This window comes from Hyalella azteca, unplaced genomic scaffold (assembly GCF_000764305.2).
Source record: "Hyalella azteca isolate HAZT.00-mixed unplaced genomic scaffold, Hazt_2.0.2 contig10770, whole genome shotgun sequence".
Taxonomy (NCBI): domain Eukaryota; kingdom Metazoa; phylum Arthropoda; class Malacostraca; order Amphipoda; family Hyalellidae; genus Hyalella; species Hyalella azteca.
This window is the reverse complement of record NW_025940792.1, coordinates 352,187-474,012: the sequence shown is the minus strand read 5'-3', so window position 1 is coordinate 474,012 and position 121,826 is coordinate 352,187. Positions and strand designations below refer to the sequence as shown.

The 121,826-nt window shown below is 38.6% G+C and overlaps 9 protein-coding genes across 11 annotated transcripts; 5 read left to right on the top strand and 4 right to left on the bottom strand.

The window, feature by feature from the left end:
• Positions 1-7,540: 7,540 nt before the first annotated feature.
• On the top strand, positions 7,541-17,196 carry LOC125178552 (collagen alpha-1(XI) chain-like). The gene is made up of 2 exons (XM_047882585.1): positions 7,541-7,790; positions 16,955-17,196. Exons 1-2 carry the CDS (start codon positions 7,709-7,711, stop codon positions 17,194-17,196), a joined length of 324 nt encoding a protein of 107 aa, XP_047738541.1. The 5' UTR covers positions 7,541-7,708.
• Positions 17,197-17,714: 518 nt separating this feature from the next.
• LOC108666477 (collagen alpha-1(V) chain) lies at positions 17,715-33,520 on the top strand. 3 transcript variants are annotated; one of them, XM_018153361.2, is made up of 26 exons: positions 17,715-17,788; positions 18,578-18,740; positions 19,378-19,635; positions 20,255-20,443; positions 20,675-20,860; positions 21,301-21,436; positions 22,003-22,127; positions 22,946-23,143; positions 23,439-23,555; positions 24,024-24,212; positions 24,632-24,838; positions 25,171-25,377; positions 25,598-25,849; positions 26,177-26,338; positions 26,688-26,742; positions 26,997-27,103; positions 27,281-27,658; positions 27,849-28,118; positions 28,509-28,670; positions 29,362-29,577; positions 29,889-30,136; positions 30,699-30,764; positions 30,985-31,172; positions 31,548-31,735; positions 31,862-32,077; positions 32,694-33,520. In XM_018153361.2, exons 1-26 carry the CDS (start codon positions 17,721-17,723, stop codon positions 32,844-32,846), a joined length of 4,704 nt encoding a protein of 1,567 aa, XP_018008850.2. In that variant the 5' UTR covers positions 17,715-17,720; the 3' UTR covers positions 32,847-33,520. The 3 variants fall into 3 exon arrangements, with proteins under 3 accessions (XP_018008850.2, XP_018008849.1, XP_018008851.1); XM_018153360.1 differs by lacking the exon at positions 17,715-17,788 and adding an exon at positions 17,847-17,940; XM_018153362.2 differs by lacking the exons at positions 17,715-17,788; positions 18,578-18,740 and adding an exon at positions 19,028-19,056.
• Positions 33,521-37,829: 4,309 nt separating this feature from the next.
• On the top strand, positions 37,830-62,803 carry LOC108666473. Its single transcript, XM_047882584.1, has 8 exons — positions 37,830-37,956; positions 38,117-38,525; positions 41,790-41,904; positions 43,115-43,822; positions 44,372-44,797; positions 46,145-47,371; positions 48,286-48,439; positions 60,444-62,803. The coding sequence occupies exons 2-8, from the start codon at positions 38,438-38,440 to the stop codon at positions 61,581-61,583; spliced, it is 3,858 nt and encodes a 1,285-aa protein (XP_047738540.1). The 5' UTR covers positions 37,830-37,956; positions 38,117-38,437; the 3' UTR covers positions 61,584-62,803.
• LOC108666481 (microspherule protein 1) lies at positions 49,486-53,013 on the bottom strand. Its single transcript, XM_018153367.2, has 6 exons — positions 52,743-53,013; positions 52,160-52,477; positions 51,627-51,890; positions 51,099-51,301; positions 50,525-50,633; positions 49,486-50,200 (listed from the first exon to the last, which is right to left on the bottom strand). The coding sequence occupies exons 1-6, from the start codon at positions 52,977-52,979 to the stop codon at positions 49,970-49,972; spliced, it is 1,362 nt and encodes a 453-aa protein (XP_018008856.1). The 5' UTR covers positions 52,980-53,013; the 3' UTR covers positions 49,486-49,969.
• Positions 62,804-63,625: 822 nt separating the features above from the next.
• LOC108666482 (cilia- and flagella-associated protein 36) lies at positions 63,626-72,541 on the top strand. The gene is made up of 6 exons (XM_018153368.2): positions 63,626-64,053; positions 66,405-66,586; positions 66,854-67,044; positions 67,414-67,615; positions 69,301-69,456; positions 70,702-72,541. The coding sequence occupies exons 1-6, from the start codon at positions 63,954-63,956 to the stop codon at positions 70,789-70,791; spliced, it is 921 nt and encodes a 306-aa protein (XP_018008857.1). The 5' UTR covers positions 63,626-63,953; the 3' UTR covers positions 70,792-72,541.
• Positions 72,542-73,519: 978 nt separating this feature from the next.
• Positions 73,520-77,345, bottom strand: LOC108666474. Its single transcript, XM_018153357.2, has 3 exons — positions 76,951-77,345; positions 75,818-76,037; positions 73,520-75,643 (listed from the first exon to the last, which is right to left on the bottom strand). The coding sequence occupies exons 1-3, from the start codon at positions 77,109-77,111 to the stop codon at positions 73,568-73,570; spliced, it is 2,457 nt and encodes an 818-aa protein (XP_018008846.1). The 5' UTR covers positions 77,112-77,345; the 3' UTR covers positions 73,520-73,567.
• Positions 77,346-77,949: 604 nt separating this feature from the next.
• On the top strand, positions 77,950-105,091 carry LOC108666472 (serine/threonine-protein phosphatase 4 regulatory subunit 3). The gene is made up of 16 exons (XM_018153354.2): positions 77,950-78,258; positions 81,818-81,978; positions 82,780-82,987; positions 85,092-85,235; positions 86,281-86,589; positions 87,315-87,485; positions 90,906-91,026; positions 91,284-91,288; positions 91,481-91,526; positions 92,171-92,371; positions 92,814-92,983; positions 93,471-93,628; positions 95,403-95,511; positions 97,640-97,796; positions 97,952-98,346; positions 99,926-105,091. The coding sequence occupies exons 2-16, from the start codon at positions 81,884-81,886 to the stop codon at positions 100,841-100,843; spliced, it is 3,207 nt and encodes a 1,068-aa protein (XP_018008843.1). The 5' UTR covers positions 77,950-78,258; positions 81,818-81,883; the 3' UTR covers positions 100,844-105,091.
• A 107-nt stretch (positions 105,092-105,198) lies between these two features.
• On the bottom strand, positions 105,199-112,571 carry LOC108666476. The gene is made up of 6 exons (XM_018153359.2): positions 112,215-112,571; positions 111,289-111,397; positions 110,529-110,651; positions 109,592-109,901; positions 109,079-109,256; positions 105,199-108,913 (listed from the first exon to the last, which is right to left on the bottom strand). Exons 2-6 carry the CDS (start codon positions 111,394-111,396, stop codon positions 106,519-106,521), a joined length of 3,114 nt encoding a protein of 1,037 aa, XP_018008848.1. The 5' UTR covers position 111,397; positions 112,215-112,571; the 3' UTR covers positions 105,199-106,518.
• A 4,087-nt stretch (positions 112,572-116,658) lies between these two features.
• Positions 116,659-121,005, bottom strand: LOC108666475 (protein yippee-like 5). Its single transcript, XM_018153358.2, has 3 exons — positions 120,799-121,005; positions 119,873-119,989; positions 116,659-117,680 (listed from the first exon to the last, which is right to left on the bottom strand). The coding sequence occupies exons 1-3, from the start codon at positions 120,957-120,959 to the stop codon at positions 117,593-117,595; spliced, it is 366 nt and encodes a 121-aa protein (XP_018008847.1). The 5' UTR covers positions 120,960-121,005; the 3' UTR covers positions 116,659-117,592.
• Positions 121,006-121,826: the final 821 nt, after the last annotated feature.

The window sequence follows — 121,826 nt, the reverse complement described above, 5'->3', positions numbered from 1 at the left end:
CAACACAGTGCGGATACACGTTTGTGTGTACGGTCAGTGTGATTACGTAATTTGCATTGCCGCGCGTCCATATTTAAACTATTTTAGCTTTCTAACAGTACGGCGCTGTCAGCGCACGGCGCATTTTTTTTACCGGCATAGTACGGCGCACTGCGCAGGTCGTTAAAATGACAATATAAATTCCCGCGCACCTGGCACATCTTCCTGACCATGGCTTAGGCCTAGTTGTCGAACTTGTCTCCTTGACTCAGACTCTCAGTAGCCTTAGTTGGCTGCTCACTCACTTCACTATTGACAATAGTCAATAAACTAAGGCACTTAGCTACACAACAACTACGACTACGAGCTATAGGTATACTGTATAGGCCTACATAGCCTACTTCCGTAAAAATCGTGCTGTACAGCGTAATGAGCGTATATACGGTATAATCATAGTGCTAATGCATGATTATAGCGGAACTTCGATAGTGGATTTTTAAATGGTAAACGATTCAACTTCATGTAACTTAAACTTTATATCCACAGTTCTTCTGCAAGAGGGACCTCCAAAATACCAGACAATAAGAGATAATTTGCTGGTCTTCAGCTGCGCACCGCAATAACGCTACACACGACCCAATCTCGTAAAAATGAGCTATTCCGGCATAATTCCACTTTCCGCATGATGTTAGTAGAACGGATTTGCGAGACTAGGGTGCAAAATAATGGAATATATGATGACGCTTTCAACACGCTAGTCACTTTTTGCATTTGGGAATGGCAATAAAATATATTTGCTAGTCATTAAGGACAACAGATATATTCTTACACATGTTGGCATCTAAAATGGGAATTACGGAATATCCTACATTCTCAATAATGTCTTTCGAAAAGGCGAATTCCTTGAGCACATGTCATAATATGCAATAATTCGAACCAAAATATAATCAACTGAGAAAATTAATGTAGCAAGTAAAGAACTATCAGTTAAGTATATCGAAGTTTATATTTATGTATAGGACCACCGAAAATATGTTGAAATGTTCCTTTCTAAGATTTTCTTCTAGAATTCCATTAAGGCAAAAAATACGTAGAAAACTGCATTAGTAACTGCATAGAACTTAATTATATATATGCGTCCATAAGACGCATACATCAAAAAAGGCTATTGAAGCACAGCACGCAGCAAGATGTATGCAGACAAACCGCTAAAAATATCTAGCTATATATAAATGTAACTTCTCTTGAAATTCTGGTTTAAATTCTTAGCTCGGTTTCGTGGTCAAAACTTAAAAATCACCTCAATCAAATAATAATATGCAATGAAATTAATAAATATGGTTGCTTTTATTGTTTTTAGAAATAAAGAAACCGCACCGACACTTTCGGGACGAATTTTACAGCGCTCATGCAGCCCCTCTCGGACAATTCTTCGGCCAGTCTCACGGCGGGTCTCCAAAATTTAGAGAACATGAAATATCTTCCCAACTAATGAACATAGCTCAATTAAACTTTGCACGTGCATTCATTATGCATTCATTATGATTCATTATGATAAAGCTATGGAAAAATATATGTTCAGATTTGAAATGCCTAGCTCCTTATCGAACCCGGTGGAAGTCTAGTAGCTACTTCAAACTATCGTCAGTCATGAAAAGATCCGGTCAAATGACACGAGTTTAGATCTATGAACAAGGCACGAAAAGGAAAAGAATCGGCGACAGGCCACATCAGGCCTACACTTGAGCGCCGACAGCACTATGATATGCTATGTTATTAAGACCTAACGGTGATGTTTAGGTCGTGAGTATATATTTAAATTAGGCCTTCGTTTCCAACTAATACGATCATACGGTCCAATTTCGCAGTGAATACTTGGTTACAAAACTACAGAACAAGTTTGAAAGAGACTCTCAACATACGTTCCTAATCAGTTAACAGTGTTGTTTAGCTCGTGCAAAAATTTTAGAGCTGGACCATGTTTCTTCACAAGCAACTTCGATTTCAATATTCCTAAATGCCAATAGAGTATAAAACATTAAAAAATTACGGCAAGGGAATATAGCGGTGTCAGTTAAGCGGTTTTTTGATCGTGTCACTGCCAAATGATTTGAGTCTTTGCTTGCTTATCATTATTTTCCAAGTAAATTTTTTTGCCATTTTGTTTTCAACATATAATATGTCCCTTTTCTATTGTAAAGGAAGCTCACTGTCATCGTGATATTAGTCCAAGGGCACCCGCCGCCTGGCTGTCTTTTCTACAATTGCTTGCTAACCATGAACTTTTTCGTGAACTAAACCTTCAATAAATAGTACAAACAGAGAAAAAACAATAGAGCAATCAAAATAAAAAACATTAATTTTTAGGTCATCGATACTTCAATTTCAAATTATTTGTTCGCAATGCTGAATATCACTTTATTCATTTACAGATGAAAATGCATCGCTAAATGTTACTATGTAACCTTCCAACAGTCGTTACATGCGCTACCAAACCAATGAGACTCAACTTTTGCATTCTTGACCAATATTGCATCTTGTATACTATTATTATTATGTCATATTAATGCATGCTTATATCTCTCTCTCTCTTAGTTCAAAGCTTTCCTGCCATGCAATGAGTAACACGGTAACTCGTGGACTCTCATTAACAATATTTCTATTGTTCGGAATATTATTAGTAAGCGAGGAAATATCTAACATATTTTCCCCTTTAGTTTTTTTATTAAATAACATTAATTGCTTTTCATATACCACGCACACATAGATCCAATAATTAACTTCAAGACGAACAGGAAACCAATTATAAAAAAATAAAAATAAGTGAATCAGAGATTGAAATAGCTGTCAGCATTCAAATTGTAGGATTTCATTCATCATCCTGAATATTACACTTTCATTAATCTCAATCTACACGCGAGAACTCGATTAAACATTATAGCACGTAATATTTCATATTAATGATCGCTGAAAAGATGATCCGCATTCCTGACTTTAGAGGCGGCAGCGAAGTGGTGGGGTAAGCGTGATCAGGAGATCTCATCAAGTGTGTCTGGGGTAGCCGCAGCGGTAGCCCACAATCTCTGCTGCCATCAACTCTGTCGCCTCCACTAAACCGGCGCTGGGTATGTCGTGTCAAGCTCTTCACGTCTGCTAGATCGCTCACAAGGGCCCGGCTTGTGCAGGGTGTATGTCCTCAATCTCAGCGCATTAAAAATATTTGTTCTTGGCTAAGTAATATAGTTATGTCCTTAGGCTATGCTTCAGTTTCACTGTGTGTGTTGTGGTTGTGTTGTTTCTGAAAGTAAATATTATTCTGTAAATTTTAATTGGCAAGCTAGTCGTTAATTAATATGCTGCTCCACTTTGTATGAAATAAATTGACAAGAAAAATTTATTTGTATCACATTGTTCAATATTTTAAGGCATGCAATTTGGCTTTACTATAAGATAAATATTCCGTAAAGATACCTCCAGTTAGGCATGAATAAGCTCGCTAATGTTCAGACGGAAGTAAGCCATTATTAGAAGCATTTTGAAAATATCGAATTATTAATCATCATTCAAATACATTATGAATAATGAAACAGAGCAGTTTTCTAATTTAAAACTTTATTTTGCATTTCCACCGACAAGTAACATCGATTATAAATAGTATAAAATGAACATCATTATATATTAAATAGATAAATAATACATTTTAATATTATAAATCGTTTTTGTATTACATACTCGTATATTAATAAATATCATAGTTAAGAGCATAGCTTAACGGAGGTATAAAGAACGTCGGTTTAACCGTCTAATACCAAATCCTAGACAATATTTAACAATAATTTTATGAAAACCTCTATTTAAATAGTTATACACAATAACAGATTTACGAATAATTCAAAACTGCTATTTGTTAATTTGATCTTGCTTAGCCCTCACCCTCCTAAATCCTCATGAAATTACCGGAGGCCATGCAATTGAACAGCATCTTCAAATTTGAGGCATTGGATGCTGTCAAGAATTCAATCGAAATTTACATTAAAATAACAAACTCAATTTTTAATAAAATTTTCCTTTAATTTTTTTCCTTGTACGAAATCCGGTCATCCCGAACCCCACTATCCCGAATCTAGTTAATAATAATTTTGAAACCATAGTATCGCAATTTATTTAAAGAGACCTGTTCAATTGCACATCCAACGTACACTGTTCTGAAACTCAAGAGCAACTCGAAATTTTGATTCATGAATATACACTCCAATTTTAATCTCGATTCTCTTGTAAATTACATTTCTCTTTAACTTTGCTTCTTGTTGTTTGTTTGTTAGTTTGGTTGTTTGTCTGCTTCAAATCTTCTAATCGATACTTAACACACTTCTGCCTCTCCAATCGTTCTGAAATTTTGCACATTGCGTAAAGTCGGAGACAATGCTTGAATCAATTGACAGAACAAATAATTTTGATAAGTAAATTTTGTATAAATATATTTAAAAAAATTGAAATAATTTCCTTACACATATAAAAATAAAAAATAAATTCATTGTACATCAGCAACATCGGAGACACTGACCTCTTTAGAAGTGTTTTCTTTAAAAAGTAATTTTTTTAGACAACACTAGAGCTGTGCAATATGCGTTCAAAAAAAGTAATTTTTAAACGCATATTACTTTTAAAAATCACAAGATTTACCATTTAGAAATAAAATGTTCACGCAATATCCCGATGCTATCGATCGATATCGTGGATGCTGGATGCAGCGGATCCAGCCCGAACATGTGCGTTTCCTGAAATGTCGATCCAATCCTCAAATGCATTCGTGAAAGTTTGTTTGTGTGATTGGAGCCTATCGTCACAAATATATAGGAACTGTCGGGGCGCGTCGTTTAGCATAGGAGTCAGCATGATTATCGACACGTTATTTTACAAGTGATTAATCCGATATAATTTCATTCGATTAGGAATATAGTGCAGACGTCTTTTTGTTAAATATAGGTGAATATATTTTGTTACATATAGGTTTTTGTTAAATATAGGTGAATTCCATTCATCTTCTGACGAAGATGAATGGAATTACGTGATTATATATTTGAAAATAGCTATACCTGATTGCAAAAAATGTACATAGGTGCATATTTCTTCCCATGGAAATAACTGTTAGAAATAAGGTTCCCGGTGAAAATATTATAAGGGGAACCTTATTTCTAACAGTTATTTCCAGGGGAACCTAGGGGAACCATATTTTATTGAGACATGATACAAGCGAAGAACAAGTTGAGGTCTTTGCCAAGTAGCAGACTTCCTGAGACTCATAAATGTTTTATACCGTAGCCACGTCTGGCGGCACAGGGCCGTCTTTCAATGAAGGCTTCGTCGACATGCTTGTCTTATCAGCTCACCAGGTCTGCCTTCGATCAGGGCTTCATAATGGCAGAGATGTTAAGACAAGATGGGAACATTGCTGTCACACAATAAAGTTATTGTGACTGTAAAGCGGGAGAAATAATTCGGGATTTACAATACGAATTTCATAACATAACTTAACATAGCGATGTCGGCGAGGAGGAGTAGGCCTGATGTGCCTGTCGCCGATTCTTGTACATTTCGTGACTGCACAGAAGATCCATGCACAGAATTATGCACAGAAGATCCAAAAGCATGTCCTTAGACCGGATTTTTTTCATGACAGACGATGTTATGAAATAGAAATAGCTACTAGACTTCCACCGGGTTCGATTTGGTGCTAGGCATTTCATGTCTGAACATATATTTTTCCATAGCTTTATCTAGTCTGTTCTTGAAGGCGTTCATACTCGGAGCGTCAACGATGTCATCGGGGAGGCTGTTCCACATGTCGGTGACTCGAAGCGAGAAGAAATGTTGTCGCGTGGAGAAGTTGCAGCGCAGTTTTTTTAGTTTATAGCTGTGGCCCCTGGTGTTGGTTCTTGTTTCAAATTCTAGTAATCCTTCTGGGACCTTGTATAAGCCATGAGTATACTTGTATGCTTCAATGAGTTCCCCACGCAGACGTCAATAACTGAGGCTTGGAAGCTTCATGCTCTTTAATCTTTCTTCATAAGACTTGCCCTTCAAGCCTGGAATTATCATTGTTGCACGTCTTTGAACCCTTTGAACACTCTCTACTAAATTTTTGTTCTTTTCAAGTCTCGGTGACCACACAACGTTTCCAAACACTAGGTTCGGGCGCACGACAGCAACAAACAACTGCTTCATCGCTTCAGCATCTAGTAACTCGAAAGGGCGTCTGATCAGCACAAGAAGTTTGTTGGATTTATTAGCTTGCGTTTCAACATGCTTAGAAAATTTTAGCTCTTTGTCGACATAAACTCTTAAAGGTGACATAACATAAGGTCTCGACAACAACTCATGCAAAAGGTGAAATATTATGTGCATGCAGAGTTGAAAAAAATGTGCATCCAAAGATTTGTATTATAAATAAACAATATTTGTATTTCAATGTGGTTGATTTAGGTTAGATGGATAATGGAGTTAAGGAATTTGTAGGAAATGTCATGAAACTCATTTCAAATTGTTTTCTGCTACATTTTTCGTAATTATATAGATATAGTCTTCAGATTTTATTGATCATCTAGCATATAATCTGATACTGTGAACTACAATAGCTCTCCGTAAATTAATTACCAAATGTAAATTAACAGTACATTAATTACCAAAAGTAACTAATTATTGTTGGACTTAGTGGTAAATTTTTTATTACAACGTTAAATCATTGATGAAAATTCGTACAATGATATTGGTTGCGGAATTCAGGTATTAATTTTAGTCTACATTACAATCAGCATTATTTTAAGACCGCAATTATAATTAATCGAAGATTTTCCCCTACCTCCACATTAATTAGTGCAGAACTCGAGCCTGCACTTTACTCACCGAACACACTCGCTGCGTAGCCATATTTAAGATTAGCGCATGCAATGCATCCTAACCTGACGCGAAGGCATTCAATATCATTCACGTGCGCTGCTCGACGATAATAGTGGCACAGTTGCGCGTGTACAATGGATCATCACTGGTAGGAAAAAGTGCGATATTCGGCTATATTGAGTGCCCATATCTCGGAATTTAGTGTCGATTGGTTGGTATTATTGTAACGTAGAGGGAAGCTTAAATATGACGAGCGCTTTCCATTAACGTAAAGTTATCATCGCATTGGTGGTCTGTGGTTGGTAACCTTTAGTTACCAACCTTCTTTGGTTTTGGGTAAATACCTTTATTTACCATGGAGTCGGGGTCTGTGGTTATCTGTTATAGATACCATCGAATTGGGGTCTGGACTGGGTGGCTTTAGTAGTAATCGGATTGGGTTCTGTGGTTATGTGGGTAATGTTATTGACAATTTGAGGTCTGGTCTGGGCGGCTTTTGTAGCAATCGGATTGGGTTCTGTGGGTAATGTTGTTATAAAATTGGGGTCTGGGTGGCTTTAGTAGCCATCGACTTGAGGAGTGGGTTGGGTGTCGGCAGACAATGAAGCGTGGGCGCGGTGGGCGTGGGGCGTTGTGTCGTGAGCAACCGCAAGGGCAGCTCGGGGCGGCAGACGGCCAGTGTAGGGAGCGGCGAGTGCGCGGTGAGGTGACCGGCCACTCGGTGTTCTATTATGGTTAGGACAGCACGCGGCGGTGGCAGCAGAAGCAGCGGCAGAGTCTCACTATGAGGCAGGAGCCAGGCTAGTGCAGCCTAGGGGACACGAGCGCTGCCATGTTGCGCTGCCGCGCCCTGCGGCTCAGGTTAATACTACACGGACTTATTTGGACTTGGATTTATCGGATCGCACACGCAGGTGAGAAATTCGAAAAGGGGCTTAAATAGAATATGGTTAATGATTTCATGTTGCTATATAAACATTTTTGGTCTGGCTCATCTTGTTCCGGAGGTTCAAGTTTGCAACTCAATTCAATTTAATTAAACTTTTTGTCTTGGTTTACCAGTTCTCAATAATTAATTTACGGGTGCAAAGCTAGTTAGGTAAACAAATTGAATTAAGCTGATGCTTGATTTTTGGAACTTACTCGATAAATAGTTACCTCTAATACAAAACTCTTGCAGTGACTATTTTCATTAAAAAATTTGAATGAGTTAGAAGAATATTGCCTAATTCCATTCAATTTCGGCGACTGCTTCTGACTCAGATGACTTCTCAAGAAGTGGACAGTTCAAATAAAAGAAGAGGATAACTTTTATCGACTGCAAAGCATAATGATAAAAATCGAAAAGAATATCGAAATAGTTTGATGCATAAAAAATAATAAATCAAACTTTGTGGACTAATATGGTTAACAATGACTCGCGGAATTAAGTATGAGATTGAAAAGTATTGAATGACATAGAATATTATTCGTACATGAAAAGGTGGGATAATTTCTCAGCCTTTTTCATTATAAAATCAACTTTCTTCTATGGTTATACTTGCGCAACACTTGCAATGAGCAGTATATTTTCGGTGTGATTGAAGACTGGAAGCCGAATAATGGTGCAATTCATGTCCGAGATTACTGATCATTAAATACAAACACACATACGTTTGTTGAAATACACATAATGACACACAAAATATTTTAAAAAATCATTTGTATATAACTTTATAATTTATCGTACGCTGAACGAAAAATATAACTCAGAACTCATTGCAGTGAGTGACAGAAAGCGCATTTTCTCGTCGACGAAAACGTGGTCACGGACAGACAGACGGACGGAAATGTTGCATGCACGGATATACAAAGATCGTTAAAAGGCTTGCTGGAGAAACTCAGAGCAGACATTTTAGTTGTCATGCATAAATATTACGGAAGTAACTACGAAACATTCAGTACTCTTCGTAGGAGCTTGGAAAATGAAAATTAGGAGCTCGAATATCCGAAAAATATATACGAGCTCGTAGCTCCGTCAGCCAATCATTGACGACTATCCAAGCTAAACCCACCAACCACAGACGTTAAATCTGCCGATAGGTGTACCTAGGCAGCTACGGGTGGTTAATGGCCAGAGAATTCGTCAATTTAAATTTTCAGGGTCGAACAATATTCTTCAGATGACATTAGTTGATCAAAATGCAGGTTCAAGGGAGTAAAATCACTTTATTAACGACGTTTCGAATGCAACAACATTCATTTTCAAGTTACAGGAAGCATTGAATACAGAAATTTTGATGGAAATAAGTACATGATACAAGTAAATAGGATACAACACGAAAATTTGGAACCACGAAAATAATTCCAAAACAATCTCAAAGCTTAAAAAATCAGGTAGTTATGAGATGGATAGATGGAGTCCAATCCGCAGAAAAGGGCTTCAGCTATCGTCGGTCGGATTATGTCGGGCCATTGTTGCCCTTGGTGTCACGGAGCCAGATGAATTCATCGTGAATCTTGAGATGAATTTGCTCGATTGAAATGCCTTGAGACAGTTCGAAATAGATTTCCCTGTTTTCAAATTTCATTTTCTTGAATTCACTTTTGGTTACTGCGACATAATCCGACCGACGATAGCTGAAGCCCTTTTCTGCGGATTGGACTCCATCTATCCATCTCATAACTACCTGATTTTTTAAGCTTTGAGATTGTTTTGGAATTATTTTCGTGGTTCAAAATTTTCGTGTTGTATCCTATTTACTTGTATCATGTACTTATTTCCATCAAAATTTCTGTATTCAATGCTTCCTGTAACTTGAAAATGAATGTTGTTGCATTCGAAACGTCGTTAATAAAGTGATTTTACTCCCTTGAACCTGCATTTTGATCAACTAATGTCATCTGAAGAATATTGTTCGACCCTGAAAATTTAAATTGACGAATTCTCTGGCCATTAACCACCCGTGTTGAAACAAGCTTATTCTGCCTTCTGATACTAACTTCTAGGCAGCTTCGTGTACCTAGGCAGCTACGTGTACCTATAGGCAGTATACGTGTACCTAGGCAGCTTCGCGTACCTAGGCAGCTACGTGTACCTAGGCAGCTACGTGTACCTAGGCAGCTACGTGTAACGGTGTACCTAGGCAGTATACGTGTACCTAGGCAGCTACGTGTACCTATCGCAGCTACGTGTACCCATAAGCTACGTGTATTTAAACGAATTTTGGTAGCATAACCTGTATAACAATTTAGTTTCTAATAATCTTCAGTCTTTCCTACCGTCCAGCCTAGCAGCCATTGTTATGTAGCAAATTTCCAGAGGAAAGCAATGCTGTTATGTAAAGATTGGTATTCGATGACCAAGCAGGTTAACAAACGATACATTTTTGGTGAAATGGATGTAGTATCGTTGCTATTGGGAATTGTCAAAGGTTTATAAATTTGAGATCTATTTCATTCATTCATGTGTTCATAGAAACGTTTGCAATTTCATGATGAAATTTCTCTGTTCGTAAGCTAAATTTATTGCTCTAATTTTTAGAAGTTCACGAACACCGCACTATTGTCGGTTGCAATGCTCCCACTTTCGTGGGCATTCGATGTACCAGTTTTTGTAATTTTAATTTTTTATTAATTCACAATCGTTTGGAAATTATCTATGCGTACCGTAATTAGTGGAGAGCTTAATTAAAAATTAAGCAACGTCCCGAGGCTTATACGTAGGTAATGCCCGCCGTATTTCGGATTGGCTCTCAATAGTGCGGCTCTTGTATCATGAGTGTGAGTCATGAACAGCAGAAAATTTAAACTTTTTCGCATTTTTGCAATTATGTTTGATTTATAAATGGAAAGGAATTACGCAGAACTTATCAATAGAAATTCCGAGATAGATACGTAATAAATATAATCAGCCGGTCATCGAGGATATCATTTTTTGTTATGAATAAGCACATTGATGAAAACCAAGCCTCCGACGCCTTAGACACATCTGACCATGCAGTGATCGTTTGGCAAACCTATATAAAATTACAATGAGTTAATTATTATTAGACTTAAATAAATAATTGCAACTATACTGTAAAATAAAACAAACTTCAGGTGCAAAATATACAAAATTATTATTTGAATCAACTCTTACAATGTCCATTGGATTTTTATTTCTTTGTAGCATAAATCCTCTTTTCAGATTGTTCTATTAAATTTTTATTTTCGTATACTTCCTGAAAAACACTAATAACCCACTTTCACAAAAGTTTTTTAACGAAAAACCAACAAACCAGGATATAACTCGTAATACTGTACTTCATATAAATGAAAAGCATTTATCGATTTGTGCGGTCGCTAAAAGCACCGCTGAATTGATATGGACAGTCTTAATACTAATTTAAAAAAGGTTTCATAAGTTGGTATCGCTGCGGTTGATCCCACATATCAAAATTCAAAAATACCTTGACGCTTATGAGAGGTCACGCCCAAGGTAACATGAAATCTGGATAAGACATGACAAATACTTGGATCTTACAGTGAAAAAGTCATATAGAGCAGCTTGTTTTCTTCAAATGTTGTTGATATTATGCATTTGAATTTTTTTCCTATTATTAAATTTTAAACCATCGTCAAATATAATCAAAGAAAGGCTGAAAATGATTGTCGAGCGTGAATAATAGCTAAAATTTAGATAATGAATGATAAACGTAAATATATTAATTCTCAGCCAGCGATTTAACACATTCATACAATCACCTTATAAACGTGAATCAAATTATTAAAATTACATGGTGATAAACCCCTAATGTAGAGAACAACATTCGACGTATCAGGCAGCGAGCTGGAGGCATTCCTGCAACTTGAGCACTGAGATTGCTGGGACGTTTTGCGATGTAGCAAGAATTCCACGTAGAATATCTCAACAATATTCAAATATTACTGATATATTAAAGGCAAGGAAAAACGCAGTGAAAATATCAGTGATTTGAGAGAGAGGTCGTAAGGATCCCATATTATTTACTTATTTGATGCAGAGAAGCCAGCGGCAATCGTGAAACAAGGAAATTTACATGAATGTGAATTTCACGAAGTTATAATATAAAGGGACCTGAATAGTACCATTTGAGGTAAACAAAATTGGATGCGAATAAAAGTGTTTTGTTATTGTTTCAAAAATACGTTTATTTATACTGCTCATATATACGCGTGGTTGTAACAAATTTTTTTTTTTTTGTTACAAATGACTAAGCTTGTGAATCCGGTGAATGAGTCATTTCTCATTCACCTGATTACACAAATAAGACCGTTAAGGGAGATGGGATAAGGGATAAAAAATCCCTTAATGGATATAATAATAGTATCCCAAATAATAATATCCCAAATATGGGTGAGTCACTTTTCATCCGACCGTTACACAAATAAGAGATATGAAAGGCAGCATGTAACTAAGTCGTAACTAGATGACCAGCGTGTTGATCTCAGAGTATCGGGCAGCATGACCTCGTTGCTCGAAAGCCAACAACTGTTGCTCTGTTCTCGGCATCGGCCAGAGGGAGAGAAGGATGCTTGTGCGATGTCAGTTCTACGTATATATGCGGTGCATGAGAACTTTTGCAGTGGGTATAAAAAAGAACACCACTGCTACTCTCTGAGTCTTACGCATCTTAGCTGTTTACTGCATTAAACAAGGCGGCAACTTGTGTTGGTGTAGTAAATATAAATGGTGAATTTTATTCGAATAGTTTATCTGAATCAGACGAGACTGTAAATTATATCTAGATTACAGGGTCAAATGTATTCGAGATGGTAATCAATTTAAGAGACTGCGTTCCGAACTAAGGAAGGCATTGAATTCTTCTTGGCCTCGTTTATGAACTTTGATAGCATGTTTAATTATAATTAAGGGACTGACACGAGATTGCTGGGACAAGACTATATTAATTAGTTAGCATGCAGTGTATACCACATGTGTATTAGGCCGAATTTGTGCCAAGTGTGTTTAATATATAACTTAAATTTTACATAATATGAAAGTATATATTTTTTATAAGGGGCATACAGTAAATAGAATTTGACAGTAATCATTGTTTAGTGAACATAGGAATATTAGACGATTAAAAGTGTGACACGAAAACGAGCAGTGAAATAAGGTAATTCATAGAGACCAGAAAATTGTGTTTTTCTTGCTTGTGGTAAACAATGGGAATAGAAGTAACCATCTCTTATTGTAAGTTATTTATTAAATAGTGAGGATTTTTTCTCTGTGGTGGATGAAAAATAGTTGAAAAGAATTCAGATTATTATTTGCCTACGTTATTAATACTTTTTGAGCTAATTACCAAAAGCGGGAGTTTGTGACGCATAATGCGAGTAATTTTTTATAATTTACGATTGAAATTACGCAAGAAATCGGCATATTTATTAAATATCCCGATGACAACTTAGTTACTCTAAATGCAAATTTTTCGAAAACCATGGCCTGATATTCAATGGAAAAGATAATTAGGAAGGAGGCAGAGAAGAAAGCTGAATTAATTTTTTTACAGAATTAGTTAAAATATTTCTGAAGACAAAAAAGAGAAAAACATAATTATTTCCGACCAAAAATAAATAATTTTTCAATACTCCATCATCGGAGTTCTCCAGAGCGTAGATTTCTTGGTAAAATTGTCAGTTACATCAAGTCAAGTTGTCATCATATCAAATTGTCTATTTACATAAATTAATGAACACGCAATGTGAGCAAACAAACAATATTTGCAGCTCCGATATTACCGAACCTTGTGATGCTCAAGCTGAGATATTTTGTCGCTTGTGAAGTTTAAGCAGAAACGTGATGTTCATATCGAGACATGATGCTCCTAGAGATGCTCATGTCTGGTCGTGATGCTCATGTCTGGTCGTGATGCTCATGTCTGGTCGCGATGCTCATGTCTGGTCGCGATGCTCATGTCTGGTCGTTCGTGATGCTCATGTCTGGTCGTGATGCTCATGTCTGGTCGTGATGCTCATGTCTTGTCGTGATGCTCATGTCTGGTCGTGATGCTCATGTCTGGTCGTGATGCTCATGTCTGGTCGTGATGCTCATGTCTGGTCGTGATGCTCATGTCTGGTCGTGATGCTAGTTCGCATCAAATACGCCATTGGAAAGCAGCGAAATGTGCCACCAGTCAGTAATAAGCGTTTATCAACGATCGTGCCTCCTTAAATAGCCAAAATAAGGTTGATATAATGTATCATTTCATGCACTATAGCTTATCATTCATTACACTTACTTTTCGGGCTTAGTACCTGAAAGCAGTTCATAAGAATTTTTTGTTGTCAGTCTGATATGTTTGAATGAAGAGAAACCATTACAAGATAAAACAACGCGCTCTCTAGTGGCATCTTGACAAGGAAGTAAGAAACTTGATAACTATTAAAGTAGTACATTCATAAATAGTGTATTCATTAATAACATAACTTTCAATCCATTCTCACTTAATTCATATAGTAATAGTAAATCATATAGTAATATATGCTTTACCCCTGTTAATTTAGTGCTGTATATACCGCTAGCCCGTCGCATCTGTTTGCTTCACAGAATGCGATTTTGATAACTTTCCTAATCTTTCGCAAAAATATAAACCATAGACGCAATAAAGATGATATGATAAATAAGATGATTGATAGATAAGATGATATGATAGGTTCCTATATATTTGTTTAAGAAGAGCTCCAAAAACGGTTTAATATTTGCACAGTTCCGTCATCATAATACTCGTATGTTAAGAGAAATCAACACTAGAATAATGACGACAGTGAAAAACATTGAACATTTTTAACATATTAGTACACATAGCAGCCTAAGTGCACTTCGAAGCTAGTTAGTCGTCTATGGTTGCTGCATTCAGCTGGAAAATTCGTTAGTGATTGCATGACGCTATAATGAACTCGCAACTATTCTTGATATTACATTCCTTTAACAACTCAATATAAGTATCACATAAAAATAAAATAAGATAACAAATATTGTATAATATTTATATCGCCGTGTATAAAAAGTAAACAATTAAAAGCCATGAGTGATTAGCGGACCTTATTATGAACTCCGTTTTGTTTTGAATGTTACGGTCCCTGAACAACTTAAAATATATATTAACATAACATAAAATAGTGACCTCGGCGCTGAAGTGTAGGCCTGATGTGGCTTGTCGCCGATTCTTTTCCTTTTCGTGCCTTGTTCACAGAAGATCTAAAATCGTGTCATTTGACCGGTTCTTTTCATGACTGACGATAGTTTGAAATAGCTACTAGACTTCCACCGGGTTAAATATAACATTACTTAACCCCTACGTGCAGCGGAACCCCTATATAACCCCTACTTAACCCCTACGTGCAGCAGAAACCCTATATAACCCCTACTTAACATCTACGTGCAGCAGAACCCTATATAACCCCTACTTAACCCACACGTGCAGCAGAACCCCTATATAACCCCTACTTAATCCCTACGTGCAGCAGAACCCCTATATAACCCCTACGTGCAGCAGAACCCCTATATAACCCCTACGTGCAGCAGAACCCCTATATAACCCCTACGTGCAGCAGAACCCCTATATAACCCCTACGTGCAGCAGAACCCCTATATAACCCCTACGTGCAGCAGAACCCCTATATAACCCCTACGTGCAGCAGAACCCCTATATAACCCCTACGTGCAGCAGAACCCCTATATAACCCCTACGTGCAGCAGAACCCCTATATAACCCCTACGTGCAGCAGAACCCCTATATAACCCCTACGTGCAGCAGAACCCCTATATAACCCCTACGTGCAGCAGAACCCCTATATAACCCCTACGTGCAGCAGAACCCCTATATAACCCCTACGTGCAGCAGAACCCCTATATAACCCCTACGTGCAGCAGAACCCCTATATAACCCCTACGTGCAGCAGAACCCCTATATAACCCCTACGTGCAGCAGAACCCCTATATAACCCCTACGTGCAGCAGAACCCCTATATAACCCCTACGTGCAGCAGAACCCCTATATAACCCCTACGTGCAGCAGAACCCCTATATAACCCCTACGTGCAGCAGAACCCCTATATAACCCNCATTTATCTGTGTTCTAGATTTATCGAACTGACGATGGAGCTGGTCTCCGAAACGTTTTCAAAAGAGATATGCTAAATTTTTGTGGTGTTTTCTTCGCTTTTAAATTTCTAGTGAATCTGCGATTAAAGCAATCTAGTGACTTTTTTACTTATAATTAACGTTATCTTACGTACTAACAGCTTTACGCAAACTTTATGCTTAGCTCGTGAATGTTTCTTTTTGTATTGATCAAGCATATGTTGGCAAATATTTTAGCGGTTCATTTTCCCACTATAATCTAATTAATTGATAAATTAAGTAAAATAAATCATAAGAAAACAAATAACCAACCACGTACAAAAAATATACCTAATGGCATCTAGTGACCTGGATTATAAGATTTAAATTTTTCAGATAGTGGACCTCACCAACTCTTACATACCAATTTTCCCGCTCATTGCCACACAAATTTCCTGAAGACTTTAGTATCCTGACCAACTTGAGTTAGAAATTTTTTAGACAGAGGAGCAAGCCAACGTTTACTTACAAATTTTCCCGCTCATTACCAGACAAATTTCCTGAAGACTTCAGTATCCTGACCACCCTGAGACCTGAGCAAGGTTCCTCGTCGGTGTTGTTCGGCATTTACTCCAGCGAGGGCGACGACCAGCTGCTCCTGGAGGTGGGAGACTCGATCACTCTTTTCTACATGGACCAGGACGGAAGACCTTACGAGGGAAACTCGATGATGTTTAACGTCAGCATCAACGACGGCAAGTGAGTACACGCTGACTTTTACAAAGATTTTTTTGTTATTTAATAATTTGTATGGAGGTGGGAGACTCGATCACTCTTTTCTACATGGACCAGGACGGCAGGCCTTACGAGGGAAACTCGTCCCCTACGTGCAGCAGAACCCCTATATAACCCCCTACGTGCAGCAGAACCCCTATATAACCCCCTACGTGCAGCAGAACCCCTTTATAACCCCTACGCGCAACATAACCCCTACTTAACCCCTACGTGCAGCAGAAGGAGGAGGGGCGGCAGGAGCAGGTGGGCAGCTGCTGCAGGCGGTTCGTCTGGAGGAGGTACCGGCGGGGGTGGTGGTCACCAGGGGCATGTGTGATGAACGCCCTGTGGGGGACCCGACCACCCCCACCGCCCTCACCGCCCCGGACGTCGCCTACAGGATAACCAAGCAAGCTGTGCTCACCTTCCCTACAGCCCAACTCTTCCCTGGTGGGTTCTTGATAATGACTTGTAAATAATAATAATAATAGTAATAATAATAATAATAATAATAATAATAATTCAATAATGCCTTCCAAACTGATCATCTTGTTCCTGATTGGTAATTGATGAGTGTTAAGTTATTTACAAGTAACTTATTTATTTGTACAACCATCACCAATGCGAATGTCAGAGATCTAATCACCAAACGAAAGTGCACTAGATTTGCTTAATTTGTTGAGAAATTAAAATTTAATTTAATCACTGTTTATTCAGATCTTCGCATACTCACTGTCCAATATCCGACCCTGAAATTTTATTCACATAGGAGAAAAATTATAATTTTTGTTAACATTCCGATATCAATTATATATTTCTAGAGATAATTAACGTTAGAAATTTAAAAGCGAAGAAAACACCACAAAAATTTAGCATATCTCTTTTGAAAACGTTTCGGAGACCAGCTCCATCGTCAGTTCGATAAATCTAGAACACAGATAAATGATTTTTTTGTTATTTAATAATTTGTATGGAGGTGGGAGACTCGATCACTCTTTTCTACATGGACCAGGACGGCAGGCCTTACGAGGGAAACTCGATGATGTTTAACGTCAGCATCAACGACGGCAAGTAAGTACACGCTGACTTTTACAACGATTTTTTTGTTATTTAATAATTTGTATGGAGGTGGGAGACTCGATCACTCTTTTCTACATGGACCAGGACGGAAGGCCTTACGAGGGAAACTCGATGATGTTTAACGTCAGCATCAACGACGGCAAGTGAGTATATGCTAACTCTTCCAACGAACTATTTTTTTCAATTTAGTAATTTGTGTTCTGAAAAGTTTAAGAATGAAAACAGCACAACTACAACGTTGTTCGGAAGGCGGCTAAATTACCCAATAGCTGAATACAAAACTAGTTGAATTCGTAACATGAGAAAGCCACTCCAAATATTCGTTGCTAGTGAATTTTCAATTAACATGAAAGAGCCAACCTTGAATATTTGTCGTTAGTTAAAATTCGCAACTAGAGAGAGACACCTTCAATTATTCATCACTAATGAAAATTCCGTAATAGAAAAATTCACCGCTAAATTTTCACTACTCGAGAAAATTCGTAACTAGAGAGAGCCGCTCTCTCGTAGCTAGAAAGACACACCATCAAATATTCGTCTCTCGAGGAAATCCAAGACGCGCATTCACAATTGCGTAGGAATTATTTCCAGGGGGAACCTAGGGGAACCCATTTCCAAGGGGAACCGTAGAATTAGTTGCCAGAAAAAAAGTCTCCCAGTAGAAATACGTGCAATGAAATAGATTCCCCTAGGTTCTCCTGGAAATAACTGGATGTCTGATCGTATCTCCTCACGAGACACGACCAGGAATTATTGAACTGAACACAATTTATTTCTCAGATGGCATCGCGTGAGCATCAGCGTGAAGGGTGACAGCGCTACGCTGCTGGTGGACTGCCTCACCATTCAGACGGTGCCGCTGCCTCGCAGTTCTCCCTCGCATATATCCCAGGCCGGCATAGGGCTGCTCGGTCAACAGCTGCTCGAAGACGAATTCTTTGCCGTGAGAAACATACATTAAATATAGGGCTTCCTGTAATGAATAATGACATATAGAATGAAAGAATGATACACGTAGTATTTGAAACGGATGAAGAGAATACGAAGCGATGAATGAATAATTGGAGCGGACAACAGCTGCTTGAAGACGAATTCTTTGCCGTGAGAAACATACATTAAATATAGGGCTTCCTGTAATGATTAATGGTATATAGAATTAAAGCATGATATACGTAGTATTTGAAACAGATGAAGAGAATACGAAGCGATGAATGAATAATTGGATCGGACAACAGCTGCTTGAAGACGAATTCTTTGCCGTGAGAAACATACATTAAATATAGGGCTTCCTGTAATGGTTAATGGTATATAGAATGAAAGAATGATATACGTGGCATTCGAAAGAGATGAAGGGAATAGGAAATGATGGATGAATAATTGGAGCGGACAACAGCTGCTCGAATAAGAGCTCTTTGCCGTGAGAAACATACATTATATCTAGGGCATCCTGTAATGAATAATGGGAATGAAAGAATGATATACGTAGCATTTAAAAGAGATAAAGATAAGGGAATACGAACTGAACTAAACTAACTTTTTTTCTAACTAACTAAACTAATGAAGCCTTTTTCTTTGTGTAGGGAGATATTCAACAAATGGATTTGATAGCCGGTCCTGAGGCGGCGTACGAACACTGCCGTCTCTACATGCCCAATTGTGACACCCCGATCCCGAGGTCGACCCTAGCGCCGGCGTCGTGGGGTGAGAGCGAGGTGGAGACCGCTGCTAGTGTCACCAGTAGCTATGCTACCAAGAATGCTGACGAGATCATCACCATCGAGGGAGGAGACGATGACCCTCAGTACAGCGGCTATGAACCCTACGACAACTCTTCATACGTGAGACATTCGTGCAATTGCTACTCTTATTACTTGACTTATTCATGCAATTCACCTCTTACATAAAATGCATGGATTATTATATCTAGGGATTTCGGTTTAACTGTTTTTAATTCATTCAGCAATAGATGGATAGTCAAGCATTTATTTCCTCATTTAGAACTGTAATTTTACTATAGAAATAGAATGCATTGCATTCACAATGACCAGCATATTACAAACCCTCCATTTCAAAACTAATGTAAAGCTTTAAGTTATACGCATGATTCAAGTATGCCTGATATTCGACGTACATGATGAATGCTGGGAGTCCTAACCTAACGAATGTCCTAACGGGACATTTGTTAGTAGTTCGTAACGAATGTCCTATAGACAGTATTAATCATTCTAACAGGAAGCTGTACAGTGTCATGTTTGTTGATAAAATGTTCTCATAACGCGATATTCAAATAGAAAATTGCTTCTACGATTTAAATACATATAGTGAAAAGACTTTAGGTATTGAAATCATTTTAATTAACTAAATACAGCAAAAATACTCACGAAGGGTTTAATTAGTCGCAGAAAATTCTAATTTGTGAAGAGTTAATACAATATCCCTGAACTTATCCGTACAAAGAACTCGGGAGGTTTCGACTCGAGCTCATACGACGTGGACTTACCAACCGGCGTTGAGCGCGTCATCCGGGGCTACCCGGGCCCAACCGGCCCACCCGGACCTGTGGGGCCCAAAGGGGAACGGGGTCGGGACGGTCTGGACGGGACAGACGGAGGGGAAGGAGCTCCCGGTCACGTATTCATGATACCGGTGAGTAAAATACGAGTATGGTATTGAATGTTAATTACTGGCATGAGCATTTTTTTAAATTAAATATACGGCATTTCACTGTTTTGAAAGGAAATAAGTTTTAATTAAAAATATCATGAACATATCATGTCCCTAAAGTTTCTTATTTGTTAAAGCAACGTAGTATAATAAACTTTAATTTCAGTTCATTTTTAGTAAATATGAATAATTAATTACGCAATAAATCGACAGCTAAACCTACAAGGGAACCAGAAGGGTCCAGACGGCATGCTGGAGCAGTTCCAGCAGATGTTGTCCCAGCACATGATGGCCATGAGGGGCGTGGCGGGGCCCATGGGCCTCACGGGCCTCCCTGGCCCCGAGGGCCCTCAAGGGGAACCTGGTATCAAGGGAGAGCCTGGCGACGTTGGCCTACCGGTGAGTGACGTGGTCACTTTCTTCTGAAGAATATTATATGTTGGCTAGCGCATTTTTTCAAATCATCAACATAAGATATATGTTCATATACTTATATTTTAAGAAGACCAAGATTACTTTTCCAATTATTATTTTTTTACGTGAACTCATGGCGGCGTTCACCCTAAAAAATTGGAGGGATATTATTGCATACCATTTTTTGTCCTGTTATACATCCAATGATAATTAATTGCGGCATGAATAAATGCAATTTCAATTATATAGTTGAATCAATAAATGTTGACAATATGAAAATGAAGAATGGCACTGTAGTAATTATTTCAATTTTATGCTCTTTTCAAGACTGAATTTAAAGCATGCGTGAAAGTTATCACAATTTAGGGGTTTATAAAAGTGAATCATATTCAAAATTTATTTAAACTTAAAATTTGATAATTTAGGGACCCCGTGGGATGCGCGGGATGTCAGGTCCGCCGGGCAAGAACGGGCGACGGGGTCGGCCGGGTCGGGACGGCGAGCGCGGGCTGTCGGGCCCGCCTGGGGAAAAAGGCCTCATCGGCCAACCCGGTCTACCTGGTGCGTTTGAAATATTTAATTAAAAAATGAAATAATGAAATATTAATTTTAATTAAAATTATTTAATTGAAAATAGTTTAATTAATTTTTTATATAACTAATAATTAATTAATTATTTAATTTAAAATGATTAGGTGCGAGTATATTTAAACAATTAGAAATAAATACATGTATCATATGAATCAATATGAATTCAGCTAGCATTTACTGACGATTTTTAATGAGTACACGCATCTTATGACTCGAATCTAGGTGTGTAAAGATATAAATAAATACCCGCAATGCATGACTCGAAACGCAATAAATGGATACAGACATTCTGTAATAAATACACATCCAAATAAGTTATATTGCATTTACTTGTCATTTTTTTGCTTATAAATACTTGGTGAACTCTTGCTTTTATCAAACTAATGTTATAAATTTCCATGCCAAGCAGGACTGTCGCTGAAAAATCCGAGAACGGCAATTAAAATGTAACAATAATATTTTTAAATCGAGCATGACTATCTACGAATAATTTGAAAAATACAATTGAAAGGAAACAACATTTTCATGTCGAGCAGGACTGCCTGGGGAGAAAGGAGACAGAGGCTCTAAAGGCACTTCAGGCACTCCTGGACTGCCTGGACACGAAGGCATGCCTGGGGAAACAGGCGCCCCTGGATTACCTGGACTGCCTGGTGAAATGGTACGACGTCTATTTTCTTCTCAAAAAGTTCAATAGTGCGTTAATTGCAAATGAAATTAGAACTCAATAAACAATATTGCCTTTGCTGGGCTGTCAATTTAAACGGTTTTCATCACTGACCTCAAAAGTAGGGTAACATGGGGCAGCGAGCCCACTGCGGGTCACGGGCCCATAGCGGATTTCTCGCTAAGTATGGCAGATATTGGTCCGTGTTCTCTACCGCCGGTCGACAGTTTCACTGGGATGAAGTGTACGGATTTACGTTTTGCTAAATGTTTGCGTTATTAAGTTCTTTGCGAATAACTGTTTTAGTCCAGCTAAAAAATTTTTTGCCGCTAAATAAAGTTTTTTTCCATTACTATAGATGAAGATTTTGAAATTACTTTGAATTATTTTTTCAAAGTAATATTTATGGCGTCTAATTCACATCATACATTCCTCATTAATTGCACCTTTAAACAAAACAAAGAACCACCTCGTATCAATTAAAACTTCATCAAAAATTTAGTTTAAAAAAAGTGGGGGGCGCGCTGCCCCACGTTACCCTAATATTATTTAGATGACATAAGTCGATGAAATAAGGCCCCTATTATATTTTTTATGAATGTACTCGTACAGTTTCTAATTTTTATTTCAAAAATTTGCATCTATTGCAGAATACGAGCAAAATTGAATATATTCTCGGTTGCTTGATCGTAATTCATGTGAAACGAATATTCCTTTTGAACTGAATTCCCAGGACGAGTATAGAATTCAATTCATGATTCCCTGCATTAGCCTGTTCTAAAATCTATATTTGTTATTACCAAAAATTTCAGGGCCCCAGAGGCTTCCTTGGGCCCCGAGGTTTTCCTGGACTGCCAGGGCCACCGGGGATCCCAGGGAGCGAAGGAGGCCCGGGCCGTAAAGGCAGCGACGGGGCCCCTGGTCAGCCCGGACCTCCTGGACAGTCGGGGCCCACTGGACCTGTAGGACCTGCCGGGCCACAAGGCCTCGTTGGCCCACCGGGACCCGCTGTGAGATTGCTGAGATGCAGCGCTTTGCTAACAAATGATATCAATTTCTATATTTATTTGTTTTTATTATAGAAAATCTTTGAATTTTACAATATATTTCCCGAAATTGTTTCAATTTTTACATTTTGATAAATAACTGTTCACTGGTTATTAATAATATTATATCGAATAAATAGCCTCATTCCTATGCGAACTGAACAAGAATTTTAACAATAAAATCAAATAGCCTCGCGTTAAATTTCCTCATGATTTATTAATTCTCATACAATGCACATTAAGTCGGGTGTCGTTGCAGGGACCTCAAGGCAAAAATGGAGTGCCTGGACTGCCTGGAGAAGACGGCTTGCCAGGTCTTACAGGAAACCAAGGCATGCCTGGACCTAAAGGAGACAAAGGACCGCTAGGCAGCTCGGTACGGATGCTTTTGTTATTATTACTAATGTCAATATATTATTAACAAATAACTACAAATGCCTTCAAATACCTCCGAAAGGGCAAAATAAAATCGTTTTATGATTATGGGGCCGGAGAAAATATATTCAATAAATTTAAAATTTTACCTGATGAAACAGGAATTATTAGAATTTGAGCTTCATGCTACTCGAAATGTTTCTCATTTGGCAGATGGCAAAATATTTTTCCTATTTTTATAAATTATAAAATTATCACTATACGTTATTCCTATTTTGTATCGATTGGATCATTAAGCCCTGCATTTAACGTAAATTATGCCGATGGATTTTTTCTTATGTTTACCAGATTTATTTCCTTTCCAAATCAGTAATTTAATTTTTCAGATCATTACGAGAATAGTTTTTGATGATTTTCTATCATCAATAAATCTTATCTCTATTATGATAAATACGCTTTTACGTTACAGGGCCCCGCTGGATTCCCTGGCCCCAGGGGGGTCAAAGGCGACCAAGGAAACCGAGGCCTTCAAGGGGAGAAAGGGGACAAAGGGGAGCAGGGTCCCTACGGGGAGAAAGGGGACATCGGCTACAAGGGGGAGCGAGGGGAGCTCGGCCCTGCTGGGGTTGCTGGACTGGAGGGACCCGAGGGACCTAAGGTGCGCAAGGCGAACTGTTTTCTTTACTTTATTGAGCTAAGGATTTTTTTCCCATCCTCCCCAAGAAAAATTAACCGAAAAAATTTGGTCAAACGAGATATTATTGCTTACTAAATATATAAATACGTTTGGTTGGCGAGATCTCGTACATAAAAAAAGGCGGTCCAGAGAGAAGACATTTTTAAGCTTTGTTGAAGCGATATATATAGTCATAAACAAGAGAAATTTGGACGATATCAAATCTGCACGGGTTTCATCAGTTACAGAATTTAACGCTCCATTGATTTCAATAGATACCGATTTCAATTCTGCGTTGATTTCACTAGTTACTGAATTACAGTTCTTAAAATTTTTCCCCAGATTTTTCTCCGATTTGAACATCGCAACGATTTTATTTAAGACCGATCTGAATGTTGCAGGGGCTGGAAGGACCTCGTGGAGAGGCCGGTCCTAGCGGTCCTCCAGGCGAGAAAGGAAAACTTGGTGTCCCTGGATTCCCTGGATATCCTGGTCCTCCTGGATCGAAGGGAGATAAAGGTTCTCCTGGACTAGTGGGAAGGCCTGGCGATAAAGGAGAGCGTGGGAACCTCGGCTTGCAAGGGGAACGTGGCGAACAGGGACCAAGGGTGAGAAAAGTTTAGACATTAATTTAATTTATACGTAAAAATGCTCCAATTCTAAATTTGTTATTTTGTCATCTCAGTAATTTTAGTACGCTGAGAACTCATATGATACCGAGGTCACGTCATTACACTCACATGAAGACAAAACTCCTGATCAGCTGCTTATGCAATGTTCTACGCACAATACCCTGTTCGGATACAGTTGAAATTGCATTACATTTATAATTTAATAAGTTTTAAAAATGGAATTGTGTTCAAACGTAGCGTCTCAATGGCGAGAGAAAACTTTTAACCTAGTTATTAATAATTCGCTTTTGACGTAATGTTGCGTACAGGGCTTCAGAGGAGCTCGAGGTCGTCGCGGAAAGCAAGGAGAAACCGGGCCCAAAGGTGACACTGGACAGCCTGGGTCTGAAGGTCCCCCCGGAGGAACGGGGCCTCAGGGCCCAGAAGGACCCAGAGGCTTCGAAGGCCCCACCGGCAACCCCGGAGTTGACGGCAAGAACGGCATCCAAGGCTCTCCCGGAGAGCGAGGACCTCCCGTGAGTGCAGAGGATATCGCTTTATTTTTCATTACAAATATTTGCATTTCAACGTTCGAAATGCTAAAGTAATTTTGATTAACACACAAATATTTCTTATTCAGGCGGAAATATTAACGGATCAGGCATTCTTTCTGAAAATGAACGGAAGATTTTTCTCAAAAAATTAGTATTTGAAATAATTATTGCATTAAAATAACTGAATGTAACCGGGACGCAGGGAGAGCCAGGTTCGCAAGGTGCAATTGGCCCCCCTGGAGTCATCGGCCCCATTGGCGTGACTGGTGAAGTGGGCGCTGCTGGGGAACCTGGTCCTCCTGGACCTCCTGGGTCTCCAGGAGGCGAAGGACGTCCAGGAGAGGCTGGAAAGGAAGGACCACCTGGACCCATGGGCCCGCCTGGAAAAATTGGTCCCGTTGGGCCTCCAGGTCTGCCTGGGTTCCCCGGGGAACGAGGACTGCCCGGAATTCCGGTTAGTTTATATTTTGTATTCAAATGCAGATAATTTACTCGCACTATAAGCGGCCTATTCATCAACTCATTCTACAGTATTTCATTGCCAACCTTACACCTGCATGAGAACACGTGCAGCTTCAACTCTACCATCCATAAACTAGTGTCTCATCAGATCCATCGGCTCTGCGTATACTATCTGGCAAATTACCAGTAATTGAATGATAGATTCAAATAATATATGTACGAAACAATCAACCAGTTTCTTGCTTTCCAGTAGGTTCATGAATAAGACGTGTCAGAATCACAATACTGATCATTTACAAATAATATTTTCCTTAACCAGGGTGCAAACGGGCTAAAAGGCGAACAAGGGCCCCCTGGCCCGCTTGGGTCACCTGGCGACAAAGGATCAATAGGAATTCCAGGTGCAGCGGGCCCTCAGGGGCTCCAGGGTAAAACTGGTCCACCAGGATCTCAGGGTCCATCTGGAGCCAAAGGAGAAGCGGTAATTCATGAGTTATTGTCATGTCTTGTAGGGCCTCACAAATTAATTTTCCAAGCCCGTAAAAAATACTTCCCTGTTAACAAACTAATTTAACTGTTATAGTTTCCATTCAATTTTATTAAATAAAATATTTTCAATAATTTTTGTGAATGTTTTTCTACCATTCACAATCATCTTCTTAGAAATTACACACGTTTAAGACCAAGTAACATGAATTTTTAAGTTGGCTTTTCAAACAACGCAATAGAGCGCATTCAACTTATTGATCTTAAACCATTTTTGTAGATGTATTCCAGAGTGATATTGAATGAATATATATTGTGCGATCAATTACTCGTTATATCCTCAGGGAGATCCTGGACCAGCTGGACCCACTGGAAGAGATGGCCTGCCTGGAGTCCGAGGTGAGTCAGGGGATCAAATGAACTAGTTATATTAAACTATAAGTATTACTTAACTTTCAGTTTTTAGTTATTTTAGCTTTGTTAAATTCACTGTTTAACTTCATTAATTTTGTAACTTGTCATAATATAAAGAAATTATAAACAATTTCTTGAGCAAATCGACCGCAAATCGATTGATAGACAGAGTTTTATCAATAATGCATTAAAATGTTTATTGGTACATCAACCAGTTAAAATATTGCACTATTCGTCAGGGTTACCCGGTTCACCTGGTCCCGTCGGAGAACCTGGGGAGGATGGTGACAACGGAGAGCCAGGGCCTCCAGGGGAGAAGGGCTACAAAGGAGACAAAGGAGCACAGGTTGGTTGAACAGCTCGCCTCTGCTTAGGATTCATAGTTTATTTTTTTAACAAAATGTTAAGAATTTTGGCTGGTCAGAAGGCTTATTAGCTCACACGTGGGCGTCCTTGATATGATAGCTTTAAGAGAGCTAAAAATAATTCTGGGAAATGAAAATTAATTTACGATTTTTTGCAGGGCACAGTTGGTATACCAGGAACAGCTGGTCTAAGGGGAGCACCCGGAGCCGCTGGAGCACCCGGAGAGCGAGGTCCTCCAGGAGTGATGGGCCACGCAGGGAGGAAGGGCGAGGACGGGCCGGTAGGAGTACCCGGTACTCCAGGCTCCCCTGGACAACAAGGATTGCCAGGACCCCCTGGAGAACTCGGCGAAAAGGGTGACAGAGGACGTCGCGGACTTCCAGGACCGATAGGACCGACAGGAGAGGCTGGATTACCTGGCACCAAAGGAGGTCCCGGACTTCCTGGTCCCGCAGGACCCGATGGGCTGCAAGGCCTGAAGGGAGAGCCAGGGCCTCCGGGTTTGCCCGGGGATCCAGGAAAAGATGGAGAACACGTGAGTCACTCGTGAACGCAGTGCAGGATATTATCTGTTAAAATATTGAAACATCTTATGAGAAATAATTATTCATGAAACAAAAAGGAAATCTTGATTAAATATTTCATGAACTAATGTTTTCGTTCAGCGGAGCATACAAAGATCAGGAGAATGAAATAAGTAAAATGATTATTAATCTGCATAAAAGGGAGGACCAGGACCACATGGACCCAAAGGAGAAGAAGGAAAGCCGGGACTGCAAGGATCACCAGGCATCCGAGGAGTAATAGGACCTCCTGGTCCTAAAGGCAACGCAGGACCGCCAGGCTTCCCGGGCCCCACTGGTGAACCTGGCAAACAAGGTATCAAGGGCGAACCTGGAAAAGATGGCGAGGATGGAAAACTTGGTGACCCAGGACCTATAGGAGCTCCAGGACCGCCGGGACAGATGGGGTTGCATGGAAGCCCTGGAAAGCCTGTGAGTGAATGTGAAATTTTGGTAGAACTTTCTCAGCTAGCGTAGTAATTATATTGAGAACACAAAATTACTAATAGTTATGAACGATAAATTATTCGGAAAGCGAAACGTAATACTGATTACATTATAAATTGCTTACTAACAAAAGATTTATTAATATAAAATCTGTTTTCCTCTATTTATAATTCAAAACATTAAGAAATTCATTGCTGACACCTCTTACTGTAATTTTGGAGCTCATATATGGGTATTTTAGAAAGAAATTATATCAGCACGGTGGGTCATAATGGTTTCGTTTATGATAGTTTTAAAAAAATTTTAATTTGATAAAAAATATTTATTTTTATTTCCCTACTTCGGTCTTCATAATCGTTCTCATTCACAACTCAGGGACCAGAAGGACCTGGTGGGCCTCAAGGGGCACCTGGTCTGCCAGGCGACAAAGGGGACCGCGGCGTGTCGGGCCCAGCTGGCCCCGCTGGCCTAACCGGGCCACAGGGACTGCCGGGGCCTCAAGGCCTGCCAGGCCTACGTGGATCTCCTGGGCCCGCCGTGAGTTTTGCAATCCTGTTAGGAAAACTATTTTTAAAAGAACATTTAATGAAAAAATATACTCAAATACGTCAGGTTCTTGAAATGCTGACACTAGAAATCAGAATAATTTTTCTTTAGTGGATAGAGTCGTGTCGTTCATGCTTTAGCCATGTTTGTAAGAAATGGATGAAAATAAAATGTGTAACTTTTTGCTTTCTAACGAGGGCTAGGGAAGTAAAGGCAAAACTAATCTTATAAACTAAACGTTTATATTAAAAAGAGCAGACATTGAAGAGGATTTTCAGTAATGCCCGAAAGAGTTGGTTACATCAAATTGTTCATTCCATGACTAGAAAGTTAATTATATAAATAAACAATAAAGCGGTAGTTTAGAGGTCAAACGATCTGGCGTATTGCAGCAAAACCTTCACTCAGAGAAATGAGTGTGACTTTGTTCACAAAATGCGTACCTTTTTAGCACTTATGTGGATAATCCTTGCCCAATTTGGCCGGGAAAAAGAATGCATCAGTTCTACGCCTGCTCCCCTCTCATTCTACTTCTAATAAAGTTTGTGTTTACACTATGACCCATTAATTATTCTGAGTGTAGTCTCTTTAATGCGAATTGTGCAGTGTACATTTGAGTGACCCTCCAACTGTGTAGTGTACATTTTAATGACCCCTGAATTCATAAATTCATTCACGCCAGGGCGACGTTGGAGTGCCCGGCAAGGAGGGGCCAGCGGGCCAGCAAGGCCAGCAAGGCCTCAGAGGGGAAAAAGGCATGAAGGGATCGCGAGGACCAGGAGGACAAAAAGGACATCGAGGAAGGATAGGCGTCGCAGGAGCGAAGGGAGATCTTGGCGAGAAGGGAGAGCCTGGCATGAAAGGGCCTCAAGGGCCCCGTGGAGTGAAGGGTGAACCGGTAAGAGCCATGGGAGGAAATTTGACTCATTTGGTCGATTGAGAGAAAGTTTTAAAAAATTCAATTAGTCATCTTATGCTTCATAATTTTAAGCGAGTTTGGATCAAGGTAACTTCGTGCGTTAGCTATGCTACATATGTTGGCTGTAATATATGTATTGTCATGTACAAACTGTAAATTTTCCAAACTAATTTACGAATAGGAGCGTTCTCACACGATAGTTAATTGCTAATGGAGATTCTCCATTTGCAAAAGAATAAATAGATTCTAGGAAAAACATAAACATTCTAATTTCCCGTAATTCATTGCAGGGGCCAGTCGGACTTCCAGGTAACAAAGGCAATGATGGGCCACAAGGCCTGCCTGGTCTGGGTGGGCCTCCAGGACCCAAAGGAGTTCCAGGAGCAACTGGACCCAAAGGAGAAACTGGTCCAGGCGGCCCTCCAGGCTTGCCTGGACCTGCTGGAGAGCTTCCCTTGCTGCCTCCTGAGCTTCTGTTCCAGCGAGACGCCCCATACGACCCGAGCCAGAACCAGCGCTACAAGAGAGAAGCTGCCAGGTACTTAACACGCTGCCTTCTCTCTGATTCTTGATTAAATTTGAATAAAATTTAATAGAATTCATACCGCGTCTTGTGGCAAGCGGTAAGAAAAAAATATATAACTCAGTACTCACAGCAGTGAGTAACAGAGAGCGCATTTTCTCGTCGACGAAAACGTGAAGTCACGGACGGACGGACATGGCGAGCACAATAGTGCATTTTTTCCATAAATGAGAAAATGAGCTAAAAAGAAACGCAACACGTGAAAAAATTCCATTTAGATTTTGAGTTTATCTTCAATTCAACTCCTAAGAAAGTATTTTATTCAAATTACAGTAAAATTTGAAAGCTGTTCAATTATTTGAGAATCTCTTTTTTAACGGGTGCGAATGTTGAAAAGATAATGTTCTCAATTATATTTACAGATTTGTATAAATACTTATCACCCTTAGAAACAATAATGAATTTATTATCGTGAATTTAAAATGTTTTCTCATTTAACTTCACGTGACCAGATTAGAATATTGTACTTACAAGTGTGCTGGGCTCCGAAACATTCATTGAACGTATTGATTTACAGGCCCACCAGAAGAAGAGGCCGTAATTCCAGGCCCAATAACAGAGGCGATGACGACGTGAATACTCCGTGCGTACTTCGTTACATATCTTTCCATACAATAGTAATCAAATATAATATAACGTCATAATGTCATAATATAATATAACGGTGACAGCGTTGAAGATAATGCCCAAACAGTCACATTAAAAGACTATGCTCAATTGAAATTTAACCTACAATATTAACAAAAATATGACTAACGAGATTTTTTTGAAAGATATTCTAACCTTGAATGATGTATGCCCAGATCGGACGAGCCAAATGGAGAACTAGACTCGATCGACACTGATGAACTTGATGGAAAGCTCTTGGACATGTACACAAATATCTACACCATGCGGCAAGACCTCGACCATCTCAAGAAACCCATCGGGACCAAAGACAATCCTTCTAGAACGTGCAAGGATCTTTTCTACGGACATCCCAAATTTAAAGGTCGGTAATAAAGAGTACAAGAAAAGTAATACAGAAACATACTGTAAGGTATGCGCGCAAAAATCAGTAAAACTATTTTTGTGGAAGATACATTCTGCTCAAAAGTGTAACGTATTTCTGTTTAGATGCAACAGAGTTTCGTTGATGAACTTTGAAGTTGAAAAAAGATATTGCAATAGCCAAGCGAAATGAATTATATTTATTTCATCTAATCGCTTTCTACCAAGTATTTTTTTGCAACATCTAAGCGCTATTTTAAATCCAACGATTTCAGTGCACTGAAGATGATTTGATCAATCAAAATTTTTTACAATTAAACTCTTCGAAACGCATGCTATGTGCATTGTTGCCGAATTAAACGAGTTTCCAACGCAGACGGCTGGTACTGGATCGACCCTAACCTGGGCATGCCGGACGACGCAATCTACGTGTTCTGCAACATGACCGTCGACGGGGAGACCTGCGTGTCCCCTGACATACACTCGGCCAGCATCGTCAACATTCCATGGAGGAAGACCGCCAACTCTGATGCCAGGTTCTCGGACCTGCGAGGAGGCTTCCAGGTTAGCAAAAGAAGGGTTTTAGGTAAATATGAGAAGGCATTTAGTTAAATTCGATAACGATTTTAGGTAAATAAATTGGAATTTCCTATTAGTAGCTGCCGTACTAATGTTAAAACTTTGCGGCAGATCACATACGAGACGGTTGGCGTGGTGCAGATGAACTTCTTGCGGTTGCTTTCGTCGTACGCGTACCAGAACTTCACGTACACGTGCGTGCAGAGCAGGGCCTGGTTTGACGAAGACAGTCTCAGTCACGACAAAGCAATCAGACTCATAGGGCAGGACGAGCACATCTTCTCCATTGACGCCAACAAACCTGACGTGCTCTCTGATGGATGTGCGGTAAGTCTGCGAGCTTCCTTTCTTGGGAAGCTTTGTCAAGATATTTTGACAATTAAAATACGATTAAATGTTCAGGGCTTACTATGGTATTGATTAGTGGGTGCGCGGTGAGTTTGCGTGATTTACTTTCTTGGAAAGTTCAGTCAAGATGTTTAGAAAATCCAACTGCAATTACGATTTAATGCTCAAGGCTTATTATGGTATTGATTGGTGGAATAGTATTTTTTGCAGGAGTAGTTTAAACACATTTAAATTGAACTCAGAACAATTTATTGACGCACATAAATTTAATAAATTAGTGAGACTTTGGCCAAATAGCGACATATTTTTGCCCCATGTGTGCCATCCTAACAAAAGAGCTTGTAAATTTTACGCTCGTTTCTTCTCGTGCTGTTTGTTCGAAGGCGTTTCAATATACGAACAATATGCCCATTCATTTTTGGAATGATGGCGGAAGTTTCACTGTATGTCAATTACGAGCTCTTAGGATTAGGAAATACTAATCAATTGAACTATGAAAATATTTTGAGTGTATTTTATCTTCTATATATTCAACTCGAATCAAGTAATTGCGATCTTAATCTTTCATCGATTCAATCTTGCTCCTTCGTTCCAGTCGAAAATTGGTCTCCCTGGGAAAGGCAGCACCATCTTCGAGATCCGCACCACCAAACTTGCCACTCTCCCTCTGGTGGACTTTCAGCCGCGAGACTTCGGCTTACCGAACCAAGCTTTCGGCTTCAAAGCTGGTCCAGTGTGCTTCAAATAATATTCTCATTGCAGGGGGAACAAATAATCCTAAAGTTCAGCTTGCTGATGGAAGAAATAATACTAAAGTTCACCTTCCTGAGGAAAGAAATAATCCTAAAGTTGGCCTTGCAGAGGGAACAAATAATCCTAAAGCTCCCCTGGCTGAAGACTTCTTCAAACATTCATTTAAACCCTTTGTTGACGACCGGATTTTCTCGAGTAATCGACAAAATTCTACTTTCAGATGCCTTATAGATGCTTTTAATTTCTTTGTAGTGTTAAGATGGGCAATAAAAATTATTCCCAACTCAGAAAGCTCGATGCGCCATTCCAAGATTTCTTCAAGTTCAACGATGATACCCAAAAGTTCTGTAGCAGGAACTTTTACGGAGTACGTGTCATTTTCGACACTGAATTGTTGTGTAATTAGTCTCTGTATAAAGTGTACACAGTTTGTTAAGAAGTGTAGAAAGCTGAATAATGTGTGGATGATTGGAGTGTGCATGAACGTATTGATGAGTCACAGTAATGCTGAATGTTTTCTGTCTGGATTTTCAGACACTTTCTCTTTCCTTTATATGGGCGATATTAGAATAAGCTTAGGAGTAATTCCCCTTAATTTGTATAAAGGTATAAATGTTTGTTTTATATCTATTCATTTTAAGCAAGAATGGATCTATTCTTGATTAATCACATCGTCTTTCTTTGTCCTATAAATTTTCCGCTTTCCCTTTATGGGACAATGTACATAAATGAACATTTTTAAATACAAAAATCCTATACTGAAACAACTATAATGTTGACTGAAGAAAACTGAAAGACTGAACACTGAACAAAATAGTTTGCTCCGAAGGCCATAATGCTCGGTGAGCTTTAAATTCTATGAAGCTTCACGACGAGTTTGTCACAATCTCAATGTGTTAGAGAAGTTAAGTGCATCATATGCACTTAACTGTTACAATATGCTGGAGAAATAAATAACGAAATTTGCTAGAAAAATGCCCTCTACACATTAAGGAATTGAATGAAGATTGCACTGCCGTTGTAAATTATCTCAAGTTAGATTTTCCAAGTAGTTAAGAGACAAAGATTGTGGCGGCGTCTTGGGGTTTTGAAACTCGTAACTAGTTGTGAAAAATTTCGTCGCTTATGGTAAGATGGCCATGTGGTAAAAATTGGTTACAGACCAACATGTTCAATCGAAGCTGACATCACTATAATTTTCTATAACATTGCATTGCCCACTCTATAAGGTTATTAATGCGCAGTCAGATGTTCGTACATTGAATTAAAGTATCGCAGCTAACTGTAGAAGACGATTTGTGATCATACAATTCAGATGCATATAAGGGGCAGAACTATCTGATGCCGTCACCGAGATGATATTTATAGTTAAATTTAAAGAGTAAACTCCGTAGACTTTATGCCTCTTGAATCTGAGGCCGTTTACGAGAGAAGCTCATTATTTATTGGCTTCTAAAGAAAGAAATCTTGTCTATTGACGCAAAGATTGTGAATATTCGCTAGGAGTTCATTGATTTATTAGACTTTGTTCGAGATTTTTCGTAATGACTCAATCAAAGTCAACTGTGTTGGAAGGTATTTATTAATCATTTGAAACTTTGTTGACCAGTGGCACCAACCCCAAAATTATTTCCATGCAGCCCTAATACAGGTTACCAGTATGTGCTCAGCTAGCACATGAAACGCTTGCCAAAGGGGTACTTACGGCCACAAAATTTTAAGCGTGTAGAACTCCTGAAAACAAATTTACAACAGCGGCCGTCAGAACACTTACATTCATCGGAAATACTCTAGACTATTCCGTTATATTTTGATACAAGTTACGAGTTTGGAGGGCGTCTGCCTCTGGGCCCCTGATCTCCAGCTCGCTTAGTAGGCGAGTCAGGGCGTCCAGGGCAGAAAATCCATGATGGCAGCCTGTCATGGGTCGTGAAAAATATACCAGCGTTAAAATTAAAGACAAATGATGATATTTCAACTTTCAAATTGATCAATTCAATTTATTGTTTTACTTTCAGTTTTTTTCGAATGCTGCTTTCAAAACAACGGCGTTTTTCGGGCTGACGAGTAACTTTACTGTACGCGAAATTAATTCATAATTTAAAGAAGACGTCACGCAATTCAAATACATCACAGTCCCAAATTTCTTGCTCTTGGGACAGTTTGGTGTAGTGGCGACAGGCGTCAGTTGGGGCTAATGCATGGGTCGAGGGGTTCGAATCCCGGCCTACGACTTCTGTCTAAGTAGCCACTGCTGAACAACCTCCTACCTCCAGCACGAATATCAAACTCTCGCCCTAAAAAACCCCACTGGTATTTCAAGAAATAGGCATTACTCATCACAATAATCTATCGTGCCACCCATGAGAAGGGTGTGTAGATAAATGTGCCATCTTCCGAAGGTTACGGTGTAGCTGTAGGTAGAGAACGAGCTGTATAGGTAAACGAGTTACGTGAGAGGGGGGCAAAAAATCAGTATCTACGTTACTGAAGTAAGTATATATATAGGTATCTAGAAGGGTGCTAGTTCATAGGCTGCCGGATTCTCTGTGGCAAGTACGTTATTTCAAATTCATCAAGACTCGACTAAACTGAAACAAAAACAGCTGATCGCCAATTCGGAACCTGCCTTGACGAACATCATTGTACTCACTTATGATCACCGCAATGTTGTTTGAAAATCAGTTTAGAATTTTTGTCATTCGAGCTCAGATTTTTGCTACTCCTAGTTTTTAATTCAACTTTGTTATTAACGTTTCTGTTTAGCTGAGTCCTCAGCTGAATTTTTGCCACTACATGCAAATTATTCCAGATCTATTTATCTACTAAACGATAAGCACCAGTAAAAAAGATCAGGTGGGGGCCACGAGCTTGGGGCTTTGGATTTAGGAAGGGCGGTGCATTGGAAAGACAATTAATTAAGCACCTCGGGGACCTATACACCCGTACACAGGAGCATCCTCTAAAATTTACCAACAAACATAGTAAGAGATGACACACCACCAAACACCAGTCATACGGAAAAGCTGCTGAACAGAGCAGATAGGGTACACATCACCAGAATTTATTGTGGCCATCATCAGTCACTAAACTGTTACAAACACAGCACCCACAGAGACTAATGTCTGCACTGCCAATTTTAAGAACTCCCTCCACACCGTCAGGCATCTGTTCGAGTGCCCGAAACAGTCAGCTAACAAGCACTAAAGTGCCCCACACAATAGCGTATCTGACTCATGAGTCCGGCTGGGCGGGCTGGCTAGCTGATTCTGACTAGCGAATCTGATGCGGCGATATTTCACCATACACCTATACGTACTTTGGTTGCAAGTCGCAACGCTCAGTCGTGAAGATGAGTCAGTCGAGGTAAGTTGTAGCTGCTGCCATCGTGGCTATACCGTCGTGTTGAATGATCTCGGGACAGTGAAAAAGCAACGGAGGAAAAGATCTATGTGGTCAAAAGAATGGCTAGTCAATCGACAAAGATTCATTCAATATGAATTTGCTAAATTTCATACGCGACGATAATCAAAACTATTTAAGAATTATTTATTTTCTTAACAAAGTTAAGGTCTGCATTGGGAATTGTTTCTCGCGTTATTAGATATTCCCATGCTTAATCTCCTTGTAATTTGTTCGAATATTCTGCGCTACGAACCTTCCACAAGCACGGCAAATTGCGGTACTCTTCAATAAACTTGGTTAGGAAGTTAGGGCTATGAATAGCTTGGAGTCGGCCATGACTGTACACGCCCTACCAGCTTGGCGTCTGCATAGCAACTAAACTCGATTTCTCGAGCCGGCGAGGCCGAGCCACCCGAGCGGGGCCCGAGCCCCACAGCAAGCGGTGAGAGTCATGGCTCGGCTCGCCTTTATTTTGCCCACCTCGGCTTGTTCGGCGCCATGTTTGTCGTGTAACTATGGTCCGAACGGCTCGGGTAGTGGACTTCCTCGGCGACGCGGGATTTCTGGCATATTTTAGACACCTGCCACCGGGGAACGCGTCTCGGACAAATTTACGGCCGGACTTGCGGCCGATCTCCCCAATTCTGTGAACATGGAATATCTCCCAAGGATATTCCACCGGTTTCAGCGTTTATTAGGCCGTAGGCCTGTCGCCGATTCTTAACATTGCAGAACATTCACAGCATTTTGCGGTCTCGAACTCGCAACTCATTGCTACAATTCTGCTGTGCTTAACCGCTCGGCCTCCTCGCCGATTCAAACCAGAAACTGGCGCACAGAGCTGGGATCGAACTTGCGCCTCTGCACTAATCTTGGTTCTCAATATGGCCCCACTTAACCACTGGGCCACCCTGCCCAACCAATGAACGGAGCTCGATAAAACTTGGTACACGTATTCATTAGGACCTAACGGTGATGTTTAGCTCGTGAACATTTTTGGAATTTCACCTTAATTCGTGAGTTATATGACGATACGTGCCGAAATTTGCAGTGAGCATGACATTTTTTCTAAACTACTTTACAGATTTGAACGAAACTTTGATTATAGAAACCTAACCTCCCAACGGTGATGTTTAGCTCGTGACAATTTTTTAGATTTTGCCTTCGTTGGCGAGTTTTTTTCACTTTTACCTCATTCGTGATTTAAAAGGCAATTCGTGCGACATCCTGGGAGCGCGACCAACAACAAAACGAGCCTCGCGCAGCTGTAGCCAAAGACGTACTGCTCACCTAACGTTTGGACTCTGACGTATAACTACGTGATTAGTTAACGTCTGGACTACTGACGTGCACCAACATGACGTTTAGGCTACTGACGTGTATCAAAATAAACGCAGGGGCTATTGACCTATGCTGTAGTTACCTAACGTCCGGGCTACTTAGTTTAGTGAAGTAGTGTCAGCGTCGAAGAATAGTAGGTAGGCATATGTTTCGCCAAACACCGATTCTAGCAATGGACTTGATTTGTCCTCGAGAATCCTTAAACGTTTTTTTACTAGATCCTTCCAAAACTGAGGTTGAAACTAATTATTCAATGACCATTCACCGGTCGGTGATTTAAGCGGAGTTAGAAAAGCCGGATGTCATCCTGATATAATCAGAAAGTGAAGCATCTTTCGAATTCTGAAAAGTAACCGATAGTACGTCAGATAGTGATAGTACTACTATGATATTATTATCATCTCGTGTTTACTTATCTAGTATTAAAGTAGTTTGGTACTTTGGTTAGAATAACAAAAAAAATCGCTTATCGATTCAGTCAGTCTTTATTTTACTCTGCTTTTTGTATACACTCTACAGGGCTCCGCCTCCGCGTCTTCGGTGAATGCGGTCTAATTTACTGCCCATCCATCCAGGACCGTGGACGTGAGGCGAGACTGGCGAGTACCGGTTGTGAATGGTGATCAACGAGGTCGTCGACCTCTTGAAGCGGATTCCAAGAAAGAAGAATTAATGTCAAAATATAATTTTTTGCTTCTGACAGTCATACTAAAAATTGAAGTTGCCTGGACCTTGGGCCTGGCCGCCTGAGGCTCTAACTCTAAGTCTCTTACTAAGACTAGCCTAATCTGAAATTGACTTTAACCTAACGACTATCACTAATTCAGCATAATTTCAGCTATGGAAAGTTTAGAACAGCTGGTTTTCCAGGTTATCACGTGTCCAAAAACAGCTACAAGGCATTACCAAAACATTTGTAAAGTCACTGGTAAGTAAAAATAGAACAATAGAATATAAAGATGATTAGGTACTAGGCTATCAAACTTTTTATATTTTTTACATTTCTAAATCCTACCTAGATTATTTGTCCATTTATTTGGTCTTGTAAAGAAGTTTGTGATTAGGTACTGTTCACCATTTAATTGCTTTTTCCCTCTTTGACTAATTTTTACTGTTGAAAATTATATAAATATAGCTAATTTAATAGGAGGGTATAATAATTTAATTTATAAACTTCGAAAAAATTGTATCTACATATAGTTCACTGAGTAAACTCCATAAAAACTTGGTAAATTTTATTTAGTTCATTGAGTAAACTTTAAGTAAAATGGCATATTTTGGCAAATATTTTCAAAAACTAACTTTGCACTGATTATTTTCTCACTTTCTTTTCTCTAATAAAACATTTAAAACTGTATGAGTGTAGGTAAAGATCTGCTCAATATTCCAAAATAATTCACAGAACCTGGGCTGGAAAAATTATTCATTTCATAAGAATGTTTAGACTACAAAATGATATAGCAAATCCTTTTGGAATCTTGCTTCTCCCATCGTCCCTGGCATGCCTTGTTTTTACTGACTCTGAAACCTTGCAGCTCAGTTTTTTGGGTGTGCAAAAATGACTGCCTGAAATTGGGTGGGTCCATTTTCTAGCTGGCAGTTGTTTAGTAGTTACAGTTTAATAAAATAGCCAATTCATTTGACAACCGTCAAATGGGGTATAGTCAGATGGGGTAAGACAGGACCGAAATCACTAACAAGCATGTAGCATCTATATCATGAATAAATAAAAAACCCTAAACCTATCACAAGGTGTAGTTATGCAATGGGCTTCTAAGCTACAACTCAGACTTTCTGCATACAACATAGTTTTCTGTACAGATTAAAAAAAGTGAGCTGGTCCCATCTTACCCCACTGGGGTAAGATGGTTGCAGAACAGGGTTGAAACAAACACTGAAATGACTGGCAATGATTGCTCTAACATATTCTTTCATCAAATTAAATTCAGTGCAGTTAGAATGCACGCCATGGGCCGGTCCTTTCTTACCCCATGAAGGCTGTGATCCTGTCTTACCCCATTTGACTATAATAAGGGAGGGACAGGCAAAGTAATGAGGGATACGGACAGACCTCCAACATTTCATACTTCATAGAAATGTTGTGGCAGCTAAACTAATTAAAATATTGCAATACTAAAAATAGTAGCGTAAAGTTCAATATTTTTCCCATCTATTTAGCATAAAGCAAGTTATGAAATCATAAATTTACTACCTCTAAAAAATGCCTGCACAAAAAAAGTGTGAAAAGTGAGATTTTGGAAAAGTACCTACCTCAGCTAAGGTCTGTAGTAAAAAAAAATATTTGCTGTATTAGAAAATTTTACTTACATAAAAGTTGCACTCAGGTGTTGGCTTAAAACTGTGATTGACAGAATTGGCATAGCTCATTAAAAAAATGGTGGCCATTTCTGTGCGACAGGGTAATAAGCCTATAAGGGACACCCTTGTGGGCCCAGGGTAATAAGGGACACCCCTAAAAATGCATTTACAGTAGAACCTTGGTTAGCAAAGGCTCCAGTTAAAAAAAATCAATTAACAAGGAATTTTGATTACATTTACCTCACTCTGCAAAAAAAATTTCACTTGACAAAAATTAATGCATCATCGGTCATCACAAAATTGTACATAGAATATCATAGATAGAATTGTTTGCTGGGCAACATAGAATGAAAAGTAATTAACCTAAACTATGATCTTTTTCTAAAAAAAATATGATGGTTGTCACTAAAATATTCCTTTCTATTTCAGGTGTTTTTTACAATCTTTTTTTGTTATAGGGAATTCACTTGACTCAATTAAAATGGTGCAAAATTACAAGCCATCCTGTAAGGCTAGCTACAGAAGAAATGCTACATGGCTGCTGATATGAAGCTTGCAGTGGACAAGGTTGTTGCCAATGTTCAATGGCATGTCCATGGATTAGGTACCGTAATATCACAACAATAATATGGTAATGTATGGATAAGGAAATATCATATCAATAAAGGAAAAACGAGTAAAAATCACAGAAAATTTCATTTATTCTACATCTACATAATCTACAAAGGAAGAAGAAGACTTCAGACTACTCTTAGTAATAGAGGAGTACACTCTGCATGCTTCAAACGTTTTAAAATTAAGTTTTATTTCAAATGTCCCTTATTACCCCATTCCCAGGTTTAGCTCTGGAGGCTTTTATTTTGCGTCTGGCACCTTACGAATAGCATATTAAATTTTTTTTCAAGATGCCATACAATAGCCCCTGCAAATACCTTTAAAATGAGCCCAAACATGGTTATGAAATGTTTCATGGTAAGAAGTTCTCAACAGAAAATGCTCAAAACTGTCCCTTATTACCCCGTTTGATGGTAGCAAAAAATTTTTCATAAGTCACATATTCACACTGAAAGCAATTAGCTGTTCTTTGTGGTTTATGTGATTGATAGAAATTATCTGTGGAATACATTAAAACTACCATTTTATAATATTTTTATCAAAAATTAATTTAGAACCATGGGCATGGTTAAAAGTTAAATGAACGGCAACAATTTTGGGTGATTGGGTCATTGGTGTGGTGGGTGCTGTGGCTCTGCCAAATTATTCATTTCAATGTATGAAAGGCAGTTGAAAATTTCATCTCTAGAATGCGTATGTTCTCATTGTAGAAAATCCTAATAAATTTCAATAATTTTTGCCCTTCTGACTGAAGTATGAGGGTGTTATCCAATATCCATTATCATTTCAATTTCAAGAAATGCTCAACCTGACCTAACAATCCTATTCATATAACATTTTGTGTGTAGCATTCCATAATTATTAAGTCATCCTACCACTATTTATGGGAACATTTGCTTTGTCTTTACATGTGCAAAACTCAAGAACAAATGGAAACTTTTCTGTAGACACATTTAATAGCTAATATAAATGGGAAGTTTGTGTTCATCTCAAATAAAGATAGAAAATTTTATTGACACTTTGATAGTATATATAATTGTTTTCGTGAGTTACTTTCTAATTGTAGTTTGTGGTACCTAACTTTTTACAAGGGCCTCCCTATTTTTATTAGTTGCCTCAATTAATAAAACTTTTCAGTCATCAACTAGTGCTTATGCTTAACCTGTATGTGAGCTATTTTTTCAACTCTGTGCAATCTTTGGAAATGAAATGGTCAAAGTAATCACATTGGATGCTAATATTATGTTTTACTTGACAGAAATGCTGGCTTTTGAAGAGGAACCATCCAAGATGTTGGCTTGCCTTGAGCTACTTGACAAGATCTACCCTCGTTCTCTCAACCTGGCATATCTCACTGCTGTGGTATTGCACAGGTACTAGCTATTGTCACTCCTCACCTCCATTATTTTTATTCTGCATTCCAGGTAGGCAGATATTCACTTTATTTGGATATATTTTATTAATTAGCAAGTCAAAATCTGAACTATCATAACTTGAATTATTAATCATTTTAGCTATATTTACCAGCGAGCAGTACAAATGTGTCTAAGTGCTGTTATAGGTATATAATAGAACCATACGAGCTTCAGCCTTATAATTACAAGAATAACTTTTCTCATTGTGACTCATAAATAAATGTATAAACAGGATTAATAAAATTTAGCTTCAGATGTTGTTGTTAGAGACCCTTCTTGATCTCTTTACCATTTTAATGTGAAAACCAATTTTCATTAAATATAGATACATGATGTGCTGAATTCAAAGTTCAGCTGCCATGATTAAAAAAAAATTTGCAATCACTGATACTGATTGTTTCTTTTTACAAAATTAAATATGTTAGTCATTTAAAGATAACACTAAAATATAGCAATTATACTAGATGAATGCCTATTGTGGCTAATTATTCTGTGGTAGAACATCTCCTGGCTGGAAAGTTTGGGCTTCAAATTGTAGGTTGGATTTGGAAGTAAATATGGTTTCCTTTCATGAAAGGCTTGCAATAAAGTCTGTGCAAACAATGAGAACAAATTATCCTGGATATTTCTTCCATGTATTTATTGTTGTGTGGTGTTGAAAAATTTGCTGTTCTTATTTATATTGCTTTGTTGGTTTTGATTGTTTAATGTGTTTGTAAATATTTTTTTTATGTAACTACCTATGTACCATGAGCTGTGGTAAAATTGGCTCTTGAAGTGTAACATTGGTCCCAAGTTAGAAAATTATTTATTGTGAAATTATTTGTGTGTTAAGTGTAATTAAGTGATGAGTTATTGACCTAGTTTATGGATCACTGGCTTGGTGAACTCATCCTATGATCAGACTAGGTACTACTGCACAACAAAAGGTTTTCTAAACTTTGGGCCCTTGTTGCACTTGAGAGCCGATCTTACCCTAACTGATGTTGCATAGCTTGTTATTTGTTGTTATACTGTAAGAAAGTTACAATCTTGTTGTCACTTGCTTAAGGGATATATAGAATGCAAGTACTGAAATTTTTGTTATTGCTAGTACATTTTGTAATATTTTTGAAGTAAAGATATTTATTATGAATGTTTTTTCTATCCTACAATATATTTCTTGCAGAAGTGAACTACATCGCGAGGCCTGGCAGATGCTAAATATGGGATACGCAATGCTTCCTGACACTCGAGAGCAAACCATTCATAGTCGTAGTGAAAACTTTCCTGTGTCAAAATCTTTAAAAACTTTCGATGCGTCTCAAGATAGCAGCATTAAAACTGAAGAGGATGAGGGAAATTTGGGGAATGTAACTGATATTCACGCAGTAGGAAAGGAGCTTGACAATGATGGTACTCTTAGTGAATGCACAAATGAACTAAATTCAAGAGCATGCGCTGTATCATCAACGGGCGGGAAAAATACTGCTTCAGAATTCTCAAGTAAGCCATGCAGCAGCACTGAGATATCAACTGAGCAAAGCAGGAAAATTAAAATTAGGGATCCGTGTTATCGTTCTTTACATGCTTCAGTTGTAGGTGCTCTTGTTGATCGATGGCATATACCGATGCTGAATGATAAGAAAAGAAACCTTGCCTTCCAAAAAGCTCTTGAAGCAAAAATTAGACAAAATTTGAGCAAGCGCGGTAACATAGATGTCCCAGAAAGTAAAAATGATAGTAAAACACTAGCAATGGACGTGAAGGACGTCAGTTTGAAGAAATTAAATAATACTGTTGACATGGAACGTAAGAAAAATCAGGCAGGGAGTTGTCAACGAGCTGCACGTTCTGTGCACGTGCTCGACATTGGCTCTGGATCTGGCTTGCTCAGGTAAGTTTTCTGCTAGCCTAATGTTATTGATGATCAATAATGCTGTGAAAAATGTATGAAGTCTGGGGCATCTTCAATGATCATAGCCACACAATCATCAGCGGTGGATGTGGCTCATTCAAGTATAATAGCAATATCGTTTTCTATCACTAATATTCCTGGTACTCGTACTGTTTGAATGCTTTTACTGTATTTTGGCTGCTTCCGTGCAAAGATCGGGTAAACAAATTTGCCCATCTATGGCTTGTGCTCTTTAAGTTGAAGTTTTACTTGTTGAGCTTAGGTAGAAGTTCAATTGGATTTCCTAAAGAAGTGCATCGATCGATTTTACAATAGCCATTGTATTATAGTCTACTTTTTGTTTTTAAAAACGATCACCATATAAACTGGATGTAACATGATCTGAGATTAAATCTGAGTACCGTTTAATGTTTTGAATGAGTTACTAGAACCCAAGCATTTTATCATGCTACTTATCTGTGTAATAATTTGCAATCAAACTCTGAATGGTAGTTAAAAATTGGAGCCGAAGATATTGTGTTTGTGCAGTTTGTACGCCGCGTTGTGTGCCCCTGATGTGGTCGTGGTGGGGTGCGATAGCAGCGCCTTCATGTGCGAGATGGCACGGGAGGTGGTGAGTCTCAATCTCGAGGCCAAGAACACCTTAGTGAAAAACAAGCGCTGTAGCGTCCGTAAAAATCGGCGGAAATTAAGCGGTTGCCACAGTGATGCAGCTGAAGTTCTGTGTGCTGACGACGATCCGAAAGCATCTTGTGAAACTTCTGAGGGCGCGAAACTCGTGAACGAGACCAAATCTAAACAAAAATATTCCTCGGAGAAACAATTGAAAATTGGTACCACTGAAAACTCAATTCGCGCAAAGAAGAAACGGTTCACGAGCAAGAAACATATGGGAAAACAAAGTCAGATCGAGATAATCAACACTCACAGCGGATCTCTGAAATTAAAAGAGAGGTTAGTAGCGACCGTATGACCTAGCCATACACGCCTTGTCTAATTTTCAACTCCCTCCCTCTGTACACATTACCTATGTCTTAATTTCGATATACCATATTATTTTCGAATCCGTGTAAAATTTGCAACGTGATTTAGCAAAGTTTAAATTGGATCACACTTTCTTGAAAACTAGTTTGATTTCAATATTTAATATTCTACGTCAAAAGATGAATGTGAGAACAGAGCTTGTGACTCGTGTTTGTCCCGATGTGCTGCAGACCGGTTGACGTTTTCTCCAAGTGCGTATTATGGCTGTCGATACTACCGTACCTTGTGTGGGTGAAGTCATAATAGAGTAAAGTGAATATTTCATTCAAATTCAATGTTGTCCATTCATAAATCCTTGCAGTGACGTTGGAACAATAACTTAGATCCAATAATTCACCGTCGTTTTCCATTGAATTAATTGAATTTTAATTTTTTACGGAAATCGTGCGAGTAAATGATAGCAGTTCGTTATAAATTGAGGGTGGGTGTTTCCAAGCTCCTTGCAATTCATCCGTTGCAGACGCACATCAAAAAAAGGCTAGTATGTATGGTTGACATTCAAATGAGTTTTAAGGTTGTTATAGTCTTAGGATTAATTGTCTCGCAGCTGTTACATATGTCTGATCGTATTTCGTAATTGGCTAGACTGTATTTTGAGTTCTGCCGGCATAAAATTGATGTTCTTTAATTTCTGCTTGCCCTGATGCATTGCATTGAATTGTGCATCATTACATTAGCCTGGACAGTTAATAGCGCGTGTCTGTTAATTTTACAATCATAATTTTAATGCTTACTGAAAAATAGCTGATCCTGTGGTTTAAGTTATTCATAAATGTTTTAGCTAAAATCTTGATTAAGGCATTTCTTCTCCAATCACGGTCTTGAATTTCTTTTCCTCTATTTTCATTCCTTGCCTTCGAATTCGTTTTCCGTTGCTAAGCTTCCTCCTCTTTATGTTTCACCTCGAAGTGAACTTCTTCATTAACGTTAGGTTTTGAACTTTATTTTTCTTTTTTTCTGTTAATTTATTTAATTTTCCCATTCAACACTTTGTATTCCAACTTGAGTGGTAGGTACGTCTTCATCGTTGACTTACAATTTCACTCATGCTTCCATATTATTTTTTACTTTTAACATTTTTAAGCTCCAGCACAAATACGAACTCGGGAGAGGGGTGTATGTCTTCATTGTTTGTTGATTTTACTTGGCTCCTGCTATTTACTCGTGTAATTCTACTTCAGTTATCCATGCTTAAATTTTCCCTTGTTTCCTAACTCAAAATACCTATGCGTATTATTCATTTTCATCGTCTGGCAGAGCTGACTTGGTCGTGAGTGAGACGCTGGATGCCGCGTTGCTGGGCGAGCAATGTGTCCCTACTTTGCTCGACGCTTGGCAGCGTTTATTGAAGACCCAAGGTCCTTCCATGTCTGATCCTGGTCAAGTTATCCCTGGTCGAGCCGAAGCTTTCTTTGCTCTCGTGGAGTGTCCTTATATTTGTCGATACTCCAAGCCCCTGCGGCGAACACATGCAGCGTTTGCTGCCATCACTTCAGTGCGCGATGACGATCCATACCAGACAGAACGACTGGAACACGTGCCAGGAGGCTACAAGCTGCTGAGTGAGTGGCACAAACTTCTCGAAATCGACTTTAATTCCATTCAAAACTTGAATGAATTTATCTCTGGTAAAGCCGACAAAGTTGTGTCACTGAAGTGTGACACTGATGGTATGGCTGACTCCGTCGTGCTGGGCTTCAAGCTTTACGTCGACGAAAACAATGTCATTGACACTCGTCCGGGCAATGGAAGTTGCTGGGAAACTGCCGTATTTCCAACTAAATCTCAAATAAAAGTAAAAGTGGGCGATGTTCTGAACTTTGAGATGACAGCTTCAGACTTGATCCGCATTAAACTTATTGAAGAACGAGATACTCGTGTGCAACATCCCGCCAACGTTTCCTCACCACCTACTACCGTGCAGTGTAACGAGCCTGAGAGTGCGACGAAAGGTAATTTAGAAGTTTTCCAGTCTGATTACAAACGGGAACCAGAATACGGGAACACATACACCGTATTAAGACCCATATCATTAAAAGCTTACAACAGCGCCAGTTTCACCGCCGCCATGACCAGTGCGGCTCGAGTCATTGCGACAAAGTTGATGGATGTTAACAGACAGATTTATGTTTATGACGAGTCTCCATTCCCGACTGCTGCTCTCGAATTGCACCGCATGCTGAGTAGAGTTACAACCGTCGTGAACGATGATGCTGTGCGTGATCTGTTTACAGCGAATAATTATTCATGCGTGCTTCTAAACGACTTGAATTATGCTGATGGATCTGGCGATTCCAACTTCGTTCTTCCGCACCACAGCACCACTGCAGGTTTAGATGATCCGCGCATCCGGAGCAGCAATGATCCACAAACTGAAACGGACTGCAAACCTTCAGAATGTTTCAAGTTCGATGTCATGTTCATGTGGCCCTTGAGTGATGTCGGGATTCTGTGTGACGACTTCGTCTCCAAGACCGAGTTTTGGTGAGTTATTTTATTCCGATCTTGCCATTAGTGGGGGGAGGGGAGTTTCCTTAGTAAAAACTTATGTTGAATTGCACCTTTTGTAAAAAACTATACATTATCTGAGAAGTACGTACGGTTCGATTTTTTGGCTTACAAGTGTAATGTTCATAGATAAATTTATTCTATAAAAATCCATTTGAAGACTCGTAAACTTATAGGGCTTACCCAAGAAGCATTTAATTTTTGTTGTTGGTTGAACGTTATATTTTAAGGATTCTAGTTTCATGCTTCTCCTTTTTTTCTTTGTTGAAAATGGAAATGTTTTACCACAACAGGTATACATCCATGTTAGACGATCTTCTATTACTGAGACCCATTCGCCTTTAATATTCGATATATTTAATGAACTTTCAAAAGCAATCACTCATCAAGATCTGACTTCTGACGAAAATATCGCGAGATTCAAGTGCAAGCCGAGCTTGTTTTGTAAGTTCCTAATAATTGAGCTAAAAAGAGATTTAGTTCAAATGAATTATTCTAAATGATATAAGGATAAGGCCTAATGGCAGCGAATGAAAGATCGCTAGCTATCAAAATAAATAGGACGAAATTTAACAAATAAAATCCATACAGGATTGATGAATCTATGCACGAGTTTTTAATTATATGGGTATAATGGTGAAATAACTTTGTACAGTTTTTCTCAACGTCGGCTCTTAATAATATCCGTTGGAGTATCACGCTCGTACATCGATTTTTCATTGAAGGAAGCTGTATTCAGCTCATCATCAACAATAAAGATAGGTACCATAAGATGCGCCAATTCGTGATAAGCTCCCGTCCGCGTTTTTGTGTATACTTAAATATCACTATAGGCTAATCCGCTACTATTAACATTCACGACCAATTTCGTGCACTTGATATTTGTGCAGTGGTCGCCATCTTTCATCTGGCGGTTACTTGTTCCCTGCACGCATCGACGTGTTCGGTGCATGTCTCGCCTCGGAAGACCTGCTGCGCTACACGCGCGTCTCCGACCTGAACGCTGGGGACGTGCGTTTATCGCCTGTGCTGGATATGGTCAAGGTGGGTCTTCATACGAGTTCAGTTTACAATCAAAATGATTGGCCTTCGAGTACTAAATACTGTTTATGATCGGATGATTTGGGCGTTTTTATGTAGCGTTAAGAATTACCGAGAAAAATTTCACTGAATATATCTCTTAGTGCTTGGTCTGTCTAAATTGGTGTCCATAGGAGCTTAGTTTTTGATGGCGCTGGAAAGGATATTAATCGATTCATTGGCGCAAGGAGTGAGGTAGATGAATGGTCTGGTGCAATCGATAGATATTTTTTATACCAAAAGCTGTATACTTGTGATGCATTAAAAGCACTGTAAAACGAAAGGTTATAAATATATTTTGTTCGAGAGACTAGGGTGAGGTTAGTGCCACGTAACAGCGTTTCAGTATGACGACAATTTAGCATAAATTACATACGATTCGGATAGCAAAGAATATCAACCTCTCGTATGGTTAACTGAAACATAAGAGTTATTTGAACGAAATAAAAAGCCTCAATCAATTCGAATCTGTCAATAAGCTTTAGAAGATATCGATCCTTCGGTGGCCACACACAAGTGCATGTGTAAAATCTAACAGAGGTGTACGTCACTGTAAACCGAAAATTGAGATTGTTGAAGCAATATTGAAAAAAAGAAGAGAATAAACGCTCGCGGTGATCTTGTACATTGCAGAAACAAGGCACTAAAATAACTCCTTTCAAACTTCCGAATTCAAACATGATGAATTGCATAGAACGATCTATTATCTTGACCACCACTTGCAATTAATCGATTTATTTGTACACCCTTCTTTGAAGATAACTCACGGCGTTTACAGGGGTACTTAGTCAACATTAATGTCATTGTTGAGAATAATCAATTTCGAGCAACGAAAGGAAAATAACTCGAGCGTTTCAATACAAATTCTATAAAATGCAGCACAACTACGGCACGCTGCTGACTCAAGAAAATTAGATTACCATTTCTTACCAATCGTACGATTTGTGCTTGCGTTGAAGAAGAGTACCACCGTACACTTGGATGCATTTTCAAGAACATGGGTTTAAGAATCAAATTTCTTATGCTTTATTAATCTTTCTTTGGTCCTACTCAGCTTCATAACTGAAATAAAAAGTTATCTTGTGCATGGTTGCTCGTCGTCGTTTGAAAAGCTCATAGTAATGCAACAGATGGAAAATTTTTTATTTGTCCATTTTTCTTACTAGCAGTAAAAGCTTTCAGTTTATGTCTAGCATTCCACAGTTAATTTTATATCAGTGCAAAAGCTTCATCAAGAGTATCGCACCTTCTCAATTATCTACTATCGTGTAAAGGCTAAGACTAGCCATAGGGTAATTTACGATGGACAGATCGATGTTTTTAGACGTTATCTAGTATTATTTGTTGCACAAGTTTAGCATTACCAACGATATCGCAATTACCATCGCACACTCTTCTGCTTTATTAGGAGATATATCTAGAATATCCTGTTTCAAAATCGGTGTAACCGCTAGAAATTTGTCCCGTTTCAACGTATTTATCGACATTACATAATTAGGTGACAACGGCAAGCTCCTCCTCTGTTTTGATGTTCTCGAGAGCCCTCTGGTTAACGAGCCCCGCGTTAATTAGGAAAATGAATCTGAGGGATGCGATCTCGAGCACAGAGTTGTTGAGCAGACGACAGCAGGTGCCCGCCACCACAGGCTTGCCGTCCACGAACATCGCGCGCTTGCCTTCATTGCGTAGGATAAACTCGCCGCCATCCGCCAGCGAGATTATGCCCTGCGTATAAGTTGTATTAGACTAAAATTCAACTAATAATCTGAGCCGTGCAATAAATATAGAATGTAGCATAGCAAACGTTGGAGTTTTAAGGCCAGTGAATCTATGCAGTTCGACTTTTGGTGGTGTTTAATGAATAATTAAACGATTTCAGGCGCTACTAGATGAGAGTACGGCTCGATGGAACGGTTTAAATATACACAATTCACATGTAGAAATTACAAATAATTACAAAATAACTCTCTCAAAATGAACTGCACTACTGAGTTGCACAGCACACAAAAACAATACGTCACCAAAATTCGATCACCTTTTCATACATACCTGTCGCCTGGATATTTTCCAAGCGGGTCCTTCCAGAGTGAGATCCACGTCGACGTGAACATCAGCAGCCTTACGCCCCAGTGTGATGTTGTCAGAGCGCATGAGGTATCTGCATAATCACAGCATCAATTACAGTTTGACGTGACCTTCCAGTTTAAATCTAGCTAATTTACGGCAAGCAGTCACGGCTTGAAATAAAATTCCGCGCTTATATCGATTTACCTATCTATTTGAGCTTGTATCGTTCGAGCGTATATCGATCTGATGCTCGAGTATCATCAATTTATCCAGTGACCGTTACATAACCATCGTCATACAAACCAAATCCAAACGTTTGTAAACTGATCGTTGCGGCCGTATGACATACTGAGTATATTAAAGTACACTTGTGTTACCCACTTTTGTCGGTTGGAATTTTCATTTAGTTCTATCAACACTTGGAATTCCTAGGCACAACAGCGAGAATGTAACTAACCTTAGTTAAGAGTTTTAACATGAAACTAGTTTCGGGATTGCAGTTAATGATTAAATCTGCAAGGTACTCCACCTTACACCAAAGACACAAAATTTTTACCTGACGAGTCGGCCCCTGAGAGTTGCCAGAGTGTTAGTGTCGAAGTCTGGAGGTGTTATTCCCGTGACGGAGTCCACAAGGACGCTCAGATGCGACACTTTGTCCTCGAGCTGCCGCAAGCGTCTCTTGTTGCCCCTCGACGCGACGAGCAGCTCGTGTGACAAGGCAGGGTCTGTCTTATCCTGGAGCTCCGCGTCCACAATCTTAAACATAGAAAACCTCAGTTACTATATTGCCACATTGAATTAATTGTATTCAGAAGTTGTAGGATTGAATACTACTCGCCAACGGGAAAATACATTAGATGGTATCATCTCCGCCTGAATTATTCAACAACTGGCGGGAAAAGAGAGTGAACACAGTAGTTCGTGTCTATATTTTATCGTGCAATTCAGAGGGCCGTATTGACGTTATACGTATATAAAGTGTCTAAAAAAAGTTTCATCAACAGATTGTCTTGCAAAATGATCAAACAACAGAGGTATTAACTGATTCACATAGTAGACCGAGTAGAAATTGAAAGCTGACCTGTTCCTCGGCTTCGCAGAAATCTTTATTAATTCCGTGTTTGAGCGGCGAAGTAGGGTTTTGGTCCGGTAGAAGATGATATTGTTTGAGCTGCTGCCAGTGAGACAATAAGGACTTTGCTGTACGACCAGCATGGAAGACATCAGGGTAATTCTGTAGCAGTAACTCGAATCTTTCAAGCTCAAGAAACGAGGTAGATTTTATGGTTGACAAGATATCCTCTTCTGCTTTACTAAACAAAGCTTTTGACTCGATGGCGCTAATCTGCAATAAAAGACAAGGAGTCAAGTGAGTAGGATTCATTATAATACTGTCATTGTCATTATATGAAGAGATTATCGCGATCGCGTAGACAGATATACCAGAACTTAAAGAGCATGTTACAAATTAAGAGAAAGTACCAGTCTAAGAGTGAGCTAAGTGGCAATATACTTCAAACTGTTACCTACACTCCTAAAAAAGTAATGGCATATAGTTTATCATCTAATGACGACCATGCTCTTAACACAAGACGAGTACATTTTATAACCCACTTGCTCAGGATGTAAATTTTTCATGGCTTGCTGAGCCACTTTTGAGACGGTAGGATCATACAGCAAGGCATACCAGCGCTCTTGTATTTCTCCTAGACTGAACTTGCAAGAAAACTTTACACCTCGATGTACCGCGGTCAGATCGCACGTCTGCTGTACTCCTAGTATTAACGCAAGGTCGTCTGTTGGCTTCCATCTCCCAAGGTCTTTGGATAAAACATTTGTTGAATTCTTGCCTTTCTTGGCTTTCTTATTGCTGACGTTTGTGGCAGGCTTTTGCAGAACTCTCTTGCGCGACTCTAAACTCACGCTCGGAGTCTGAAAAATAAAAATTTGATGTTAATACATGAAGAGCAAAGTTCCTAAAAACTTTATGTTTGCAGAAATCAATGATGTTTCATTGATGAACAGCAAATTTTAGATTGGTATTACATTAATAAAGAGAAACTTGCTGCAAATTAAATATCATTGCAATGCCCACAAAAAATCAATTTCCTTACAAGCTCAACTTGCTAAATCTTTTGAGCCCTGTTTAATTGTCTTGAGCTAGTGATGAAATATTTGAATGCAGCTTTCAACTCACAGGAGTAGGGGGAGCTGGGGCTTCAATCACAGAGATTGGAGCATTCCGCATTCTGAATTTAGGAAGGGGTGATAGCCCCTGACCTCCACCTAGACTAGACTCTACAAGTTCATCATCAAATTTAGGCCGTTTGATGTTGCGAGATGATGATCTTCTCTTAGTGCTTTCAGCATCTGACATGGCAGACATAGCATAGTCACGGTGGTGACTGCTCAAAACTCCTGCATAGGAAGCCATCTCTAGTGTAAATGCACAGGCTGTTTAACCTTCTGAAAAAAATACAAGATTTCAATTTCTCAATTAACAATAACACATCAATAATATGTTTTAAAATTACTTTTTAAAGACAACACTTCCAAAGAAGCCAGTGTCTATGATGTTACACATGTACAATGAATTTCTTACTTTATTTTTATATAGGTATTAAAAAAAATATTTTCTACATTTTTTTTATTTTAAAAAATTATTTTTTAAAATATTTATTTTTTATTATTTATTCTATCAATTGATTTCTGCATTGTTTGCAACTGTGTACAAAATTTCAGATTGATTGGACAGGTACCGGTAGCATAAATATTGATTATAAGATTTTTAGCAGACAAACAAACAAGAAGTAAAGTTGACAGTTCTTAACTGGCCTTCTTTAGAATTTTTAAAATGAACAATTGATCCTGAATGATAAAAGTTTCTTTCATATAATACTTGACTTTGTTGTAATAGGATGAGCATCACATACCGTACTGGTAGTGAGAAAATTTCACGGTAGTTAAATTATACAGGATGCAAAATATTTTTTTAAATCACAAGGAAACTCTATTTGTAAAGCAAATACTTTTTCACACTGACATTTTCTTAAGCCACTCCCAAATATGTATAAATATGCTTATCAAGATTGGAACTAATTTATGATTCCCTGATCATGGACAGTAAAATTAGCATCTGTGGGCCATTCCTATTATTACTATACACTGTAGTGGGGTAATACTAGTTTATTGGGAAAGATTAGATGAATTTATAAGGCGATATAACATCCTGAAGAAGTTTCATCTTGAACTTTATTGAAATGAATCAACCTGTTTATTCTACTCCTGGAATTACAGATCCGTTTAAAATCAATTGAACTATCAACATCATAAGAATTGGTAACCACTGCCCAATTTGCAGAGCTCAGTCCTTGATTTGCTAACATCAGGTTTTTAGGCTTGAATCATTGCTGGTATTATTGAGGTTTTGTTGTCAGAACTACTTTAGCCATCAAGATCTGTCAGGGATATTATAAAGTATTTAAAAGCTATGTGTCATCAGGAGCTTTCAAAAAAAATTTTTTATTGCTGGAAGGTATTTTGCAAAACCAAGAGAAGCATCACTTTTAACACTTGCAATTTTTTAAAAATCATCTGTGGAATAATTATTTCCTGACAATTTTTAGGAATTTCTGCTCAATATTACTGGTTGAACTATAGGCTTACTATTTGTGCAAGATAAAATTGATCATTTTTTTTAGATCTGCAAAATCTTTTCACATGCATACAGTGTGGAACCCTGGAGGGGATTTAAATTAACCAGTGTACACAGCATATTGGACAGGCCATCAGCCTGAAGTGGATGACATCACAATCAATCACAGTCTGGAGATGAACATGCATCTGCCAAATAACAGAAGCTTTATGTACTATCATGGAATTTCACACTGCATGCATATGCATAATGAATCTGTTCAAAAATTGTTGTCCATGGCATGGATAATAGATTCATCTAAAAATTGTTTACATGCAGTTTATACTAGAAAATTGGTCACAAATCATGTATGAAAGAGGTTATACCACCCATGGTCATTGAATATATCTACCATAATCATGATGGAATTGTAGGAACTGGTTGGTCATTTAGATCCACCAGGACTACCAGACAGGTCCAGCGCTACTCACTTCCACAGCAGGGGAGGGTGCAATTTGAAAGCCCTCTAAAGAGTACTATTTATTAGGCATGTGGCACTTATTTGTTAATGAGATGCCAGTTATTTGGGTTGCTGGAGCTCTCTAATGCACTTGTCCAGTCTGTCCTGCTCCTATTGAAGCAGGAAGAGCGTGCTGCCACTACTGCTTGGTGCTGGCCCACTTGGATTGAAGCATGCATCCATCCCACTCCTATTGGAGCAATTGCCCTCATATCTTTAGCCAGTGCGCTCCTCAATTATGTAGGTACGTGGTCATTTAAACGGCATTTAGAATGCCCCCTAGATGCTTTTCAGCCATTCTTCAGAGGCAAAGCCACACAAGATTCCTGCTATATGAAATATCTCTTATCTAATTCAGTAGCAATGGTTAATAAGAGCATAATTGGGCTGTAAGATTACACAAGTATTGCAAAATTGCCACTTCTAGAGCTGCAAAATTTTATTGATTAGTAGCAAAATTCCAATCCAGCACTCATGCTTTTGGTCTATTTCACTTGTTTTATTGCCAATGCCTAACTTAATAAGACTTAATTTGTATAAATAAGAAAAACCTTTAAACAGTATAGTTTTTGCCTAGGTAGGGTAAACACACCATATTCTGACACATTAAAGATGAATCAAGAAATGAATGGCTATAAAAAGATCACTGTATGCGCTACTGGTGTTCTGATTGCTTTACGTCACTCTCATAACGCCACACTATGTGCAGCAAGGTCAACTATCAACTTTTACAAATGTTTCAATGTTCTCCTAGTTGACTAATTGACTTGAACTTTTGCTCTGAGGATCTTGACATTTTTCCGCCGGCCGCCAGACCTATTGTTTTGCAGGAATTTGGCACGCAATAGTATGACGTCACTATTTCAACCATCTACACATGGGTGGAACTAAGACAAAGCTTAATATAAAGGAAAAGGTTGAGAAGTGTTGGAATTATCTGCCACGATGTTGGAATATGGTGTGTTTACGTACCCTAGCCCAGCCGGCCTACAATTTATAAAAAAAGCCCATCAAAAAAGTTATTAGTTACCCAGTTTCTGTAAATTCCGCTGAACATTCCATATTAATGAATGCATGATAGGGTAAACCCGGTATATTCCGTCACATTAAGGACGCATCGAGAAATGAAAAACTATAAAAAAATAACCGTATGCGTTACTCAAGTTCCGTTTGCTTTATTTGACTTGCAAACCACCGTACTACGCGCCAGCAACAACGAAACGTCACAAAATGTTGCCATATTTATTTAAAAGCCTTTAGAATGGAAACCTACCAATCGGCAGCAAATCCCTATATTCCGTCACTGTGTGTGGCAATATTCAGCACGTGGTGAGACGTATTATGTCCGCGCTTCAAATTCTACTGATACGTAATGCCGTCATCCACGTGTTCGAATTCTGTTTGCTGTGTGAGCTGTATTGGAATACAACACGGCTTTGAATTAGAACACTAATGAATATTGAACACTACTTAATTACGCTTTTACTATTTGGTAGAGCAAGGTCAACTGTCAAATTTGACACATTTTTCGATGATCTCACTGGGTAGCGTGCATCGTCTCTCTTTGGATCTCAATATTTTCCCACTAGATGGCCAAGACCTAGTGTTTTGGCATTAGTTTGACACGCAACTGTATGACCGTACTATGACGTGATTGATGTCACCATTTCAACCATCAATGAACGCATGGAACTAAAACAAAGCTTGATATAAAGGAAAAACTAAAGAGGTGACGGAATTACCTACTATGACGGAATATACCGCGTTTACCCTAATATGAGATTGTCATGCATGATTGCAATTGCATGTGCTGTGCATCCATGATGATATTGATATGATCTGCATTCTGCAGTTAAGCCTTAAAAAAATTTTCATCTCTGCTTGATGAATAGTCAGGTTTTTAGCCTAGTCTGGGCTTTAAAAATCAAGTTGCCTAAAGCAATAAGCATGAAGTCTGAGAAATGAAACTTTGACAATTTCCATAATTCCTAACCTATTCTATTGGAATGAGTGGATGACAATTCACTATTTGAATATCAAGATTTTTATTTAAACACCTTACAGGCTTACTGTGACCTTAGCACTGTGCATCCATCATGATATTGATATGATCTGCATTCTGCAGTTAAGCCTTAAAAAAATTTTCATCTCTGCTTGATGAATAGTCAGGTTTTTAGCCTAGTCTGGGCTTTAAAAATCAAGTTGCCTAAAGCAATAAGCATGAAGTCTGAGAAATGAAACTTTGACAATTTCCATAATTCCTAACCTATTCTATTGGAATGAGTGGATGACAATTCACTATTTGAATATCAAGATTTTTATTTAAACACCTTACAGGCTTACTGTGACCTTAGCACTTAGCAGCAGCTTAGCTACCTGCTACTAGTGCCAAGTTGTTGCTTTGTTTGTTCAATGTTGGAGTTGGTCTCAAGTCTGTCACTGTCAGGCTCAGGCCAAGCTGGCCAACTGTCACAACTCACACCTGGTGAGTAAGTGGTGACCTGGACATGCATTAGTGGACGATTTTCCAACCAATGATATGATTGATATCAGTGATGAGTTTAATTAGGTAGCTTATAAGAATTACCGCAACTACTTGAACTTTTAAATTTCAAGACGTGTGTTTGTTGATCTTTTTAGCTATGATGATTCCATGTATGATGTACGGCACTTCAAATAACTGTTAGCCTAATTGTTCTGGGAATTGCATTTTTCCGTGTTTTTTCAAGTGATCCTGTTTCTCTTCATAGTATTTCCGATTAACTGGCGATTGCTGGAGCCTGGAAATGCTGGACAGCTGGAGTAGTGAAATTCTCCAGAGGTGTTGCTACCAGGTGTTGGCGACTTGGCGTTTTTCTTCGATATTCTATCTGCGGATTGCAGGATTACAAAAAAATAAAAATTTATATGATATGAACGGATTCTAAATTAATATAGATGGGTTCTATACGAAATGTAGTGAGTAGTAAAAATCTTAATCTCATCTTTTTTGCATTACTTACATAAGTTATAGCATGGTTGAATTATACAAGGTTGACCCATGAGAAGTTCCGTCTTTCAGTTCAGCTTACTTGTTGCGTCACTGAGATCGAGAAACCTAAAGACGTGTTTGAAGTATATAAGGTTGACCCAAGAAAAGTCCCGTCTTTCAGTTCAGCTTTCTTGTTACGTCACTGAGATCGATAAACGTAAACAAACCCGTCATTCCTATGACTGATTGGTTGACTGGTGTGATCGCATTTCGGTGATTGGTTAATGCCTGTGACGTCAATGAGATCAGTGACGTCACAGGAGAACAACAAGCTTCATCCGAGAACATGAGCTTCTCATGGGTCAACCTTATACTAGTTCAACCATGGTAAGTTCTACGGTTATTTCTTGTTTTTTTTTTTCAAAATAATAATGCAGTGATGCCATGAAATATCGTGTTACCATCGATAAAGAGACTCTTCTAGCTACGTCTCTCAAATTTTTTCATTTTCTCATTTTAATTTTCGGTTAACAAAATTATAATTTGATGAAACTGTAATGAAATTACGATATTGTGTTCATTCATTTTTAGTTAATAAAAAAATAGGTGATGGATATTTAAAAGAAATAAATTCCACATTCTTTTATTAAATTACTAATACCGTTTTGAAGTGATCCTGAAAAATTTTAGATTGTCGGTCAGGTTTTCGAATTTTTTTAACGTTTTCCTCGTGAAAAACTCTAAGTTACATTTCATTGAGCAAACTTATCAAAAGTTGTGTTGCCTGTAGCGCCCCCACGAGCGTATCTGATCCTCGAGTCTAGCTAGCTGATTCTGACTAGCGAATCTGATTCGGCGATATTTCGGGAGCGCGGCCGTGGGTAACAAAATTGACTCGTAAACAGGCCCTGGGCCTAACGCCAACCATCAGCATGCAATATTTACACATAGCCTCAGATCAATGAGCTGTGGGTAACTCCGACTAACAGTAAATCCGCTTTGCACAACAGCCACTGCTCCACAGCGCCCGAGCACAACTGGCCGGAGCGCAACAGGCCCTACCGCAACAGGCGGCGCAGGTTAGGTTAAGTTAGGTCACGTTATGTTAGGAGTAGCTGTTGCGGTAGGGCCTATTGCGCCCCGGCCAGTTGTGCTCCGGCCTGTATGCGCTCTGGCCTGTAACTGAACGGCGCTGTTGTGGTGGGCGATTTGTGTTAAAAGCCGTGAAGATGCCCGGCTGCGTTACGCTCGGGAAGGTATACGAATCGCACTGTGGACTTGGGCTATGCTGACCTCTAGCTATCCACCCGATATTTTACCGTACACCTATGTACTTTGCTCGCAACGCTCTGTCGTGAAGATGAGTCAGCCTTCAGCTGAGGTATGTTGCAGCTGCTGCCATCGTTGTCATACCGTCGCGTTGAATGTGCTCGGGACAGTGAAAAGGCAACGGAGGAAAATATCTATGTGGTCAAAAGAATGGCTAGTCAATCGACATAGATGCAGTCAATATGAATTTGCTAAATTTCATACGCCACGATAATCAAAACACTATCAAAACTATTTAAGGATTATTTATTTTTTTTAAAGTTAGGGTCTGCATTGGGAACTTTTTCTCGCGTAATTCGAATGAGACATTCCCATGCTTTGTCTCTTGTAATTTGTTCGAATATTCTGCGCTATGGACCTTCCACAAGCACGGCAAATTGCGGTACTCTTTAATAAACCTGTTAAGGAAGTCAGGGCTCATGAATAGCTTGTAGGCCGACATGACTGCACACACCCTACCAGCCATGCGTCTGCAGTGCAACTAAACTGGAACCGACTTCAAAAGTTCAACCGAGGCCGAGGCTCCGAGCGGCGAGCGCCCGAGCCCCCAGTGCTGCCCCACAGCAAGCAGGGGAAGCCATGGCTCGGCTCGCCTATATTTTGCCCACCTCGGTTCGTTCGGCGCCATATTTGGGGGGTTTTGAGGTTAGCCGAGTTAGACTCGCGAGTCGGACTCTATACATTGTATGGGACTCTATGGTGTATGTCCGAAATGAGATTTATCCTACAAATGACCGACCGTTGCTAATAATAGATTTGTCCGACATGTAACCGACCTTTCTTCGGAATCAGATTTGGCATACCTCTGTTCGAGATGAGATAATTCTAAACTATGTTCGACGAGGCCATTTGTCCAACACTCGTCCGGACTTTGTCCAAACAAAGTTTCACCTTTACCTGATATAGGTCCGAAAATTTCTGAGCTTAGTACAAGGTTTGTTCAAAATTTGACTTGATTTTGTCCGAACTTAGCCCCTACCTTCGTACGAGATTAGTCAAAACCAGTGTTTCCTATGATTACTAACTCCTCCAATTTGAGAACCCGTCATCGCGAATCCCGGCATACTAAATTCATTGGAAAACCTTTTTGTCTTCCCTCACCTTTTTGCAATATATTACTATTAGAAAAATAATTCCGGGTCTTTTACTTCCCACTACGATGAGTATTGTGAATACGCGCCCGAATACCCTGATACATTTGTTGCACCACGCTTCAATCACACAATTTTTTTCTCAAATATACAAACGATTATGTACCGCAAGCCGCGAAATACGGTATTTGCATTCAACAAACTCGGTTAACTGGTATGGATAGTATTATTTACAGGGATCAAAAATATATAGTAACTCTGCGTGACCTATTTTCATTAAATTGTGTCTTTAGAAGATAAGTAAAAATCTAACCAGCAAAATTTGTGCTTACTTATCTTTTATTTTGTTTCAGACCACCCACCATCTTGATTTAGCTGTGCAGTCGCTCCCGCATATCCAACTCAGTGGCGTCGCCCACCTCTTCACTATTGATATGATGAATGGCTCTGCTTCCAGTAAATTTACTGACTCTCGTGATGAATTAGAGACACCAAATAAAGACAATTGCATATCTTCAACCATGAAAACGAATACAACAGTGCCTGCTTCACGCAATACTTCCTGTCCGAAGGAGAAAGTTAGCCGCACGGCTCAGGAGCCTGATTCGACGGATCGAAATAAATGTCAAGATCGACAATGCTCTATCGAGCCTGATAAAGCAAGCGCAGAGAATGAGTCGCAAGAAGAGCAGAATGTGAAGTCTCTTCATGGCCGAGGGCTACTTGCTCTCGGCGATCGAACTCTCTTTGAACGGGACTTTCGACTGCCAGTACAGAAGGAAGGGTTAATGGTTGGGGTCGCTCATTGGTTCAATTTGCGAGGAATTTTTGATATTCGCAATCGTTCAAAAATTGACGGGAATCCACCTGCTACGGAATTACCTGAAGCTACTATCGATTCTAACCTGTGCTCTTACTACCAACAAACTGTGAAACTATTGCATAGAAGTGAAGTACATGCCGCAGAGAACGATTCTTTTAGTAATCGATTCAAAAAACCCAATGATACTCTGACTCATTCCGTCATTTCTGAAGGTGGGCTAGAGCTTTCCACCCCCACTCTTCTTGAACAAAGTGTACAAACATCTCCACCGAACATCGCCAGCAACGTTATCGATCCTAAATTCCAACTGGACCAGACTTGTATTCAAACCAAAGACGATGTCCTATTAACGGAAACATCAACAGACTCTGTCAATTTTTTCTTACAATCGAATATTGCCGCTAATCCTCTTCAAAGTCATTTAGATCCTACACCTTTACCATTATATACTGGCTCTTCGCACATAACTGCTACGTCAAGCCACTCCCATGACACTTCCCCAGAGCGGGAAGCATGTGGAATGCCCTCGGTGATCACAGTCGGGGATGAGTCACCGTGCAGTCAGGCTTGCTTCATGCTTGACGAGCCGTTGCACGTGGAGCCTGGGCAGAATTTGCGACTTGACTGCGTGTACAGGAAGGGCTGCTTTTGGGTTGATGCATACCAATGAACTCCGTACTATTGACAAAATTGAAGGTGCACACTCTCTTATCCTAAAAAAAACGAAGATGATCGCCCTGTTGTTTTGGAGAAATTGAAGGTGCTCGTGAGTCGTGACATTGTGATTGTAATGAATCAATTGGAGGGTTTCACTCTATTTTAGCTCAGAGATTAAAAAACTTGCAAGGTTTCTTTTATTGTTAATAAGAAATTGAATGGGTTCTGCCAATTGTATTATAATTCTAATAAGTGATACTACGAGGAGTGGTACCTTTACAACGATAACCAAATAGGTACCCACCGTTTTTTGTCTGGCGTGTGAGGTGTGTTCGGCCTCAGTGACCTGCACTTCCCAGGCTCCCTGTGGCTGCCGTTTACTACCAAACCGATTGAAAATAAGTATTAATATAATTACTGCATCTCCTTGAATTGGCATAATTCTACGATGATTTTATACGAGTCACTCGTTAATAGAAGAATAATATGATGTAGAATATAATCAATCGCCAATGCTCTTCGTGTAAAATTTAAAAAGCCTTGCGAACTATTTTATTGTCACTGCACAGGTTGTTGAATTGAAATTTGTTCAGTTCGTGTTGTTAAATTATAGTTGAAAATATTTTTGTATGGCTGGGCGTGTGTTTCATATTTCTCGAGAATCGCGATGAAGTTGTCTGAGTTTGAGCAATTATCACGTACCGCCCTAGTTTTGTTCACCCACCTCATGTTGTCACGGCAACTGCACCAGACAACAAACCTAACCCAGACACGATACCTAACCTGCACTCTCGTTCTCTTGTCTCACCGTGGCAGTCGCTTCTCTAGTGTTGTGGACTTTTAGGCCATCCGTTTCAAAAGCCGTTTACAAAACTTTTTATCATACGTTTGTTTATTTTTTTCATTTCGATTATAATGATCGCCGATATGAACCTTGCCATAAACTGTAGCCTGTAAAAATAACGCAATCATGTCGCTCTTCAGGGGAACAGATTGCTTCATAATAAATACTGGTTAACAGTACAATAGTACCTTCTAAGGAATCATTTCCAGCTATCAACGACTATTAAGTATATTTTTTCTATGACCTGTAGTTGGATAAAGTTTTGCATTTTGTAGGTATGGAAAAAATGTAGACTCGGATAAGTGAGTAATACTTAGCCCATATGGCAATGCACATTTTGCTTTTTAACATAGTGATGTCGGCTCTGAAGTGTAGGCCTGATGTGGCCTGTCGCCGATTCTTTTCCATTTCGTGCCTTGTTCATAGAATCTAAACTCGTGTCATTTGACCGGATCTTTTCATGACTGGCGATAGTTTGAAGAAGCTACTAGACTTCCACCGGGTTCGATAAGGAGCTAGGCATTTCAAATCTGAACATATATTTTTCCATAGCTTTATCTAGTCTGTTCTTGAACGCGTTCATACTTGGAGCGCCAACGATGTCATCGGGAAGGCTGTTCCACATGTCGGTGATTCGAAGCGAGAAGAAATTTTGTCGCGTGGAGAAGTTGCAGCGCAATTTTTTTAGCTTATAGCCGTGGCCCCTGGTGTTGGTTCTTGTTTCAAATTCTAGTAACCCTTCAGGGACCTTGTATAGACCATGAGTATACTTGTATACTTCAATGAGGTCCCCACGCAGACGTCGATAACTGAGGCTTGGAAGCTTCATAATCTTCAATCTTTCTTCATAGGACTTGCCCTTCAAGCCTGGAATTATCCTTGTTGCACGTCTTTGAACATTCTCTATTAAATTTCTGTCCTTTTCGAATCTCGGTGACCACACAACGTTTCCAAACTCTAGACTCGGGCGTACGACGGCAACAAACAACTGCTTCATCGTTTCTGCATCTAGGAACTCGTATGAGCGTCTGATTAGTCCAAGAAGTTTGTTGGATGTGTTAGCTTGCGTTTCAACATGCTTAGAAAATTTCAGCTCCTTGTCGACATAAACTCCGAGATCTTTTTCCACACTAGACTTTTCAATCATTACTCTCTCGTTGCAACCATGTCTTCTCATACTGTAATCTTGCTGTTCATTGTTCTTCCCGAGGTGAAGTACTTTACACTTGTCAGCTCTTAAATGGATCTTCCTGACCCTATTTCATGCAGCAGAAGGGCGTATGTCCGTTGTTATTCTTGTTCTAAATAAAAAGTTAGTCATTAGTGGGCAATATTCATTTTTCTAAGTTCCCACAATACCTTTAGAAAACCTGTTGTATACTTATTCTAATTACTTGGATAGCCGATAAAAGTCACCCTCAATAAACAATGTCACCTCGATGTTATGGAATGAACCTCCTTTAGATGAAGGCGGCCTGAAGCAATTATCTGAAACCTATTGCAGATTTGTCCTATTTAGTAGTTCAGAATTCCGTAATAATGGGCGACGACAGCTGGGTTTTCGACAGCCTCGTGGGCTTCCTCAAAGGACCGGTGTGGAATGTACCCATCCTCACGTTCATCGAGCACAAATCCCTCAGTGAGTACAAAACATGCTGCATCTTTCATATTTCGGGCACAAGTCCCTTAGTAACTACAAAGCATATTGATCCTCACACTAATCGAACACAAGTCTCCTATTGTGTAAAAAACATGCTGACTTCACGCTAATCAAACGCAAGTCTCTCAGCGAGTACAAAACATACTGAACCTCACAGAAATCGAACACGTCTCTCAGTGGGTACAAAACATGCTGAACCTCACTAATAGAACACGTCTCTTTGTGAGTACAAAACATGCTGAACCCACTAATAGAACACGTCTCTCAGTGGGTACAAAACATGCTGAACCCACTAATAGAACACGTCTCTCAGTGGGTACAAAACATGCCGCACCGCACGCTATGCGAACACGAGTCTCTCAGTGGGTACAAAACATGCTGAACTTTTCATGCATGGAGCACAAATCATTCAGGGATCATAAATATGCTAAACATCACTCGGGCAAGGTTGTCACCAGTGTATCGATAAACGAAAAAATGTTCTCGTCTTGTTAACGTGTTTTTCTCGCTTGAAATTTCCGAGAAATATAGTTGAGTTATCAATGTTTCGTTATTTTCAAGTGTTTTTTCTTCACTTCCATTAAGATTACTTCCATTTGTTTCTCAAATTATTTCAGACATCGTACAACATTAATAAATATTTAGGTCTACTAGTTTCTCGAGCCAAAACTAGTAATCAGTAGCTGGTAAACCTAACTTGACGACCATTAAGAAACTCACCACCATTTTTGTACTGTTTTTCACCCGAGTCCGGATGCGGTCGCGTGCAGACAACAGAGGAGCTGGCGTTCGAAGGCCTCGTTGAAGGCTACAATATTTAGGCGTGCATCGATCAGTCTTGCTGCAATACCCGCAACCTAACGCAATCATGTCGCGCTTCAGGGGAACAGATTGCTTCGTATAATAAATACTGGAATTCGGTAAATTAGTAGGAATACTAATGTGCCGAATCACTTCCAGTTTTTTTTTATTTGTAATCAGTTCCAGTAGTTGTTTCCGAATCACTTCCTACCTTAAAAGGAATTACTTCCAGTTTTTAAAAATCATTTTTTATTAATTTTTGTCGTGTTTTCTCCTTGCAAGCGTATTTTTGTAGAAACAGCATATTTTGTCGTTTAGTTTGCCGGCTCTATATGCCATCGTGCCGTGTCATTGCATGTAAGCAGTTTGGGACGCTTATAGTCGCTTATCCGAGGCTACGCTGGTTTGGAATTTTTTTCAAATGACAGGACACTACGTTTTTTGAGCGGATTGAAATACTTCGATAGAAAAGAAAGAGCTAATAAATTTATTGCGACCTCCTTAAAAAACGATCTGAAAATGCGTAATAAAATCTCTCAATAAGAGAAATAATTTTTTTCACAAATCAACCGATGTGAAAATTGCAACTTGTTCGATATTAAAGATCAACAACAATTACCAATTATTTTCAAGTCAAACTTCGAGCTGCGTTGAAGTTAAGCTTTCTACTCTTCAAATTTTACAATACATTCCTTAAAATTCAATTGAAGCGAGCGTTTCGCTTCAGTAAAAACACACAATATTAGATGTTCGCATACCTGGCAGTGGTAGGGCCATACTTCCACCAATGGATCGATCTGAGATGGAACGTGGCACCCATTCCAGCGCAGCGTCACCCTGCTTTCCGTGTTGATATTGAACGTGGCACTCAGTCCAGCGGATTGCCACCCCGTCTTCCGTGTTGATATTGAACGTGACATTCAGTCCAGCAGATTGCCACCCCGCCTTCCGTGTTGATTTTAAACTTTTCCGAGCTTGAAATCGCTTCAAAAAGAAAATTTATTGTTGTAAAAATTCATGTATTGATACATCACTAGTGGTATATTAAGAAAATGAAGAAGAAATTTCTCCACTTATTATCAAAGTTACTATCCACTTACTATCAGAGACGTAGGATCGAATCGAAAAACAATGTTTAAATAAAAAGTTTCGTTTGAACTTACTTGCAAAGTGAACTGTTGCACAATGGACAGATAAATAGTTTACTGAATTAAGTAAACATGATGCTTTATTTATACGTGATCGGAAGTTGATCACGTTGCTCAGAAGTCTGTAGGTCTCAAAAAGAGGAGCCTGCAGAATTTATATTAACATAAAATGATGACACGCACTCGGAACAGACAATCATTTCAACGTTCTTAACAATTATATGAAGGCCACGTTTATTGTATTATGATGTATCATATAGTAACATTTGAATCAAACCTGAATAGATTTTCTCGCAGCGTAAAACTCTCACGCTGGCCGTAACTTTACCGATCTACTTACATGAAGAACAAGCTCTAATATTCTGTTATTTATTCCCCCAGTCTTCGAAGCGGATTCCAACTATGAGGACAGTTCGATGGACTATAAGAAAATCCACGACGAGTACAAGAACCTGGTAGACTTCATGCTGGGTTCCTACATGGAGGATATCGGCATCACGCCAGAGCAGTTCGAATCCGCGTGCGGCAAGGCTTCCAAAAACATCAAGTCAAAGTTCCATCAGGTCGTGGTTTTTTCACATTTCTTTAGATGAGACATTTTGGTTATAGTATATTATTTATTAATATTAGAGAATATCCTTAGATAAATAGCAACCATTTGTGTTCGTAACGCGCATTGAGGTGAAAAAAGATTCAATGAGTGAAAGAAGTTTGTTGCATAAGTTCTTTTCGCTTACTAATGATATATGGACAAATTGACAAATTATTCGCATTCTATTTATTACCTTCATCTAATATTGACACACAGTATTTTCACAATGTATGAGCAGTCTTTGTTCGAGCAAGTGTGGGCGGCGGATGACTTCGACATCTTCAAGGGCATGATGATCCAGAAGAACATCGAGCTTCAGCTGCAGGCGCTTGAGATCCTCCAGCATCGTTATGGTCTCGTGCCGCAGAGCTTCGTGGCTGACGGTGCGCTGCCTCCTGACGAGAACGCCATCATGGAACAGGTCCTAAAGTGAGTCATGGCAGACATGTTGGCCTCCCTGCAGCCCGCCATCATGGAACAGGTCCTAAAGTGAGTCATGGCAGACATGTTGGCATCCCTGCAGCCCGCCATCATGGAACAGGTCCTAAAGTGAGTCATGGCAGACATGTTGGCCTCCCTGCAGCCCGCCATCATGGAACAGGTCCTAAAGTGAGTCGTGGCAGACATGTTGGCATCCCTGCAGCTCGCCATTATGGAGCAGGTTTTATGAGTCTTGGTGGACATATTGGCAATAAATTTTTCGTTACTTCCACTTGATTCAGTCTAACAATTTTCATTGTTACTCGTGTCATCAAGGTATTAATTTTTTCCCCTTTTCCCCACCCGCGCCGCCGTCAGGAAGTCCCTGGAGGAGCACGAGGCGCTGCAGGCGCTGCTGGACGACGAGACGCGCGCCCTCGAGAAGACCATCGCCGTCAGCGCCGCCGACAAGGAGCGCCTCGAGAAGGAGAAGTGGCAGGAGCACGTCAAGCTGCAGCGCGCCCTCAACATGCCCGAGCCTGAGGCCGAGGCCATGCCCGAGGCTCCCGCGGCTGAGGAGGTGAGGCCATACAGAGAGTGAGGCTAAGGCTCTCAACATGCCTTAGCCTGAGGCCCAGGCTGAGGAGGTGAGGCCATGCCTGAAGCCCGGGCCAAGGATATGAGGCCATGCCCTGAACATGCCCGAACCTGAGACCGAGGCCATGCCTAAAGCCCCGGCTCTTGAGGAGAGGCTATCCACCGGGTGAGGCCGAGGCCCTCAACATGCCCAAGCCTGAAGCCGAGGCCATACCCGAGGCTCCCGCGGCTGAAGAGGTGAGGCCATTCAGAGAGTGAGGCTGAGGCCCTCAACATGCCTGAGCCTAATGCTGAAGCCATGCCAAAGGCCCAGGATCAGGAGGTTGAGGCCATCCGGAGGGTAAGGCCGAGGCCTTTTCGAGCTAACGAGTCGAAGCAGAGACGCTATTAGTACCACTGGACATCATTCCGACGTATTAGTGACGATTGGTAATTGTTGGTGTAATGCTAATCCGCAAATATTCCGACAATGAATCTGTTTCTACATTTGTCATACCTGTTTATGTGAAAAAGGATCAGCGTTACTTCTTAAACATTTAGAAGCCTTGTGTCTTCTAAAAATCTATTATATTACATAAAAGTTACGAAATTCGTTGACAAATTCGCATATACGTGTCTACGGATATAATGTACTGACCATCGTCATTGTAATTCTCATTCAGAGGCTTGATAACGAGAGTTACCGTCAATAGACAGACGGTTAGCGCTATGTCTACTCTTATATTAACCGTTTCCACGTTATATTCACACACAAATCTTTGGTTCGAGTTGCCGTGAGTTGATATAAGTTTAGCCTTGCGTTTGCTCCTACATTAACCATTTTCTATGTTATATATTTGAACATAAACACCGTGTATCGAGTCATCATAAGTAGACATAAGTTCAACCCTGCGTTTCCCCATGCATTATTAACTCAGGGTTCGTACCGGTCATGGAAAACCAGGAAAGTCATGGAATTTGGTTTTTCAGTTTCCAGGCCTAGAAAGTCATTGGATTTCATTTTAGGTTCTGGAAAGTCATGGAATTTGCAAATAAAAGAAGAAAAAAAGGAAGTGTTTTTCTGTGCTGCGTGTGTTAAACTGTTTGTGCAGTCTCTTGTTTCCTGCGTTCTGATTGGAGAACCAATCACGTGTTCTCAGTCACCGAGCTCAGTTGCATTGGATAATTTTTTGATGTGCAGTGGCAGCGTTCCATCTTCAGCGTGCAATTTCTACATCATTATATCTGGAAAGTGTAAATTTAATGACTTGTGATGAAGAATAGAAGCTTATCGTGACTGGGTTGCTCGCCATCAAAGGCACGAAGGGATGACGATATCATGCACATTGTGCTCGAAAGACTTCGGTGTGTCAATATGGGGGAAACAGCATTGAAGAGCCATGCCACCTTTGAAGAGCTATGCATTTACGCGTTTGCTATTTATCAACTGTTGGAGATGATATAATATGCACGGTTAGTCTTTCAGTCATGCTAAACCTGTCGTATACGAGTCTTGCAAAATTATATTGATGGTCATGGAAAGTCATGGAATTTTTTTCTAAATACCGGTACGAACCCTGAATTTAACACTTTTCTACGTTGTATTCGAACATAAATACTTCAAGTCACCGTCACTAAACAAAGGACTATAGAATATCACCCTGGTATTCACGTTAATTTTTGCCGCAGATCAGCGCGGAGGACCTGGAGCGCCGCAAGGAATACCTGAAGGCGCAGCGTGACAAGCTGCTCGCCATGAAGCAGGAGGAACGTCTCAAGCAGCTCAAGGAATACGAGGCGTCGTCCTCCACTGGCCGACCTAAGTCATCCTACGCGGCCAAGACCGTGAGAATATTATCTATATTTTGTGCACCGAGAATACCTTGTGGGATATTAACCTTACACGGTGAAGTGCGCGGTGCTGGTATGAATATTTTGTGCCTCGAGATGAACGTGGTAAGAGTGTGTGGCGATTATGGGACGATTATGGGACGAGTGTGAGACGAGTGTGTGGCGATTATGGGACGAGTGTGTGGCAAGTGTAGGATGAGTGTGTGACGAGTGGGTGGCGAATGTGTGATGAATGTGGGGCGAGTGTGAGACGAGTGCGGGGTGAGTGTGTAGCGAGTGAGTGGAGAATGTGGGGATAGTGTGTGATGAGTGTGGGGCGGGTGTGTGGTATTTGTTTGTAAGCCGATAAAAACTTTCCATCCAATGTTCCGGAGATATTTTAATCTTAGCCGTAAACTCCGTAGATATATTCCCAGCTCAGAAATGACTCAGTTTCTACCGAGCTGTAACCACACTAAGAATGTAACTTTTATTTGCTTCGATGTTGTTTAACCAGAAAAAATATTTACGTTTGGCATCATTAGATAGAATAATCTGATAATCTAATCATTGTAGTTTTGCTTGAAATAACTGTTGTGCCGAAGTGCGGCCAGATTTCAAAGCAAGACGGTCTAAATATCTTATATATATTCACATTTTCTAAGCATCTTATATTCATGTATCTAAAAATACAGATGATGAATTAAATTTCAAATATCAGAACCGAATATTTACTCATAAAATACTTTATTTTGGGTTTCTCGATTCAATTGGAATTTTGTGTTGAAGCTTCGCAGTTTGTTTAAATTCAATTAAAATCCTTAAACTTATGATAAATCACAAATTATATTTTTTAAATTGAATCGCAAATACTATAGCGAGTATAGTCACGGTAATTCACAACTTCTATTGTTCTTAATTTATTTATAATCCTTATAATAGCCTGCACATTAAATTGCAGTCAATGTATCCGGCACAATGAATTATTTTTAATTCAATTACCATCATTTTTAATTAATTGATGTTAACTAATTTTGTATTAAAGTATGGGACGAGTAAAGTATGGCGAGTATGGGACGAGTGTGTATGGTATATATAATATGGTGCATGATATGGTATATGATATATGGTATATGATATATGGTATATGCTATATGGTATATGATATATGGTCTTGTCTGTATACCATATACCATAAGGACAATGGTAACGTGCACATGTAGCAGCATTCAGTACGTGACCAGTTCTCTTGTCCACCAGGCGTTGTCAGGGTCCAGGATCGACGCGCAGACGCTGGAGGTGCGTAAAGCGCTGGCCGCGCGTCTCAAGGAGGAGGTCATCGGGGAATAATTCCATTAAACCTGCCACGCTTTATTCCATTAAGCCGGCATACTTTATTCCATTAAAACTGGCCCGCTTTATTCCATTAAACCGGCGTACTTAATTTTACTCGACAATCAATCCATTACATTTCGAATATCGCTCAGTTATATATTAAATACCACTCTCCTGTTGGGAATAATTCCATTAAACCTGCCATGCTTTATTCCATTAGGCCGGCATACTTAATTTTCCTCGACAATCAATCCATTACCCTTCGAATATCACTCCGTTGTTTATTAAATACCACTCTCCTGTTGGGAATAATTCCATTAAACCTGCCATGCTTTATTCCATTAAGCCGGCATACTTAATTTTCTTCGACAGTCAATCCATTACATTTCGAATATCACTCCGTTATTTATTAAATACCACTCTCCTGTTATTTGAACTAGATTATTAACACCTCTACTTTCTTTCCGATTAATATCTTTTCACTTATCGAAAATTAAAGTTTTTGAACATATAGCTTTTAGCCTTCCTGTGTTCTTGGTTATGTGGGTGATCGAACTTTCAGTGTAGGCATTTCTGAAACATTTCTTACTATTGGATTATTATAATGGTGATCAGCTTGATTATAACTTCTTCATGGATTACTAAACTTTCCAACCGTTGTAATTATATTCATGGGAGGGTGCTTATAGATCACGACCTATAACCGCATAAAAATCGAGAAAAATAAAAGTCGTATGATGAATATTGCCGTCTTATTTAAATTTATATAAAAACTAAGAAAATTTAATACTGAACTTTTATACGCATGGTTCTGCGCAACTATCAATATACTAAACCATCGATGCTCAAATATTAATCATGTTATGTAAATTTTATTCATTTGTTTGATGTAGTCAGTCAACAAATATGAAATACATTACACGACATAAATTCGCTCTCGGTAAAAAATGTCAATTGCTAAGTCTCCATTGTGTTAGTTATATATTATGTCTCAAGTGAGCTTAATTCTCTCCCATAATTAGTTTAAGTTAGCATTGCATCTTTTCACGGCGTGTTGCACAATTTTCACGTGTGCGTTGTTAGTTGCAAATCATGCGTCTTTTATCTCAAAGGCTCATATTATATCAGATCCTGATGCCTATTTAATCTTATTAGGTCTGCGTTTAATTAATGAACTCGTATCACAGATTTCTCTACAATAAAGATATAGGAAGTTGCATTTTTCATAGAATTTTTTTTTTTTCATGACGCTTTGCCTGACTAACTGACTGTAAAGAAATCGTACGAAATAGTCATATTTACTGTTAAAAATATTGATCAAATGAGCAACGAAACGTGGACCACATGGATAGGAACTTAATAATATTGATATGAAGATATGGATCTGTAGGTTATTTTCGAAGCGCCCTATTATCTCTAAAATGCATAGTCTTTTTACGTACCGTTAATTGAGACTGAAACTTCCTACGTTCTTATATATTTTTTTAGTTACTTTATAATCGTAGTCCATTGATAAATTTGAGAAAAAATTTCAAGATGCGACATAGAGTTAACGTTGCTACGAATGTTATTCAGATCAGTAACTTCGACTCTTGCTCTTCGTTAGAAAATTATGTGTGTTTTGAATTATCTCACTCATCAATGTACCTATCACGAGTGCGGCACAACATAATAAATAATGTTCGTCTCTATTCTCTGACATATCTGTCCTCATGTCATGAATAATCAACATAAATTGAAATTAATAAAAGATTTCAAACTGGAATATTTGCTTGTATGTTTGAACCTCATATTTTGTGATAAAAAAAACGATAAAATGCGTTCACTTGCTTTGCAATGCTATGTCTGTCTTGTAAAGTTAGAGAAAAATCGTTTAGGTTTATTAGAATGGCGTGCACGACGTCGTCACTCGTATCTTTTCGTGGTTGTGGGCCGTCGCAACACACTCTTAACACATTATTCAGATGAAGATAACTCGAAAACGTCTTGGTAATAAAACGTGTTTCGTCCAGAATCTGAACTGAAGCTTTATAAGGATGAAAAAAATAATAATTCTTAGAAATACCTGCGGACAAATTTTGAGCTTCTATCATAAAAATAACATTTATAAATTGCTCAAAAAGACTAAAATCTGAATGAATGTGAATGAACTCTCACCTCACTACGCCACTGGTATAAGAACTAAGGCTGCTGTAAATATTGTCTGTTCGTGGGTCTAACGCAATAGGTATCGCTGTGGCTTCACATGAGTCCTTTAAAATGCCGCAGAGTGAATACAAGAATTGTAATGTTTCCTTCCTATTAATTCGATCACTGGATAATCCTATTGACATTGGTTGTACGGACGCTTAAAAGTAACAGTTCTTCTCTGAACTCTTTCTACGTTTATCTTAACCGATTAACGTACGTGGAACCTTTATGTCAGTACATTAATTCTTCAGTTGGAAATGACGAGTTATCGCAGTTATAGGCTGGAAACTTTATTGGTAACGATTGATAGATATTTTGGAAACGGTAACGATTGAACCGACACACTTTAAATTCGAGCAGCGTTTGCGCAGTTGTCAAGCGGATGAAGTAGTTGAATATCCGAGTTAAATTGTCCCAGATATGAATTGAGAACCTAAATGAGAAACGACAGGAGAACTTTCACGGAATTCATGGGACAACATTCCTGAGTCACGTTACAGGATAATCAATGACGAAATGATATATAGTTATTTAAATTAATTGAGAAGCTTGGTGTAATTTGAAGAGATTTTATTAATTGATACAATGTAAAGTGGTTTAATTAATTGGTAAGCTTTTGTTCAGCTTGGATTAGCGTGCGTACTATATCTTTATTTGAAAGTTTTGTCACAATAGCGTAAGGAGACCCAAATTTAAAGTAGGTCAAATCTTCATTTTCGTTTAGATATTCGGACAAGTTTTCAATGTCGGATTCGGTAGCGGCAACGGACGTACGCACTTCGTTGTCACTGTACTGATGGCGGTCATCGTAGCCCAGCAGTGTTAGAACTTTAACTTCATCCATCATCTCATTGTTGCCAAGGACAGATAATTCCGAGTACCTCCATCTCCTGTAAACATTAATCGTCTCGGGAGGAGTTGATAAGACAATGTCTACTTTCTTCAGTTCTTGCACCAAGGTAATAGTTGAAATTACGTCTAGAGTTGAGTTGCGCAAATGAAGACCAGAAAGATAGCTTTCTCGGATTCCCTCTAGAAATTTTACGAGAGCACCAACGTCGCAGTTTTTAAGCCCATAAAAAGTTAAGTCACACAACGGAGTTTTTATCTTCTGCAATAGAGTATTCGTAAAATTTTCGAGAGGAAGATCGAAGTCTATTTCGAACCACATGAGGTTCGGTAAAGTTGACTGAACGGTGAAAATCTTCCTCAAGTCAAGCTGTGAATTCACTCTCACTCGCAGGCATGTCAGGTGACTGGCAGATTCAGGCGTCAGTTTCTCAATAACGGGAAACGTTAAGCACCCAAGCAGGTCTTGCAATCGAGCTTTAGAGCCAGTAAGAGCGGAACTAACAATTGCATCGCTAGTGTCCAGATTACCTGGCTCCAAGTGGTGCATGAGACCTAATCCAAAACTCAGATCTAATTGGCGTATTTCGTCAACAATTGAGAGCAGTTCCTGAGACTCTTTACCACATCTCACCAGTAGTAGGACTCTTCTAGGCTGTACGACCTTCATATAAATAAGTAATGGATCTTTTATCAAGCAGTCCTCAAACAACTCCAGTTGCCGTGGGAAAACGGCATTTTCGAATAAAATTTTTACAAGTGGATCACAATCATGGATCTCACTCAGAAGCTGCAAAAGGTATGATTGAGGATCATTGGATTTTTCACTCAAAAGATAAAGGCTTTTGAGCTCACGATGTAATGTTTTATTTTCAAGCAGAAGAGTATTTTTTTCAACATCCCTTCGCATGTGGCCTATAAACATTGCAGCAACTTGGTCCCGGCACGGCGATTCTCCCAGAGATGATGCTATAGACAGCTTGTTTCTATATACATGCCAAGAAACAAGCACATGACTTTGAAGTTCATTCATAAACGACACATAATAATCAGTCGTGGCCGGAGCAAACTTGGGAAGAATCAGTAAGAAATATCTAAGAAATTTATCTTTTAGTTTCGGTGCTAGATTAATGCGTTCGAAGTGTTGGTTGACGCTGGTTCTGCCAAACTGAGAGTCGTATGCCAAATTACACAGGCTTGAGAAGAGGATATCGCATGCATCAAGTGAGCAAGAAGTGTACTCTTGAAAAAGATGAAGCTGAATTGTCAGCATAGACCAAACTAAGTCGCATTTACTTCTGGAAGAATAAAGAATATCGTTATGTGAAAACAACCTTAATATTTGGGATTGCCTGCACCGTGGCCAGTGTTTGATACAATCTTCTTTCCAAAGCGACGCTGTACACCATTTTACTATTTCTCTGTGCTTGCTATCAAGCAGAAGATCGGGAGTTTTCAGTTGGCTTGTGAGTCTGGCAAACAACGCGGATACTTTCAATTCAATTTGTAGGATTTTTAGCCACTCCGACAAACATGTGTGATGTATTGAGATGAGAAACCTAGAAAGGGGCATTTCTGCAGCAAAGAATGCTAGCACGCTCTTCTGCAACTCCCTTTTTTTATCGACGGTATCGAAAGAAAGTTCGTAGGCAGAAAGGCTCACTCTTGAGTCCGGCCAATTGTTCACTAAAAAGAGGACACGTGACTTGGTAATGCATTCTTTGATGGCCTTGTCACCGAACTTGTGGTATGCGTCTGGTACCAAACGTCGCAAGTACTTCCATATTCCATCTCGTACCAACGACTTTGCTTCAATGGCGATCACTAACTGTGAAGAAAAATCCATATTAGTATATTTTACTGCAAAGAAAAACCAATATACTTAACTATGTCGAGATGAATGCAACATTGTGTATAATTTTATGAATATTTTTAAACGATTAATTAGACTGATTCAAGACTGAAAATCCGTCACGAAATTTTAAACTCGCAATTCGGTTACCTCAAAGCACCAGAGCCCTTCATGTTGCCGCACGTTCTCGTCGCGGCACCAGTCCCTGAGTATATCGTTGAGGAGCGTTTCTTTGGACGCTGCCACTTCTTGGTCATCAGATAAATATAATATTTTGGCTCCACTGTGGAAAGTGGAATTTTTTTCGCTGTCACCAATTAATGGTAACAGGACTTGAGACGGAGTTAGGCTGACCAATCGCTCATCATCCCTGTAAAAAAAAAAACAATTCAGACATCGTGACGAACAACCGAATGCATTATTCCAAGTTTATTTTAATATTATCACTTCAAAATGTCTTATTCTTTCACAATAATAAAATGCGGGCTTTTTTTAAAACAATATTCGCGGTAGATTGCTTATGAGTCTAAAAGGCTGCATATTTATACGTTTATTCATAAAATAAAGATATTATTGTTCAATGAACTATTAGAATCTATGAACGAGTCTACGAGATAAAAAGTGAGTTTTTGTCGACAGATAAATGGCGGTGTATCGAAAGGACCGATAAAATAACCATCGGCAAACTAATACCGGGTAAACATTAAGTTTCAAAGAAATTATAACTGTTGTGCAAATGAGAAAAGTTAAAAGAGTTCGAATATGAAATTCTTGCTTAAAAACCAAAGAAACTAACTAATCTACAAAACGCGCGAGCTGAGAGCGAGCATGAGAAACTTCACGAGCAACACGCTCGACAATAGCGACTGGGATACTGAAGTAACTGAACCTCGTTCAAGTGACAGCCTGACAGGTCACTGTCACTTCTCACTGAAGTGCAGCGAAAATACAGGCACATTTTTTTTTATCTGTTTTTAGGAGGGTCGTAACTCACATGTTCGTATAAAACGGAAGTTACTCATTTAGAGTCGATTAGCAATAATCTGAAATCATATAAACCACTATGTTTGTATCCTAATTAATGAATTAACTGCAGCTACCTAAATATTTGGGGATGAAGTAAAAGATAATATTAATTCATCGTATCAGATAATGAATTAATTTTGATGATATAAAATCTGACAGTGTTATTATTCGCGATGACTTGTGTCTAGCGCTAAGCTCAAAGAATCAATCGGAAAGGTTTATAAGTTTTTTTAGTGACATCATGGTCAGCTACCAACCAGCCAACAGCAGGCACTCTCAGTGACGGCACAAGGAGTTGAGATGTCACGGAATTATCAGAACACAATTCCTTCGGATTCGCCACAGCTGCTTGAGTCTCCACCAAATGTTTCCGATAATAAGATTTCAAACATGATGAAAGGCGTTCACCTAAATTCATTCTTCTACCATTGATTGCGTTCCCAAATAAACGTCAAGTTTTCAACGGAATGTTTTGTATCTTTAGGGATCGTCCAGCGAAATCCTTCATACGGTAAACGAATTAACAGGAATAAATAATTTTGCAAGTTAATCGAGGCATTTTGCTCCAATGGCCTTAAAATTTAGGTGATATAAAGAGCAAGGCGAACAAAGTGGATTTCAGAGCTAGGTTGAAGCACTTCTACACACGAGACAGTACTTCCCATGACTGCTGAATGAGTGCCAAATACACAGCAGCTGGTATTGCCTGGTAAATCCACAAAAATCGTTTGTAGAAAGCAACATTTTCATATCGCCACTTCATCAAAGAATTTATCTGAGACAGCATACGTTTATTAAACAAATTTTAATTCGAGTTTTCACATAACTCTAATAACATTTAGCGTGAACGGTGGTGGCTACGGTGATTATGAGAAATGCACTTTGAATTGAATTTTTAATAGAATGACTCCTATTTATCAGATATACTGTAGTAAATATTACTTTCACTTGAATTCTCCATTATTTTGATTTGTTTACATCACTCAGGACGATGCACTTTAGAATCATGTCATGAAGTTTCAATCTACAGCACTCATCTCTGGTTTTGACAAATCTTGACAGTGCTCTTAATTGCAGATTGAAAGAGAACGGGAACCATCGCTTTTGACTAATTAAAACGTATTAAGATTAATTTTATGCAAAAATTCACCTGATAAAATTATTCGAATAATGTTTTGAAAACTATTTCCTGTTCAGTTTATCTATATATCTTCAAGAGTGTTCATATAAAGTCCCTGGCATGTGAACCCCGTGCGTTGTTATTGTCGGTCCAATATGGCTGCCGAAAGATTTGGTGTAGACTAGCATTGTTGTGTTGTCTCCCACAATTACTTGTGCCCTCTGATTACAAAATTTTGCTATAGTAGTTCTTGCTTGCACGTTCATAAGCTAAAAATCGCCATGGCAGTAGTTTGAGACCCAATGATCCAATGAAGTTTGTTTCCTTAATATCAAACTTAATTTTGTTGACGCTCCAAATAGTTCAATAATAAATTTTGGCGCCGGTGGAGGAAAGTTGGTTTGTTAAATTGGAAAACGTGCATCATTGAAAGATTTTACCGATGGTAGGTTTAGCTGTAAAAAATCAGTGTTATATTGTATTATTATGGAATGCACTGATTAAGAGTTGCATCATTGAAACAATACCTACCGAACGATTCGGTACGGTTTTAAACGAAAGTTCGAATGCAACAGTGCCTTGGCCTTGGCAACCTGAGATTTTTTAGAATCAGTTTATTTTTAATTTCCCCGTCTACCTAGGTACTCATTATTTAATCAATTTCTTATGGATGATGTTGCTAAAAAATACTTCTTGGTCAGGCTGGTCTACTTATTGCCATTGGACTTATGAATGAACTTGTGGAAGCATGGTGGCAATCCATAGGTTATTCAAAAGAACCTGTTCTTTTGTCATTTTGAACCGATCAACGCTTTTTTACGGACCGATCGTAAAACACACCTTCTGTGACCTTCACCGGCAAAAGCTTTTGCACTTCTGAAGAAAGTCAGCTGACAGCTACACTGGCCGTGGGTCCCCCCCGCTGAGCCGGACCGGTCGATGCTCTTGCAAACGCATAAGTACTCACAATAATTCCCTGCCACCATGTGTGGAAGAGCAACAACGATACTGCCAGTACCTATTCTCTTTTGCCGCTCTGCGTGTGCATTGTGCAACAGTGCTTGATACCTACCAATAGTTACCTACTAGGCTACATAACCTTGTAAAGTAAAAACGCACATCCAAAGTTGTTGCACATTTTCAAAGAATAAACTTTAGCATGCTTGGAGCGTGGGACTAGCAGTAGCAGTTTGTCACAAATCTTGTTTGAAATTTTAACTTTTCTAACTAAAATCCACAAATCAAGTTGCCGCTAAGCAGACATTGCTGTCAATCATGCAGGGCTGGAAAAGTCTATTTTTTTCTGAAATATTGCAGCTCTAATATCATATAATTTTAGCAGGTATGAAATCTTGCGGCTTGAATGTCATAAAGTTTTGCTTGCTTGGAAAATTGCAATTTGCAGTTTGCAAACATGTCATTTCATAAAGTTTTCAACTTCTGCAATCTGCATTACTTTGTTGTTCCTGCAAAAATATCCTGCAGAACATAATCATTGTAATGATAACAAGTCAATCACTGTCAATGTAAACATTTTGTTGAAGATTGCATGTAGTTGTGGTCACATCAGAGCAGTTAGACTGCATTAACACCTGTTCAGCTTACAGTTAAGACAAATGTTATCGGTGACGTTTGTCATTTGACTGTTTTAGGGTAAAATTAGGGATTTGGGCTAACACGTGCATAGACTTAGTAAAAAAATTAGTGGCTTGTAAATGGCTTTTCATGGCTGAGATATGGAATTCACAGCTCAAAAAAAATGGAATCACGGTGTGAGATTTCATAGGTTTGTATTTTCGAGTTGGTGTTGTCAAAATTCGGGTAGACGTGGTATATTCCAACACTTTAAGGACGTAGCAAAATATGAATGGCTATAAAAAATACACCGTACACGCAACTCAAGTTCTGTTTGCTTTACGTCACTCTAAAAACACCGCACTATGCGCCAGCAACAATGAAATGTCACAAAATGTTGCAATATTTATTTAAAAGCCTTTAGAATGCAAACCTACCAAATCCATATATTCTGACACTGTGTGTGACTAAATTTGGCATTTTGTGAGACTAATTCCGGCCGTGCTTCAAACTCTACTAATTTGTAATGCCAACACTCTTGTGTTCAAATTCTAATCGCTGTGTGAGCTCTATTGGAATACGACAGCTTGCAATTAGAACACTATTGAATATTGAACACTACTTAATTAGGCTTTTAATTAAGAGCTATCAAGCTTTTAATTAAGAAAATTTTAATTTTTGCACACAGCTTGGAACAAGCTGTGTGTGTCTAATTTCCAGTCAAAATTGATTTTCACGATTGCAAAATTTTAACGTTGCAAGTGACATTAATAAACATGATGGTCAACATTTGGGGAGCTTGAAATTTTGAGTGAAATAAAGTAAATAGTGTAAGTCAGTTTCGTATCCTCAACGACTGACTAATTGTTATAACCAGATCTTTTGGATTCAGATCAAAGCAGAAGAGTTTAGCTCATTGTGAACACCGGAATTGCAAAGTGAGGTTGGGTAGATCCGTCTAAGCAATCCATGATTCAACACATGGCTGGCAAATCCATAAAACCATGGCTCAAAAAATTCAGTTGCTGCTTGCCAAGTAGATATATTCCATGCCTTTGTCAGCGTACTGCTTGTCATATGCCAATGAAAATAGTAAGATACTGGTCAGAACTCAGAAGTTTAAAAATACCATTTGTAGTGTGCAATTCTGAATATTGTGTGTTAAATAGATTGTTTCCATTAGGGGCTGACAAGATAAATGACAACTTAAGGCAAGTTGAGTGGCAATGTGGCATTGTTCTTAGCTGTTGCCTATTAGGCAGTTTTATGTTGTAAACTGTCTCTACTCACTATCTCTAGTGTCTATCTAGAATATGTCTACCTTCACAGTAGACCCACCCACAACAACAAGTTTTCTCCCATTTTTGAAGCCATCAGCTTCCCCCAGAACCCCACTCCCATTAGATGTATTATCTCCTATATAATTGGTTACATCAATGTATGATTGCGCCCTGAAATTCCAGTGATCAGAAATATGTCACTTTGGAGCTGCTATATTTTAGTTTTAAGTATCGAGTAAAAATTTTTTGACCTTGCTCTAGCCCTAGTTTGTAAAACTCTACCTTTCAAGCCACAAATAGAACTTTCAACCATTTTTAGATCTGTGAGATACAGTACACACTTGATGCAGAAGATGGATATCAATTGATATGGATAGCATACACTGATCTCAATGGTGCCAATTGAACAAATTGTTATTTAAGCTGCAATTCAACAGGTTCATTGAAATTCAGATTACTGATTATAAACTTGTAAAGATGCCATTATCTTCAAGTAAAAGGCTTTACTTCCCAACCTGATCTGTATGAAGTTCCCAAATTTATAAATAACTACAATCATGTACTTGCATGCTGGCAATCCACAATACAATCCAATTTTATGCCCTCAGAAGATCTTGACAACACATTTTCATGCTGATGTATGAGAACAAAATATAAATTTAACTTGCTAATTGTTGGTTTGACAGGACTAGGTTTTGCTATGATTAAGAGTCAAACAAAGCTTTAATTACACATTGAAAAGATTGAAGACAAAATTTTTATTTTAACTATCATTATCAATATTTTTAGCATTGTATTTATATATTAGAATCGTAGAGTAAGTGTTGACCTAATGAGTAATATAATCTGCATATACAGATAACGGATGTAGATTCATTATATCTATGATGACACCTTCTATCATACGGAGTTCATGCATCTCATCTATAGGCAATTGAGGAATTAGTTGAAGGCTGCATACTCATTCTATTCACAAATCCTGTAGCTTTATCTTATTAACTGCATCTAGTTGAGCAGGAATTGCATTTCATTATCTATTGACAGAAATAATTGGAAAATGAAAATTTTAATCTTTTCAAGATCTTGGTATTATATATTTTAATTTGTTTATAGATATATTTGGAGAATTAATTTTGTCCTAATTTGCAGAGCATGGGCATACCATCTTGGTCTGTACTGTGGTCACCTCCTTCCAGCTCCGTTTTTTGATTAGTGATGGCAGAGAAGATGTCTCGTCGTCGGGTGAAGCTTTATGCTCTCAATTCTGAGCGTCAGTGGGACGATCGAGGCACTGGACATGTCACAGCTACGTGAGTGCTCATTTTATCTCTTTGTATTATAATCAGTTGTTGGCATTAATGGTATGCATGAATATATTGGTGCCTAATTACGGTACCATATATCTCGTGTTTTTATTTAATTTTTGGTAACGTGTATTGATATGTATTTGTATTTAATTTTGTGTCATTATCTGTATTTTTTTAGGTCATTTACTCCTTTCATTTTTTCCAGCTCCAATAGTTCATATATATATTTATAATATATGTTATTTACTCTGCATTTCAAATAAACATCAATCAATGTTGTTGGGTTGTTCATAGGAATTCCCTCTGCTTGCTGTCAATAGAAGTAAGAATGCTATTGTGAGAGTATATACTATTATGCTTTTATGAAAGACTCAATAAGTCATTAAGTATACGTAATGTATAAAAAATTGATATTTATCTTATTTCATGAGAGGCGTAATGTATGATAAATTGTGCTGCTCTCAGGTCATCCTTGTATATCACTATTCATCTCCTCAAAAATGTGTTTTTTTTAATTTTCCATTGTACCGTATCTAAATTGACACACATATTCTTGGCAGAATGTTGTAAGAATTCTATGGGGTCAATGTGCAATAATTACATACCTATCAAATATTTCCTGTGTCCTGTTCTCATTATTGTACTTAGTCTATTTCATTCATGCCTATCCTTGCTGATTTTATTCATCCTTTATTTCCTTTAACATTTTTTTTCATGTAACAATATACTCTTGCTTATGACTTCTGCTTAGTTGGTTTGTATTAATTATTCATTTCATCTAATTATTATTGCTCTTGTCTGCAGATTTGTTGATCGTCTCAAAGGCATCTCTCTTTTGGTGCGAGCTGAGGCGGACGGTGCCCCACTCCTGGAGTCCAAAATCCAGACAGACACAGCCTACCAGAAGCAGCAGGGCACGCTCATCGTGTGGTCCGAGGGGGACAACTTTGATCTCGCCCTCAGCTTCCAAGAGAAGGCTGGCTGTGATGAGATATGGGAGAAAATCTGTCAGGTAGCATAATGTTTTTGGAATACCGTTCTTGAACGTATTATGGGAGAAAATCTGTCAGGTAGCATATAAGCATAATGCTTTTGGAATACCGTACTTGAACGTGTTATGGCAGAAAATCTGTCAGGTAGCATACTGTTTTTGAAATACCGTACATGAATGTGTTATGGCAGAAAATCTGTCAGGTAGCATAATGCTTTTGGAGTACCGTACTTGAACGTGTTATGGCAGAAAATCTGTCAGGTAGCACACTGTTTTTGAAATACCGTACTGAACGTGTTATGGGAGAAAATCTGTCAGGTAGCATAATGCTTTTGGAATACCATACTTGAACGTGTTATGGGAGAAAATCTGTCAGGTAGCATAATGCTTTTGGAATACCATACTTGAACGTGTTATGGGAGAAAATCTGTCAGGTAGCATAATGCTTTTGGAATACCGTACTTGAACGTGTTATGGGAGAAAATCTGTCAGGTAGCATAATGCTTTTGGAATACCGTACTTGAACGTGTTATGGGAGAAAATCTTTCAGGCTACCAGGCTGAAAAAAATTGCCATGAGGGGAGGAGAAATTGATTATACCCTCCAAAAAAAACTTACCTGAATGGTCTTTCTGAAACTTCATACATGTATTTAAAATTCTAATAAAGCACATTTTGTTAATACGAATTTTTTTGAGAAAATGGGGGAAAAAGTGAAATGTAAAGAAAACGGAAAAGTGGGACTTGTCTCCTTTTGATTTACGAGCTAAAACCTGGAATAACAAAGGTGTCATTTGATTTGTAATGCAAATATCTAGTTACTCTAGAAGCCCCCTTTATTAAAATTTTGCTATTATTTCGTTTCTATTGGGTTTATTTCTATTCGCCCCCCCCCAATTTTCCTTAATTTTTATTAACTATAATCCAGACAATACATAAATACGAAGAAAGGGCTCCTAGAGTTGATGAAATATTCACTTAACAATTCAAAGAATATGTTTCCTGTTGTTGTAGTTGTAAATCGAAAGGAGATAACTTTTTAAGACGTTATTTGCTGGAAATTTCAAGTTGTTCTAGACCAGGAGACGTAAATAAGAGAAATGGGTCCCAAAAGAAGCATAGGATAAAAAATTGCTCACTTTTGTATCTCTGATTTTCTCATTTCCTATTACATGTGTTGACGGTACCATCATTCGCTGCATGACTCCAGTTTAACACAAACAATTCACTGTGAAACTAATTTCTTAAGAAATATTTGTGCCAATTTTGAATAATGTTCATTTTTTAGCAGTTAGAAACTGCCTCACGCATAAACTAACGCTCACTTGCGTGTGGTTTGCTGCATTTGACGCGCATTTTTTACTGTTGAATAGTGTTAGCAGAAAACAAAACGCAATTTTTTTCAATTTTGGGGAATTTTAAGATTTTTTTTTATTTTTTTACTAGATTTTTTTTAACGCTCTCCTTGCTGTATTATTAGACAAGCAAATCTTAAGAACTTACTAGATCCCATGAGATCCAATTCTATAAACTTGGTGATGATATTGGAGATTTCTCTACTTCTATATTTAAATCAACTCATGATAGTCAATTTTTATTTCTAAACCTTTGATTCAAATTTTTGGGTATTGTGGAAGATCGTGATATGCATGGGACGATGGGCAGTTTATTGCAATTGACTTATGCATGATAATAAAGCCTTAAAAACAATAGGTATGTGGACCTTCTTGGGCGAAAATTTCAATTTACAATATATGGTAACTTACGTGCCACAGAATAGAGATTTGCTGTTAAAGTTGAGATTGCCTTTGTCCTTACTTCTTGGAAGTTGAAGATAAGGAGGAATTTAAATATTTGCACCGTGCCTTTGAATAAACAGTATGAAGTTATCTTTAATTTATAGGGACGAGTTCATATTATATATGGCGCTCCGAGCTGAAACAATCAGTTCAGAGTTGAAAAAGTTGTAAAAATTATGATGAGTGAACTTTTTTTCATTTAAAAATAGGTACGGCCACAACATGTCGTCTTTGTAAAGATTGCATTGACACTGAATAAGCACCTCTTGTTTTCTTCAATGTACTATGTGATGTTCAGCATTATATTTATGCTCGTCTTACTAACAGGTTCAAGGCAAGGACCCAAGTGTGGAGATAACTCAAGAGGTTCACGAAGAAAGCGAGGAGGAACGATTCGAAGAAGCCAACGACTCTAATGTTTATGTGGAGTTACCACCGTGCGAGATGGGCAAACTCGAGCAGATCAGCGAGGTGAGTTGTTATGGAAGTCAACTATCTTGCGCCAGATCAATTATGTGATAAGTGAGGTGAATGGTCTTAGGAGCGAACTAATTGGCATTTTGGAAGACTCATGGTGAATATGAGTAGTAGGTGGATATGAGATGTGATGCATAGTAGTTAACATTAAATATTTATGTACCATCTATGGATTATGCTCGCCTTAGCATATTTGGGAGATCTTGATAATTAAACCTACCATTTGTCAAAACTTATGAGGATAAGAAGTGTTGCAAATAACCTCTGTGTGCATCATTTCCAGATGCTTATTGTTTAAAGTTTGTAGCATTCTTTGTATTGACTTTATGGCGGGTGAACATGTAACAAATGCACTATTTCTGATGTTATAATTGGAGGCCTTACAATTTATCTGAAGAATATTTTCATGCAGTTCCTAAACGCTTTTAGAGGTGGAGCTTCAAATTGCAATTGATGAATTTGTTACAAAAGGGAACGAAGTTGAAAATTGTGTATGTAAAATTGGACTATTTGAATATAATGGAGAACTATCTTGCTGTAGATCACTTCAAATTTATGAATTGAATTCCATTGCTGAGTGAGATTACTTCGTGTTCTAATATTTGTCGCTAAATTAACGTGAATAAACTTGCGTCACTTGAACATTTAATTCCATGGATTTTCTGCCATTTCATCTTCACTTGAGTCAGAGTGGATAGTCAATATATTTTGTTGGATATTTCATTTACAGTGCAATTTTCTGAGGATTTTCTGCACTTTTCGTCTGTGTTTAGTTGCTCAGATCTCCAGCCATTCTAGTTCCTGTTTCTTATTCAGAGGTTCTTGAACAATTAAGTAATGTTGGTTCAGTACCGTATGTTGTGCAGCAGTACTCAACCCTTAAAATTTTCCCCTAAATTGTGCACATTTTGTGCTGCACTTAACCCTTAAATATGTCCCCTAAGTTGTGCAATTTTTGTGCTGCACTCAACCCTTGAAGTTGTCCTCTAAATTGTGTAATTTTTGTGCAACACCCAAAAATATACATTTGTGCCCTCAGTTGCTGTCGGCGTCGCTTCAGAATGTCAACAGACAAGACAAAATAGCGAACAGCATCGAGAATGAGTGCTATATAAAGAAGCTCATTGACCTCTTCAGACTCTGTGAAGACGTCGAGAATTTCGAATGTTTACACATTTTGTATGAAATTTTCAAGAATATATTCCTGCTTAATAAAAATTCCTTATTAGAAGTACTTTTTTCCGACGAGAATATTTTTGATGTAATTGGTGCCCTTGAATACGATCCTTCGAGCCCCACGCCCAAGAAACACAGGGACTTCCTTAAGTCCATGACCACCTTCAAGGAGGTGAGTAGGGTCTTTATTTTTATCACTTAGACCTTTTTTTATTTATCACTTAGCCCACTTTTTCCGTGTGTCGTAGTAGCTGTAGGTCTTCATATCTTTTGCTTAATGTTAGATAGCCCATTTTTCACATGGCGTAATAGTGGTAGCAGATGTTTCTGATATGTTACTTAAGGTGAGCTGGCTGTGTGCTCTTGCATAAGGAGCAGTATGGTAGCTGGTGTTTATTTATGTTACTTAAGAATTGATTGCCTCAATCTTTTTCAAATAAGGGAGCAGTGGTTAATAACATAAAATTTTAGTTTTTGTGTGTAAAGTTCCGCTTTGTACCTGCAGGTTTTAATTAATATTTTTCATTATGGAAGTTTTAACCAAAGAATTTATGTAGTTACATTCCAACATTTTTCCTTTGTTCAGTTGCGTTCGTCGTACAAAATATTGAATCTTCTGCACAATAATTTTTGGATCGAAGATTCTTTACTTGTGTTTTTCCATAAAGTCATGTCTTCTTGAATATTATTCGTAGATACCGAGGCTAGTCTACTACACTTCAGTATTTACCATGATACTTAAACTGAATTCATGCTTCTCTTAGTCAACTACATTCATCATTTCTCTGCTATTTATCAGTTGCTTACTAGTTTGCAATTAGCATAGGTATTAACCTGTCTCCAAATGGTAGTTTTCCTCACATGAATGTTACCCATTGTTGATTTGTTTATCTGCAGGTCATCCCAATAGAGAACAGTGAACTGCTTAACAAAATCCATCAGACGTTCCGAGTTCAATACATCCAAGACGTGGCTTTGCCAAATCAAACGGTGTTCGAAGAGAACCTCCCATCCACGCTCACCTCCTTTATATTCTTCAACAAAGTCGAGATAGTTTCTCTTATCCAGGTATGAACTTTAGCAGTGACCAATTTTCTTACTCTCTGGCTGCATTATTTTATGAATTTCCTACGTATATTTTTTATCTTAGAATGAACTTGACAGGGTTGGCAATGATTAAATCAAAATGATTAAATCATGTGATTAAATCACTTGATTTTTTTATAAAAAAATCATGATTTTTTTGATTTTTTCGATTTTTTTGATTTTTTTGATTTTTTCATATATTTAAATATATTGAGTGGCAGTCTTTAATTTATATTGAGGTATTGTTATTCATGGTTTAGTATAAATGTACTATGAATGACAAATTTGTATATAAACTTGTTGCCTTTAGTGTGTATTAGGTTCCAATAAATTAAATGTTTTTGGTACAGAGGCATCAAGTGTGCAAAACACTATGTACATTGTACTATTGTTTGTATGTATTGTTGTGCAAAGCTATGTACATTGTACATAGCTAACAGCTTAGCTAATTCTTATAAGGCTATAAGTAGTCTTTAACAATTTGACTAGTTGTTATATATTGATTACAATATACAATTTAAATGTGTTAGCTGGCTTATACAGGGTGGGGCAGAACTGATTGAACAGTCTTGAGGCAAAATAAAAGAGTAATGGAGGTACATAAAGAAGAAAGTTTATTTTCTTCAAGATTAGCATAACATACCATTTAAAATACTTATGTTTTGAAAACAATATCAGGAAGATGGGGTTTGTTAGCTGCATCACACTGTTGGAGTCGTTCTCGGAAGTTTTCTATAGCACATTCACACATATGGCGAGGTATGGCCATAACCTCTGCTGCAATAATCCGTTCCCTTAGCTGTGGTAGAGTGTGAGGGCGACTTCTGAACCCCTTTCTTTTAGATGTCCCCAAAGAAAGAAATCGCAAATGCTCAGATCAGGTGACCTCGCAGGCCACTGTAAATCACCCCTCAGAGTCTGGGAACATGCATTTCAAAACATTGAGTGACATTCGGGCTGTTTGAGCTGTAGCCCCATCCTGCTGGAACCACATGTCTCCCAATGCTTCATTTTCAACAATGTTTTCCATCATAGGCGGCAAGAAATTTTGCAACATTGCAGCATAGCGATCGGAATTCACTGTTACGGTTACTCACTCCTCTGAGAACTACTCCAACAGTGTGTTGCTGCTAACGGCCCCCATCTTCCAGATATTGTTTTCAAAACATAAGTTTTCTAAATGATATGTTATGCTAACCTCTAGGAAAATAAACTTTCTTCTTTATGTACCTCCATTACTCTTTTATTTTACCTCAAAACTGCTCAATCGGTTCTCCCCCACCCTGTATATTGAGAGGTTGAGATTGTATCGACCTTTTAGGCAATTAGAAAGATTTTCCACCCTAATATGAGTATTCTAATTAAAATATTTAATTCCAATCTTTAAATATGTGAATTTAAAATTAGAAACACGACAATTACAATTATAAGACTATATATAAAATGAGTAAATGCTGTGAATGGATATAAAATATTTGAATTGTGCACATGTTTATTTCAAACAGTATTAGATTTTCTCATAACTCAAGTCTCGTTTCAAGTCGTACGGGGTTTGTTTGGTTATCGTTCCGTTTATGTTTAGTATTGGTTTATTGGTCTGAATTAAATGGGTACAGTGCAGTCAGTCACTCAGTCACTACCAGTAGGTGTGTATAGAGGGGAGAGTCTGGTAGATTTAGAGGACATAAAACTAGTAGATCTATTGATAGTGCTGTGCACTGTGCTATCAGCTACCTATCTGTTATGTGACTCTTCAATGTCTAGAAGATCTGCATTCCTGAAGTGTTTTTGTATATTGAAGCCAGTTAAATGGTCAATATTTAGCTCATTACCTTGCTCCATACAAACTTTACAAAGCTAATGAATAGACTTATCAATAATTGTTTACCCAAAAATCCCTAAGTGGTAAACACTACCTTGGCCTGTTGGCCATTATTGAAGGCAATAAGTGCCCTTTTTAGCCATCCATTATGATCCATGTACTGTTATTGTTAGTAGGCTAATTGCAACATAAAAAAAAAAACACTTCAAAAAGACAAAAAAGTTGAAAAAATAAAAAAAATCAAATAAATAAAAAAAATCATGAAAAAATAAAAAAATCATTGATTTTTGATTTTTTTTTTTGATTTTTTTAAAAAAATCAAAAAAATCGCCAACCCTGGAACTTGAGGGGAGCATGTACGTTAAAAAAAAACTTTTATTTACGGACGGATCATTTTGAAACTTGGTACCTATATATAAAATTGAAATCTAAGACTTTTTTGTTTGTGTAAATTCTTCGAAAAAAATGAGAGAAAACTTGAAATTCATTGAAAACTGCAAAAAAAAGGGGGGTATTGTAAAAATCTATCTTCTCATTCAATTAACATGCTACAAGATCGAGAGACATGTCATTTGATTCGTAAATCTAGCCATCATCCAATCACTTTTCCCAATTTTTATTATTATTATTATTTGCAATTTTTTTTATTTTTGTTATCAATTTGGTCTCCCCCCCCAATTTTTTTCAATATATAATCCGAAAAAAATAAATCAGAAAAAGTTACTGGATGATCGCTAGATCAGGTCTTTACGTATAAAATGGTGTATCTCGAAATGATTTAGCTAAATGAAAAGTCCAAAATTTTTAAGATGAAAATTTCAAGTTTTCAGGAGAGGCAAAAAACTTGAATTTGTGATCATTGAAGGTATAGGTTTCTACTTGCGCTTTGACGGCTGCCCTGAATGAGCAAATGAACGTACAAACATGGCTTTGGGCTCTTTAAATTCACAGTTCTTGAACCCTTAAAATGAGCCTAACAACAGGACATGTCTAAATTTTCGATTTATGACGTACATGCACCCCAAAACCCTCTGTAGCCTTGTCTTTTTGCCAACATTTCTGAATCTTTGAACAAAATTAACAACTTGGTTCTGCTGGTAAGAATTTTCCAAATGCTCGTGATATGACTGTTCACAAATCTTACTGCTGCCGGATTATTCTTTGTTGGATAAGCAGCTTGGCGAAATTGATGTGAAATTTTACCACCAGTGTCCAGTGATATGCTTGTAAAAGAAAGATGGCCTAGAGCATCCATAAAATTTATCCCGCATCAGTGTCTTTTTAGCGCATTTTCTCATGTATGAATAAATGCACTATTGTGCTCGCCATGTCCGTCTGTCTGTCTGTCTGTCCGTCCGTCCGTCCGTCCGTGACGTGACTTAACGTTTTCGTCGACGAGAAAATGCGCTCTCTGTCTCTCACTGCAATGAGTACCTACTGAGTTATATTTTTTTAGAATCTTTGGTATTAGGTCCAAACTTTCTAAGTTGCCTATTGTCTATTTTTTTATGCTGCTTCTGTTATATTATAACAAAGCTGTGTTATAATTGAATATTATACAACAATTTGTTATTTTCCAGGATGACGAACGGTTTCTGAGCGAATTGTTCCTGCAGCTGAGTTCTGAAGACGTTCCTGTACAGAAGAGAAGAGATCTCATCCTTTTCTTGAAGGAGTTCTGTACGTTCTCNTCTTCTACAAGCACTCCATACATTACCTCATAGGTACAGTGTCTTGAGGAGGGATCACTTGTGTAGGTAGTGTGCCTCACCTTCTACAAACACTCCACATTACCTCATAAGTACAGTCTTAAGGAGGGAGGGATCATTTGTGTAGGTAGTGTGCCTCACCTACAAACACTCCACATTACCTAATAAGTACAGTCTTAAGAAGGGAGGGATCATTTGTGTAGGTAGTGTGCCTCACCTTCTACAAACACTCCTTACACTACTTCATAGGTACAGTCTTAAGGAGGGATGGGTGACTTGAGTAGGTAGTGTGCCTCACTTTCTACAAACAACCCATACACTACCTCATAGGTACAGTCTTAAGGAGGGATGGGTGACTTGAGTAGGTAGTGTGCCTCATCTTCTACAAACACTCCATACATTATCTCATAGGTACAGTCTTAAGGAAGGAGGGGTGACTTGAGTAGGTAGTGTGCCTCACTTTCTACAAACACTCCATACATTACCTCATAGGTACAGTGTCTCACTTAGTTACATTATCTCATTGATGAATCATGGAGAAATGGGCTTTGCTTGTGGTATATTTCATTCTTATAATTCAGATATCATAAAGCTTGTTATTAAATGAATGTTGTCGATCTGAGATTTTATCCGCGACGAGTATGCTTATCATGTGCAGCTAAATATAAACCTATCTTTAACATTTGTTTCCCGCCATCACATATTCATTTATGAACTATTCCACAATCTACCTCGTTACCATTTAGGTGTGGTGTTCACTTCGATCTATTTTAACTGCCTGCATCCTTTTCACATGATGTTACTTTTTATGATAGGGTCCGCGTGATAGGACTAAACTCTTGGAAACTAAAAGGGCCTTGGTCAATAAATAATGTTCTGTTCCTCAATTGGTTTTGATGACCGAATTAATCATCATCCTAATGTGGTCATATTAAATTATTAACCGAAGTTGGCTGTACTCTCTTTAGGTGGTGTGGTCAGAAAATTTGATGTATTTTTAGCCATATTTCAGTTTCATTGCCTTCATTTTGCGTGTAATATAAAGCAATATTTTGACGATAAACGCAGAAAGTCCTCTTATTTAATATTATTTTACATACGATTGCCAGTATATTGTATTAATTTATTCTCCTCAGCTCCACTTCTGAGCAATACGGTGGGCGATGTGGTGGTGCGGGAAGACTACCAGACGGCACAGCTCGCCGCTCTCATCCTAGAGCTGCTCTCCTTCTGTGTTGAGCATCACTCCTTTCATATCAAGAACTACCTCATACACAGAGAACTCTTGAGACGCGTCATGGTTCTTGTTAAATCCAAACACACATTCCTTGTTCTATGTGAGTCTATCAATGTGTGCGTTTCATACTGTTCTATCTGGTGCGATGCTGCCCTCGATTACGTTTTCAGGAATAAGAATTTAACGATATTAGTACCGGCTTTGTTTTTGAAGTATCAGATGTATTTATTTTTGATGATGCAAGAATTTTGTCTTGCATCATGTTGGGGGTGCCGCGAGAGTTATGATTTAAATCGGACAAGTTGAGACTTTTATTAAACAAGAGAGAAATTATCCAGTTCCTTGACGTTGAATTTGTGTATGAATGCACACACAATACAATTGAGATATGGATTCAGCGAATAAATTTCAAAAATTAATTTCACTTTCTGCTGTACTCTGATAAATGCTATATGATTACTTTGATGTTAAGTATGAGTTTGCCTTTGTTCATAATTAATAGTTCGTCAGACATTATTATTGAGCCATTATTGTATTTGCAGGTGCGGTTCGGTTCATCAGAAAGATAGTGGGCATGAAGGACGAGTTCTACAACCGGCACATTATTGCTAACAATATTTTTGCTCCATTGGTCGACGCTTACATCCGCAACGACGCTCGGTATAATCTCCTCGATTCTGCCATCCTCGAACTCTTCGAGTTCATCAAATCGGTCAGTAATGATTCATACACTTGATGTAGAAGGAGAAATGAGGTTTGAAATGATTCTCACTCGTGTGCCCAATTTATTATCCAAGTAAACTAACGGGACTCTTGCGACTTGTCTTGCATTGTGAAGTCATTAGGCAAGCGAGTGATGACGCATTTACTGCTCGTCTGTTCAACAATCCTTCTTTATACGAAGTTCCTCGTATCATGGCTTCCAAGGATTCAAATGAGATATTAATTTAAATTTTTTTTTCGTTATCAAGATTTTTCCATGTATTTTTACCTTTCCCGTATCAATCTTTTAATTTTTCATGAAAATGACTACAATAATAAAATTAAGTTATAGATCTGCCCAACCTCTAACTTTTAACGCAGAATTTGTTACTATCCAAGTGTGTTTGTGTAGTTAATTTAGCCGTAAAACCGCGTTTTTAAACTTTTAGATTTGATAGTTTTTCATAGCAGGAGTTTCATTCTATGCTTCTTCACAGGAGGACATCAAGAGCCTATTGTCGTACAGCATGGAGAAGTTTGGTGACGTTTTCAGCCGTATTGAATACGTGCAAACGTTCAGTATCATGCGAGCTCGCTATATTGAACATCAGGACAAAATACGGGACAGAGAGAAGTCTACTGCCGCCGTCGAGAGGTGGGTGAAAATCATCGCTTATTCAATAACGCTGGTATAAAAATGAGAAGCTAATTCTCTATCTACAAACATTAAAATGTAGCTTGAAGTGAGCCATCTGTTTTCAATGTCGATAGAATGGCGAAGCATTTCGGTGCTGCTTCATACTCAAAATCCGTTCAGTCAGTTCCTGAACTCAATACCTATTATGCTATGATATGATGAATTGATAATGATTAGATACTTTATATGTTATATGGAATGCAGCTGCTGCCTTCTTCTCGATTCAAATATACTCGGCTGAAAGTGTATTTTTGGTTAATGCAACGCACATTTTAAAAATCTCGGGTAGTCGAGTGCAAAAATTTCTCTTTTGCTATTACTTTACTAAGTTGCTAATTGAGTGCATTTGCTGGGAACCTGAACTTTTTTTGAAAAACTTGATGAATAAAGTGTAAATGATTGCATGCCATATCATTGGCATTACCACTTCCCTTCAATTAGTTTCATCACCTTTTCTGACACTTGGGTCTAATGATCTACCGCAACTTCACCAAATTTTGAGATACCGAATTTAGACGAATATAACTATGTTCAAAGTATACTCGGGCTAAGATCAGATATTTGTATGCTATTGTTTTCAGGTCTTTAGGGACCAAAAGCATAAATTTATTGTACCGTATTGCCCCCATATACCGTAAAATGGGGTAACTTAGACCGGCGGGGTAACTTAGACCACTTTTCGTTTTTTTAACAAAAACCCCCACAACTCAAAAACTATTTGACATAGAAAAATTTTGTCAATGAGCATTAAAGGCCTAATACTGAGGCTACATAACACAATAGAAAGATTTGAAAAGTTTGCATATCTAATAGGTTAAAAAATTAAAAATGTGACCCACAAAAAAAAAGCTATCATTTAAAGCCTCTCAGAGTACCCCCTCCAATTTATTTATTTTTTGGTTAAATAACTCCAGGTTTTGATACATTGTAGTAGAACTCTTCTAGTTACATATGCAAATGACAAATTTTAGGAAAGTGTCATAGTTTGAAAATGGGGGGCGCCGCCCCCAAATGGGGTAACTTAGACCACCTAATGTCAGCCCTGACGGGGTAACATAGACCGGCTTGGAAGTTAATATAAAATTACCATATATAACATATTATATGTTTGACAGCCTATTTATGTTTTTTCTTTATGTTTCAGACTCTACAGGGTCTTATATATGGTAATTTTAACTTAATTTCCAAGCCAGTCAATATTACCCCATCAGGGCTGCCATTAGGTAGTCACATTTCCCTCATTATGGGGCGGCGCCCCCCATTTGCAAACTATGACACTTTCCTCAAGTTTGTCATTTGCATATATAACTAGAAGAGTTCTACTACAATGCACCAAAACCTGGAGTTATTTGAAGTTATTTTACCAAAAAATATAATTGATTTTACCACCTGGTCTAAGTTACCCCAAGAGCTGGGGTAACAAAGACCACCACTTTTTTTTTAAATTACATAAAGACTATGAGAGGCAGAAGCCAGCAATTTATGGTGAGTGAAGCTAGAGTATAGACATGTATTTTGCATGTTTCAATTCAAGTTTAATTTAGCTAGTAAAAAAATGGCATCATTTATAAAAAAAAAGTGGTCTAAGTTACCCCATTTTACGGTACGTAACGTAAAGCGTTTAAAATGTAATGTAGGAATTAAAAAATAACTTTGGAACATGTGAAGCATGATCAACTTTCATTGTATGGGTATGCAAATGAAGGCGTGAAATAAAATTTGTTTGCCGCAGCTTGGGCCTGGTGCGGTCAACGGGCGCCGCGAGTGCGCGCTACCGCCGCGACCTTCGCGACATGGACGCTGAGGAGGAGCAGTGGTTCAGCTCCGACGACTGCGACGAGGTATGGCGCGATTCCACCACATTTTCCACCACATATGGCGTGATCCACCACACAATTCTACCACATATGGCATGATCCACCACACAATTCTACCACATATGGCATGATCCACCACACAATTCTACCACATATGGCATGATTCACTACACAAATCTACCACATATGGTGTGATCCACCACACAATTCTACCACATATGACATGATCCACCACACAAATCTACCACATATGGTGTGATCCACCACACAATTCCACCACATATGGCATGATCCACCACACAATTCTACCACATATGGCATGATCCACCACACAAATCTACCACATATGGTGTGATCCACCACACAATTCTACCACATATGGCATGATCCACCACACAATTCTACCACATATGGTGTGATCCACCACACAATTCCACCACATATGGCATGATCCACCACACAAATCTACCACATATGGTGTGATCCACCACACAATTCTACCACATATGGCATGATCCACCACACAATTCCACCACATATGGCATGATCCACCACACAATTCCACCACATTTATTCGTATCTCGCCTTGAAAAGTCAGCAGCTAGATCTCACAGTTCATGTGGTGTTCTGCCGACGTCTTGCTGCTTCATTTTACTGCTTCATTTTGCTGCTTCATCTTGCCTGCTTCATCTTGCCTGCTTCATCTTGCCCGCTTCAGCTTGCTCACTTCATCTTGCTCGCTTCATCTTGTCTGCTTCATCTTGCTTGCTTCATCTTGCTCGCTTCATCTTGCTCGCTTCATCTTGTCCGCTTCATCTTGCTCGCTTCATCTTGCTCGCTTCATCTTGTCCGCTTCATCTTGCTCACTTCATCATGCTTTCTTCATCTTCTCTGCTTCTTCTTCTCTGATTCTTCTCTGCTTCATCTTGCTTTATTTCATCTTGTCTGCTTCATCTTCTCTGCTTCTTCTTCTCTGATTCTTCTCTGCTTCATCTTCTCGGCTTCATCTTGCCTGCTTCATCTTGCCTGCTTCATCTTGCCTGCTTCATCTTGCCTACTTCATCTTGCCTGCTTCATCTTTCTAACCTTTATTCCCTCATTTCAGCGCAGTGGTAAAAGATAGACAATGATTTCTGTTTGGTATCTGGTACTTCAAAATTAACATTTGCACTCAAAAATTCATATTGAGGTCTCCAGTAAATATTATCCATTCATGGACCTAATATTTAATTCGCATGGTCACTAGTCATTAGCCATTTTTGAAACTATTGCTCTAAGTTTTCTTACATACAAGTAGATATGTAAAGCATCGATGCAATGGGCCGAGTAGGGCATTAGCTGATAATCTAGCTACTACTTTGTTCTCGGTGCTGATCGACTAATCTGTTTTGACCCCTCATTTATCTTCAAATAGTTTAACACGTTGACTCCGAAGTGGTACATATGCGTACCACGAAATGTATTTCTCCAGGACGTAGTGGTACACAATTCAGGTTGCCTGAAATCGGCCAAATCCGAGAACAAAAATGGCCGATAACCTAATGTATACTAGTTTATTTGTAGGTTCCGCTATGAAAATTTCATTTATTTTCTTTTTGTAGTATTTAAAATTTAATTAGGAAGTACCCCTATCATAAATTTTAGCCGGCCAACGCAATTGAGAAAAACTAAATCACAGAATTTGTCCGGAAAAAATGATAGTCTGGCAACCCTGTTTAAAAACAGTACAAAAAATGAAATAGTACAAGTCTACAAGATGAAGCAATCGGAGTCAAAGTGTTAAATTTGATGTGTTTACAGAAAGTGTATTTATGTTGAGAATTCAGGCATGGAAAACAACTCAATTTTCTCGACCTGGTAATTTGTTTACAATGTTAGGGTGACAAATCTCTTGAATAAAAGCTGGTGATTAGTTGAGACATAATTATTTTATTTTGATTATATTAATCAGCAGGTGAAATGTTGTATTGCATTAAATTTATTATTGAGTTTTTAATGGAAAATACTCCATTGTTTAACCCTTGTCACACTGCATAATTTCACTACGTTATAATCATTTCAAGTGTTGTTACAGTTGTAGCTTACAGTTCGACAAGAATTGAATATGTTTTGCTGATGTGCGTTGATATCTTAAATGCCGGTGTGTGTGCAGGACTACCACAGCTCGTTGAAGCAGGAGCTGCTGAAGGGTGGGGCTGGATCGGTGCCGGGGCTGGATGAGGAAGAGGAAGATGATGAGCCTGTGGGTGCCTTGCTGGGTGCCACCTCTCCTCATCGCCTCGCCTCGTCTCCTCTGCTTCAAGCCCAGGGCAAGTCAACATTCCCCTTCGCGCTGCATATTTTTCCTCGCACAATAAATCTTCTATTAATAACTCAAGGGACGCGAAACTACAATGGAATTGAATGGTGAAAGATTAGTGTTGTGAAGTCGCTACAACACCATTAATATTTTTGCTTATTACAGTGGAGAAACTGCAAAAGGAGAACCCTGCCCTGACCGCAGCTCTAGAGAGCAGTAGTAGCAGTCACGTCGTAGCCGCTGCTGCTGTAGCGGCTGGGGAAGGCGAGAGGAGCTCTTCAGCTGCTGGAGGAGAGCACCACGAAGCAGTAGGCTCGGCAGGCGGGGTCAGTGTAACGTCGAGCGTTGGCCGCTCATTTCATGTTAAGCCTCACTCTAGTGACGCCCTTAGGGCTGCCTGTAAGGGCCCCGCCAGTCACCGGCTCATCGACAACGCAGTTCAGTTCGTGTCTTACCAAAATAACGACAACCACACCTCCGCCTCCTACGATCGCTCCATGGACAACAATTCGCCTAAAATTATCGGGTGTGGCGTTGCTGTGGCCTCAGTGCCTAGGAAGGTGAGTGGTGGTCGTGGCTGGGATTAAAAGATGAGATGAACGTGCGATGGAAAATACCGGAAATGAAGTGGTCTCCCTGCGAAAATGTGTTTCATTGCATATCATTGGGAGCTTTAGGTTTCACTCATTTTTCATGATGCAAAAAGTTATTATGATGAAATAATTGTGCAAACATCAATTTATTGTGGCAGTATGACGTGAAAAAGTAACTAAAACAACTGAAATTATTTTGAACTTGTGTGAAAGTATTTAAACTTGGTATATATTCTATTGGTCTAATTATGATTCGCAATAATTCTATTAAGTTAAAATTCGAGGTTGCATTGAAAGAAGGTTCAAGATTAAGTTGCATTGATAGAACAGAACATTCTTGTCTATGAAGTGCTTGCTCTAATATTGGTTCACCATCCAGGTATTTGGTTTGATTTCGTTAAATGAAACTGAGTCACCAGCTAATGTTGTTGTCCACACATTAGGCGCAAAATCTGGGTAGTGAGTGGGTTTCTTTATAAATTGTTGCTCTGCTGGTGCAAATTACTACTCTAGTGATTAGTACTCACAGTATATTGTCTTTTCGTGCAATTCGTAAGAGCTTAAGAAACTAGCATACGACGTAAACAGCCTTAACTAGGATAGGTTTATTTCTTGTGCCTATACGACCGTACTGCTAATTTAGTGAATAGTTAAGAGATCTATCTACGTAGCTCTGCTCGACGTGAAACGTAAGTTTAATTAAGTTTCTGATTTAATCTGTTTACGTCTGAGTCGTTATTGTTGCTCCAATATTAGACTTGTTCTGTTAATACTTTAATGATTTTGAACGCCTCCGTATGAGCTGCATACTTGAGTTACTCTTGCAACCTTTATTACATAATTCACTTGGAGATTTCGTTTATTTGCGACAACATTTGATCTTTGGAATAGTTGCTTTATTTGAAAGTTTTAGCCGAGAAAATAATTTTATAACTCGAAAATTAAAAATTTTGAGTGACATCTGGAATGGTATGCATACGTGAATTTGTTAGATAAGTGTAATAATCCTCACCTACATTCCACAAAATTCTGAAATGGAAGCAGCTTTTGAGTATGCATCAAGTTCGCTGATTGGTAAAATTTTGCATTTGCACGTTTAATAACTAATATTACATTCAACGATTGTAGTTGGTAGCATCATTTGATGTGGAATTTTCAAGTTGACAATCACAGTAGTTACTATCTACGTTATCTGATAACCTTCATCTTGGCTTCCGTTCGTATATCGCTCATCTTATTCAGTGTATCTTTTTTTTTTCAACGATTAATGTTTTGTGTCTACTAACATTCTAATTGAGCCTTTTTTATGTTTGTCAATAGATGATGCTGAATGTGAGAACTTTTAATGACGTGAAATGATCCATTTCGTGTCCTGCAACGATCCATTCGATGTCGTGAAACTATCCATTTCATGTCGTCCAACGATCCATGCTATGTCATGAAACCATCCATTTCAGTCGTGAAACTATTTATTTCGTAAGGCAAAGCCTCATTTTTAATTATAAAATTGCAAATAAATGTATTGAAACGTATCATTTGCACACAGATCAGTTTAGTGGACTATGACGAAAATTCTGATGAAGAAGAGGAAGAAATGGAAGATGATGACTCTGACAACAGCAACAGCAGCACCGGCAGCAGCAGCAGCAACCCGAGCAGTAGCGGCAGCCATAACAATTCTGGTGTCAATTCTACAGAAACTTCATTGACTGAAACATTTTCCAACACACCCACTCAAGAATTGCTTTCTGCTCAGAAAGTTCTCACTACTGAAGTGTCTAAAAAAGTTAAGGAAAATATTCCTATTAGTGACGGAACTTTAGAAAGCTCAAGCTCTGCTGCTGATGACAGTAAGAGTTCGGCTGATGCTAAGAGTGCTGTTGCTAACTGTAGCTCTCCGAAAGTGAGTATTACGGCGTCCGGAACGACGTCACCTCTTCGTGTTTCATCTGAAAACAGTGAAGATGATATTCCTGGCAATGACGAACCTAAAGAAAAACTAGTGTCGAACACTCCAAGGAAAGTTGACGGAGTTAAAGATGCACCAGGCGAAAACACATCAGATATATCAGATGATACGGTTTCTATGTCGAAAGCTAATGATTGCAGTCCATCAAATGTGAAAAATAAATCTAATGGAGGAAAATCATCTGATACTGAAAGTGATAATCAAGAAGGCAAGGCTGAGGCGGAGTCAGAAATTTCTAGCGACGAGCCACGGGAAGACATGGAGCAGGAGAAGAAGCGTGATCGACTACAGCAAGACGAAAATAACGACACCAAAACCAAACCGACCAATGATTCTAAACATGCTAACTCCGACGGTACCATTTATGAGAAACACGAGAAAATTGTCAGTTCTGTGGCCAATGATGTGACTGCTGCTGCGAACGGGCTCTCAAAATCTGATGATTTACTAGAAGGCGAGACTCTCAGGAAGAGGCCACGTCTTGCTGTAGACTGAAAAATTGTAGCGCATTCATTTTGCTTCTCCTAAATGAAATCACGAGAGTAATATCTTCTCTGTGCGTTTGATAAGTGCGCATAAAAGTTAAGACGGGTCTTGAGCGCCTTAGATTGCGTTGAAGCCTCACGGTGGCAAATTAAGCCGTCGTCGTAGGGCGAGGTACTGAAAATACTTTCCTAAACTTCCTACCACATTCGTATCTGCAACCATGTTTACTATCTATTTGTCTCACTGGTTACGTTCCACCGCATTTGTTCTTATATCTCGCCTTGAAAAGTCGACAGCTTCTTCTCACAGTTCATTTGGCGTTCTGTTTAGAGCAGCGTGAGTAAGGCATTGTTTGTCCATCCACAATGCATTCATAGCCAATTCTAATGAAGTTATCGAGTACAGCACAAAAATCCTCCCTTGTCTCATCACACTGGGACTTTTACCTACAGTCTCAAGTTATTTGTCTCTTGCTGCTATTCTTTTTATTGATGGACGTGTTTGAGTTGATGCTCCTTGTAGCAAGGAACCTGGTAACAGTTTTATTAACCAAGTGTTGGAGGTGAGCGTCGCGTTTTTTTTTTTCGTTGTGTCTGCGCTCTCTGTAAATAAGCCTATAAATATTTGTATATTGATTGGTGTAAGGTGTTGCCGTGATCGAGTGTTCCGCAGTCTTCTTGTTTTATCTAATGACGGGCGTTGACATGGTCGACAACCGGCATCATTTTGATCGCTTCTTCACTTGCAGATAGACGAGACCCATCATCCAGTCTCTGATTTATTTATCGCTTTCACAATTTGAGTTCACAGCGCATGGATCGCATGATTTTTGTGAACTTATTTCATTTTCCCTCTTTCACCATCTTGCCATGTTTCAATGAAGACTTGTTAGGTGCGTGAGGTCCTACTTGACACGGTAACATGTATTTCATCATGAGTAATGTTCTTTGAAGGCTTGGCCTAAATTGTCACCCTCCTACCTATTGAATATTTCTCAAAATAATTTACCTTTTAATTCGCATGTTTCAAAAATGTGGGAATCAAGATCGAACGTATAAATTAAAACGGAAATAGTCCAGTTTTTACTGGAAACTTACGTTCCTGGCACGCTCTCCTTTATTGTTAAAAATACTTTTTTGTTTCCATTTAGTTTTGGTTCCCGTGACAGTTGGTTATATGAAAGCTATCATTGTTTAATGAAGGAATGAAATGGAAAGTTCGGTACCTGATCTCAAATATTACTGCACGTCTCGTCTTTACTGCCCCGTTATAGCGGTGAAGTTTTTAGAGCTCCCTTTTGTGTGCCTCTCCTAGGGCTATAATTTGACCTCCTGTACGAAACTTCAGTGCATTGATGCATCAGGCCGTAGCTTCTTTTCTAAGCCTTACTGTTCTATTATTTTCTGTCCTTGCCATTGCTTTATTCCATAGTCTTAATGTAGAAAGAATAAGTGTAGATTTCTATGCCTATTTATGGGCTAGGATTCCTCGACGAAGAGGTGGGTAGATAATGTCAGCAGATGCCGAGGCCTGTTAGTGCCGTTAGCGGCATGCCTCTGTGAATTGATTGTAACAGGTTAGTATTTCACTGCTAACTATGATCCGCTTTGATTAGTCTCATGATTTTGCAGATTACTTGTACTTGCGGCAGAGTTTCTGTTAATCACAGTTTTCATTATCAACGTTTGACTTCAAATTTATTTATTAATAACTTCTCATTGATTCTGCCGATGTTGTGGTTGACTAATTAAATTTTATTTGCATGACATCACAAGTGTAATCAGCTTCGATTGTTCTTCTCTCTTGCAGTTTGACGACAATTGTGTTGTATTATGACGCATTTAGGTGCTTGCCGTTATTTTGGATCTGCAGTTTGTTTAAACTCCGCCATTTTGTAACAAAATCGGTTTAGTCACAATGTTTCGTTACGCGCCCATTCTTGTCGGCAGCTTCATTTCAATCTAGAATTTTTCATGTTAAATGGAATTCCATGTAGAAGAAAATCTGTTATTCACAAACAAGCCCATTTCAGTTAATATGGTTCGGGCTTTCTGACTTGCTTTGGCATTCATTCAGTACTTGTTGATGCAGTTAATTCGGCTTCTGTACAACGAATACTTCGTTGATTTTCTTTGTTAACGTATATGGTTCTAGGTGTATTGGTTATTTTAGGTAGATGTGACTTACAATTTTTTTTTATGTTCAAGTTACAACTGCTACAGGTTTAATTACGATGCCTGGTGCGCTGCTGCCGGGCAGCTACGTATAAATAGTAACTAAATAACTGTAAAAATAATTACCATAGGTCTACCACCCTCTACACGAGTACAGTTACTCCCAAAACTGATGAAACTACCCATATAAATAATTTGCATTTTTCTTTCATAAATGAACTGACAACCAAATTTTTGATCACGATTTTGTATTTGATGACATCCACACATGTATCGGAGATGTTTTCATTTTTCCCCGTTCCCTTATCGCGACTCAACTTTACTAGCAGAGGTTGACTTGAACCTATGAATTACTCAAATGCAGTGCTATATCATTGCCAGCTTACCATCGTACTATATTGAATGAATTATTTTTTCATGCTTATAATTGGTAGGGAAAATGTATCATTTAAGCTGATTTTTAAACGCCAACTACATATAGGATGGGTAATAAATTTGTTATTATTATTACCAACTTAATGCCCTATGATTTTTGTTTTCTTTAGAGAATTCTACCGTAATGTGTAATGCAGGAATCTTGTGGGGTAGGAAAAAAAATTTGGCATGCGGTTTAAATCTGCTTTCTAATGAGATGAAGACTCCCATATCATTATTCTTGGGTTGTCTTCAAATTAAGATGTTCCTAACCGGGACTCGCATAAGAATCCACCTTATGATCAAAAATTGTTTCTACTTTTCATCCATTAGTGTTATATCTGAATATTCCTCTCCTTACAACTTGACTGTTGTTATAGGACACTTCGACGGCTTTTCATCAGAACAAAAAGATTAAATAAGTCAGGCTTGTTTTCCCTCTCTATCTTCTTTCTTGAACGTTATTGAAAAATATTGTGGTTATTTTATAGTTCTACAACTATACATTTTATATCTGGCGGTCTGTCGATGCATTTTTTGGCATCTTAGAGACATGAAGGTAGGAATTAATGCGAGGTGAAATTTTGTGTTGGTGGTTTTTGAAGGATTTGTTGTCTTGTTATTTATGGAGGTTGAGAATTAGAGTAGTAGGCTCATGGGTCGACTAGAAATGTAATAAAGATAGGAAAATCTGATTATTGTCCGGACTTCGACACAAAAGTAATTAATTCAATGCGACTTGACGTAGGAAATAGAGAGAAAAACAGTTAGTTTTTATCGGACAAATGATGTATGAGTAGAGCGTATTTATTGTAATTTCTTTCACTAATACTAATACTTCCGTGAGACGTTATCTTTATCTTATCATTGAGAAAACTTTTGTACAATTTTCATTACTCCGCTGCTTGAACGTGCGGATTCTCATCATTCAAGCTGGACTTGTCGTCACTCACATCGAGTTTACTTTAGGGATTTTAGTGTGTAATTTATTAACAAGTACTAAAATGATTACTATTAATCAAACTGACATCTTGAACGATTCTACGCCTTCAATCTGCCCACCAAAATTTTCCGCCTACAGAGAATTGCAACAAATAGAGAAACCCCAACTGCCATGCTAAGTCTATTGTAAATGTGGTTATGTTCTATCGTAATATCGTACTTTGCTTAAGTGGATCATTTTTTTCTGCCGCTCCTTGTCTTTCTTGCGTCTTGACTCGCCGCCCGCTGAATTGTTCTGCTCGTCTCCTGAGCATCTCGTAATAATCTGAAGCCCTGGGGGTATTGGAAACCTTAATTACCTTCTATTTTATATTAAGGATGAAGTGAATGCCGATGACACTTCATGAGACTCCATTTTGTATCTGCCAAGTCATCTCATCTCGATGAAAATCTAGAATATGTTGATAACGTATGAAGAGCCTGCAGAAGTGTATTATAAAGTTCCTATGCTGCTCTTCAATGCTTTTTGGGTCAGGAGTTCACTCACTGCATTTCTTTTCTACGGCCATCTTATTAGCGAGAGTATTTTTGTGAGACGGTATGTGTGTCGCGTGATTGAACGCTCATGCTCCATGTCTGCTGTTGACTTCCTGACGCTATTCTTGTCCGTGGGAGTAGTAGCTGCTATAAATACAATGTCAGCAAATACTCGACTTTTCTAAAAATATTCTTGTATTTATTTCCCTTATTCAGAACCGCTGTCTTTGCTGAATACATGCTGCAGGATTTCATATCCACCGTGGCCACCGTTATTTACTAATGAGCAAATGTGTTGATTGTAGTTAGGTTGTCAAGGTAAACCGAAGCTGATGTATAATTCAATACGTATAATTCACATGAACATCTGAAATCTGCTTCTAACGCATCAAATGCAACCTAACCATCCCGTTTTACAATAAAAGGGTTTAAATAAAAATGAAACCAATACTGTTTACTGTGACCGGTGCGAAATTTGAGAACATTTATCACCATTGATGGGAAACTTGCTCTTGATGATTATTAACGCTCCTTTCCGGATAAATGCATACATGAATCTTTCGCAGCCAATCCATGACAAGTGTACAACTGTTAGGCGTGTTATTAGTTTGATATTATGTACAAAACTTCACATAAACCTTATAGTCTCTGGGTGTAATGCTCCGTGGCTCAGTTTCTCAGGTTTCAGTTAGGTTCTCTACTCGTCCTCCATCCCGTCATGAGGGAGGGTGGCGGCATTTTGACTCTATGACTCTCCCTACATAACTCGCGTCGCAAGCCTTCAATAGAAACGGTCTAATAGACTATATTAATACAAAGCTTCGTGGTGAATATGAGAATGGAACCTCGAAAATTGTAGTTCTGGCCATTATTATACCGTTTTTAGCGATGACCAACGAGTCAACTACGCTATTTGCTGCTTTTATCATGACGTCATCTGGTAGGAAGACGCGATGAATGAGGCATTGCCTGGGGGCGTTGTTCCTGACGCGTTCTAAAGTTCACGGTGTTAGACTGCGCAGGTCTGCAGTAAGTGTGATGCAATTTTATTCCGTACGCAAGATACTCGACACTCCAGTGTACTTAGCGCTGTCTGCCGTCGTCTCTTCGAAGAGATCCTCGTTACAGTATTTTCGTAGTTGTTCATCTATATCTCCTTCGTCAATATGAGATGTAAAAGCATGTTTTTCTGCTTTCGCGGTGTAGTTATTCTGGAAGTTTCTGCTCTTGGTAGGCAATTGACGAGTTTTAATTTCAAAATTTTCGTAATTGAGGTCTTCCATCACTCTCGGAGCAGGTTGCTGTGGCTAGGAAGCGTAATTTTTGTTCTGTTCTCTCGTGATCATATGTTGGTATTATGCTCGATATTTTGCTAGTTAGCTCATAATTTCATCATATAATCGGTTCCTATCATTGCGTGTAATGCTTCATTTTTAGTCAGCAGTTTCTTTGGTATGAAAATGGCCAAAAACTTTTAATTCCATTTTTATTTAAGCAAGAAATTAAAAATTTTAAAGATAGATACATCCTATCATGGGACGAACTAAAAAACGTGAATGGGATCAAGATTCAGTTTCTGAGCCGAGTTTACGATCTCTGTTTCATTGAATAATAATATTACAAGATTGTTCCCGTTGTGTCCACATGGATGGAGCTGTGATGTTCTGTTTCTACCTCGCCGTCCAATGTTTTAATAAACGACAAATTGTCGGCCTTGTACAGGAAGTACTTGATTTCTTTTAGCTCTTCTAGGTATGAAGTTAAGTTCCATGCATCAATCGACTTCACGAAGGTTGAAGATTGTATCTTATGGTCACTATAGAACTTGCGATCATCGAAGCCTAGTATTGACTCGACCTCTTTGTCGCCTAATAAACGATCGGTGGGAAGATTGGAGAGCAAAGGATAATACCATCTTCTATATTTGTCAATAGACTTGTCTGAAGCGCAAAGCACTATGCCTTTGCTCTTCAGCTCTTTCAACAAGGTGTAAATGCTCTCTGGTGACAGAGTTGTGCTGTCGAGGTGAATGCCACTGTAGCGCTTGTGCAATTTGATTAGAAGTCCTGTTATTTGTGGAATGCTGTAGTCGTCCAAGTCCCTAAGATATACGTCGAACATTTCCACGTGCATTTTGGGCAGTGCGGTCAACACTATATCCTCAATTTTCATGTCGATTTTCAACTCAAACCAAAGGAGTTGCCGAAGGTGAGTTGGCAGAGTGAGAGCAGCTGTGAGGCCCTCTACGTCTGTGACCTTAAGGGCGAGCATCACTAAGTAGCTCATGGACTTGTAGTCAGCCAAATCCAGTGTAGTCACGGCGGTGAGGGCACCAGAGAGTAAATCTACTCTAGAACGCACTTCCTTATTCAAAAACGGTCTTATCATTGCGTCCATTTTTTTATTGCTGTCGTACGCAAATTGTTGCTTGCTTTCGAACCACACGGAAATCGGAACTTGGCTAAGGAACTTCAGTACTGAATGTTGTTCATAATTCTGCAATAATTCATCGGTTCGTAGGATGATGCGGACGGGAGCGACATGCTGAAGCATCACTTCCAGTGTCCGTTGGTAGATGAAACAAAGCTTTAAATCCCATTCTTCGGGATACTCGGTTACGTTCACCATGTACTGAACAAGTTTATGAGAGCAATGGAATTCGGTGGCCAATTTGAAGAGGAACGTGACGTCCTCAGCTTTTCCAGTAGCGTAATTGACTAACGTTTCAATGACAGTTTTCATAGTTTCAGGGGATATTGTTTCGCCTCCTTCATGAGTGTCGTCTAGTTTATCCCAGCGCTTGACATGGCCCGCCATCATAACGACCATTTCTTCTGGTTCAATTTTTGGTAGAAAGCTCCCTATGGCAATTGGTTCTTCCGATTTCAGCCTGTTAGCTGCAAAGAAAGTTGCCAAGTATAATAGCTGACATTTACTCGTCGAAGTTGGAATAGAATGAAAACTGTCTGCGGAAAAAACAAGGCGACTTTTGAAGAACATTGCCATAAGTTTTTCTGATTCTTCTGATCCAAAAATTTTATTCGATTCTTCTTTGATTTCCTCCAGTGAGGCTTCGTTCAATCTCGCGTTTCTTTTCAAGCAATGAAGACAGTTTTCCCCGACGACCATCATCCACCTGAACCATTTTTTACGACGTCGAATGTCTTTATCAAGATCAACTCCTAGCGCGAGTCCAGTTTTGAAAAAGAAAATACTCCAAAGAAGTTCCGATGCTGTAAAACATTCTTTAACGATTGCTGCTCGCTTATTAAAAAGTGCGACTGTTTCCTTTGCCAATTCCGGGTACTCGAGGACTTGGCGAAGCCTGTTCAAGTCACTCTTGATTGCATCTCTGAAGGTCTTCTGTACTTTCCTTTTTCCACTCTTATTTGGCTCCTTAAATTTAACACCCAGTTCTTGTAAATATTCCATTGAAACTCCTCGCAGATGAAGATGCTGGACAGAAGAATAACTCGTGAAATCTAATTTTAGTCGGTCAACGCTCTCAGGGTTGCCAAGTATTATCACTGAGGATTCAAATTTAATTTGGCCAAGGAATAGAATGAGTTCTTTTGCTTTCTCTTCTGTCATGTCTTCTGCATCATCGATTATGAAGAGTACTTTTTTCGTTGCCAACAATTGTCCCACGTTCTTGACGCCATACTTAGCGCAGCATTGCGGCAAAAAGGCGTCGACAACGCACCAAAACTCATCGATAAAATTATCCAGATCATTTCTCTGTGATTTTGTGCTCCCGAACGATTTTGTGAGAGCCGTTTGATTTATGTCCTTGCCTGACGTAAGCAGAAGAAAGTCGAAATCTCGCAGGTGTTCAATAGCGTTTGGTTCTTTGACCCAAGTCACGGCGAAGGAGGAAGCTAAAGTTGTTTTGCCACTACCGTGTTCGCCTGAGATACAGCAAATTTTCTTACCATCGATGCTTTCACTGCAACGATTCTGGAGAAGATCTAGAAGGTCTTCTACTGGAACGTTCTTCTCACCCTCTTCTCGACTGAAATAAATTAGTTTTAATATAAAACAATACCTAAGAAGTTATAATTTTTCACACTCTTAACCCTTGTAATCTCTTCATTATAAGAATAAATTCCATTGCTCGCAGAGCGTGAAATTAACGGACTACATACACCTATTAACTTCACTTTTTATTGGTACTTACGTGGGTGCACCATCTGAATTGTTTTTGAAATCAATTATTTTTAAAGCCATCTTCATGTTCTCCATCGAAGTTGTGTCGTAATCGTCCAACAACGAAGTGTTGCGATTCCTGTCCATGTAGACTGACACCGCGCGGACCAGAGATTCAAGGCGCAAATCACTTTCAATCTTGGCAGCACCTAGAAAGTAACAACCGCAAATTTGAGCACAATATGATGAATAATTTTTTATGATACTGGCACGTAGATGACATTTTATTTATACCAATTTTATACAGTTGATAACATTCTTTACCAGAGTAACTCTTGTTCCCACAATTTCTGATACGAATAGCATTGACACCGGGTGTTACGAGATCCGTAGAAAAGTGTAAACTGTTAGTCTACGAAGGTAATTCTAGTTTTATTTATATCGCGTCTCTCAGTACGGATAGAATTAACGACATATCATAAATACGCGCATTATGAAATGCGGATTTCAGCAATAATACTAATACAGTATTTTTGTCACTAACTCATGATTCTCTCGCTGATTTGCATTCCTGGATGAACATCTTCCATGATATCCTCGATGCTCTGCTTGATTGCGTCGTGTTGCTGTTTCCACTTGACCACCCCGAGCTGTTCTCCCACACTCCTGACCACGCCGAGGACGGCATCGCACAAACCCTGCACCGGGGCGGGCGTCCCGGCTTCGAATCGGTCGTAGTGATGGTGGATAACGGCAACGTGGTGCTCGAGGCTCGGCTTAGGCGGTGGGATGCTGACGTCCCAGGCCTGGTCGTAGCTGTCCAATAATTTGTCCAAGCAGCAGAAGCGGAGGACCTGCAAAAGAAGGAATTTGTCCATGTCTTTAAAACTAGAGATTGAAGTAAATGGTTGACATGATTTGAAATTATAGTCGTGATTAATATATATAAACGAGGCGTTTATGTGAGATTTTCACTCAAAGAAATGCGTGGATACGGATGACAAGCTTGGTTGAGTGCGGCTTGTTTGAAATTGTTCGCACTTTTGAACCTCTTACCTTTTGTGTCTTATTTTAAACTGCCCGTTCGACCCATGTCGAGCCATTGGCTCACCTAAAACTCCCAGAAAATGGAAGGATTATAGTCACAATATTGACGCACTTTCTGACTCAGAGCACGAACAGAGCATATCCGTAAAACTGATATGCTCTTTTGCCCGGCCAAACTGGGTGATGATGACCCGGACACGGGCAAGAAGTGTGTTGGTATTTGGACAGATACTTATATTATAAGTCTGCTTATATCGCAAGTTCACAAAGAATTTAAAAGCAAAGAAAACACCAAGCAAATCCACCATACGTCTTGTGTTTTATCCTGTGCGTTTTCAATATCGATATGGTGAATTTGCTTGGTGTTTTCTTTGCTTTTAAATTTCTTGAACAAAGATATCTCATTTCTCTGAGTGTGTTGGTTGAGTCGTAACCTTGCACAAGAGCGGCACGGGGAACAGGTTAGGGGAGCGAGAGCGCCTGAGCAGCTCGAGCTCAGAGTCCGTGAAGTGAAACGTCACCTCCTGGGAGTTGATGATGCTCATCACATCCTTGCCCTAGGGCGTGAAACAGAAAATTTGTTATGAAAATACGGGGTATCAATGGTAAGATTATTTAAAACTCACAATTTAAGTGGCCAGTGACCTGAAAGTGGCTATGAAAGTGTATGATTCAAGTGGCCAGATACCAGTAAATTTGCCACGTAAATCTACAATTTTAATAGCCAGATCCCGCAAATTGCTATTAAAACATACGATTTGGCTGGCCAGATGCCAAAAATTGCTATTAAAATCTACATATTTAGGTCAACCAGTTTGTTTTATGCCAAAAAATGGCATTCAGTTCATTCACTTCAGTTTTTCTGTTCAAAAATGGCCTTTAAAAGTTCAGCGATATTTTTAAAATCAGTTATGGAAAATTGAAGGTGTGACGATGTAGTTATTTACTTCAAGACATGCGCACCCCTTAATCGTAAATCAATCTTCTTATAATCATTTATAAATCTTGATTATTTCGACTACAAATGTTCACCTTAGGATATCCGTACCACTTAATCGTACCCATTAATCGTTGACCAATCCACTTAAAATTAATCAATAATATAATGTAGAGTGTAGCGCGTGAAATTGTTCATCTTATTATATGCGTAAATCACATCCAATAATTATTACTCAATTATATGATCTTCTTTACCTTAGGATACGCGAATGAGTGCGCGTACAGCAAGGCACGCTGTGCAGGGCCGTGCAGGAGCTGTGCGCTGTGCAGCTGCTGCACGCGGGCGGCGCTCGTGGACACCATCCTGTGCGTTGAGATTTTATTCTATGTCTGACTTAATTTAAGGAAAAATTTAGTGCGTTGAAATTTTATTCTATGTCTGACTTAATTCAAGGAGAAATTTAGTGCGTTGAAATTTTATTCTATGTCTGACTTAATTCAAGGAAAAATTTAGTGCGTTGAAATTTTATTTAATGTCTGACTTAATTCAAGGAGAAATTTAGCCAAATTTTAAATAGATATATAGTTAGATAGGTAGAATATCTACATATCATTAACAAGTATTAATAGGGTATAACTAAACTAAAGTTCTACTACTGGTTAAGTATTATTAATCAGTATGACGATTGAATATTATGACATGAATTGTGACTTATGAATAGAAATTGTGACCAAAAGTAATCATTCGTCAATATATGTATATTGGAATATTGAGATATTTTCAGAGTAATTCTTATCAAAATCTTGTTTCTAAGTTCATGATTTCATTGATGACAGATAAAAGTGATTTTTAATTCTAGAATGTGAAGCATTAAAATGCTCTGGACGATTGTGAAAAATTATATGAACTGCAATTCATTGGCCCCGTAATCCCTGCAAAAAATTTTCGCCTATAAATTCGTGTATAAATTCTATTTATCCTCTCGCACTGGCAGGTTCAGTTAAGACGAAACCATCAGGCCACTATCGTGTGACCTGATGTTTTTTATTAAACTGTTTTTCATTTGAAATCAGTCAATTATTTATTATACGAAATAAGTTCCACGTATTTTTTGTGTGAGAGACGAGAAACAAAATTTAAATTTTTCTTCTCATGATAGCTGGGAAGTCACCGCTCTCACCTGAACTTAATGAAGAAATAAGCTGCAGCTTACTGATGAGCTTCAACAGTTGAATATGCCTCTCATTTTTTCAGCCCGTTGAACACATCTCAATCAAATCAACGTACAAGGTTAAAGTTAGTGAGAACTGAATTTACAACTCAACATCGGGTTAAATGCAACACGATAATCTTTGTAAATTATGTACCAAATAAGCACAATATACGAGTTGAAAATTATAATGTCATAAAGTTAAACGAGTCCTTCTTTTGGAAAGTAATGTTAGCCGTCCATGGCCATAGTGAACAGACGGGGAAAACTTGAGTTTAATAACGCAAGTATAGCATTTTAAAGAGCAGAGCTTCGCGTTTCACAGCGTCTATTCGTAGACTGAAACGCTAACGGTTACAGTCTTGGCTCAACGCCCGGCTTTCGTGGGTATGCAACATCGCATTCTTCCTTCACCCGCGATGAAGTGTGCTAATGATAGCATTCCTGTCTTGCATCAACCTAATCGCGAGCAAAATGCGCCATTGCTTGTCACTTCAGTAATTAAGCGTGCAGAAATAAGGCTGAGTTTTAACGATTTATTTCTGACCTTCAAAAATGTTCTTGAATGATCATTAAACAGCCTCTAAAAAAATGACAAAATTTGTTGATATCTAATTTCAAATAATTTTTGTGACGTTTATGTAAAAAAATTGTACAATATACGTATAGGGGCAACTTTATCGCTAACATTATTTATCCGTGGAGTTTGAAAAACAGTGATAGTAATGCTTTATAAACATATTTTCAACATCAGCAAGTCATCATATGTAGGGAAGCTCTCCGATTAAATAATAAATGTATGGAGCTATACGGTCCGCGTTTGACATCTTAGCAGATTACAACTAGGTGAGACTTTTGCTTTAGGTTTCATTTTACATGCAAAAAAGAAATAATTTGGAGTGATCCAGCTATAATGTACGTATAAATTACGCCTCAATTAAATATCATAACAATGAAACATTATGTTTGATGATAAAAATTAATTTTTTAGCCTTTTGACGTTTTCTGTCAAACCTACATTAAGTGGGTTTCGACTGAAACAAGTCACCGATGCTGGCTACGATGACAAATTTTCGAATTAAAACATATCTGCAGGATAGCCCGGCGTTTTAAACGGCAGAAGCGTAGTTAAGGGAAGACATTTTCAAACCCGTGTTTAGCAAAAAACTATAATTCAAGTACTATTTTAAATTTTCCAAGAAATTTAAACTTTTATATTGTTGGTGATATGTAAACATACGAAAAAAGGTAAAATTTGTCATGGTAAGTCATCTTCCTCGATGTTACAAAATTCGACCATTGTGAGTAAAATTCCTATGCATTATCCTGACACGATAAGCAAAGGGATATTTCCTGATTTCGATTGATATCCGTTATTTTATCTTACCTGACACAAACACACAAACTCTGATAAACGCACATTTGATATGAATAGTTATTTTACCGGAAATTTAAAGTAACGTCAAAATAACCCCATAGATAGAACTTGCATGAGCATAAAAGGTCGCGAAAAAAATACTGTCGAAATTTATGTGACAAGATAACATGAGTAATAAAAATTTATGTCGTACCATAATGATCGGTACGTACGAAAATGTACAAAAAATGCCATAATCAAAAAAGCTATAACCTTGAAGCAGGAATTGGTATGTCGAGGACGAGTGACGAAGGTGGAGAGGGCTACGGCAGTCGAAGCTCTGCCAACTGTTGCTAAAAAGAAGCACTCAAGCAGGGCGCTGGGGAGACATGTTGCGACGCTTGTGGAGCTAAAACATACGAGGAAAATAATATTACACTCTTTGCATAAGCTGCTTATTTATTGGGTAGGATGTGGATATTTCCAGAATTTGATGCGTGTTAAGATTATATATAGTATTCGTGAAATGGGGTTTTGTCGAATGAAAACCCTAAAAATAATCATATAAAAATTTCTACCATGATGGTGGATTGAAACATGGGTCAGCAATTCTTCCGATTAAGGGATAGTGTGTCTACGCGAACTGATATAATCCTAACAAAAATTGAATTGAATTTCATTGAATAGCCTAAGTTCTGCGATGACTGCGTAAACCATTTCGAGGAGTCATTTAAATTATAAATATAATAGTGTTTTTTTTGTTGTTTGAGGTAAGCAACGATTAATGGTGGTTCCATTATTCCGAAAAACGATAGAAAAAGTAACAATTTTTTCAATAGAATCCGACTCACGCAGAATTATGGGGAAAAATATTTGAAGCATCTTAACATTTTTTTGGCTGCCCGTCATAATCAAAACAGTTTGAGCCAGTATCTCATTTGGCATAATTACTAACTCTGCCTTCAAGCTCTGGATTGTTCCATGGTTTGATAGCTACTGAACGACTTCAGATTGGAAACGACTTCAGATTTGGTCTTTAATTAAATACGAAGTACCTTACATCCATTAGTTTAGCATTTTAATTTTTTTCTTTCAATAGGAGGCTCCACCGACTAAGTAAAAATTTTCTTACGATGAGGCCCAGTGGTTAAAGTTCAGAGTACTAGGATTGGAGCAGAGAGGCGCGGGTTCGATCCCAGCTCTGTGCGCCAGTTTCTGGTCAGAATCGGCGAGGAGGCCGGGCGGTTAAACAAAGCAAAATTGTACCAGTGAGTTGCGAGTTCGAGACCGCAACAAGCTGTGAATGTTCTGCAATGTTAAGAATCGGCCACAGGCCTACGGCCTAATAAACGCTGAAACCGCTATTATTTTTATGAGGTGTATGCTCCGGGACCTACCAATCGTGATAAAAATTTGTCGCCAGATGGCACCGGTCACATCGCGGCATTTCGCTCGCCTGGTCTAATTTTGGCGAAGTTTAGAGGAGTGTCACCGCGCCAAGCACCCACCCGTGCACTCAATGAAATGAGTGAGGCTTTTTCAAAATAGCGTTACAGTTTTGCTTGCCCTTTTGGAGGTCATTCTAACCCTTTTTTCTTGGTACACAAGCGTTAACGTGCTACGCGCATAAAGTGTGTCCCTAATCAGACAATGTGACTTCTTTAATTTTCTCATCGGATCTCTTTAAATTCTCAGTTCGCTCACAGGAAAATAATTATTTTGCCGCGAAATTGCATATATAATAATCCCAATAATGGGACTGATATTGAAATTTTAAAATTTTAGGGTTGAGGGGCGTGATCGATAACTTTCATGTCTCAGATGCCGCAAATAGGAAATTAGACTAGCCCATGAAACGAATGGGCAAATTTTAAAGAGAAGAAACAAATTATTGAGTGAATTTAAAGACTGAAAAGTCCATAATTCCTTTCAATACTTTCACACAGTGGCACAATGGTGTCATTTAACCACGGAAATAAAAGATTTGCCAGTCAAGTTCCCTGTCGAAACTCTGCGGCGAACACCGAAAAAAGGATTAGAGACAACACCGCGTGCGAGGCTTGACAGAGGCGGACTCCATGACCTTGGCGATCGTAGCCAGGAGCGCGATCATTACGTTGGTTGTTTGTTGGCTACGAAATTGATTGTATTCGCATTAAGTTCAGCGCTTTCATGCAGTACAAGACAACTAATAAATGCATGATAAATGCCCAACTGAACTTGGTTCTGCAGTGGTTGATTTTCTGTAATTGGCAATGATTATATTGCATGTGCAAAAAGTCGGTAATTTATGCGAAATTTGTTATGCAGGAGACTATGCTGATGGACTAACGCTATTGCCGGTGGCACACCAATCACAATTCAAAAAACGCTACGCATTTATTACCTGAGTAGAACTGTCCTTGAGCAATTGCAACTTCTATTTGTGCGCATTCCTGTCACCAACCTCCTTCAGCCTTTTCATAAAACGTACGCTGTACATATGAACAGAAAAGTAGCTTGGACGGAAAGAGCTTTGCAAAGTTTTTAGGCTGAACAAAAGAATCTTATTTCTGAGCAGCATTATACCGTTTTCACTTTACGGCAAGTCAAGTGCCGTCACTCCTTTGTGGAGACTCGCATTTTATTGATGGTGGTCGATTAAAGGTAATCATCTAAGAAACGGCAAACAAACTTCTTAGCCTGTACTAATTTCGATATTAATTCAAAGTTCCTGCATATTTTTATGCAGAAGATATTAAGGACCTCATGAAATTTCATGCGTGATAGTTCTTCCGGACTAAATATAATTTTAACATCACTTAGTACAGCCATGCTGAAGCACCACCCTCGTCCTACACACCAGCAACACGAACCAAAGCTAAACGAAAGACCAGACATCTGAAGTTGAATCAACGTTGAATTAAACGTTGTTTCGTTGAATCGACGTTAGTTAAACGTTGTTCATTTGCTTGGTGGTGAGCTTCCTAATTAAGGCTTGAACCCACGGCCAACTCCTCCCATCTTGGTGCCATTATCATTATCTATATTATAAAAACGGGAATAGAAACACAAGTATATATATGAGAACCATACATTTCCTTTTATTATATTTCCTAAATAATTAAGTTCCATTGTCAGCAGGTCGAACTTGGCGTGCTGGAACTTGTCACTTGTTTATTGTGACATAAAATAATATGGCGTCATTTACGAATTGTGTCGTAGATGACGGGATAAATAAAAAAATTTTACCAAGAGTTGGGTGCTCCTTCACGCTCAAATCTAAGTTCATCAACGAAATCTTAGTTTAGTCCTGGAGTAAACTAAGATTTCTAACTATACATCAATGTATGGCTTGAAATTAGCATGAATACAAGAAACGAAAAAGTACAAAAATTAAACAAAACGAAAATATTTTCGACAAAAACGTTAGTTTTTTTTACTCGAAGTATTGACAGCTGACGAGATCCTATAAAACGTGGTACTATTTCTGCCTGCATGCAGTAATAGCTTGGAGCTCAAACCGGGCTGGCAGAGGGCAATAGACAACTATTGAATAAATACATTGATCTAAAAAATTACTTGAATACACATTTCTCTACCGGAAATTGTGTTAAAAGGTGGAACTTATCTCCTTGAAAGGGATGCAATTCATCAAAGATATATTTTTTGCCTTTATGATGACCCGCAGCATACATGACTCGAATTAAGATCCGAATTGAACTTGATTCAATCTACACAAGCCATTCATATGCATGGACATAATGCATACTCTTCAATTTTTATGTTACGGACGCGGCAGCTTTGTTAAACTGCAGCGGCATTTCCAACCATCAAGCAAATCTTAGATAACTAAAGATTCAGTCGCATATTTCATCATTCATCGGCTTGTACTTTCATTAGCTGACATAGAAGCGCTGAACTATTTGTGCTAGGAGAGCTCGTGGTAATTCAGGCAAGTCAGACAGGCAAGTCAGACAGGCAAGTCAGACAGGCAAGTCAGACAGGCAAGTCACACATCAGGATGGAAACACTCGCTGTTTTCTCGGGTTTCTTTCCGCGTGAGGTTCACTTCGAGAATCGTGCAGTCTTCTTTGTACCTGAGCAAGAAGATACTTTTTTAACGTATATAAATATTCGTGAATATTATAAATATAACAAATTGAAATACTTAAATTATCATAAGTATAATGATTAATAATATTCATTAGAATTACTAATTATGTAAATAAATATTATCATTATCATGAATAACACGCAAATGCAACTATCCCAATCGGTCCAACGCAAAGCATCTAATGTGCGTATTTCTCCAAATTGTTCCAAATAAAAATCTTGCATGAATTTTTTTATTGAAAAACACAGTGGAAGCTCAATTATATAACGTTTAGAATTTCATCTAAGCGTATCTAAAATGACTTCGAAATTTGATTTAAATAAATGTATTGGAAGAGAATGTTTTACACCACACGCAAGTGACTAAGAACGCTCGTGAAAATTTATAATTTTTTTAGCAAATAAATCAACAGGCAGCTAATTAAGTGCAAAATGATAATTTCGAACCAACAACAACTATGATGAAATTTTCCTTCCTATAGCACTGTCCATTGTTGATACAGGATATGATATTTCTCAACGGAACAAAATGGAAAAAATTCAACGAATATGTGAAACTGTTGATTAAAATATTTAGCTCAACTGAATGCTAGAATAGATAATTGGAACAAAATTTGATGGAAAAGAAAATGTCAAAAAAGTGAACCCAAATAATTGATAATGAAATGTTTTGAAGACCAGATCCATCATCAGTTTACAATATTCAAACACAACTGGTATGAAGAATTGTGAAACATAAATTTACATTTGGGATAAGTTAACAAGATTGACATGAAGGTAGGATGAAATAGATACTCGTACAAAACGAAACAAATTCGTCTACCCAAAATTTCAAGAGGATTCTAATGGAATATGCATTTAAATTTATTATTGCGTAACCATTCATTATTTATTTTAAAAATATTCAAAATTCGTATGCAAAATTATTCAAAAGTTCGTAGATAGAGCGCAATTGAACTTTAATCTCACACCAATCCGAGCGCCTATTTGGATCGTTACCGATTAATATTCGCTAGTTTTTTACTCGTTTTTCTAGTTACCTTCGCCCCTTAAAATTTTGCAGCGATGGATTTCGCTACCTCATTTGTCCATAACTGTTTTTTAATTTTGAACGGTAGACTTGATTTCTGAAAAGTTTTTATTTCAGTTTAGTTATCTGTATGAATACAATGAAGTGGAGGCATTCATTTTTAAACTTGGCATATTCTAGACAGAGTTAAATTATCACAGTTGTCTGTGTCTCGAACTCGCTCTCCTCTAATCTTGCTATTCTTTGCACGTCAAATTCACCTATTTCGACCAGTATTTTCACTGTTGGCTGGTGCTTAAACCCTCTACTCACTGCTCCAGTCTCTCCATTTTCTTTGCTGGCCACAATTTATCGTTGATTGATCATAGATACAGTGTGCATGTAGGTATAGTTTGTATAGCCCTCTGAACAGTCACTGTTCGCAGCTAGCTGTCCTCTCAACATTCACTGTTCGCCGCCCACTATGCTCTGAATACTCACTTTACAGATTCTCTTGTATACTCACGGCAAGAACTTTTTAAATCCTCCATTTGTACGGTCTCGGTAATTTGCTTTTTATGTACGTTCCATCAGGCATATGTCTCATAACGATGCAATCTTGGGCTGGAATCATATCGTGATTTTCTTTCGACAATATGGTAAGTGCAATAGAGCCGCAATTACTGATTCAAATGTTTTGCTCAATAATCAAGTGATTATGTATATACGAGTAATTTTTCTGTACCATCCAATAGCTAAAAAACTTTTGGCTCTAAACATCGGCGGAAATATTTTCACAAACACGAAAACACGTTTCAATTAACCATCGAAGAAAACCCCTACGAAATAAGTCAAATAACTCTACTCTACTACTACTAAATAACTCTTATTTGGGCAGGGTGGCCCAGTGGTGTGGGCAGGGTGGCCCAGTGGTTAAAGTTCAGAGTAACAGGATTGGCGCAGAGAGGTACGTGCGGGTTCGATCCTAGCTCTGTGCGCCAGTTTCTGGTCAGAATCGGCGAGGAGGCCAGGCGGTTATGCACAACAAAATTGAAGCAGTGAGTTGCACGTTCGAGCCCGCAACAAGCTGTGAATATTCTGCGACGTTAAGAATCGGCGACAGGCCTACGGCCTAATAAACGCTGAAACCGCTATTATTACACTCACTGCTGCAGGTCTCGGTCGGCCAGTTCATAGTACCAGCCGAGCAGAGTGTCGCAGCGCTTACAGAACACGTCTCTGGCGAAGTGACCACCCGTCATCATGTGCCTTCTCGTCGCCGGTCTGGCGGTAACAATGTAGACATAAGCAATTGATTAATTAATCTACATATATAAGCGGGCAAGGTTTATTTTATGAATGGCACTAAAATATAATCGTATTCTACTGATATAATATAATCGTATCTAGGTTCTCGGGCCTTTAATTACGATTAGAAATGAAAACGCGTGATGCATACTTACACCAGAGGTTAAGCATTTTGTTTCGCCTAAAGTCTACTGCGAATTCAATTTTATACATTCAAATTCCTTGTATCCCAACTCGTATGCACAATGTGCAGACGAGTTGGGAAGAACTATGTTCAACAGTCTTGTTGCACAGTTCTTGTCGACTTTTTTTCATAATTTATTAAAAACTGCGCGCAGCTGTAAAGATTAGACATGAACGCTGAGATAAGAGCCTCCCTTAACCAGAAACAAGCCGACATGTCCGAGTGCGGAACCGGATTTTCCGGAATCAGCGCGAAACTAGAATGATGAGATGCATTTTTTCTCATGATTGCACCTATTGCTTAACATTGCCACCTGATTAACCTTACAAACTGTTTTATCTTACAAACAGGCTAAAGTTACGTTGGGTATTAATCGAAATTTTAGAGTATTATTCATGAATAAATTTTATGAATCGTTTATTCCTAAGTTACAAGCCGACGTGCTAAAATTTTACGTAGAATATGCTCAAAATTCTGACAAAACCCGAATATAAAATATTCCCAAGCACAATTATGTAATAACTGCGGAGTCATAATTATCATAATGAATTTTGCGGAAAATATTATCACAAGTGAGCACAATTACGTAATAAAAACTCACCCATGTCTAACATTATAAACTTTATGAAAAAGTTCGGCTGGTCCTGAAGATCCGACGAAGTCTTCCGACAAGAGGTGACATTGATGAGTTAAATAAATGTCGCATTTCCGGCAGCGATATACAACTTTTCCTCCAAAATCTTCGTAGAATATTAAACCCATGACTCAAAATGTCGTCTACAAAAAATAAGAACTTAAAAAAATGATCAATAAGAAAAATTTCAGTTATAGGGTAGGGGGGCGCAAGGGTTACATTATCCCAACCAATATTTGTGGGGTTAGTATGTATATTCATTTAATGATAGAAATTTCATTTTTGAAATAATAATCAGGTTATACATATTATGAGTATATACCCTGAGTTAGGTTTGGGCAATTCACAATTCTGTGAATGTGACGATTCGTATCCGAGTTAAATTTTTAATGGATACATTAATTTCGACACTACTTACGAACTTCAGCTACATTAAATATAAGAAAATAGTTAGCAACAATACGAAATGAGTTTTATTAACCGAATATTAGGCAAAGTTTCGATTAATCTTTCGTTTTAAAACTATTCAAGAATTGGCAGTCACGGCTGATGTTTAGGTACGTGACGTGGCACGACGTTTTCTACCGAAATGAAGTTCAAGCTTTGCTTTCAACTCTTGCACACTTCACTAAAAAGCAGAAAATATATCGTAAAAATCACGAAATTCACAACGCAGAAGTAAAACAAATGACAGTGTTATTCGTCGGAATGTAAAAGTGCAAGTCACTCCCCCATGGTCGAAGTATCATGAAATGCAAGTATAAGTCAGTACACTCAATTTCTAGAAATCATAAAACAAAGACCTATACGAAACAAATTTATTATGACTATCAAACGTCTCATTTCAATGAATTAGATGATAGAGTTCAAAAATAACGCCATGAAAGAATGTCCGGAATTTACATAATGGTTGTAGCCTACTTCGCGGATAAATCCTGTCGAATGTTGCTGGCTTGATTCGTTTGACATAACACACCCATGGTTATTTCTATACC

Excerpts from the sequence above, each read along its gene's own strand:
- LOC125178552 (XM_047882585.1), top strand. The coding sequence starts at position 7,709 with ATGTTGCGCTGCCGCGCCCTGCGGCTCAGGTTAATACTACACGGACTT. Across the intron at positions 7,791-16,954 it reads TTATCGGATCGCACACGCAG|CAGAAGGAGGAGGGGCGGCA; the intron begins GTGAGAAATTCG and ends CCCTACGTGCAG.
- LOC108666477 (XM_018153361.2), top strand. The coding sequence starts at position 17,721 with ATGGACCAGGACGGCAGGCCTTACGAGGGAAACTCGATGATGTTTAAC. Across the intron at positions 28,671-29,361 it reads GTGGATCTCCTGGGCCCGCC|GGCGACGTTGGAGTGCCCGG; the intron begins GTGAGTTTTGCA and ends CATTCACGCCAG. Across the intron at positions 30,137-30,698 it reads TACAAGAGAGAAGCTGCCAG|GCCCACCAGAAGAAGAGGCC; the intron begins GTACTTAACACG and ends ATTGATTTACAG.
- LOC108666473 (XM_047882584.1), top strand. The coding sequence starts at position 38,438 with ATGGAAAGTTTAGAACAGCTGGTTTTCCAGGTTATCACGTGTCCAAAA. Across the intron at positions 38,526-41,789 it reads AAACATTTGTAAAGTCACTG|AAATGCTGGCTTTTGAAGAG; the intron begins GTAAGTAAAAAT and ends TTTACTTGACAG. Across the intron at positions 47,372-48,285 it reads GTCTCCAAGACCGAGTTTTG|TGGTCGCCATCTTTCATCTG; the intron begins GTGAGTTATTTT and ends ATATTTGTGCAG.
- LOC108666481 (XM_018153367.2), bottom strand. The coding sequence starts at position 52,979 with ATGGCTTCCTATGCAGGAGTTTTGAGCAGTCACCACCGTGACTATGCT. Across the intron at positions 52,478-52,742 it reads CCCCAGCTCCCCCTACTCCT|ACTCCGAGCGTGAGTTTAGA; the intron begins GTGAGTTGAAAG and ends TTTATTTTTCAG. Across the intron at positions 50,201-50,524 it reads GGAAAATATCCAGGCGACAG|GGCATAATCTCGCTGGCGGA; the intron begins GTATGTATGAAA and ends ACTTATACGCAG.
- LOC108666482 (XM_018153368.2), top strand. The coding sequence starts at position 63,954 with ATGGGCGACGACAGCTGGGTTTTCGACAGCCTCGTGGGCTTCCTCAAA. Across the intron at positions 64,054-66,404 it reads CATCGAGCACAAATCCCTCA|TCTTCGAAGCGGATTCCAAC; the intron begins GTGAGTACAAAA and ends TTATTCCCCCAG. Across the intron at positions 67,616-69,300 it reads AGGCTCCCGCGGCTGAGGAG|ATCAGCGCGGAGGACCTGGA; the intron begins GTGAGGCCATAC and ends TTTTTGCCGCAG.
- LOC108666474 (XM_018153357.2), bottom strand. The coding sequence starts at position 77,111 with ATGAATTTAGGTGAACGCCTTTCATCATGTTTGAAATCTTATTATCGG. Across the intron at positions 76,038-76,950 it reads AGAGTGCCTGCTGTTGGCTG|GGATGATGAGCGATTGGTCA; the intron begins GTTGGTAGCTGA and ends TTTTTTTTACAG. Across the intron at positions 75,644-75,817 it reads AAGGGCTCTGGTGCTTTGAG|TTAGTGATCGCCATTGAAGC; the intron begins GTAACCGAATTG and ends TTTTCTTCACAG.
- LOC108666476 (XM_018153359.2), bottom strand. The coding sequence starts at position 111,396 with ATGGTGTCCACGAGCGCCGCCCGCGTGCAGCAGCTGCACAGCGCACAG. Across the intron at positions 110,652-111,288 it reads ACTCATTCGCGTATCCTAAG|GGCAAGGATGTGATGAGCAT; the intron begins GTAAAGAAGATC and ends TTCACGCCCTAG. Across the intron at positions 109,902-110,528 it reads CCGTGCCGCTCTTGTGCAAG|GTCCTCCGCTTCTGCTGCTT; the intron begins GTTACGACTCAA and ends CTTCTTTTGCAG.
- LOC108666475 (XM_018153358.2), bottom strand. The coding sequence starts at position 120,959 with ATGGGTTTAATATTCTACGAAGATTTTGGAGGAAAAGTTGTATATCGC. Across the intron at positions 119,990-120,798 it reads GTTTATAATGTTAGACATGG|ACCGGCGACGAGAAGGCACA; the intron begins GTGAGTTTTTAT and ends TGTTACCGCCAG. Across the intron at positions 117,681-119,872 it reads GCCGACCGAGACCTGCAGCA|GTACAAAGAAGACTGCACGA; the intron begins GTGAGTGTAATA and ends CTTCTTGCTCAG.